The following is a 107,781-nucleotide window of genomic DNA, read 5'->3' on the forward strand; positions in this document are numbered from 1 at the left end:
CGCACATGTGTGTATGTGTGTGTGTGTGTACATGTTACACTGTGAAAGAAAAAGAACAATGTAATTGAGTTTCAACTACTAGTGATGCCATTTTAATCGTCACATGTTAGTATTTCTGTTCACAATCATGTTCATTGCATTCTATACTGGATTGATTACTTATTTAATTTATATAGCACGTGTCACACTTCAGATTTCTTTTTGTTTTCCATTTTTTTTCTCTTTCATTGTCTCTACGACTCATACGTGTGAGAAAAACAAATTAACATTGGTATTTTTCTTCCAAAGTACAGAGGATGCATATATACATATATATAAATATATATTATACATACACAAGACACACATGTGTACATGTATACATATATATAAACGACATACATACACACACACACACACACATATACATACACACACACATATATATATATATATATACATATATACATATTTGTTCACATAATACAGACGCTTCTTTTGTACATAATGATGAAGACAAGATGTATAATCGTTAAGCGATAATATACAACGCTGCGACGTACACGTAGCGTATACAACGCTGAGGGGGCGTGTGTGTTTTTATTTGGAATGAATCTGTGATGTATCTGGAATTAATAGGTTCAACTGTTATTTACCAGTGCAAAGCGTAGCCTGTAGTTTGGAACAGAGAATAGGAAAGAGTATGTGTATGTATGTGTGAGAAAGAGAGTGGGAGAAAGAAAAAGAGAGAGAGAGAGAGAGAGAGAGAGAGAGAGAGATCGCGCGAGTATATTTTAGCGCGTCGCGTTTCAACGTGAATCAACCCTTCAACGTCGTTCTCTTCTTGGTGAGGCGGGTTTAAGAGAAAAAAAAAAGTAAAAAAGAAGAAACGGTATAACTCTAAGTGTTGTACATAATACATAATAATATTAATTTCTAAGTTGAGCAAGTAATATTGGCTAGATTATCCGTATGCTATTGTATAAGGAATTTAGGTTTAGCTATAAATCGCCGTAGCTAGCATTTAGCGGTTTAGACAGCCACGAACTGATTAGGGAAAAAGAACTTTCCTCCGCCCTCCCTCTTCGCAACGCCGCGCTCCGCTCCGCCAAGCCCCGATCCGCTCCCGAACAATATTCACTTATTGATAAAACGACGGAAAACGATATGAAACATAGGCGATTAAATTGGTGGAATTGTTATCCGCAAAAAACGAGATTGTATATGAATTTATTTTATTTATTTCGAACGACAAACCCGAACGCACCGAATGTATCCGAACACGTGTTGACATGCACTATACACACACACACACACGCACACACATACACTTTTTCGCACACGGCGGTCGTGGAAGATCGCAGGAAGCTTGTCCTTTTCGTGTAAGTTTGAAGGATATATCCGTCTTGCCCGAATGGGAAAGAATTCTCCCATTAGAAAACAAATTTTCTCATTGGATCAGATGGATACTTTCCGGGACAACTCACACAAAAATTATGGACAATCTTTTCATCCCCAGTTGTACACTCGTGAACTAAAAGGTATGTGCACCGATTTTTTGTTGACTTCGGAACGCGCTCCAACTGGAGGAGAAAAACAACCACTGCTTCATACGTCAGCGCTGTCACTTATTACGAGAGCAGAAGGATGGCATATACGGGTGTCAAATAAGTAGTGATTGTGGCGTAGACACAAATGTCTTGGAGACTTTGAGTTATAATTGAAGAAATGAAGACAACAAATAGTGATTGTGAAGAAAAGTGGCAAAAGGCTTCATAAAATTTGTAAAACAGCATATTAAAGGAGAGTATTAATTGTCTAATAATATTTTAAGTGAAAAATATTTATAAATTTGAGTGTAAATTAAAAAAAAGTTATAAACCATAATTTCTTTAATATTAATGATTTTATAGCTATAAATTTGCCATTGACGTTAAATGAATATGTATGTAATGCTATCATTTATATAGGTGGAAAATTATGTTATTGCGCTCATAAAAAATAAACAGCAGACCAAGTCGAGTGATATCTTTTAACAAGATACTCATATCACTCAACTTGGTCTGCTGAACACAATAATATAATTCCTCACCTATGGAAATAATAGCATTATATATATATTCATTCGACGTCGATGATAAATTTATTAACATTAAAGAAATTATGGTTTATAACTTTTTTAACTTACACTCAAATTTAAAAATATTTTTCACTTAAAATATTATTAGACAATTAATACTCTTCTTTAATATACTGTTTTACAAATTTTATGAAGCCTTTTGCCATTTTTCTTCACAATCACTATTTGTTGTCTTCATTTCTTCAATTATAACTCAAAGTCTTCAAGACATTTGTGTCTACGCCACAATCACTACTTATTTGACACTCGTATATGCCATCCTTTTGCTCTCGTAATAAGTGACAGCGCTGACGTATGAAGCAGTGGTTGTCTTTCTCCTCAAGTTGGAGCGCGTTCCGAAGTCAACAAAAAATCGGTGCACATACCTTTTAGTTCACGAGTGTACACACATACACATGTGCCGCTCAACCACCTCGTGCGACCCGCGCGCGTGCACGCGACGCAGTCCTTGCGAATTTCGTCGTCGCTCGATTCCTTCCGAAAAAAAAGAGCGTCTCGCCCGTCATCGCCGGAGACAATCGCTCTCTTTCAACGCAACGAAGAAGCAAAAATGTGCATTTTTCGTGTCGTCGCGTAGCGCGTGACTGAGATATTGAGATTTCGCTCCAGGAAGAAAAAGAACAAAGGTCTACGAACTACTTACGCCGCCATTCAACTGTACCGATCGAGAACGCGACGGAGAGTGCCTCTCCTTTTGTCTTCGCGACGTCGTTTTCCTCAAAGTGATCCGTTCGCGAATCCCTCCGACCGGAGGATCGTTTCCCAAAGGAAAAAAAAAATGATCGCGCGCGAATCGGTCTTCCCTCTCCCCTTCCGCTCGCCTGGGCGATTACTCTCCCGCCGCAAATTTCGGTGAACACACGCGTGAATTCCGTTTGCCTCTCACTCTTTACCAGCATCTGCATAATCCTCTCTCTTTCCCTTCATCCGTAACACGCCAAAACACCACCGATCGTCGCGTCCGCGTAACGGGACGCGTGCCGATCCGGCGGAACCCGTCCGCCGCGGTTTTTTCACGGAACGCACACAGCACCGTGTGTCACCACCGGGCGCGCGCCTTCGAGGATTCCTTGTTGTTGTACAAAAGAAGAAAAAAAGAAAGAAAGACTCGCCGGGCTCCCGACGAAAGCGTCGAATGCTTCCAGAGTTAAGTGGAGGTAGATATAATAATGTGTAGATATGGTCACACACGTCCTCTCACACACACAGATACGTACACCTAACAGACGCATAATGCAGATACACACCGAGAGAGAGAGAGAGAGAGAGAGAGAGAGAGAGAGGGAGGGAGAGGGAGAGATACACGGCGCGGAGAAGCGATTGAATGAATCTAATCGACATGTCCGAGAGGCGACGAGCGAGAAACACGCGACCGCGTGGCTCGATCTTCGTGCATACTTGTTCAGAGGAGAGAATGTCCTCGGCGTCACGTTTCCTCCTCCTCGTGTAGTACCTGAGCGAAACAGACCGCCCGCGTTTAGCAATCGCCCCTGTCGAAAGAGAGAGAGAGAGAGAGAGAGAGAGAGAGAGGAAGAGAGAGGGGAGAAAGAAGAAGAGGTCGGCGAGTCGCGAACGCTTGCTCGCGAGCGCGAGAGTGGCACGGCTCCAGTTCCCGGTTATTCTCAAATCAAGTTCCTCCGTTATTCTCGACTTATCGCCCTCTCTTGAACGAGACGAAACGCTGTCTTCGAGAGTACCGATGTCTTCGCTGTCGTTAAGCGTCGATTCCCACGCGACCGAATTTGTCTCGTCACATACTCGGGTTACTTGGAACTGGAGCCGCGCACCTCAGGAACTGACACACCCTGATGGCGCAACAGGTCCTGGGATCGTCCTGAGTGCGTCCAGGACACATCCAACATGATTCCAGGACATGTTGTGCTGCCTGGGTCCTATTCGCGCGATCGAGACACTCGTGCGCGATCCTCGTCTTTAGGCTTTAGGAGCAGCTTGAACACGAGTACACACATACACACACACACACACACACACACACCATAGGAGCAAACACGTGAAAAAGAGACAGGTCCTACGTGTACATAGATTGCGAGAAGCAAACCAAGAGGATGGCGGAATCGAAGGCCTGCCTGGCCCATCCTGTCGGAGAGAATCGGCGTGTACATAGAAAGAGAAAAAAAAGAAAAGTAACGTACGATATTATATAGCGACGTACATACGCGAGAGCATAAGATTGCTGTTCTTTTTCTTTCTCTCCCCCTGTTTCTTTTCTTTTCTCGCCGGCGCATTGCATAGAGAAGTGTCTCGAGAGTGCGTTCTGAGTCCTTCGAACGGGGTGGACCACCCGCGAGAGCGATTTCCGCGTGCCGCAATTAGACGACGACTCGGTAACACTCTTCTACGCGAACGGAACGGAGCTGATGTGGAGGAGGAGGAGGAGGAGGAGGAGGGGGAGAGAAAAATCGGCGATCGGCTTCGCGCCCGCGACGAGAAATCGATCTGCAATTCGAACATGAGCAACCGTTCGCCGCGCGTCGACATTGCTGTCCAATAGAGTCTCGTCGTGCGATTTTTACACATTACGATTGAGTAAGGATGAATTATTGGATCCTTTTTTTACTCACGGCAACGGTTCGTGTCGTGCCGTATCGCGCTTCCACGGCATCGAAATCGTCCGGAAACACAGCGAGGATCATTTGCACTTGTCGCTCTCCGCGCCAGCAAGCGCGATCGTGCGCGGGCGCAGTGACGACTATTGATCGAAGAGTCTCGATCGATCGAAATCTCGATCGATTTTCTCGAGTCGTCGCGAAAGCGGTATTCGAAAGCGCCGTCCGCTCCCGTTGTCCATCCTCGAGGAAATCGCCCGCGGGTGAGCAATCTTGTGTATGATACAGTGTACAATAGACGTAGACAAATTCGAGATATACAGTCAGAGGGGGAGAAGAGAGAACAAGAAAGCGACGACGTCCCTCTTCCTCGGGGGAAGTTAACGAACGGCGACGAAGCGAACGTTGATTATCGCCCTTCTGCCGCGCGCGTACGAGTATCGTCTAGATTAGAGTTTTTAGGCGACGTCGAAGATAGAGCGTGAAAATGAGAGAGTAAAAGAGTGAGAGAGTGAGAGAGAAAACGAGGAGGTGAGAGAGAGCGAGAAAAAGAGAGAGAGAGAGAGAGAGAGAGAGAGAGAGAGAGAGCACGTCGCATGTACATGTACCTATTTACTCGTTTGTAACTCGTTGACGGAAGATCGAGACTAGTTTGATCGGTGTGTCTATCGTTCGATTCGTACGTTACGCAGAAGATAAGCCTGTACATAATGATATAAACGCCGAGGTACACACAGCTCCCTCCCTCCTGCTCCACGTTTCCTCCTACCCCACGATTGTTGTATCATAAATGATAATATACGCATACGGCGCGCGATCGCGGAACGTCAAGCTAGCGTAAGGAAAATTAAGGGACGACAAAAGGCGGAAAAGAGAAAAAGAAGACAGACAGAGAGAGAGAGAGAGAGAGAGAGAGAGAGAGAGAGAGAAAAGGAGAGGAAAAGGGAGAGACGAGGAGGCGAGATTGATAATGGAGAAAAAGAGAAGAAACAGAGAGAAAGAAAGGAAGAAGAAGAAGAAGGAGTGGAAGATGAAGATGATAGAGAAGAAGGACGCGAGACACACTATGTAACGAAGCGATTATTATCCACGAACACACGCTCTGTTAATTGCGACTAATTAAAACAAAGTAACTGAAAATTAATATAGCGAGCGAGAGCATTACCACGCCTACAGTAAACTACAGATGTAGCATACACGATAATATTATTATCAAAACAGTTCAATGTAAATTGTTATTTTTGTTGAAATAAAAATCACCTCCGTTATAAAACCGGATGGGTCTCCTTGGCTGGCTACTCTCGTTCGAAACGTCGCTCGCTCTTCCGAAAGGAGAATATTTATTATGAAACGTGAAAGTTATCAGCTTACTCTTGAAAAAAAAAAGAATCAAGAAAGATCAAGTTGAATCAAGTTGAGAAGTTTGCTCGCACAGATCTGACTTAGTTGTACCGCTTTTAAAAGTTTTCGCTTGGTGATTTTTTTGTACAGTCTTTTTGTTACACATTACATTGTACACTAATGCTCTATTTCTCACAGCTTTTATCAGGCTTGTCGTGTTGCTTCAACTTTTCGCACTTTTCGTACTTGGGACGCATATTCGAATGTTGGAGGAAGCAAAATCGAAGGAGTTGAGTGCGAAAAGTTCAAGCAACGCGACAGACTTATAGCGCTTACATGATATTTTTGTATTGTAATCGAAATACAACATGGTTCGCGCCATTTTCAGCGTAGCTAAAGCAATCGGTATGGTCATCGCTTTTGAATTACCGGGCCCCTCGAAGCCCCTTTGCCGATACGAAAATTTACCTAAGGCTGACAGTCTTTGATCAGAGAGAAACTTGAGAGCAGCCAACACGGCATTTTCTGCGACACCGACTTTCCGCACTGGGAAAGGGTGCCATCTGCATCTATTTTGAGAGGGGAACTACGATGGTACATCCACTTTCAGGTCTCGGTGGTAAAATCTGCATGTGGTGGAAGTCAGTGCTGTATTCACTTTCAGGCGGTTTATGTCCGTGCTGCAACCACAGTTGCCATCTCTATGCCAGGCTATGCCCGGAGGTCTAAAAAGAGCGAAGGGTAGAGGAGGGGAGGAGCAGGAAAAATAAAAATATGTATTAAATATTAAATCTTCGAATACATGTTGCCGTATCAAAGTCTCCTGTATAATAAACAATTTGACACGTCTGGAGACGCATGATATACTGTTGCCCGCGTCCCGTTCTCTTCGTCCTGCTTCTCAATTTAGCATCCCGTTCGTTCCGGACATTTGCTCGTGGCACTGACCGAGTGGTCGTCGGTGAGCATTCGATTCGCTCGGAGGAACACGTGTTAATTAACGCGGCGAGACTCCGATTATAAATATCCCGCGAGTCGACGACATACCTGAACTTTTTAAAAAAGCATCAAAGAAAATCACGTTGATGTCGTCATGGGTGAAATCTCACCCTGGTATATATTTTTTTATTTTCAAAATAAAAAAAGTCAAACGAATGCAATTAAATGTTATTTATCATCATTGAATATTAGATGAAAAGTAGAAGAGTTATTGTCCGCAGCGGATAATGTAACATTTAATAAGAACGAGACAAAATTCGCACGGGACGAAATTTCACTCTTTAACGCTACCATGACCTTTAATTATTTTTCGAAAACGGCGTCAACAACTTTGACACTCTGTACAATTAGTTGCTAACACATTTTCTAATCGTACACATTCCTCTTTAATTGACATAAAGCTAACAAATGTCCGATGCTTCGACAGAGTAATTTTCTTTATTTTCAGTAATTAATAAATAGTAAATAAATGTCGCGTACAGTTGAAAGACCTCCTCGCCGGAAAGTTCCCCTCGTCGTTCCGGAACCTTCGAGAAAAGAATAGACGCCCAAGGGTAAGTCTCTCTTGCTTCAACCATCGCAATGTTTACATCGCGCCGATTGTGTTGATCGGCTCGCGAGCGATGACACTTTTTGCCCTTCGTATTAATACTTGCGCGCCTCGCGTACTCGACCCCATTCCATCAGCCGCGCTCGTCACTTCCGTCTCGTGTAATTGAAAGAAAAGTATCTCGTCGATTCTCGAGATACTCAATCGGCATCGCGTCGGCATCGCGTTGATTAATCGCACGATCGAATCGCAAGTATCGGCATTAGAAGCGTGAGCGAGTGAAATCCGGAGGACTCCAGCAGCCGGGAAGCAGAACGCCGGCAGCGATACGTCACGTTTCCAGGTATGTGAAATCATTTATTATACGGGAGGTCTCCGATAACGAGAGCGGACGTTTATCTTTTCCGGGAATAAGAAGTCGGAATTTCGCGTTCGGCATTCACGATCCGTCATTAGTTACGGCTAGTAATTATGACTTTATGAATCTGTAATTACTCTCGTCAATCTCTGTCTGTCTATCTATTTATTGCGTTGTTGTATACAAGAGATATTGATCCAGACAGAGACGGATAACGGTCCATGAACGCGGATTTCTAATTCATTATGTTCTCAATCAAATATCCTGAATAATTTCCAACTGTGTAAGTCCGGTCTTGTGTAGAATATTCAACGTTTCATATCGCTTCTTAGACTGCGACCTTTTTTGTTTTCGGTCAGCGCTTCTTTCAAGTTTGTTTACTCTCGTTACGGCATCCAAATTTAAATGTCCATTTGTAAAGGAGTATTTTCGAGAGCACACAACTGTTGTCTCCGCTTCTTGTTGTCATTTTTTTTCGTCAGCTCTTTCAAAAGCTCCAAGTCCTATCTTGACTTTCAATGTCAATGAAGAAAAAAAAACCGTAGCGAATATTCTCCACTCATCCCGACCAAACATTCTTTCTCTACCGCAGCTTACCAACCAAGAACGCTAAATTTTTGTTCTAGACGTTGCGGGAAGCAAGTCCGACGGACGCGGATGCTGCACCGGAGGATCCGGTTCGGGTTAAGCAGAGTCGGTCGGAAGGTAAAGTTTATAAGTTTCCTACACATCTGTGTTCAACCCTTTACGATCTTTGCTTTTGCAACTTGTTCCTCATCAGTTTTCTTAAAAGCTTCAAGTCCCATTTAAATTTTCAATGTTGGAACAAAAATATAAAGATAAAAATTCCGTACAAAAATATTTCTGTATTTTCGATTCGTCCCGATCAAAGATATTCTCTCTCTACTGCAGGTTATCAACCGAGAAAATTATTTTTCTATTTCAGTTGTTACGGAAAGCAACAGCAATCCGGCGGACGCGGATGACGTACCGGAGGATCCGATTCGGGCCAAGCAGAGTCGGCTTGAAGGTAAGTTTACAAGTTTACTATAGTCCTCTGTTTCGATCTAGAGCTGGGATATAATTTCCGACTCGACTTGAATTACGATCGCAGAGGGTAAACTAGTCTTTTACTCGCCCGCACTCGTTGGTCTGATCTGATGAGCGTATGTGAATTTTTTGTTACAGAGTTGAAGCGGAACGTGGCCGGCTCTGACTGCAAGTCGTTTCGGTAAGTGAATATAAAATGAAAAGAGAAACAAAATTCCGCATGACGGATGTGGGACTAGATAAAATATCGTTCGAGTCAATGCAAATGGCAAATTGTTCCGATCAAGCTCCAGTCGGAGCGCATCGACATATTTTCGGCGATTCGCGCTCGCAGCATTTTTCGCTGATCGCTGAATTCAGTGATCTAACGGGAGAGCGACTTTGCGAGTTATGTTTACCTCGCGTGCACGTGAGTCTCACATGTAGTCAAACTCGGCGTTTGTCTTCGATGCGACAATGCTCTACTTTTCTTTGTACACACAGCTGATCGTGACGTGAGATTTCACAACGGTATCGACAACGTGGCCCATCAATAGCCGGCGCCCGTGTGTTCGATGCGCACGTGCTAACCGACTAACTGCTCGGGTTTTTCGTAGAAGAACGTTCCTCTCCGCAAGCTCGCAGCCAGACGAATTTCTCGTCTGGCGAACGTCTCGTTCTCACCATCGTGTGCGTTTCCGCGAACAGTGATATTGCCGATCCAAGGCGATTTATTTCTTTGTTAGCGTTCCTCCTCATTGTTACAATAAACGTTTGTCTCGTGAGTTTATTCGCGTCCGAGTGATTCTCCTCTTTTGACCCTCATTCGCAACGCAAATAGATTCTTGCATGTGTGTGTTTGTGACGTTGAATAAAATACATTGCTCGGAACAATCAGGGGATTACTTGATCGATAGCCTGCATTACATACGAGATTTAAAATACCGAATGATTCTCTTTTGATGTTCAGTCATCCGAATAAAAGATATTCATATCTACAAACGCGATACGGTCATCGGCTGCTTTATTTTCATTTTTCAAGCGGGCCGCAGAATTATTTAACGACAATTATTTGCCAATATTCAATTGTCCGTGTAAAATATATTCATACGCATAAATGCCGATACCGTTGGCTATTTTTCTTTTATTTCCGAAACAGGCTATAGAATTATTTAGCAATATTGTTCATTCATCACGATCCCTATTGTCTCGAGTAGCGTATAATGCGCGCAGAAATTGCGCCAGCGCACGCCGAGCTTGAGGTATCCTCGTTCGCGTGCCTTTGAATATCACAACCGTGGTTATTAATATACGCGTTTTTACTCGCGCTGCTAATAAAGAAGGCTTAAATTCTCATTTCGCCAAAGTATCGCGAACGTAAGCTTCGTCGTGACGGAACTATCATGCGTGAAAACTTTGCCCCGCTCTCTCTCTCTCTTTCTCTCTCTCTCTCTCTCTCTCTCTCTCTCTCTTTGCGCTCCTTCGGAGTGACCGGTTTCTGATTGTCTAATCTTTCCTCGCATGCATTCGCGAATATTCTCGTAGACATCGATACTCCCATATTTTCGCGACTTTTCAGACGCGATCGCGAAAAACGCCGTAAAAATCCCTTAGACAAGTCGATAAATGTTCACACGGTTCTTGCTCCTCGCTGATCGAGAGTCCGTTTCGCAGCACGTAAAAAGTTTCCACCGATGTCGACGTAAAATGTTCGTTAATTGACGCAAATATCGCCGCTCTAATACCGCGTATCGACCGCGTCGCGGAAGTGTGGTGAAAGTGTAGCAATCAACGTGGGACGCGCTGCAAGATGGATGCTGCGCGACATGGAGAGCGGCAGCGGACATGGACGGACATTGGTGGATCTGGTTGGATGCAACGAGACATCATCAATATCATCATCGGTGAGCGTTTGACTCAATGCTTGCAGAGAGCTCTTTTATTATTACATTGTGCATGCTGCAAATTTGCATTGACTTTTGTAACGAAAAATATATTTCGTATATTGTTGCCATATATTGTTGCCATATATTATTGCCATATATTGCCATGTATTATCTCCATATATTATGGCCACTTGAAATCGCGCGAACAATCGAGAAAACTGAATTTGCCGATAATTGCAAAGGCGCGTGGCAGACGTCACGGACGGATGACAGCAGCTCGTCTCAGGGCTGCTCGATAATGATGCTCTTGCTGCAATTTAACTTCAAACCACAGCGGCCTCCAGTCGTAGGAAACTTTCTATCGCGGACTAACCCCTCGAGTGGAATATTCTCGAGAAGCGCTCTTGACATAAACGCTGGTTATAACCCATATAGTACGTAATATTACGTGCTATGTGGGAAGCTAATTCACCTCGTTAGGGCCTCGTCGCGATATCGTTGTCGCGGAAAATAAGGAAGAAAGGAGTTAAATATCCGGACCGTTGTAAAAAGAGAGGCGATGGCGTCCCTTTGCGAGTAGAATGTTAGGCTTTTGCGAACGCGAACGTTCAATTTCACTGCGGCTGCGAACGTGCCCCGACTAGTTTCTTCGCGGAAACTGAATCTTCATAACTCGCGCTTGATCATACGTTGACTCTATCGAGGATGGGAGATTGAAGCGGGAGTTGATGATATAAGCGTGACAAAGTAGTCGCACATTTTATGATCGCTCTTTAAAATGGGGGCGCTTCTTTCGTCGGTGATATATATCAAACGGATTTTGCGTGTCACGTAATATCCTTCGGACTACACGGACTTATTGTTTTGATCATTTTGATTTCTTTGGTATTCATTAAGAATTATCCAGAACACAACTGCCATGTCGAACGATCCAATTGTCGTGTGAAATGTTTCGATTTTCACAAATTCATATAAAATTTTTCATTTTTCACTGATTCACAGAAGTCTTTCACTTTTTATTAGTTCACGCTAGGGAAAAGATTCATGATCGCTGCCCTGAGCAGCTGCAACGCTTTTCGAATCATCTATGTCGGCGTGCTTCTACTCCTCAGATTTCTCTCATTAATAACTCGATAATTATTGCGAATCTCGCAAAACGGTATGGGACTTTTATGTTTGTCTCAATCCCCAATCTACCCTCACACTTCGGATTGGCAGCTACCGGACACTTCGTATGATCTTCATGATATTAATCATACACAATGTCAATTCTTTTTTTTTTGCACATGTTAACATGTTAATTCATGTTATAAACGCGTAACAATGCGCGAGAGACCGTGCTTGTCAAGTACGCTATTATGATTGTAGCACGGACATAAACCGCCTGAAAATGGATGTAGCACGGACTGCCACCACATGCAGGTTTTACCGTCGAAACCTGAAAGTGGATGTAGGATCGTAGTTCCCCTCTCAAGATGGATGCAGATGGCGCCCTTTGCCAGTGCGGAAAGTCGGTGTCGCCGAAAACGCCGTGTTGGCCTCTCTCACGATCACGTTCCTCTCTGATTACCTCGTCGGTGGTTTAACGAGACCCGTTATATTTATCGGCCCGAAACATATATCGCGTTGCTTCGAGAGTATCGACACCGCTTCGAGAAACTCGATCGCTGCAATGTTCAGTCAGCTAATGGGCCGATCTGGGCGCGAGTCGCGTTCGAAAAGCCGTGCCGTATTTCTGCCGATTTTGGCTAGCCGAAAGACAATTTCGCGCGATATGCTTCACGAAAAGGCCGAAAATAAGTCTCGCGCATTCGTCGTAAACAAATATCGCCGAGCAGCTGTCGGGAATGAGCGAAACGCACGTCTCGAGCATGTCGTGCGAAAAGTTCGAACGGTCGCTGCGTAATGGCGGCTCGATGTTCAACGGTTGCACTGCTAGGTTTCGTCCCACCGGCGAAGTCTCGGCCACGTGTTACCATCGGGAGCACTGCCGAATGTAAGTTGTTCTCTACTTATCACGAAACATTGCGCAACTCGTTGCCATTTCGATTTCAGTTTAATCGAGACGATCGACTTGCTAAAAAGATGCAGCATAAAAATATGTCGCGCGGAGCGTGCATCTTTTATTTCGTTTCGTTAACTTTCAATTGGCTAGCGATTTGTCCACTTGTAGCCTGTACTTTCGTCGGATCTCTGTCGATTATACAATCAATTTGTGTGTAAGATACGTATAATTACGTATTATAACCGTGTTATAACTTAATGATCGCCAGGCTCAGCCGAGATTCTCGCGAACGACGAACATTCTCTTGTCGGAAGCCGCCGCAAGATGGCGGTCGGATGCTTTCCTCAGCTCGCGCCACTTCCCGGATTTTTTGCTCCTCTCCGCCGCTCGACGGGGGTCTGGACCGAAAGTAGTCGGGATCTCGGGATGCTGGGCTGCATAAACGCGACAACTGTGTTAGCGGTAATTGACAGCTGCCGAAAAACGGCGGCTGCGGCAGCGGCGGCGGCGGCTGCGACTCGCGACGACGCCGAGCGGCGTGCACGCGAGCGAGCGAGCGAGTGGCGTGATCGCGGGAGAGAAAAATCGCGGCGCGTACGTAAGCGACGTTTCGAACTCGCAAGTGATATCTCTCCGTCTCGTCCGTCTTCGCGCGCGCGCACGCGGTCATCATTGGAAACGCTCGGTGGCCGCGCTACGGCCCATCGGGTCGGATCGGATCATCGGTATTGCGGCGGCGGCGGCGCGCCGGATTTGTCGATCGCCGTGCCGTGCGACAGACGGAGGACTTCTCTTTAAAGACCCGGCCGAGTGTGTTTACAGTTCCGCGCTCGGCCACGCTCTCGGCCATCAATCGCCTATCGACGCGGCGCTGTCCAGCTTCCTGAGGGATCGACAGGAAGGACAGAGGGAGAGAGAGAGAGAGAGAGAGAGAGAGAGAGAGAGAGAGAGAGAGAGAGAGAGAGAGAGAGAGAGAGAGAGAGAGAGCGAGAGAGAAAGACAGAGTTCTGTCCCTTTCAGTCGCTCTTCCTTGTATTTTCCATTCGGACGAATAAACAAGTGTGGCTGCCTCGAGAGGAGAGAAAGCGAACAGCTCTGCGCCGCGATAAGAGACCGCCGCTGGACCATCTCCGGGTTACCGTCGCGGAGTGTCTTGGAATTTTGACGGAAAGTGGACACGTGGTAATGTTGATTGAACACGGGAACGCGTCGCGGCCCCGGTATTTGTCGCTCCGGAGCTGTGAAGCGGTATCGAGAGGAGAGGAAAGAATACGGGAGAGCCCGCCAATTATACGCTTCGGATGGCCAAAGTAAATAACGGAACATCGCGGCCGTGGTGTGTCCGTTTCAAGTGGGTTTTACGCTTTAACAGTCCCACGGACTTGGATCAGAGAGTGAGAGAGAGAGAGAGAGAAGAGAGAGAGAGAGAGAGAGCGAGAGAGAGAGAGAGCGAGAGAGAGCGAGAGAGAAAGAGAGATTTGGAGGATTCTGTGGAATGAAAATTGCGAGAGCTGCGGGAAAGAGCAACGAAAGAGAGGCGTTTTCTGTATCTTCCGACGATTCCGAGACGCTCCGCTCATCACGGAGACATTTTCTCCGCATTCTGCTTGTACATACGAATGATACCGCGGTTGTTCCCGACATGTCGGCGATGTTGAATCCGATCGCTTGTTGCGCTCCTCGCTGAAATCCCGCGGTTGAAACGAAAGAGAGGACGAACGAATGATGAGGTAGTCGCGACGGTAGTAAGTGCGGCTGAAGGGAACACACCTGTCGTCTGGAACAGCAGCGGGACAATGTGAGTGAGAAACGAGAATTCGTCTGGGAAAAGCTCTCGACCTCGCGAGAGCGTACTTTGCTTTTCCACGACCATCCAGATATGCGGCCGACAGCGCGAGGATGTTCGAACGCTCCTTCCCGTCAACGCGTTGAACGACTTTCGGTAAGTCTGACATGCGACCACCATCGACCGCGATCTTGAAGCCCGCGTTGCATCGGACCGGGTGCTGGAGATCGGGGACAAAAATTGGGTCGGTTAGACGAGAATTACAACTCGGTGAATCGACGTCTTCGATCTTCGCCCCGCGTCGCTCGATCGGTCAGCTTTCAATCTTCGATCTTCAGTACCTAGTCCGATATGGGCTTTACGGGTTACACTTGTAAACGCAGTCACTGCAGTTACATTTGTGATCCTCGATTGCTTTCGATCCGATCCGAATCGGAGGATTTAGTCGTTTATTTTTCATGAAGAGAAGTTTTGTACGAGCGTAACTTTGGCTCTTGGAGAGCTGCGACGCAAAAGTGGGACGTCTCACTTAAACGTCATCCATTTCTCAATTTCCGACTTTGTTTCCTGAAAGATGCATTTGCCCGCGGCCATCTGGGACAAAGTCAAAGTAATAATAATCGACTCTGATTAACGTAACACGACGTCGATGTCTCGAACTCGATGAGTCGTTGATATGTCGTCTCATGGTTTCTCTTATCAATTTTATCGGGATCGATTTGTCCTCGACGAAAATAAACTCGGATACAAGATTACTGTTCATCATGATTCTTCAATCTTTAGCGTCGTACATCTTCTCGATCGTGCAAGGTGAAAGAGACGCGGGAGAGAGAGAGAGAGAGAGAGAGAGAGAGAGAAAGAGAGAGACGAGATGTCGACTGGAATTCGATGAATCCTCCGTTTTTCATTTTGTCTTGTAAAGATTCATTTGAACAACGTTTATTAGCGAGCCTGATAAAAAAGAAATAATTTTGTTAATATTGATTCTTCTAAAACGTTGTTTGGTTTTTGACTTGAATGTCCCCTCTCCTCTTTCTTCTCTTCTCGCAATGTAGAATAAAAGAGAAAGAGAAAGATTGAGGGACAATTATACTCCGTTTAAAATTAATTGCGGCAATCGAGTTCTCGGTCCGTAGCGAAAGGGACGAAGGGTCCATCACGGAGCATCACGCGCCACCCGTAAAATCTCGCGATCATGAAATTCGTCGATGCCATCGGCAGGATTGTGCCAGGTGTCGCGCGACATTCACGATGGAGCAAGAGCGAGACGGAGAGAAAGAAAGAGGGACAGAGAAGAAGCGGACAAATCTGGGGGGAGAGCGAGCGGACAAACGAGAGCGAGAGAGAAATATGTAAATTTTGTCCGGTTAGAGAAACAAGGCGCGCGGATTCTCGCGAGAGACTTCGCCGATAGGCGGGATAGAGAGAGGAGATAGGAGGGAGGCCCGAGAGAGGAGTAAGAAAGAAGCGTCTATAGGGAGGTAAAGGGATGGCCGAGACGCGGATGGTGGATATCGCGAGATGAAGTGCGCGGAGGGACGGAGAAACGGAGTGTGCGAGTGAGAGAGAGAGAGAGAGAGAGAGAGAAGAAGCAGAAGACAGAGACAGCCAGGCGTACAAGGTATAGGCTTTAGTTTGGGCAGTCCTTGGAATGCGGCGATCGCGGGGCGGACGACCGCATGCACTCTGTACACTACGACAAATATATGTATACACACACACACACACACACACACCACATATATGTATGTACATGTGTTATATACACATACATACATATACATATACAGGGTGTCCGGGATCTTTTGGAAACGAAAAATTAATCAGATCAAACTGAGAAGGAAAATCAAGTACCATTTTGCAAAAATCGCAACAGTTATTAATGGTTGAAAATAACCACATCTAGAGGCTCTTTCAATTGAAGACTATTGCGATTTTTGCAAAATGGTACTTGAATTTTCTTCTCAGTTTGATCCGATTAACCTCCCCCATTTTTCGTTTCCAAAAGATCTCGGACACCCTGTATATATATATATATATTTATTTCGAATATATGTATGTGTTGTGTGTACATATATCTGTACACACACATACGCACATTGTGGCGCAGCGCATCGTGTCGCGTTATATATGTGTATTCAATGCCGTCGTATACACGACGGGTTCCAGCGCCGCGTCAAGAGTACTCCGTGCCCTGAGCTCGATCGTATTTTCGGTCCGCGCCCACGCATAGTGCGTGTACGCGGCCGGCCGGGCCAGTGGCGTATTCGGAGCGCTCGGTGCCCCGGGCGAGAGCGAATTCACTGGCACGACCGCGTCACACTTCTTCTCTCTCTTCAGCACTTCTTCTCTCCCGCTGTACTTTCCACGCCCTCGATCGCGTCGATTTTTCCCTTCCCTGCTCTGTCTTTCTTCGTTGAAACTCAAGCGCACACGGATCTCACTTTAATTACGGTGAAACGTGCGCGTTTTCGATCCTTGCGATTGCATTATCGTAATACTTCAGTAGGCGAAGTCCATTGTGGGTTTCTGTCTTTATTTGTCGTTTAAGGTAACTTTAATTAACCTTTCAGTTACTATCCGTAAAATCGCATGATTTTTTCGTCTTCTTTTCTTTTCTTTCGTCTTCTCTTCTTCTCTTTCGTTTCTTATCTTGGTTTCTTCAATCGTCAAAGGAAGCTTGCCTTCCTACAAATAGATACATTTATAATATTTCATAAAAATTCGTGCGTTGCAATCTTCCATAATGCTCGGCCGCGAGTACTCCCGGGGCGCGCCCAAACCTTCCTCAACCCGCACGTGACTGCTCGGATGCGACCGCAGCACGGGTCACAATGCCTTCGTTTCTATTTCGACCCGCGCCCACGTCAATCGTTCCATCGGGCCTTTCCCGATTCGCGACCGCAGACCGTGTTTCTTCCGAGATCCAGTTGCAACGATACTTCGTCTTAATTCCGTTGTTCCGCTAGCTCTACCGTGGAATATTGCGTTACACGCATAAATAACGGAAGGAATTTTATTTCAGTCAATTTCTATTGAAATCAAAGCCAAAGGATGACACATGACGCCGATGATGCGGTCGGCACCCTCGAAGCGTCTCGTTGGAGTGAGTTTCCAAATTTCTTGCGGGAAGTTTCCTTCGCTCGAAAGGAACGAAAATTCACTCGGAGCGGTTACGAAAATATCGTAACGCACGAAATCGTAAGAGATGCACGCTTTGTCGAAGTTCACGGTGGATTTTCATTCTACAGGGCGAATACTTCAAGTCGGATCGAATCGAAATACATTCGGATGTATGTGTGCGTGGACTGGAGACGATGAGTTGCGAATTGGAGATTGGAACTCGATCGATCACGAAGCGAGCCGAGATCAGAATCGCCCGATCGCTCGAGTCCTAATCTGCAATTCGTCGCGCTCCATTTTCAATATGTAGTCTGATACGGGCTTAAGGGGCCCGCGCTCATCAACGGCTTGGACGAGACGAGTCGGACGAGCTGTCAGGTGTCGCTTCGCGAAGGCGCGCCGTGTTGTTGCACGGCGACGTTGCTCGTACATTTTAACCGTATATCCAAGAGACTTATTTTTACCCGATCCCGACGAAAGAGTCGATAAACGTGAACGTGGAGGGCTCAACGAGTTTTACGGTAAACTTTACCGCAAAAGCGCCGTCGGTCGCTTCGATTCGCTCGCAACGCGGTGCTTTCTCATCTCTCGAATGCCGAAATTTCTGTCAATTTTTCAGTTCGCTCGAAAAACGAAGCAGAGAGAGGGAGAGAGAGAGAGAGAGAGGGTGGGAAGGAGGGAGAAGGAGTGAAAGAGAGCGTTTATGCACGTCTTTCGTCTTAACATCTTCCGAAGAATTGCGCCCTCCGGTCGTGTAAAACGCGCCGCGTTAGGGGGATCGACTTAATTGAAATGCCATTAGGAAAGATAACGTCATAGGATACAGCCATTAATCTTCCTCACGGACTCCCATTTGCGTTACCGTTCCCGTGCCGTGCGGAGTTCCGCCGGAGCATCGCGGCGACGGATCATCGTGATCGCGCACGGCGTCGTCGACGTCGTCGTCATCGTCGTCGTTGTCGTCCTTGTCGTAGCGTGCGCGCAAGCTTCTAAATAAACGACAACGCCCTAGCGAGGATCGCAGCCTCCGGTTCGGTTTTGTGCAAAATCACTTAACGATTACCGGTTGACCCTGATTTTCCCCGGCCAAATGATAGGTTTACGCCGCGCTGCCGCGGCTTCGTACATTCGTGCACACGCCCGTTCGTTACCACCAGGTATGTGTTGCACGTCGGTATAATCCGGACCCGAACGGTTAGAAAGGCAGATGTGTGCGCGAGCGAGCGAGCGAGCGAGCGAGAGAGAGAGAGAGAGAGAGAGAGAGAGAGAGAGAGAGAGAGAGATGGACCAGTCGAGGTCAGTTAAATACACTCGGGACAACGCCATTTTTGGCCGATCCGTTTACATTAAACCAGTTACCTCGAGGACCCCGTACGTTAAATCAGTCTTCAAACCGAGAGGAAGGATCGCGCGGCGAGGTGCGGTGAGACCGTAAGCTTCGAATTCCAGAAGCCGTTTACCGATAGCTAGAATCGCGAGGAGAAGGCGCTCTCCTCGCGGACTCTGCGCCGCCGGGCGTTAAGGATAGCCGCGGGGAGCTGCAGGAGGACCTTCGCTTGATTTCGAGCTGATAACAATGAAGGATCACTGGAACGAAGCTGGTCGAGTTAGTGACGAGTGATGGCTGATATGAAAAATCATCCGCCGCGCACGCAATCCGCACGCGTGTGCCGTTCGCTCCGACGAGAAGGAGGAGGAGGAGGAGCTCGTGAGGATACCGCGACGTGTCCGCGAGAACGCGTCGCTCTCGAGACGCGGTCTTTTCAAGTGCGCTTGCGTCGACCGGTTTCGGGCGTTCTAGCGATAAAAAGCGTCGCGCACTATCGCCGATGATGAGAGATTCGGCGAACATTACATCGATAAAAGTTCCCCGAAGGAGCCCGGCTGCCAAAAGGTAGTAGGCTGCCGCACGGCCCCAAAGGGGGTCTCCGCGCGGCGCGGCGGCTGGAGCGAGCGGGGGGAGGGGGGGCACCGTTCTCGAAACGCACGTTTAAGGAAGCACTTTGGGAGCCTGGCAGAGTAATTGCATACAAGAGTCCGTCAAAGCGAGCAACACGAGCGTGCACAAACACGATGTGTATGGGGCGAGTCCGGGGGACGACGCGGCGGACCCCCGTATATTGAGACAGAATTTCTCATCGGTGGCCCCCGGCCGAAATACTCCTCTCGATACGCGGTAAGGAGAGAGAGAGAGAAAGAGAGAGAGAGAGAGAGAGGGAGGGAGGGAGGGAGAGAGGGAGGGAGAGGACCGCTCGCGTTTTTCACCGCGTCCGCTCCGATAATATAATGCGCTCGCGAAGCGGTTTTTTACGCTCGTCGCCCGTTCATCTGACCTGCTATCCGTCCGGGTTATCGCAACCGGTCAAATTCAGAGGCTCTTTCCCCCCTCCCCCTCTCCCCCCCTCTCTCTCTCTCTCTCTCTCTCGGCGCTCGGCGCTCGGTAATTTCTTTTTGTAATCTCTTTCTCGCCCCGCGAGTTCCTATTGAAAGCACCCTGTGAGTCGCGTAACCGGTATTTTTTCCGCACACGCTCGAAAGCAGTCTAGCGTCTCTCTCGAGAAAAGCGAGCGACGACGCGGACAGCAACAGTGTGCTCGGCACACGGAAGAGACGGGGCGAACTCTCTCGTCGGCTGCAACGCGTCCAGACTCGTGCACGTTCGATACTTCGGGAATATTTTGCGGGAATCGTTTTGCATCCGTCTGCGTTCGCATCTCTCGGAAAATCAGGATTTCGAGTTTTTCCATTCATGCATTTTTCCAATTCGTTGTGTCGCGAAATCACATTTTTGGAAATTCTATGTGTATGTACTTATGCATGTATATTTCTGTTCTCACTCGCTAAGTTGCGCTCGTAAGTCGCGGCATCATGGCTGACTTGTTTGATGCATTTTTATAAGATTTCTCGATGCTCTCCCGTGATTAACGTTACGAAACAACGCGTTTTCCGCCTTTCCATTTTTTCCTCTCTCATATCTGCGGATTCGCCCGATTCCCGCCCCGTTTCCGCGCTTTTCCGCCGGCGCGTGCGAAATCGACGGCCTTGTCAAGCCGTGAAAATCGCAGATATCGACGAAGGATGCACCGCATCGTCCTTATCGTCGCGACTTCAACGCGTCATTTCTCCATCGCGCGCGGATCAAGCCCGGATAATTGTTTTCCTCGGTGCGATAGCATCTCGGTCGTTAATTACTCCCGCAATTACACGACCGTCTTGTTAATGACCTTCGCGCTCGAGAAAGTCTCGCATAATTACTTTCTTTCATAGATTATTCCCGGTTAACTAGCTCGGGTTCCTCGCGAAGGCAGAATCTCGCCATTATTCCCGCGCGCAGCGTGTTTGTACAACATTTCCTTTCATTCGCCGGATTCGAAATGCATATCTTACGATATGCGCCTGCCTCCTCTCTCTCTCTCTCTCTCTCTCTCTCTCTCTCTCTCTCTCTTTCTTTCTCTCTCTCTCTCACTCTTCCTCTTTTCTCTTTCCTTCCCTCATGAACCGATGAATGAGCGTCGTGTCTAGAGATGCAAGAATTTCTCAAAACATCGATAACGGTATTATCGTCATTCAGAACTATCGATAACGATAATATCGACAATTTTGAAAAATATCGATATTTATATAAAAAAATGTATACATATAGAGGTATGCGTATAAAGAATATGCATGAAAAATTTAAAAAGATCTTTCAAATATTTTGATCTTCATATAATTTATTGTCATATTCTTATTAGAAAATATAGAATAAACCGCAGTCGTTTGCCGGAGATCACCGCATACATGGAGCAGGAGATCTATTACGGTTCAACGATTGAGGTTAAAATGATAAAACGAGCGAATTTACTAGACATCGACCGATTACATAATATATATTCCGGTGAATTCCCATTCACTTTTGCAATTTTCATCTCGGCCGTAGAACCGTAATAAGCCCCCAGAGCTGTAACTGAAAAATACGAAATATCAGTAAAATTCATATATCGATATATCGATTTTACATCGGAGACAAAAAAGTATCGATAAGTATTCGATATTTGTATCTCGATATATCGATACTTCGATCGATTATCGATTTATCGTTGCATCCCTAGTCGTGTCGTTGCTCTAAATAACGTCGAGCGACGTCGGCCGTCGTCGTCCGCGCGGCCGCGTAAACTACGCTGTTAAGCGCTTCCGGGTTCTCGCTTTAACATTCCCGAAGGGATTGTGGGGGGAGGAAGGGGGAGAACCACGCGACGATAAACGTGCATAAAGTTGGCGTATCGAGCGTAATAAACGTCCGATGATTTGCAGCTTTCCCAACGGCACTAGCAGCTCCCCGGAGACATCATGAACCTGGAGCGGCCGACGATGGACGGCTGCGGGCAACAGCCGCTCTTCCTGGGTAGCACTTCCGGCTGGAGTGGTATCTCCAGCCCTCAGCAGGCGACCGTGCAGGCCGGCGCACCATCCGAGCACTACGGCAGGCCGCTGAGCCTGAGCATCTGCATATCCGATTCGGGCCACGAGATTCTACGTCCGAAGCCACGACGGTGAGTGCGTTTTGTTTCACCCTCCCCCCTCTTCTATCCGATGACATCGACGATCTCGACCGGTCGATCTTACAATGAAGATCCGACCGCGGCGGCGAGATCTCCGCCGGGCTTGTTTCCCTCGTACGTGGAATTTTCCATGCGGCAAAGCGAGAAGCGGAGGAAGAAAATGTTGCCGAGACAACTCGAGCCGAGTTGCTTTGACTTCGAGACGGTTTAATCAACTCTATCCGTAATTGATTGCGCGCAATTTCCGTCACGTGCTACGCGCGAATTAATGAGACGCGGTAACATCGCGACACCGCTTGACCTCCGCGTGTGCGCGGAGGTCCCTCCAATTCCTTGGTGAGTTAACTGACAGTTAAATCAGATCGTCTGTCTTCGACTTCGTCTAAATTGAAGGAGAAACAAAGACAAACATACTATCATTTAACTATCAGTTAACTCAGCAAGAAGTTGGAGCAACCGGCCGAAAGTGGAAAGGATCTCCAACTCGCGCGCCAAATCCCTCTTAGACGCGGGGACGGCCCGCGCGATTTTCCGCCGCTCAGACGACGTCAGAGACGTCACACGAACGTGTCTAATCAGCCGATTGTTGGGCTCGTTAGATGCGCGAGGGAACTCGCGCGCTCGCCAGGAATGCCTACCGGTAGAGAGATCGCGCTGGGAAGAAGCCGCGGGCCGCAGAAAACGTGGACGTTCAGTTCGTGGACGTCTCGGTTAACCTTTCGGGCCTTCCCTCTACACCTGCGGCGCGCGCTCGCGCGAATTCCTAGGTGTATTCGCGTGGCTCTGCCGTTGAAGCGAAAGAGCGGAGTCACTTGATACGCGGCCGCGCGCGCGTTGTTCTCGGCGTCGCGAGGCCGCACAATGTGCCGTTTGCGAGATGATTCGAGCCTAGACGAGCCGAGCTAATGCGACGTCGTATGACTGAGCCCACTTTCATCCCGGACTTTCATCTGACACACTTTAGCCGCGTATCGCATGTCGCGCGCGCGCGCGCGCGACGAGAGGGAAGAAAGGAAGAAAGAAAGAATGAGAGAAAGATGGCAGAAACTACCTCTCGAGAACGAATCGATCAGCCGGTCGGTGTCGTCGCAACGGCCGATTTTTCGCCGGATATTTCGCCGGCTTTGGATTCGATCAGTGTCGACCAGCGAGCTCATTCGGTTGCAACTTCTAGCATGCGTCGTCTCTTGCAACGAGAAAAAAAGAAAAGAAAATGAAGAGAGAGGGAGAGAGAGAGAGAGAGAGAGAGAGAGAGAGAGAGAGAGAGAGAGAGAGAGAGAGAGAGAGAGAGAGCGAGTCTCTCGTAAATCTGACGCTGCACATTGTCAATTATAACGCCCACTTTTTTGTGCGCCGAATCGGCCATTCCGATCGGGGATCGTTAAAGTTTACGAGGCACGTAATTACAACCGATCCGATTAACGATGTCCCGGCGACGCACGACGTCCGTATGACATAGCTTATCTTTCCCTGTTATTTAGTTTCATCGACATCACTTTCGATCCCAGTCACGGGCGGCCCGCGCGGGGGAAACCGCCATCCGCGCGGCATACAGATAAGTCCGGCCGGAATTTCAGAGTTCCCATATTGCCGCCCGCTTTGTGCGCGAAGTTCCCCGCCCCTCCTCCGCCGCGAGAAATTTACGTTTCTTCGCGACACCGTCGTCCGTCGTGGCGAGGCGAGCGTCCACCCTTCTTTTGCGCTCTTTTGCGCTCTTTTGCGCTCTTTTGCGCCCTTTTGTGCCTACCGATGCCGCGCATTCGAGCGCGCGACCGCCGCGCCGCCGCACCAGCCAAATATGGTGTTTTGGAGACGCGCGGGATGCGTTATTACGCGCAATTGCGAGAAGGCCGTGGCTGCTCCCGAATTTGCAATTTGCAGGAGCCCGTCTCTAAATTGAAGGGTTAGATAATTATCGGCGCGGGCCAGCCGCCTGCGTGTTCGGCGCGGCATCCGCCCTTTGCGTTCGGTCTGCCGCGTCGGGTCTATTCGGATGTCGCGTTTCGCTCGACTCCGCGAGCTTCAGCCATCGAGCGGTATATTTCCTACATAAATATACCGCTGCGAATGAATTTTATTCGCGTCTTCGTCAAGTGCTGACGTGTAGACGCACACACTGCGTCGCGAGGTGAATGTATTTCCACGGATCGGAAAGACAGTCGAGTCGAGTTCCAGCTTAAAGGGTCGATCGAAACCTACGAGGGATCGGCGCGGCGGCTTTAGCCGGCTCTCCCACGAGTGTTTCAGCGTGTTCATTTATGTAAACCGCCAGTCGGAGGCACTTTTCTAAGCGGCCTGCTCGCCTCTTCAGAGGCGGAGGAGCGCGTCTTTATTTTTCGGGGGTAAACGTTCAGCGCAAAGTATCCCACTTCGACGCGGCGAGATGTCTCACGAGAAGGGATATTTTCTTTGGCCAGTGCGATCTCAGCAGCAACCGGCTGGCATCTCGTATAGCAGGAGAGGGAGGGGGGCACCGCTCGGTCTCATTTGGACGGCGGGAAAATGTGCGTTCGGTAAATATGGGCCATCTCCAAATATTGGATATCGTGAATTGGGCTGTCGCGCCGCTCGCTCGGCCGATGATGATGACACGATGATGACGGGTGTCTCGAGATGAGCCGAGCGAGTGGGGAATTATTCGTAACGGAAGTTGCAGCAAACGCGGGTGTGTCTATCCGACATCTCGCAACATCGGCATCACGCACGCAATGAGCATAATAACGTAACTCTGATCTCGTGACAATTTGCGTGCTTTCGTGTACACGCGCAAACCGTCCGTTCCTGATCGAACGTAGAGAAGCGGGAGGGGGGCTGTTAGGAGGTCGACGACATTTAATTCCCGTCATGAATATTTGAGCAGGCCGCACGCACACACACACACACACACACACACACACACACACACACACACACACACACACACGGGATTCCACGACGCGCGAGCGCCTAATTTGTCTTTCAATTAGAGGATTCCTCAGTCGCACATTAAGAGTCACATCAATTCAACAGCGAGCTCCCCCCGAATCTTCCCGTCCCACAGACTGGAAATCCGGTGGCCGGTGGAGTCTCGTGTATCCGAGATACCTGCGCGCGATAGCTTTTCCCGCCGCGTCTTCCATTCATTTCATTCGCGGCCACACCCGTAGAGTTATTAATTCGAACCCGCAAGCCTGATTTGTCCCCCGTTGGGTCGGCCGCGCGACGGCGGACTGTCCTCGATACGCGCCCGAGATACGAGATTTTCCACGGCGAGTACTCGGCGAAGAAGTCCACGTGGAAGTTCTCCTCGTGCGACTCGCGTCGCGGCCTCTCGGAAGGCTGGACGGAGGAGGAGAGAGAAAAAATGGATGCGCATATTCCGCGCCGCGTCGAACGATGGAAAAAGAAAGTCCCGCGGTTCTCCTTCCGAGTCTGCGGCGCCTCGACACTACGACGCCGTCGTCGACGGTTGCGCGCCGCGGGACTTTTACTCTCACCTCGCATCTCATTTCATCGGACGTTCAATCATCCGAGATCCGCGCGATTCCCCGTCTGCGCCTCGTGGCGCGGCGAATCGGGATGAAATAGAAATCAGCTCGGGGCGCCCATTATGCGGCGGCGGCGAACGCGAGCGAGCGAACGCGCGGGCGCCACGATCGTGCGAAAAGAGAGCTCGCTTTTTAATTAGCCGCCATCCGAAAGTCGGAAATCGCGAGAAAACGTTATCTGGGAACGCGACGAGAAGCTCGCGCGCTCTCGGCTCGGCTCGCGATAATAATGCGCGGCGCGTGAGAGGAAACGCCGATGCGCCCGCGCGCCGCCGCGGATATTTAGGTTAATGGTCTTTCCACCTCGCCTTCCTCCTTTCTTCCGTTGTACAGCGCCGATCTAACTAGCTTTTACTACCGCCGCCGCCGCGCCGGTCGTCGGCTGAGGTCAGGGACGAGTCGCATTTATTATCTTCTTGCGTAGGATCGCGCGGCCGGACAGGTACACCTGTCTCGCGCGCGCGCGCGCATTCGCCTCGTCCACGAGTTCTACCCGCCGATAATTGAGACACCGCGACGCGGGGCGGGGGGGAGGGGTAGAGGAGGGAGGTTTGCGCGAATAAGAACTCAAATGCGACATCGCCGGGAGGAAATCGGAGAAACGTCGGACTGTCGTCGCGCGGAGACGTCGAGACCGGGAAGAGAAGAAAGACGACGCGAAGCGAGCTGGAGAAAAAGGTCGCAACGTTCTTCCTTTCGTGAAGATTCGTCGGCGATGAAGACTCGAGAGACGAAGGCGAAGTCCGACTCAACGATGAGCCAGTCTCAAGCTACATATCAGGCGCGCGCTGATTTTGATTCTCACAACGGGAGGATCATAATCGGCGACTCAACGACGTAGCTGTCGAATTTTCAGCACATCAACATTACGATACTGTCCCCTGAATTTCTTGATTACAACGTTGCCGAGGTCCGCTTAACAATGTTAACTACCAGCTTACTACATTTTACTTTCAACGAGCTTCGCTACGCACGCCTGCCCCGGGGGCGGGGAATTTGTCTGTTCACAGCGATTCACATCCAGCGAAGACGCATTTTCCCATCGAGCTCGCGAGAGCGTCGCAAGCTTCACCGAGGTAAAAGTGTGACACGGCCTTTTTCCCGAACGGCCGACTACGCCGCCGCGCCACGCTGCGGCGTTTATTCTCAGAGCGGATCTCTCGATTTTCGAGGATTTCCCTCAATCTCGCGTACGTTCGTTCCCGTCCGCGAGAAACTGTTAGCCGTGCGCGAGCGGCACGAGTCGGCTCGAGAGAGTCGGCGGATTATTAAAACCCTGCCGAACGTGTTATTACATTTCGATGCTAATCGATGCGCCCCGTCGAAAATCGCGCGTCTGTGTGAGTGCGTGCGTTTAATTAATCGCACGCGGACGCGATGTTTAACCTCCGCGCGCCACATTGGTCGGTCGCTCGCACCGCGCCTCCTCCTCGCTCGCGCGCGTCATCCTGGATCCTCTCGCGCGGGCGGGTCTCCCGCGAGTTCTCTCACGACGAGCGGATCACGACAATCGAAATCAGCGGCTGTTCAACGCGGCCGTATTGCGCGAGTCGAAAACGCACGCGGACGGAGTTGCAGAACCGAGTTGCGCTTCCGCTCGCTCGCTCGCTTGTACGCTCTACGTGCGTCACTTTCGCGTGGGGAAAAAGCGCTTATGGAAAATTATACATCTCGCGTGCACTCATGCACTCGCGCGCGTGCGCGCGCGCGCTCCGCACGCACTTCCGAGGGAGTGTAATTTGCCTTTTTGCGCCATCGGATGATGGCCGAGCGACGTCGCGATCAACGTTTTCCCTCGGACGTTCTGCCGGACGCGAGGACGAAGGAGAGGAAGAGAGGCGAGCAGACTGAAGGGGAGAGAGGGGGGAAAGGAAGAGAAAAAGGGGAAGAGACAGAGAGAGAGAGAGAGAGAGGAGCACTGTTCTTTCCGGTTCCACATTCGGTGTAGGCGCGCCCGGGCGCGGACACGCTCCGCTAAATAATTTAATGTTCCTGGTCTTGTACGCGGAGTCCTCCCCGCCGCCGCGCCGCCCTTGACACCGGAGTTTCGCCCCGTGAACACGGACAATATCCTCCTTGAACTCTTCCTCCCGCGAGTCCGTCTGAAGCGCGAGAGACATGTGCTGCGAGTTTCGCCGGGCCATTCTCCGAACGTTCATTCAGCAAATCCTGTTAGGGGTCAGCGCGAAGGCGAAGCTTCCTTCGAAATTCTGCGCTTCTTTCTGCGCGGCCGTACTCCCGCTGAGAGTCGTCCTGAGAGAAGTATTTTACTCTCTTAGGGGGGTACCGTTATTACCATTATTGTAATTATTGTTATTAGCCGACCGGCGCGGACGCGAGTGTCTGTTGCGGCGAGACGCGACGATTCCGTGCGGTCGATTCCGGGCGATTCCGGGCGGAGCTTATTTTCAATTCGCGTGTGATAAGGAATACCGGTTTACCTAGAAAGCCGGGCTGTCTACTTTCGCGTCAGTTTACGATAACGCGCGCTGAAGGCCGTTCTTATGTATGAATGTACGCCGTATGCGTAACTCGTTTCAATTAAAGTATGTAATATAAGTTACAGCGGCGGAGAAAAATGCAAAGGGAAACGCGCACAGTATGACGCGATTGGACGTTGCTCGGAAGCCACTTCAAGGCAACGTTCTGCTTGAGAGCGAGATTAAAAAGACGAAAGCTGCGACCTCTGAATGTCTTCCAACAAAATTCCGCTCGGGAAGAGCGGAGCGACTACTGGAACTGGCGATCTTTTTCGCGCGAATCTCAATCGTCGATAATCGTCGAAAATTGCCCGGGATCGGAGTCGAGGATCGAGTCGAGGATGAAATCTGCCGCGAAATATTACTGTCGAAATTTCCCGCGGTCGAAAAAAATTCCTCTCGGGAAGCAGAATATTATTCCATCGTCGCGAGACATCATGGTCGCGATCCCTGAGAAACGCGCCTCGGGAAATCCAAGCGCTCACTCGAGAATCACGCAGGACTCCGATTAGCCATTTTAGCCGCGTGCGCGCGGTATCTTGCGAAATATCGAGCGATTAGTTTCCCGCAAACGGCTCGAGTTGCCGGCTGTGAGACCGTTTATGATCGCGATTGCTGCGTTAGAGCGTTTACCATCTATTTACGATCTACGATCTCGAAGCGTCGCTCGGATTAATCGCCGGAAAACCGCCGATCTCGACCGCCTCGCCTTGAGAAACGCCTCCTCGCACATCGGCCCGGCGTTTCCAATTTCGCCGGCCGCGCGCGATCGTCCATTTCGACACGCGGATTGCTTCGCAAGAATACATAATGGCCCGCGGCGGCCAAGGCACCGAGTGGTTGCATCAACGCAGACTGCGCGAGCTTCGCCGACGCGCTATAATAATCCACGCGGAAATAATTCCGCGACGCGAAACTCCTCCGGTATCTCAGACGCGTAGCTGCCGTGTAATTCTAATGGCGACGCTTTTAACGCTGACCCACTTCGCTTCCTGTTTTCCGCGTGAGCGTGCCGTGAGCACCCCGCGAGTGCACCTGTACGAGTTAATTACCGCTCGGCAAGCCACCTGGGAATCTTCTTCGCGCCGCGCCGAGGTAACGCTGGATACCGGAAAGAATCAACGTAGCGGGGTACTCACGGTCAACCTTCTCCCTCCCTTTCTCTCTCTCTCTCTCTCTCTCTCTCTCTCTCTCTTTCTCGCTCGCTCGTTCTCTTTGCTCCGATCGTGTGGACAGATTTCACGATAGAGAAGGTTGCGGTACCGCGCGGAGAAAAAGAAGCCGCGAACGTGGGCGCCGTGAGACGTCAACGGCAACGGCCCGCACAAAGTCTCACATGCGATTCGAGGCCGGAGGATGAGAGGAGAGGGGACATACAATTATTCCTCAAGTCGATCGCGAAACACGCAATGCAGAAGAAAATAAAGGAAAAGGGAGGAGGAAACGAAAGAAAAGCGACAGCGTATCGAAAGCGACGAGTCGTAGGAAGTAGGATGGTCGCCGGAAGTCCTCCCCCGAAACACATGGTGGGGCTCTGCTCGGCAAAGACACACACGCTCGTTTGTGCTCTCCCGTTTCCCGCGGCCGACCGCGGCTGAAAAGAGCATGGCAGTTTACGAGCGACGGCCGGCACTTATGCACGTCGCGATCGCCGATCGCGAGCGTTCGTTTCGCCGCCGTCGCCGCCGCCGCCGTCGTCGTCGTCGTCGTCGTCGTCGTCGTCATCAACATAGCCACCGCCGGCGCGCCAACGTGATAAGCTCTCGTTCGCTGTCGCGATAAAACCTTCGACGCCGGATTACGCAGTCGGGATACCTCGCGCTGCAACTCGCCCCGCGAGCAGTGTTCTACGGCCAGCCTCCTGCGATCCTCGTCCTTGCGATCGCAGGATCCTCTCGCGGCTCTTATCTAATTGCACCTGCGTGATTACACACGACCTCGTCGGCGACGGCTGAACGACAAAAGCCGCGCGTGGTCGTCGCCCGCGCAGCCAAGCTGCTCGGCTCTTGCCGAGGCCGCGAGATCGGCAAGGATCCCGAATGAGGAGCGCGGATGTGCCGACGACCGGATGCGATTTCCACGTTCATTGAGGAGGAGTGCGCGCTTTTTTACGGGACCGCTCTTTCCCGCGTGATATCATAGTTACGCGCGGCGGAACAAAAGGCGGCGGACGGAAAGAGACGGAGAGCGCGAGGGGACTGGGCAAAGAGAGAGAGACACAGAGAGAGAGAGAGAGAGAGAGAGAGAGAGAGAGAGAGAGAGAGAGAGAGAGAGAGAGAGAGAGGGAGAGTGAGCGAAGGCGGAAAGGCGGGGGCGGGGAAGGCACGCACACGGTGAAGGTAGGAAAGTGATACGGATATCTCTTCTTTTCTCTTCGACTCCTCCTCGCTGGTCGGTAGACCGCGCGCGAGGGAAGCGCGCACGGCGTTTCACCTGCGCTCCGGTGCACAGGAAACCACCGCGGACACGCCGTCATCGTCAGTCGCGTGTTTACATTGAGTGCGGCAGCGCGATGGCCGCGCTGGAGACTCCTCGCGTGCGACGAGCTGCTGCGCGATCGGCCCGATCTCACGCGCTTGTCGAGCACGTTTTCAGAGAGAAACCGCGAGTCCATGTTGCGAGAGTGCGAGCCGCGTCGCGGGAGCTGCCGATCGCGAAGTGATCATCGGTCGACTCGATTACGAAGTAATCGCCCCTCGCCGTCGTCCTGACACGCGTTCTCCAGGACGATCCACAAGACGAGCCGGGGCCGCCCCACGTGTCGTCGATCGATCACCGACTGACCGAGAGTCCAAGTATCCGGCTGCCAACACAGAGCGGAAAAGAAAACGTTGCGCGATGAATCACGATGAGGGAAGTTGGCGGTGAGTCGTCGTCGCGAGATCAGAGCAGCGTTATCGCGGCAGGACGTGAGACCGACGCATTCTACGAGCCCAGGAGGAAGTGTCGCTGCGGCTTCCACTAAATCGGGAACGACGTCGGCCGACGACGACGAGCGGAGGCGACCCGCCGGGGAGACCAGCAGGAGGAGCGCGTGACAATATCCTCGTCGGCGCGTCGTGCCAGCGGAAGAGTCCCAAAGCGCGCGCTCCAGAATGAACCTCGCCGCGATTGCCTGACATGTCTTCCACGAGACGAGTCCAGTGCGCCGAGGACTGCAGGTGCGTGCTCTGCCGCGAGTTGAAGGGCCTCCGAGAGATGAGCAGCGGCGTCGAGGCGGCGCGGTCGCGCGACGAAGGCGTGAACTTCATCCTGCGGCGGGCCGTGGCCTTCGTGGCGCCGGCGCCGATGCGGGACTGGCAAGAGGCGAAACTACGCGACGATTACTACGAGAGGAGCTCGACCTTGGAGGACAAGAGCCGATGCGGCGCTCCTCCGGCCAGCGCGGCGAAGGACGATGGCCGCGGCGACGAGGCGAAGCCAGCACCCCCGAGCAACCCCGGCGGCGAGCACAGGCAGGCGGCGAAGGACGTCGCTCACAGGACGGTCATCTACTTCGGCGACTCGAACCCTAGACAGAGGGAAGACAAGCCGATTTGGCAGCCGCCGCCGCCGCCGCCGTTCTCGCCGGAGGCGAGCTGCGTGAGGCTGTCGGCGAGGAGCAACGGGAGTTCGCCCGAGGATGCGCCGCGGAAGGACGACGACGGGCTGCTCGATCGCGAGCGCGAGGACGCTGATGCGGCTGTCACGCGAGACTCCGCTCCCGCGAACGACGACCCCGGCAAGGTCGCGCACGAGATCGTGGTGAACGTCAGTCCCAGCAGGGAGGACGTGCTGAGGATAGAGGAGGAAGAGAGCCAATTGGAGGACTATTGGTCTCTACCCGGAGACACCAGCGGCTTCAAGGCGGACTGGAGCTTCGTCCAGCAGTGGAGGCTCAGGGGGTAAAGTTGCGCTCTCGCTCGCTCGACACGTTCACAAACGGATAGCCTTCGAGCAGTCGAGGTGATCCGTCGTGCGACTCGCACTCGCTCCAATTTATGCACACCCGACCCGATCGTATTATCCGCGTGTTTTTTTTCCGTTGTACAATACTCGACTCACTCTTCGGGCTTTCTTGCAGCCGAGTTCCGCTCGGGAAGTCCAGCGACGGCCGAGGCGCTTGAATTCGAGCGGCTTTTCAGCCGCGCTGGCTGGATTTTTCACCGGACCTGTCGAGCGAGTCAATTTTCACTCGACACTGCACTGCAGTGGAAACTTGATACATTTGACGGCCGCGGGAGTGAACTCGTGCCGATCGATTGGGAGCATTCGCTCTCTTAGGTGGAGGATTGAAAATACGATCTACGTTGTGCGAACGAAAGGTTCACTTTTATGATTCCGTGACTGGATTCTCATGATCGCTAGGCATGAATTTTCACTCGTTTCGTCTCGGATTTCACTCGAAGAAACTTGAAGAAAGAGAGAGAGAGAGAGAGAGAGAGAGAGAGAGAGAGAGAGAGAGAGAGAGAGAGAGAGAGAGAGAGAGAATACTCGAATTACTCTTCCGACGTCCATTATAGCCGTCCGCGATCCTGTCGATAATTTCTACTGAAAAATTCCATTTTATCTAACAAAGGAAAATACCATCAATATTTGTCCTCCCCGAGAACCCTTTCTAATCGATAATATTCTACCCGGTCATTTCAATAAGCGGCCAGTCCGCGCAGCGTTTCTCATTGCCCGCCCATGAAGAAGGCCAGATTCCTCGTCCTCGCGTACCTTACCGAGGCGGCGCGCGTCGGTCGCTCGGCTCGAGTCATGCGCGCTAACGATACGGCAAAACGGAATTGCAGATCCTTGTTTCCAATCGCGAGATAAGAGACGCCGAATCGCGCGATACGCGCCTATCTCTCGCCGCGAGACGGGCGAGCGCGCGCGCGCGTCTAAAACGCGTCACCGATCTTGCATACTCATATAAAGAGGCGCGTTCAGCACTCCATAATTCATGATTCATAAAGCGCGCCCGGACAGCACCGTAATCGCGCGCTTTCGCATTTAAATCCCTTATCTCCGTGCATTCGCTCAATTCTCCCCGCGCGCGTGACTGATGGACGCGCTTCGAGTGAAACGTTCGACGCTCTCTCTCTCTCCTCTCTCTCTCTCTCTCTCTCTCTCTCTCTCTCTCTCTCTCTCTCTCTCTCTCTCTCTCTCTCTCTCTCTCTCTCTCTCTGTCTCGCTCTCTATCGAATCGATAGCACGTAACGGAACGTGCGTGCAAATCGTCACTGTGGCCGCCTCTCGCGCGAATCGGTATTACGTTCGCGCGATTATGAGAGATACTCGCCGGTTTGCAGCCGCGCTCTCTCGCTGATTTATTCCCTCGCCGCGCACAAACGATCCTTTCTTCGTGCTCTCCGAGGAAATCCAGATGATGATGCCGCCGGCGCTAATGCTTGAATCTCAACGGCGACGCTGTTCGACGCGCATAAGAAATGCACTCGAGTCGACCGCCTTCGGACTGTTTAATCACTCATAGAGCGCGTGCTCAGGCGCGCACATGCACACACACACACACACACACACACACACACATACACTCGTATCTCTCTGCTTCTTTTCCTTTTAATTCTTTCGCTTTAACGTGCAAAAACGTTGGCCGCTATTTGTACACTCACATCGGCGTAATCGCCTTGACACGTGAAATTGCGGCATTCCAGGGCATCTAGAGTCTTAAGAAACGCACATACACACACACACTCTCTCTCTCTCTCTCTCTCTCTCGTGCACACACGCTCATGAACGTATTATAAGAGAAAATCGATGGAAACAGCTGGAATCGAGTCGAACGAATTCGATTTCAGGGTTGAACACGTTCTAATTCCCTCGACATTTCCGCGCTGCTCGAAACTCTCGTTCGTGTAAGCTGCAATTTTTGCTCAGCCACTCGATTATAAGGCTGACTCAACACGCGTCCATTGCTATACTATTTATCGTCTGATTTACTTCGCGTTCCAAGAGACGCTGTTACTCGCACTATGCAGCCTTTATCAAAGCCTTCGGCAGTTGACGAAATTTATACACGTGCAACTGCGTTTCGATTTCGTCGACACCTTTCATCGTTCGAATCAGCCGTCGGAGTTGAAAATAAAATCGGTCAGGCTTGCGTGCAACCCCGGCTCCTTCGCTAACAGACAGAAGAAGACTCTTCTCTTCGTCGTACACACATCTCTACGGCTGTATTCTCGAGCAAACTTCTTTATTACGATTTGTTTCTCTCGAACACAGTTTCACCGGCCGACGTCGATCGCCGTGCTCGATGACCGTTCCGATAGCGCGTTGCTTCGTCAGATAGCCGCGGTGTCGGTCCGCTCGAAAAAGGTCGCGACTGAAAAGTGAAACGAGGAGAGCGAGTTAAATAGCTGACTCGCGAGCAGCGCGGATTGCGCACTTTTCGCGTAACCGTATGCTACCATAACCGGGACGATTGATTTGTCCGATACGCTACCTGCGTTACTGCGTTTTCCGTCTCTCCGTATGCCCGCGCGAGCACAGCCAAGCCGGAGCCGCGCTTTTGCGTAACTTCTAATGCCGGGCACGAAAGTTGTCGAAGCTAAACCCCGGCCACCGATATATCGGCCAACAATGGTCGCGCGATTGAATATAATAGCGTCCGTGCGGTTTCGAAACGGCGTCTCTCTCTCTCTCTCTCTCTCTCTCTCTCTCTCTCTCTCTCTCTCTCTCTCTCTCTCTCTCTCTCTCTCTCTCTCTCTCTCTCTCTCTCTCTCGGCTCGGCTCGCATGTGCGCGGCCATGCATTTTCATCGGAATGCGCGGCTCAATCGGCCGGCCAGCGTTATTAATCATCGATAATTTCAGAATCGTGATAACAGCAGCGGTTCTTTTTCCCGCCGGACCCCCCCCTCTCTCTCTCTCTCTCTCTCCCCTTTCCATCTCTTTCCCCCTTCGCCGAGCTCGATGGCAAAATTATGCGCGGTACTCGCGTCTGTTTCGGTTACATTAGATGGAAAATATCGCGCTGCTCTCGCCACGAGCATCGTCGCGGATGGACGACGAATGTCTCTGCTCGCTTCGAGCGAATATCGCGGCGAGAAATTTCGAGATCGGCATGTCCGCGTATCGCGGCGCAATTAGGCGGCCCCGGGTTCCCAGTGCCAGCAATGCGAAGCTCTCCTCGGCCGTCGTGAGTTTAATGAAATATGAATAATTCCGAATGCTCTCGCGGTGCTAATTACAGGTACGCTCGTAATTGAGAGTCTACGTCTCTCTCAGTGACGCCATATCGGCGCGCACAGGTTAGTCGCGCGTCTTTAGTACTCCAAGGTGAAAAAAGCCCGGCTGGTGCGTGCTCGGCCAGGCTCACAATCGTTCACAACGGTTCACAAGGCAGCGCGCGGCTCGCTCATTAGCGCGACGAGAGGAGGAGCGAGAGGAGCGTCGCGTCCCATCTACTCGCTTCTCCGTCTTGAGATTACACGCGATTCCTATCTGCCGAGCACATTTCACGCTAGGAATCGGCCGCGCCGCGTAGACTGCGGCGTTTCGTGACTGTGAGCCTTCGCCCGGCCGGCGAGAATGTGTCCGTCCGCGAGGACTCGTGTTGCGCGTCGCCTCGTCGCCGCGGACAAGGCGCTCTCACGAGCTCACGGTCGAAAACGAGTCGCTGGAATTGTCCCTCTGGCGATGAACAAGACGCTGACCTATGTGACAGGACGGCAGGTACCGGTCGCGCCGCGCCACGTCGGTCGCTCAGGTAGGGAAACTCGGTGCTCCTAAGCGCGACTCCCACAGCGCGAGTCGCCCCTAAGTCGCAGCGGGTGTCACCCCTCCCTTGCCGCGCCGCGCGGCCCAATCGGCGGTGGATCCTCTGAGCGGCGAAAATTCGACACACACACACACACACACACACACACACACACCGGATGTCTTCTCTATTCTCGTTCGCGCGATCGCTCAGCGCGAGCGAGAGCCCGGAGCCGAAATTGAGCGACAACAAACGCGACGAGATTCGCGCGCCGGAGATATCCGAGATGATCACCGAGATGAGCGCCGTCGTGCGAAGGGCTCATCTATTATCCTTCTTCCATTATCGCGGAAAGAACGCCGTAACGTGTCACGTTCACTTGCAGACCGAGCGGCGGCAACAGTCGCGAGATATACTGCCCTCCTTACTCCAAGGACTTCACCGAGAACTCCCCGAAAAGCGGAGTCCACGATATGGTGCATATGATACCGGAAAGGGACACGGACAGTGTGGCACCGACCCCGACGCCGCAGCACCCACGTCACTCTCAGCACCATCATCTCAGTTTACACGAGCTCCGCGCGCTTCAGGTATGCGGGAAAGGGGGTTATCATTTGTGCGACGAATGCGCGGCCGCATGCACATTCCGTGGCTGTCTAGCCCGGAATTTCCATTTCTCTCGTCGACCATCAAACCATCGATACTTTCTTAACGTTTTCTCATTCACGTGTTTATTAATTATTTATTTTATTTTTTCCTTTTTTCCTTTTTATTTTATTTCTATTTTATTTTTATTTTTTATTTTTATTTTATTTTTATTTTGTTTTTATTTTATTTCTTATCTTTCATTTGTCATTTATTTTTTGTTTATTAATTATTTTCACGGTCGAATTTATCAGTTAAGAGTTTGTGCGTTGCAATGTCTCCTCAATGTTAATAATTGCTCCCTTTGTCGCTTAAACGGCTGAAAATCGTCATTTGCATGTGAGAGAAAACAACAGGATGACGGATCATTATTGCTTGAGAGAATGCAATGCAGAGTCGCAGTGTTGAAAAGGCTCGACTCGATCGCTCGTTTTCGCAGAGGAGGCCAGAATGCACCGGCAACAGCTCCTCCTCTGATGAGAATCGATCGTCCGGACACGCGAGCATGTCTGACACCGGTGGCCACACGAGTAGCAGCTCGCCACCGCATCGTCACCACAGGTCCCACAGTCCCCAGCAGCTGAACGCCGTGCCCGAGGACGACCGACTCTCGGCGTCGGTCACCCAGCGAAACGGCAAAAGCCGATCCGGCCAGAGCCGCAACCGGCATCGAGCCACTCCCGCGAAGGTGCTCACTTTTATACAATTATTACTCACCGAAAAGTCCGATAAAGCCGCTTTCACGAAAAAGGAAAAGTGTCGGTTAAATTCGACGTTGCGTTGCGCGCTGTCGAAATCAGGATTAAACGAATCTAAATTACACGCTGTAACGGAAAAATACGAAAAGACGTGAAGTTTTGGAAGAGATAGCGACCGACGAAGTCGGTCTCTTTTTCGTTTTGGGGTTTAATCTTTGTGTATATTTCCGTTTCTCGTGGTGATTTCGCCCCCACCCTATAGATTCTGCATGAGCGCGTATATGCGGTTTTCGCGAATGACTAGCGGTTTCTTAGACTGTTTCTTATACACATCGTCTCACTTGGCGAGTGAGAAGCTACCTTTCGAGAGCGGGGTATGTACGACTTTCGCCGCGCGCGCGCGCGCGCGACAGGGTTGAAACGTATCGATGCCTTTTCATCTTTGTTCCCCGAGCCGTTTCACCGACATTCTATTCCAATTGCAGCTGCAAGTACCATGGTCCGGTTCCGGTCTGGAGGATATAAAGCTGGCGATTCAGCAGCTGACGATGCGCTCCCACAAATCCTCGTCCACGTACTCCTCGCTGAGCGGCTCAGAGAGCTCGGAGCCGGCGGTGAGGAGGCTGATGCGACATTCCAGCTTGGAGACGATCAACACCAACGTCACCAGCGCCGACGAGTTCGTCTGGGTGGACTCTCACAATCGTCTGGTCGAGCTGCAGCAGCTGCCCTGGACTCATCATGATGTGCTGCGCGTGTTGCAGAACGGTCGCACGAGGGAGCACATGGAGCAGGTCTCGATGGAGACGATCCCGCGGCTCTCTTACCTGCTGCAACGCGCGCTAGTCAGGATCGGTCGCGAGACGCAGAGACTGGCGAAGCCCGTGGGCCTCTGCAGCAAGCACGAGGTGTACAGCGCCTTCAAAATAGTGCTTTGTCCGGCGCTAGCGGATTCTTGCACCAAGGTATCGCCGTTGGCGCATGCAATGCGGTTGTAGTTGTAGGGTATAACGGTGATGGTGTTGATTGAGAAATCTTCCTCCTTAAAACACACGCATTTTATTTCACGGTATATTTCTGCTCATGTTTTGCTGGGTGTTTGTGGGAAAAGATTTCGGAATCAACTTTATATCCGAAATATTCGATATTTCTAACTATTTATAGTGAATATATTTATAGCTCTATAATACGATATTTATGAGATTATCCGCGGCGAGGCGCTCTTTGGCCACTTGAATGTCGTGTTTACAGAGATCTTCACATGAAATTCTTTTAATTTCATCATGTTTTCTCTAATAGTGCAGGAGTAAATTGCCAATAGAGCTTGCCTCGCTGAGGAATCTCGTGGTGAATCTCGTAACAGTAGACTTCAGTTCCTGAAATATAAACAGCACGTTTGAAACGTGAAGAATAATAAATTAAGGCGGAATATACACACACATACACATCGACATGTTATTCAATTACGAAACTTGTGTGTAATACTTCGACTATAATAAGTCTCGCCATAAAATTCGCCTCGTGTATGAAAATTTGTCGTCTTGTGCTGATCCGCAATAACAGGCCGATGGAATGACTATTATGTAACATTCCGGCGACACCGCTAAAGCGAGCTACAACATTCATTTCCCATTTCTAGCCGAGAGAGAATCGAATTGAATTAATTCGAGATATCTAATTATGCATACTCATGAGAAATGCCTCGGCCGATGAATATTCAGCCGGCTCGCGGCGTTCCTACTTAGCGGCGCACTTGACGCTCAAAACACGGCCAATCTGATATCCGACTTGTTTAAAGGCTTGCCTGCGAGCTGCCGCGATGTTTGCTGTATCTGGCGATCAGCTGAAACAATCGAAGGCATCCCGTTCGGGGCTGCAATTGCCGGTGGGACGTTTTTTACGTTGGATGTCCGACGTGAGGCTCGGGAGAATGATACACGAGTACGCGGCGATATATCTGACGGCCGGGATCGAGAACCTTCTGGAAGAAATACTGCTACAATGCGTGCCGACCGAGCCGCACACGACCCTCACGGCGACGATGCTGGAGCACGCTATAGCCAACAGCGGCGACTTATGGGGCCTGTTGCAACCGTACGCGCATCTCAACGCCGGCCGAACCGCATCAGGTCCATATAATCTCGAAGCCCCCTTGCGTTAATGAAAAATGATACACAGCGCAAACGCGTACCTCGTCGGCCCACCGTCGGCTGTCTCCTCTCAATTTACACGTCCCGACGAACTTATTTAATTTCGATCTCGCACTTTCGCGCTCCACACGCGTTCCACGCTCTGTTCTACGCTTCTAATCTTTGATTTCGCGAATCTATCTTGTAAATTCAATTTCCCTTGACTTGCATGATTTGTCTGCCAAGTCGATTGTCGCTGGCTTTCCGTAAAAATTAATTTTCACCCGGTCAGACAGAAGTAAACTCGCGTTTACTCTACTCGGAAAGCACTCACATCGTGCTCACTCTAGCGCTGGATTCACGCGCTATTCAAGAGTCCTAAGTTCCGATTAATAGCGCGATATCGTGTTTACATCGATCATATTATATCAAGATCTCTTATCGTGTCTAGGCGCTCTGGCGATGCCTCGATGGGCGAGCGTGAGCTCCCTGAACTCGTCGTCGTCGTCGCGCAGCGGGCGAGACGCGGCCGGCTCGGCTTTGGAACCGTCGTTGCTCACAACGTGCGTGGGGTCCATGTCAGAGTTGATAGATTTGATTTCCAAAGTAGCACACGCCGGACGTTGCCCCGTCCCGCTGACTACGAGAGCGTTACACGCCCTGTTTTACTACATGAGGTGTTCACAGGTATGGAATTTGTCTCGACGCATCGCTCTTCCGGTGATGTTGATCGATCCACTCCACCACTGTCACGTTCTTCCAGTCTCTTTTCGTAGACGTATATTTTTCAGTATCTTCTTCCGCTCCTCGATTCATATAAGTTGTTACCTTCAATTAATCGACAGTTCATATTCTTTTCATCTAGTCTTCAATCTGATTAATATATTTAATCTATCGCATCACGCCAGTCTTTGCATATAACTCGACGTTGTTTTAATCCAAACACATGCGGTTGTTTCAGCTGGAGCACGGTGAACGCGGCTCTGGAATACAAGAGTTGGCGTACGAGCGGGCTTACGTGGTGCTGCCACCGTTAGTAGAATGGCTACGGGTAGCCGCAGCGCACGCGGAGCACAGACACGGTCTCGTCGTGGATCAGGATGACATTAATCAAGCCGCCCGGTTACTTTTGCCCGGTGTAGACTGTCCTGTTCGTCCAATAAGGTGAGACCGTGACGTAAAAGAAAACTGTACTATTCAGCATAAAGCGGGATCGAAGTTAGCCGGCTCGTCGAATTCTAATGTCCAACTCGCAATCTTCAATCCCCAACACCTAATCCGACACGAACTTGAGGTGAATCTGCACCTTCTCTTAAGATCCATCTTTCCCATCTGCCCGCAGCTCCGAAGAGGTTGCAGTGTGCTCCAAGCGCATCGACGACGCCGAGTACGTCCGCTTGTTGACGATAGACATGGCCTTCAAGATGTTGACTAGCGGACGAGCGGATCTCATCGCCCAGGCGATGCCGCTGCTGCCCTCGACAAAGATCAACACGGTGAACGACGTCGGCTTCACAGCCCTGATGTTGGCGTGCATCAACGGCGACGAGTCGGCCGTGACGGCTCTCTTAGACGCCGGGGCGGACCTGAACGTGGAGAGTCCGTCGCCCACGACGAGCGCCCAGTCGTCCAACACACCTTCGAAGATGCCCTTGGCGTCCAACGTACCGAACATCAGAAGCCCCCCCGTCAATCAGTCGGCCATGATGACGCCTAGCAAAGCATCACCGAGCGCGAGTCTATCGTCCGGCAGTCCAGGTGGTCCCGCTGGAGCCGTACCCGGCGGCGGCATGTGCTACGCGCCAGCCGGCTTCAACGCGGAGACGCAACACTGGACTGCGCTGACCTACGCGGCTCTGCTGGGCCACTGCAGCATCGCCAGAATACTGCTGGAGCGAGGCGCCGCCGTGGAAGGCGGCGCGAAACTCAGCGAGGACAAGTGCACGGTGACGCCGTTGCAAGCGGCCACCGCGTCGGGGAACAACGAGATGGTCGCCTTGCTCTTGGCGCACGGCGCCCAGCCGTTTCTCTCTACTCTCATCAAGGACTCGTTTTCCTACTCGGGCTCTGCACAACGCGGTTGTTACAGGTAATCAAAGTCGCGTGTTGACATGGAAAATTGCGAAGAACTACGACGTTTAGTTAACACAAGTTGATCGTCATGATAAAAACGTTGATAAATTATAATGATATTTATTTTATTAATGATATTTCATAAAATATTCTTAATTGTTAAACTCGTTTTATTCATTCGCTTGAATTTTCTAGCGCAATCTCAGTGGCAACGGCGCACGGCCAAAGAAGCTGTCTTCATCAATTGCTATCTCACCCGCTCAACTTCTCAGCCAAGCGAGGGGAAAAGGAGATACTATCTTTGGAGGAGATACTAGCGGAAGGTAACGCCGGTGCTAATTCGCAGCAACAGACCGCCGAAGGGAGAGGAGCTCGCAGAGAAGGCAAGGAACCGGTATTTAATAAGGTGCAAACCAAGGCGCTGCAGGAAGCGATGTATCACAGCGCGGAAAGCAATCATTTAGGTAAGAAGACAATCATCATAATGTAAGTGTTGTTGCACCTTTGCGACTTAACACGTCTTTGGATAGCTTTGGTACTACCGACGTTAGTTACACTTGGTTTCACAGACGTCACGATGGAGCTTCGTGGGCTGAAAGTAGGCTGGACGCTGCACTGCTGGATGCACAGTCTCGCGACAGCTCACGAGATGCGACTGGATTCGGTTATAGATCAGCTGCTGCAAGATTTCCTTCAAGTCTGCCCGGACGATTATTCCACGCAGTTTGTGCAGGAGTGCCTGCCGCTCTTGTTCAACATTTTTAGATACAACAAGGTGAACTTTATGCAATCGCAAAGTCGATTATTGGTCAGTTTTGAGGAGTAACTTTCCCAATCCTGGCCTGTGACATATAAAAACATCGTGGTTTATTCGTTCGTTAAATACAAGGTTTCGTTTGTGTGAATTTTCTTTTTACAGAAGGAAGGCACCACGCTCTTGCTGGCTGATATCTTTTGCACGTGTTTCGGTTGGGAGCCGATCAAGCCGATCAGAGACACCACGCTGTCGAGCGGATCAAGAATCGATCCGAAATTCGTGAACAATCCCGAATTGAGCGACGTGCAGTTTAGAGTGGAGGGTCGCGTATTCTACGGCCACAAGATTGTGCTGGTTACATCCTCCCCAAGATTCAGGAACATGTTAAGTTCCAAATTATGCGAGGGCAATCCTCCCATTGTGCAGATTAACGACATAAGATATCATATATTTCAGGTATGAGATCGGCGGTGCGCTTTTCATCGTCATATAACATACAGTACATATTATTGTATAACACATAGTACGTAGATCTTTATCGATAATCTATCAAAAGACAAATTGAGAATCGCCAGACGTCCTCAGAGAAGTGACTTTGACTTTCAGATAGTTATGGAATTTCTCTACCACGGCGGTTGCGCCACTTTGGAGGTTAATCAAAGTGACGTTCTGGAATTGATGGCAGCGGCCAATTTCTTTCAACTCGACGGTTTGCTCAGATACTGTGAAGCGCAATGCTCCACAATGGTGGATCTCGATAATATCGTTTCCATGTATATTCATGCGAAGGTACATTTCTTACAGACGAGTATTCTCGTAAGAGAGAGACATTGTCCTTGCGCGGAAATCGCTCGTGTGTATAATCTCCTTTTTTCACGAATCGTAGGTATACAACGCCGCGCAGCTGTTAGAGTACTGTCAAGGATTTCTCTTACAAAACATGGTGGCCCTTCTCACGTATGACGATTCAGTCAAGCGTTTATTGTTCGCGAAGAAGTTACCGAATCACGACGTTCTTGCGGGTCTACTGCTCACTCTGCAATCACGAATCAAAGCCAGGCGATCTCAGCAACAAAACAAGATAAAAGCATAGACTCGCTACACGCAGATATCTGCATTATACAATATGTTTATTCTAAGACTTTGCGCATAAGTCTATCGTTGCATCTCGCGATAATTTCAAACAACGTAACAATACCGAGTCTGTTAGGAGAACAAATTTATATTTGTACATTGTATATGTTTAAGATACGAATATTTTATATAATAAAGCATACTGCACGTATTGCTATATTTATAAGCTGCTATATTTATAAGCGGTAAGGAACAAAAGCTGTTAGGCTCACATGGGAGAATCACTGCCCTTTACAAAGTAACTTCTGTAAATAGGAGCGTATTGTTAGTATAAATCTGAAAAAATTTTCTACAAACATTAATTTCTCACATACATTCGTCGTAGGGTGTCTATCCCTTTCAAATCAACACTCTGATGACACAAGTTTGAACACACATGTATATATTCCACTATAAAGATAAGATTCTTTTTTACGCTATGTACAAGCTTTGTAACAAAAGATTCGTTATTGCATATAAAAATAATAAAATGTTTAAATTGTAATGTTTACGTTTACGAAATTGTTAACAGTACATGGATCGTTTATTATGTTGAGAGATAGATCTAGTGTTCTAAAACATTTTATATTTTAGTGACATCTAACGTGTATCGCTATTAGCAATCATATGAATCTTACCAGTTTTAAAATAAACGATTTGTAGCGCGAAAGTTGTACTATAAAAGGCGTTCTCGATACTATTTTTCTACCAGTATAGCATCGAGATTCGATAAAAATAGGTATATCCCTAATTTTGTGTATCGTAACCTCTTCCTTATACTTTCTGATGCAATTCTATATTAATTATATCATACGTACGGGGTATAAAAAAATTTTATTCGGAAAGAACAGAACATAATTTAATGTCTAATATTAATTTAGCACATATAAATCAACAATAGATATATAATAAAGCTATTATCATTGACATCAAGTGCAGATATTGATATCAATGCCGTATTGTATTATTTATTTAAGTGATGTTAATGATTAGTATTGTTGTATATACAATATTCAGGTTATAACCTTAATAATTATATCTTGGATTTTTAGCATCCGGAATGCCTAATCATGTAAGAATCGAGTAGCTGCAAGAAAATGGCTGTCTCAATCGAGTAAATTTGTCCTTCTCATCTCGTATCTCCCAATATATAATTTCAAATAAGCGTCGGCTCTTTGATTATATAATTATGAGGAAGCATCGATTAATTAAACGCGAAATAATATCCCAAATTTAAAAGAAAATATCCAGACAGTATCAAGAGACAATTTGTTATTTCATATTGATGCAACATACACAAGCACGGCAACTGTCTCGTGTAATAGTTGAAATAATTGTTACTAGTAAATTGACGAATAATATATAGAAAAATAGATATTGTTAGCATTTTGCGATATTCGGGAGAAAATTCACGTGTTATACTTAGCTTTATTTGCGACTTTATTTGTAGAAAGATATCGTTCGTAAGATACGCACGAAACATAGTAACTATATGCTCAATGCTCATAATTTGAAGCGAATTTGTATGATGAATTGATAGTCGAAACTGTTCCCATGTCTTAAAGCATGATAAAGACTTTTAAGATTATTATAGATTAACATTTATACAATCACGAATGACAAGCATCAATATGATCTAAGCCAATGTACGCAAGAACTGAATCAATGCCTGAATTGCTGACGATTTTCAATAAAATTGGGATTACATTTATTATATAAATAGGATGTACAGCAATAAAAATATCGGTTTTAATACATATAAATGAATATACAATAGACGTAAAATTACAATTTAGAAAATGCATAACAATAAGATTTTCATGCATTATATAAATTCAATATAATATTTGCCACACTAGATGCTCTTTTAACGAATTATATGACCAGTGGTTGTTGGCATATAATGTCTACAGCAGCAGCGACAAGTTGGTAACATTTCAATTGCGCAACTTTTTTTATAAAGAGTGATTTTTTCACATGGTATATTAGGCATGATTATAGATTTTGCCTAAAGACACGTCTCAGTTAAATTAATATGTAATGCCAATGGTGCACAACTGCAAACTGTTAAAACAATATTAATGAAAGTGTCTCTATCAATTTTTCTATTGATAGTCAGAAACATCACTACTGCGTATTGTAATAGCGATACGGCGATATAATAACGTGTTCAAAGCAGCGTTTGAAAAGCAAATGATTTAATAAAATTCTTTTTCATGCACATTATCAACATAAAATTTGTGAGACGATAGGGATAGGAAATCTGCAGTATGTCTAGAGGACAAAATTATTTTGAAAGAAATAATTTTCACGATAAAACATACAAGTATAATTTGGCAAGAGTATTTACTAAGCCGTTACTCACATTCTCGTATTTTACTTAGTAACAATACAATTCAGCTAGAGTGCGAAAAATATAGAATAAAAAAAGCCTATAAAAATTCATATATACTTTACATATGAAATTATTAAATACTGTTTTTATAAAATCTGGAAAGGGCTAACATCTTCCTGTGCGTGGAAGATAATAGTTCACTCGTAAGCGGATTATAAAATAAGTCTCTATACTCTCCTCGTATTATATTTCCGACATACAGAGAGAAGTGGGCGAAACAATTACTTTGAAGTAGAAGGTTGTATTATACTTTTAAATTCGTGCGCGCGCGCGCATGAGCGCGAGACAGATTGAGACAACCCTTTTCGTTTACCCTCTCGGATGAACCACGAAGGCTAGGGACGCTAACTTAATTTAGTGACTAGAATAACAATTAATACAATGACAACTATAATCGCGAGTAACATCAAGATATAGACTTTTCGACGAAATTTACTTTGGTAATTACTTCCCTTCGCCAGTTCCTGCGCTCCCAGTTCGACGTTGCCATGCACATTTTCTATATGGTTGTCGATTGTATCTACAAGAGAGTCATTAGCTTCAATAAACCGAGTGCACTTTGTAATGAGGGCAAATAGCAACGAGATCGGTAAGGTGTTGCTTTTAGATCTTTCATCCTTTAGCGTCGCAGGTTTTCATTATATAATAAATCAATATTGCTTAAGCGCTTATTTTTGCGCAGGAAACTCAAATTAAAACATCGGTCAGAAAATGATTTGAATTTCATGCAAAAGGTATAAAGGTACATACAATTATATTGAAGAAATGGGTACTTGCCAATAGTATCACCCTGCTGATGCACCAATGCTGCAAGCTCACGCATAATTTGATTTACGTCCAAAATGTCCCCCTCAATTCGTTTTATTCTGTCTTCTCTCTCTAACAGCAGCCCTTGTTGAAATTCAAACGTCCTGTGCATGCCACAATATACACCATGTAATGTTTCCAACACCAAATTGACATCAGCATTTGCTGAAACCAACTCATCATCCACACAAGTGTGTTTGCGATTTATACAACTCTTCTGTATATTAATAATACACGTAATTATTTAATCTTCCCATTGAAATTCCAAATTTATCCCATTTTTAATATATGGCCAATGAAAACTAACTCTATTGTATCTCAACTAAACAGATGAAATTTTCTGTATTTCTCACGAGTGTATAAACATCTTATTGCTTTTTGCCAAATGCAGAATGAAATATATTTCTTTCAAACCTTTGTGTGGCTCTATGCTGCTGTTCCTGTGCTTGAAGCAGGCTTTGTGTCTCATCAACTTCCTCCTCATCTATTGTATTTTCTATATTAGTTAAAGCTAAAATATGTCTCTTCATTTTCTCCACAATTGACTGCAAGAAAGAATATCTCACCATCAATGTCAGACAAAATAGATCAAATAAAAATATCAAACATGTATCATTTTTGTATCAAGTGTGTAATATTTACTATGATTCAACGTACCTTCTGCATATAAGAATATCTCTGTAATGCATCTTTAAAGTCCGTTGTGAGTTTCTCAATTTGTAATTTTTGCTGCTTGTCACCACGTCTCATTAGTACTGTCAGTCTAGCTATGTCTTTGCTCGTCTGCGTGACCACCTGGTTGGTACTCAATTGTGTTACATGCCTGGAAAACACAAATACATGTGCATCAGTCAGTCTTTCTGTTCCATTTCCGAATCAAGAATTCCTATCCCTCATTATCATATTTCTGATAGTACTTACACTTTGTCTCTTAAGCCTTGACTATCCTTGCTGGTTCCAATGTTCTTATAAGCTTTTTCCAAGGTTCTCCAACTTGTATTAATTGTATATATGTTAGTGGTAATATTTTCACTGAGACTATAAAGTTCGGTAGGACTAAATCCTATATCAGGTACATCCGCTCTGTGATCCGTAGATCCGTAGGTTTGAGAGCTATGAGCCATCCTGAGGAGAGAAAAATACAAATAACAAATGTGACACACTTTCACGCGTCTCTTCTCTGAAAAATCTATACCAATTCTAACTTTAGAGTTTGCAACACGCTATCTGACTGTAATTAAACTTCAGCTGAGACATTACACGTTTAAAAATATATATTCCAGCGACATACAGTAAATATAATTCTCATTAAAGCGATGCAAGCTTCATTAAATAACTAGAAACTAAAATGAAAATTCGTCACCGTCGTCATCGTCGTCGTCGCCGCCGCCGTCGTCGTCGTCGTCGTCGTCGTCGTTGTTGCGAGGTCATCGCGATTTTCACAAAGTGACAAATGTTCGAACGCACGCACGGACCTCGAGCAAACAGCGCGTCCGCGAGCTGCCAGCCGAACAATGACATACGAGAGATTTAACAGTAATCGTGCTGATTGTGCGTGCGAGACAAACGGGCCATTTAAGAGTTAAATTGGCAAAGGCAGAGGCAGAGGATCAGGTCGGGACGTGCGACGGCGACGACGGCGTACGACGGAGTGTCTCACCAACCTAAGTGCGTTTATCACAAATGTCCTTAATATCTAAATATAAACCGCCTGTTAGAATCACATTTAAAAACGCGAAAGATATCTTGCCGCTCCGAGCAGTCCGAGTCCAACGGAGACCGACTGACAGTTGCCCAAACGATCTAACGCACCGTCCGCGTGTGACAACAGACCCTTTGTACTCCCGTCCGTGTGCACGGACAGAAATCTAATTTACCGACGCGTCGCTTTTTTTAGCGTTTTAACGATGCACGTCCGGAAACGGGCGTGTCCGTGTCGAAATGACGAGGCGAGGCTCGACGACGAGCGCACGGCGAATTTTCGCGGCTCCGCTCGCGTCCACGCCTTATTCGCGCGTTATTCGCACGACGGGATCGATTTAATTCGATTTCTGTCTATGGAAATTGCTCGAGCACCACCGGAGTCGAGTTGGAATCCGCGAGTAACATCCCGTCTCGCTGGTTGCCGCAGTCGCGCGCGGCTTACGGCGAGCTTACGATTTCCCGAATAATCGTCAATCGCGCAGATACGAGCGCGACGATATTTTCCGCGGCGATATTCAGCCGGAAGCACAAACTGCTATTCCGGGCCGAAGTGACTTTTTTGCTAACTCACGCGGAAACGTCTAGTCTACCGTCCAGTGTGTATCATCGCACTGACGGGCTCAAGGTGGTAACTAAACGCCCGGTTCGGCTAGACGAATTTTCGGTCGTTTTCTCCGACGAAATCACCACCGAACAATATCCACGTCGTGAGAAAATTTTTTTCCGACCGGATGGCGCGACAGTCGAACTGACGAATCGCCGTTGTATGTGAAGGTAGTCGCGCGGCGGACGCTGGCTTGACGAGACGTGCCGCACGGAAGTTCCCGAGCACGACCGACAGATTGCGAAAGCCTTCAGAAACAACAACCGTCGGCCGTAAGTAAACGCTATTGTGATTGCTCCTGCCTTTGCGCGGCGAATTAACGGACGCGGAGTGGCGTGGGTGATGCGTAACGTGCGCTCGGCGATAGCGCGATCGTCCGGGCGCGTTGTGCCGCGCGAGAAACGTGGCTCGGCCGCGGCGGCCGCTGAGAAATTTCCTCGTTCGTTCGCGGAGAGAGAGAGAGAGAGAGAGCCCTCGCATGAGCAGGCTTACGTAGGTCGCGTGTGTCATGTCGTCGGTGTGAGGGGACTGTGACGGTAACGGTGACGACGACGACGATGGCGACGACAATTACCACGAACAACTACTACTACTACTAGTACGACGACGACGACGACGACGATGCATCATCGTGACCTGGCCTCCGCCCCGTGCTCCGGGAATTTCCGTTTCCGATAAATCCTCGAGGCGTTCCTTCTCTCGCGCACGTTACTCACTCGCTCTCACCAGCTCGTCGCGGAGCGAGCGAGCGAGCGAGCGAGCGAGCACGCCGAGCCATGAGGAGTCTCGAAATTTGTCGTCACCCACGCAACTCCCACGTTTGACACTTTAACGCTAACGTGAACGCGGGGAGGGCTGTCGGGCGCGACGGGATTCTTGTGCGTGAAAAAAATTGCGAGAACGTGCACGTTCGCGAGAGATAGATAGAGACAGAGAAGGAGCGAGCGAGCGAGAGAGAGAGAGAGAGAGAGAGAGAAAGAGAGGGAGAGAGACAGACAGAGAAAGGGAAAGAGAGATCGAGCGCGCGCGCGCGTGCGAAATAGAGAGAGAAAGAGAGAGTTCGTTGCACGGGAAATCGGGCGTTCCTTGCTCGTTGCTCCGGCTTTTCTACGGCGGAGCACAAGGGGCTCTTCCCCGCGGCCTCAGCGTGGCGTCGCGCGTCTCGCTTCCACGAATTCCGGAATTAGTACGTGCCGTCGACGCCACGCTTCTTCGTGGCCGAGGGACGCTCGCGTGCGCGCTTCGCTCTCTCTCTCTCTCTCTCCCCCCCCCTCCCTCTCTCTGTCTCTCGTCGAGTCCGCGTCGTCCGCGCGGCGGTCTCTCTGCCGTTAGTCGATCTCTCGCATGTGTCGCGGCGAGGCTCACGCGTGATCCGCCGTCCGAGTCGTCGTCATCATGGCCTCCTAGGAGTCCGCTCGAGGCCGAACAGCGACGCACACGTACACACACACGCACGCACACACGCGACTCTCGCCAGCCCTCCTGCGCCTGCTTCCTCTACGTACGTTCGTTCGTTCGTTCATCGTTGTCGTCATCATCGTCGTCGTCGGCGCGTCTTAACCCCAGAGTGCGGGAGATTGCCGAGGTCGTAATTTCGCGGTGCATTTCACGGCGACACGCGCGTCGCCGAGCGAGAAGTGGCTTCGATGAGTTTTTCGATGGAGGGCTGCGCTTTAAATGCGCTCGACTCTCCTCGCGTCTCTGAGAGACGCCACGTTGTAGCGTCGTATCGAGCCTCGGTTTCTCATCGTGTTGACTTGAGCAAGCCTTGCTGCGGGATATCGTAAGGTCATTTTCCGATGCGTCCCTCCCCTCCCCCCCCCGGCGTATTTTCGAGCCTGCTTCTCTGGGGTTAAGTCGCGCCTCGACGAGTAGAAATTAAGTCTGCATGCTTTTTGATTTAGAGAGTAGAATGTAGTCCCCTCCGGATTCTCACTGCTCACGCGTTTACGTATGATGCAATATTTTCTTTTATTTTCTCACGTCGGTGGTGTCGATTCGAGATTCGACCGACGGGTTTTAGACTTTCCTCCCGACGAGACGTCGAATCTCGAAGACGATCACTCGTTCGAGACCGTCGTCTTTGCATCCCGAGCTCCGGCAAGTTCCCCGGTCTGCGACGTGGGAATTCGATCCCCTCGCGCTCGCTCTCTCTCTCTCTCTCTCTCTTTCTCTCTCTTGCTCTCTCTTTCTCTCTCTTGCTCTCTCTCTCTTTCTCTCTCTCTCTCTCTCTCTCTCTCGGCGACCGTCCTCGCGGCGTCCTTCGACGTAAGGTTCGCGAAATATGGCGAATCTGGCGAGCGAGCGGAGCGCATGGAATCTCGCCATTACGCGTCCCTCGCAGGCTCGCGAGAGCGAGGCCGCCGCGTGCTTTTACCTCTTCCGGAAGTCTCTCGCATTGTTCCTCGGAGGTGCAAGCGGGCACTCCCGGACGCCAGCACGATATACACGTACGCGTGCTTCGTCGATCGATGCTGCTCGAGAGACCGGAGCACATGCACACACGATTGACTTTGCGAGGCAGGCAGGCGTGTGCAGGCCGCCGCCTCCGTCGTCGTCGTCATCGTCGTCATCGTCATCATCATCATCATTATCGTCGTCGTCGTCGTCACGCTTCTCGGACGTCTCGTCGGGAACAGCCGATGTGCGCGATTCTCTCGTGTGACGTTCGGATCGGCTCGACTGCTTGTCTTCCGCTCGCGTTTTTCCAGTGATCGCATTTTTGCCTCGCCTCTTCAAGTAGTCGCGAGTCGAGTCAGCTTTTGCGGAGAAAAGCTTCGTTATCGCCGGAGAATCGGCCCGATTCATGACGAACGATAACGAGTCGCGCTCGTCAATTGGCGAGGTGCGCGAGTGCTATTTTTAAGATCGACGCGCATCTTCGGCCGCGGATCCATCCGATCGAAACGGGATTCGATTTCGCGCTCTCGCACACGTCTCTCAATGGACTCTTTCATTCCCGCCGACAGCTCGCGCATTGAGCTCGTAATTTACCTTCGGATTCGGATTCCTCCGCGGCCGTGGCGGTCGCCTCGGGCCGTGATTGAAGCTCGGGGAATCTCCGAGCGCCAGTCTCAGGGCTGGCTTTGAAGCTTTGCTCAACATTGTGCTTCAAGCTAACGAATCTCGTCCTTCAAGACGTGTCCTGAACGTCGAGTACTCGGGACATGTTTCTTCACGGAAGCATGTGCTTGACGCAAATGCCGGCAAACTCGTCGATGCAATCGTTTCGCTATTTTGTACTCGTCGAGACTTTGGAAACGTCTCGTCTCTTTATACTCTTCATGTTTGTTAACAGCCCCGGCCGACACGGCGTCAATTTCCCGAAGCGTTCGAGTGTACTACCGGAACGCTCGCGTCAATCTCCTCCGAAACAAAGAAGGGAAGAGAGAGAGAGAGAGAGAGAGAGAACGACGTAGCGCGATAATTTTATTCAAGCGTTTCTGGAGTCTGCAGACTCCGACGTTCCTTCCAGACGGGCTCGCGTTTGTTTCTCGCGGGTAATCCACGGAATGCCGGCGCAACACCTGAACGAGTTTTGCTAGCAGACGAAGGGGGGAAAAAGCAGACAAAAAACCCGTTCTATCCCATTGAAACGCGCCTCGCGCTCACGATTGTATGTCGTCATCGTCATCGTCGTCGTCGTAGCGCACTGCATGCTGTGTGCGCCTTTTAAAACGCCATGCTGTACACACGCTACTCGCACACACATACACACACATGCGCGCGCGCTCAGAGAGGGGGAAGGAAGGAGGGAGAGAGACAGAGACAGCGCGCGGCTCGATCGGCCTCTTTGTTGCAGCAGACTTGAAAACGCTTATCGGACTATGAATAGACGCGCTGATTTTCCTTCGGCCGACGAGAGTAGCCTATAGCAGTCTATAGTCTGTAGACTGCTATAGTCCCGCGTTTGTGCTCGCATTTAAACTCGCGCATCAATGGACGGATACGCGTCGCGCGCGCGATTCCCGACTCTCATTCTTCTTCATCTTCCTCTTGGAGTCCGAGGCATTCGCGGCGTCCCGGCGCGTCGGATTGATCTCGCACGGTTATCATTCGGTTCCGCTGAAGAGAGCGAGTCGCGAGAGAGAGAGAGAGAGAGAGAGAGAGAGAGAGAAGCCGCCGCCACGGAGAAAATGCGCCGGCGACTCAAGTAGCCGGCACTGGTCGCTTATCTTTTCTATTATTGTTCAACAGCCTGGACGAGTAATTCTAGCTACTTCACGTGAATCCTCTTCATTAGCTGGCCCCGACGCCAGCTTGAGCGGCGATTTGCTCACTCATCTATCGCTCTCCGTCCCTTTTTCGACGAGCGGTCGTGTCGTCCCCTTTATCTCTCTCTCTCTCTCTCCCTTTCTCTCTCTCTCTCTCTCTCTCTCTCTCTCTCTCTCTCTCTCCCCGTTTTACCTACCTACATATTTCGGAGATGAGTGTGTGTGTGTGTGTGTGTGTCGAAGTTGTTGCGTGTTTTATTGCTCATACTTCGAGAAAGAACGGGTGACTCAGTGCGTCAAGCGTTTAAACTCGCGTTATCTCCTCTGCGCAGCGCGATAAGCATGTCTAGGTTCGTTGGTTGATTTAGCTTCCTCAGCGAGTCGAGCCTCGGCACTTGTGACTTTGACGCGACTTCAGTTTTCTGCTCGAGCGAGAGGAGCAGGAAGAGAGAGAAAGAGAGAGAGAGAGAGAGGCGACGTTAACAGCTTCAACGCGAAGTCCTGTTACAAGTCCGATTAGATCGTTGTCGGCGTTCGCTGATTGCCGTTGATTTTACGTTTACAAGCGAGAACATGATTCGACCGTTGAAATTTTGATATTGATCTTCCGACGATCCGCGGTGATCCATTATTGCGACGGCTTTGCGTGACCGGCCGAGAGAGCGGCGTGATTGGGAAATATTAATGATCCAATGATATAAACGTTCCACGTTAATTAGAAGCCGGGGGATTCGGGTTCGTCGAATCGCCCGGATTATCGGGAAGCGGCGTGTGAGTGACGTGTCACGAGGAAACGGAAAGTAATGCTCATTGTGTTTCTGGGTGAAGAGATCGGGTGGGAAAAGAGGGGCAAGGGGGCGGACGGTGGAAGTTCACTTGCTCGCTCGCTCGCTTTGCGTCATTCTGTCGCTATCTCTTTGTTCAACGGCGGCGGCGGCGTCGTCGTCGTCGGCGCGCGCCTACACCTTGTGCACGACGTGAATCTCTCTCAAGGATCCTATCGGCGTCACATCGACGCCTGATACGCACAAAGCGCTCGCGCGGGTACGCATCGGGCGATCTGGCGCGCCGCTTCTTTCGCTCTGCGTTTCTTTCTCTTCCGAGAGGTCAACCACTCGCTGATCACCCGGACGCATCCGCGAGAACCAAACTCGCGCGATCTCGTCGGCGATCGATTCGCTGCCGCTCGTTCCGCGTCATTCGCGTCCAGCGCGATAAGCGGCTACTCGAGATTCCTATCAGAGTTCTCAGGAACGCACGCTCGAGCTGCGAGAGAAAATTCGCCGAGCGAGGGCGAGTCGGTGCGGCTTTGGAGAGAATATTTTTTCTTTTTTTTTTCTTTTTTCTTTTCTTTTTTCTTTCGTATATCGATTCTTTTTCCAAATTTTTTAGTCTTCTCAAGTAGTCTAGTTGAATCTGTATCCATCCGACTGATAAGAATTTTCAAAAGTAGTACAGTGAAACGTACAGAAAATAGGAGAGGAACAGAGAGAACAAAGCATGATGACACGAGGAGAATTAAAACACGATTAACAAGGAATAAGGATTCTTCTCAGTTTTCTAAAGTTTTGTCAAATAATCTAGTTGGATCTGCATATATCTGACTGATAAGAATTTTCAAAAGTAGTAGTACATTGAAGCGTACAGGAAAGAGGCGAGAAACAAAGAGAACAAAGCATGAGGACATGAGGAGAATTAAGGCACGATTAACAAGGAACGAGGATTCTTCTCAATTTTCTAAAGTTTTCTCAAATAATCTAGTTGGATCTGCATATATCTAACTGATAAGAATTTTCAAAAGTAGTAGTAGTACATTGAAGCGTACAGGAAAGAGGCGAGAAACAAAGAGAACAAAGCATGATGACACGAGGAGAATTAAGGCACGATTAACAAGGAACGAAGATTCTTCTCAATTTTCTAAAGTTTTCTCAAATAACCTAGTTGGATCGGCATACATCCAACTGATAAGAATTTTCAAAAGTAGTGCAATAAAGCATATAGGAAAGAGGAGAGAAACAAAGAGAACAAAGCGATAACACGAAAGAGAGTAAGAGAGACACGATTAACAAGAAGGATTCCAGGATTCAACAATTTTTTATAACGACCATCTCGAACGGCGATAAAACATAAACAAGCTACAAACGGTGCGCGCGCGCGAAGCGGAAAGATACTTGATTGAGATACCACGTCGGTGCGCAGGAGAATTTCGCGCAAAGTAATCGCTGCGAAATCCTCGCCGCATCCAGATAGAAACTCCCCGACTCGGCGGACTCGATCGCGAATTAAATTTCACTTTGTTGTTAATTCAGCCGCCGCGCGCCGTCCCGCCGGCGATACCGATTCGCGCGATAAAGCGCGAATTATAACGCCGACCGGGCGCAAACAGATCGGAACGGGAGGAGGAGAGAGAGAGAGAGAGAGAGAGAGAAGCTTGCATTCCCGCGAAATTGCCGGGCGATTATTCACGGCGGGGAAAAAGCGCGTTACGACGACGACGACGACGAGGACGAGGCGTCCGTTTCTTATCTCGCCTTGTAAGCGCTGCGCCGACGTATTCCTATGCTGCGCGAGCGGTTATCATTTTTCTCAGCGAGCGCGAAATTCGCCGAATATATTCGCACGCGCTCGAGCAAGCCGCGCGCCTCTTCTGCAGATGTCGGATTACTTTTGCAAGAATTTGCGACGAGGACCAGAGCGGCGCCTGCCGATGTCGTTATCCTTTGTTTCGGGTGTCGAATTACCGCGTGTTATCAACGCTTATCGTGTTTATACAAAGGCGCTTGTACAGAACCGACTTGAGGTCTGGCCGCGTGTTAACATTTGCTACCGGCGATTGCATGTCCTTATTCTCCTGATTGTTGCGTCGCGTGCGGGCAGGACGCGTTTCCTTCGACGATCGGCGCGATTCTCTCGATATTTCGCGCGAGTCCGCGGTGCAACAGCTGACGCGGTTTACCAAACAAATACGCGACGTTGATCCGCCGGCTGCGCGCGCTGTACACCTCAAGGATACGCGAAATCTTTTTTCGGACCGCAGCAGGTAGAGAACGGCAGAGAGGGGAGGGGGAAATAGAGGGAGGCTGCCGGCTGAAGTAACGGGTATCGTCGGCTGTATAAATATGCGCTCGGAAATAGTATATTTGCCAAGAACGAAGAAGCTAGCTGCGAAAGTTAGAGGGACAGACAGACAGAAGACGGAGGAAGGAGAGAGGGGGGTGGTAGACAAAGGCCATCTCCGAATGAGCGCGCGCGCGCGCGCGCATCGACTTTCGTATTTAATTATCTCGTGAATTCCGACACGTGCGCGCTCATGCCGTAATCTCGCAGCTCGCATGCGGCGAATCACGCCGCGATTTCCGTCCGCGCTGTCGCGGGATTTTTTTTTTTCTTTTTTTTCGACCACGTGTCACGCGCTCACGTTCTCTTTTCCTCTCGTCGTTTCTCTTTCACACGGCGGCGCACTTTATCGCTGCAAGACGCTCTTTAATGCGGCTAAAGATGCGCTTGATCCGCGCGATAGATTGTTACTCCTCACGTGAACACGTTGGTTCTCGAAGGAAGGTAAGCGAGGGGGGAGAGACGGAGGAAGAACAGCGTCATAAATCCGTCACGCTTTGTATAGTCTCTACACGAGTTTCTCGGTTTTTCGAAAGTTTTCCCATCAGTCGTCCATCTTCGACGCGACTGTCGACCACGTGCTGCTCAGCAGTTGGTCCGTAGGCATTCTCTTCTTTTCACTCGTTAATTGTATGTCGATGGAAATATTCCCTGGATATCAACTGTGAAATTGGGAAAGAATCGGGAGACCTTGGAAACACGAGGGAACTGTGAGACATTCCGACGAAAATCTTCACGCGTACACCTCGAGGCCAGCAAACTGTCTGTAGTTTCCTTAAAATTATCTTCCGGCTTCATGCTTAACAATTCTTTTAGCTTTGTCAAGTTATTATTATAACTTTAATACTTAAGAAAAAAATGTGTTAAGAATGCTCGTCGACAAAACCAATGGATGATATCGAGGATTAACGTAGAGACATTGTAAGAAAATTTTAGAACAATACGTTGACCATTTTGTTTCAAAAATACCGGAATTGTGGAGCACCAACGGGAAGGCAAAATTATTTTCACAAATTTGATACTATATATATATATATATATATATATATTGTTGACACACGTTTCTTCCAGCTTTGCTCCAAACTGTAATATTATTTATTACTTAAACAGCGAAGTGGATTTGTAGAAAAATAATTTTGTTCGGCAAATGGTAACTTTATGAGAGACTTCGACATTTCACGGGCCGACTGTCTTAGGGACCGTCAGCCTTAGGTAAATTTCGTGACCTACAAAAGGGTCTGGCACGGCCCGGAGGTGATTGACGAAGGACGATATTACCAACCGGTTTCGGTCGGCCGTTTAAGCTCGGGCATTTAGCGCACGACAAATATTAATTTCACAGTCGCATCCTCGATATCGCATCGCAGATAAGATCTACACGACTTGATTCAACACCGAATTCACCACGTAGAGATTATCACACCGCGAGGTCCCTCGCCTCAAGTTCCATAAAGTCGCGACGGAAATCCAAAATTGATAGAAAAATCAGGATCTCTGGATTCCTCGACGGCGCCGCCGTCTAAAAGAGACGGCCCACTTACCGGAGAATGCCTCGGGGATAATCCTTTGCGGAGGATCCGCTCGAGCATCCAAGGATACACAGGCGCGATTCAACGCGCTTCGCCTTCGTTTCGGATTTCGTGCAGCTTGCTGGCGTATGGCGCGACATGTGAAGGCAATTTCCTCTCTGTCGCGCATCAACTGTTGACCTGCGAAATTCCGAATTTAGGGCAACCTTCCCTCGAGCACACGAGAGTGTGTGTGTGTGTGTGTGTGTGTGTGTGTGTGTGTGTGTGTGTGTGTATGTGTATGTGTCTGCCGATAACTTTGTCTCGTCGGCGGTGAGACGAGCGTCCTCCTGGAGAGACGGATCTTGTCTGCTTCTCTTTTATTGTTCTCTCTCTCCCCCCCCCTCTCTCTCTCTCTCGCTCGACATTCAAGCTCGTTGTCGTCGTCGTCGCCGGCTGCGGACGTGGATGTGCACGTTTATCCGCGAGAGAGACCGGATATTTTCATTGCGCATTTAGCGGCCGCTGTAGCCTGCCGAGTCTCAAGCCGAATGTTTAGAGAACGCTATTTCAGTGGGCGGCAGCCTTGCGCTCTCGTTTAACGCCAAACGTGGCCGTCGGTACGACATTGAACGTTTTATTGCACGTTAGCGGCGGGAGGGCTCGCCACGTCGGCTCCGAGGGGTTGTCTCCTCTCCGTGTCCTTGCGGCTCAGCGAGCAGGCGGCGGCGGCGGAGGAGGAGGAGGAGTTATCAAGCTGTAAAATTCTACCGGGAAAGTCGCTCTCGCTCTTTTCCCGATTTATTCGAATTTTTCTTTCTCCCCGCCGCTTCTTCGACACTATCACTGTTATCGTCGTGAAATTGCAGCGTCGAGTCTCTGCGATACGGTGGCGTATCTTTCCTTCTCCGGCTCGACACGTTCGCTGAACATTCGGTATTCCGAGACGCGAGAAACCGGGAATTCACTCGTATATACTCGGCCAACTTGTTTTCTCTCCCGACGGGATTTACATAGATATACGGTACACGCGGCTGATTTATGTTCGTTTTAATTTACCTGCGCTCGCAGGTAAACGCGATGTTCCTCGCGGCGTCCCGCGCTGCGAGGGTCAGCCGATGAACATCGTGTCGGCCGATTATTACCGAAGAAGCTAACAATGAGCAAAAAGAACCGGTTGCTTTGATAATCGGTCGGATAAAAAAGCAAACGGCCGCTCTCGGCTCTCGCACCACATGCGATAATTGCGATGATTCGACGTGTCCGTCTATCCGGGGACGCGAAGTTTCCGCGAACGGAACCTGCCGTGTAAGAGCAATTATTATTGTTACTTGCATATTGCAATCTCGTGAAGAGACGTCACAGCGTCCCTCCGCAGCGACGCGATTACGCCGATCGGCTGTTTTTCCCCAACAAATCGCGAATGTTCATCGCTCCTCTTCGCAGGCGGATGCTCCTCGCGCGCTTGAACGCGAAACCTGGACACGTGCCACCTCGTCCTGCCTAAATTCCATTCGCGGTCGAGCGTTCTGGGACACCCGGTAGAGCTTAACCGAACGGGCACGACCTCCGGTCCGACGCACGAAGTCGACCGACCTCAGCCGAGCGGCGCGCGACGACGACGGGGTTCGCGAGATCGCTCGAGGTGAAGCAGGAGGGCAGGAGGAAGGGTTGGCCTGGGGCGGAGCAGGAGAGCGGGGAGGAAGGGTTCATTGACCGTCTGACCATGAGCCGCGCCCCACATACACGCTCCCTTCCCCACTTTACCTCGTCCATGGGTTTCGGTCGTTTTGCTCTCACGACGGCGAGCAAGATCAAAGCCGCCTTCCCGGGGAAGGTCCTTGCCTCGTCCGCGGAAGACCTTCATCGTAGAGAGGATGGAATCTTTCGGAATCACAGGGTGTCCCGAGAGCGCCGGATGGGACTCGCTTGCTCTCTCTCTCTCTCTCTCTCGCTCTCGCTCTCTCTCTCGCTCTCTCTCTCTCTCGGCCCATGTCGGAGTCGGAGAGAAAGGATCGCTTGGATCCAACTTGACAATCATACGGAATTTCTGGCTCTTCCTGTCGAGACCGAATTCGCTTTTCGGCCTGCGGACGAAATTCCGACGAAATCGATCGGCCAACAATCGCGCCGTGAGCAGAGCGAATCTTCTCGATTCAATGGCGCGATATCCATCGAAGGCAATAACATTGTTTTCACAAGTCCCACCCACCGCGAGCTTCGATAATAAACGCCGAGTCGGTGCATTTTTTACGATACGGGCTGAACCGCGGACATGTTCGTACGGGTTGATGTTAATGACATAATTGATTGAGCGCAATTCTCCTCGTTCTCGTGCAGTTCGTCGCTTTTGCGAGCGCCTACTTGGAGACGAAGGACGGAGACTCGAGACTCCCTCTCACGCGCTCCTTTTTGCTCGCGTTAGGCGGCATTTGGCAGGGTGTTTGATCGCGGCGGCTCGTCGTCAATGGCTGATTCGTTTGATTCATGAAACGTTCGCCGTCACACCACGATCCCCCCCATCCTTGAACCATTTGACTCTCGAGTACGTTAACCGGACTAGAGGATTCGCGTGCGCGCCACTTATTGAGCGCGGACGCGAACGAGCGGCGGGCGAGTGGAACGTTCTCTAAAATTGCGATCGCATGCGCGATTACCGTCGTAAACGATATATGTGGGTCACGGTAGCGATGAAAGGAATGTCCTCGAATATTATTGAGCGGGTTCATTGCGAGCTCTCTCGGTCGTCGGTGCGTCGGTGCGATGAAGAACGATTGGCCATGATCGATGAGAGAGCCGCGTTTGGAGCACGCTGAAATGTTCGCCCCGCGCCGTTAAACCGTGCCGAAGCTATCAGACTGAGGCAGCATGTAAACGTTGCGAAGACATGCAGCGATCATGTACATGTTAGGGGGGGGGGTGTGTGTGTGTACACGCCTGTGAGAATAATCGAGTCGATTTCGAAACGAAGCACGTTTGAAAGTCTCAGAGAGCGAAGCTCTCATTTCTTAATCGATGGCGCTGTAAGGCAGCTGTCGAGCGCTTTATCCGCAACTCAAGTAGAGACTGATAAGAATAAGAGCCTTGTAAATGCTCGATTTTCTTACAAGTACCCCCCTGATACGGATATACTTTTTCCTCTATTTATTAATTTATATATCTAAGGTGCGATATATAAGATCGCAGTCGTACGAAAGATTGATCGGAATTTCCGTGTGATTTTTTTTTGCAGCTTCCTCAAGGAAGATCTGTGTGCTGTGATTTATCACTCAGGGGGCCAAAACACGCGCAACAACGGACAACCCCACAGGACCGGGGGGTGCTTCTCGTGTCTCGGGAGGAAGGTCAGGATCCACCAAGTTAACGTTCGGCTGTAACAAACGATACTCGCGGGACGCCGCTTACCGCTAAGGCGCATCCGCGATTAAAAGCTCCGACAAAAAAAACAATATCCCGCTCTCGTTAGTTACACGTGACCACTGAAATCAGAAAAATTCGATGCCTTCCAGGGACGATATTCGCTCCCTATCCACTGAGCAACGCTGGATCCCTCCTTCAACTGTTAGACGCGATGCACTCACCCAGGAAAGCCGAAATGATCTTATCTTTAGAAAGGTGCGGGGTATTCTTAACAAGCTCACACCGGAAAAGTTCGCAAAGCTGAGCAACGACCTGCTCAACGTTGAGCTTAATTCCCATGTGATTCTTAAGGGTGTTATTTTCTTGGTACGTATGACGCAAGTTCTTCTTCAAGAGTGCGCCCGGTAATGGACGCGTTTGGGATAAGTCCGAGAGAAGAGGAAGAGAAGCCGCGATATCCCCTCGTCAAACGACGCGGAGAAACGACCGCGTACGCTCGTCCGATCGAGCTGTGATCGAGCGCCGTATTATTCTCTGAGCAGTTTTTTTGCAAGACTTTAAACGTTAAATATCTCGACGACCGTGCGCGCTTTCCCTCTCTCGCTCGACAGGTCAAGACTTCTTTTGAGATCTTAGCTTAAGGTCATTTCAGTCTTCGATAAGCAAACGCGCGCACTACCGGGCGCTCATTCTCCCCCCCCCCCCCCCCCCTCTCTCTCTCTCTCTCTCTCTCTCTCTCTCTCTCTCTCTGTGTGTGTGCGCAAGTCGTATACACGAAAGAAGCGCCAGCTCTTCCCGTCTGATAAGAAGAAAAGAAAAAAGAACGTCAATTCTCATGTCCTCAGATCTTCGAAAAAGCACTTGATGAGCCCAAGTACAGTTCTATGTACGCACGGCTGTGCAAACAGCTGTCTGACGAAGCCGCAAACTTTGAACCCCGAAAACCGATCGATGAAAGTCAAAAAGGCCAGAGCACATTCAGAGTTCTTTTACTTAACAAGTGCAAAGACGAGTTCGAAAATCGTTCAAAAGCAAGCGAAGCGTTTGAGAATCAGGATGAGCTGGGTCCCGAGGAGGAGGAGCGCCGGCAGGTGGCCAAGCGCAAGATGCTTGGTAACATCAAGTTCATCGGGGAGCTCGGCAAACTGGGAATCGTGTCGGAGCCGATTTTACACCGTTGCATCCAGCAGTTGCTGGAGAAGAAAAGGCGAGGGGGATCCCGGGGGGACACGGCGGAGGATATCGAGTGTCTCTGCCAGATTATGCGTACCTGCGGCCGTATCCTTGACTCGGATAAGGGCCGCGGACTCATGGATCAATACTTCAAACGTATGAACTCCCTGGCGGAGAGTAGGGAACTTCCTCTACGCATTAAATTCATGCTGCGCGATGTGATTGAGCTACGCCGTGACGATTGGAAACCGCGCAAGGCCACCAGCAGCGAGGGCCCGATGCCCATTAATCAGATCCGCAACGACAACGATGAGTCTTCGAGGGGAAACGGTTTCCACAGACGGGACGATCGCCTCGGTGCGGAGTTTTTACGAAAGATGGGACGAGGCGCACTGGATGTCGATATGATGGGAGGTATCCCACTGACTTCCTCCTCATTCGGTATGTCATCACCATTCAGCCCGAATGGATTCGCAGGGACACCCGGCGGGGTTGGTTACGGCCGACCTAACCAACGTAATCAGCCGGGCTACTATCCGAACCAGAGTCGTCATCAGAACAATTACGAAGGGAAACGCAACCAGCCGCAACACAATCTACCGCAGAACTTCAACAATAGTAAGCACAATCGGCGCGACCGAGTCTTCTTGTCTCTCGTCAATCGGCGTTGTCGTCTCGACGTGTGTCTCGATCTCACGCGCGTTTGTCTTGTCTCTGTTGCAGATAGCAATAAAGAGCAACTGCGATTCAACAAGAACAAGATGCTGATCGGAGGACATCCAGAAGAAGTGTCCCTGAGACCCTCAGCCAATTCGATGATGTTCAAGCAGACTAACATCAATTTGAACCTACCTCTCAACAATGGTAAGCGCTTTCGCGTCATCTTTCAAGCGCGGAATCACAGTCTTATGTTAATAAATGTGATAATTTGTCACATAATCCTATAATCCGCGCTGGAATCTTCAAACACCGAATTGTTTGCACAAAAGCTTTATTTAACAAACACTTTATACTCTCTCTCTCTCTCTCCCTCCCTCTCTCTCTCTCTCTCCCTCCCTCCCTCCCTCCCTCTCTCTCTCTCTCTCTCTCTCTCTCTCTCTCTCTCTCTCTCTCTCTCGTCGTTATGCTTTGTACTTAAGATTTTTATATCTGCGTCAATAGATATTCTAACGGCAAATTTCACAGATTTGTTCCCAGGACGAGGTTCAGACTTGCCTCTCTTACGTACTGCCATTCTGAAGCCCAGCTCGCCTCTATTGCATAAAGAGACACCACCCGCTATCGTGATTAAACAAGGTCCTGTGGATAAGAGGGAGAAGGCTCGGGACAGAAAGGACAAAGGACCCACCCGCGAGGAGGTGTTGAAGAAGGTGAACGCCCTGATGGACGATCTCACGTCCCACACGAACGTGCAGGACGCTCTGACAGCCTTCAAAGATCTTAAGATCCCCGAGCGATTCCTGCGCCACGCAATCTACACGCTGTACTCGAACACGCTAGATCGCGGGGACTCTGAGCGCGAGCTCGCCGCCAAGCTCGTGGCCGACCTGAAGAAGGAGAATCTGCTCACTCTGCAGCAAGTGAGCGAGGGATGGAAGGAACTCGTGTCCAGTATATCGGAGAAGGAGAGTACCGTGCCTTGCGTAGCATCCCACGTTGCCTTCCTGACAGCCAAGGCCATAGTGGACAATCTGATCCAGCTGACGGATCTCGCCTCGGAAACGGAAAACGGTCGCCATCACCCGCTGTTCCTGCTGACGCTCCAGCAACTGCACAAGACCCAGGGCAAGGCGAGGCTCACGCAGATCTTCAACGAAAGCAAGGTGGATCTTATCAGTCAACTGCCAGAAGCAGAGAAGACGAAGGAACGACTCGGCGAGATCTTGGAGGACAGAGAATTGACCTTCCTTTATCCCCTTCTGAGAATCCAAGGGGACATGTGGCGTCAATTGGAAGCCGATCCAGCGCCTAACGCTCTTTACAAGTGGATCAAGGAGAAGCTGGATCCCCAACACCACTCTGATCCCGCGTTTATTAACGCTATGATGAATGTACTTTTCAAGTACATCACTCAGGTTAGTCTCAACCGAGCGACCGTCGTTGCCTATTATTTCGGTTATTAGCATTAATAAAAAGGAAGAGAGAAAACGGCTTACTTAATTGTATTAAATTCGAATGATTATCCGCGATAGACGATTGCGAGCAAGTCATTTTAAAATAGAGATTAGAGGTGGGAAAAAGGAGGAGGGGGGGGATGCTTTATAACGTTTTAATTTCCGTTTGTGACGGCAGGAGACAACACTGGCACCTGGCGTTGATCCGATCGTGAATCCGGATAAACAACTGCAAGAGAAGGAAAGTGCGTTACTGCAGAAATATGCACGCTTCATTCGCACATTCCTGACTACCATCGACTCGCAAGTAACGGCTCTCCATGCGCTTCAAGTGTTCTGCTTCTCGCACAATTTTCCGAAAGGGCTGCTACTGCGATGGTTCATAGCACTCTACAACCTTGAAGTTATCGAAGAGGAAGCCTACCACAAATGGAGAGAAGCCGTCACCGATGCTTATCCGGGCAAGGGCAAGGCATTATTCCAGGTATGTAAATACGATCGTCGGGATGGATCTTTCTTTTCTCATCATCTTCACTGAGCAAGCGGTCGTCGATTCACGCGTTTCGAGATTCTTGTATTCATTGGAAATATCCAGTAGTGAAATTGGCAATTTTGTGAAGGTTGCTCTCCTTTGCCGTTATTACTCCGTTCTCTTTATAGCTACACAAAGTAGCAAGTGTCTGCATTGCAGATCAAGTAAATGCATATTTACGCTTGATGGGAGTGAGAAGTAAAGAGTTGCAAGGAACTTGAGAGAAAGCGCAGATACAAAGAACAGACTTATGTTGACCTATATTGCACACACTAACACGATCAAAACTCCTAGTGGCTTGATTAATTTCGTTAATCGGTTTATTGTAGATAAAGTCTATGTTATAAGTACGTTATAAAGACTTCATTAAGGCTCTTGGTTTCTCGTCGCGGCCATCTTGATCAATGGACGTTGAAAGTAAGGAAGCACATGCATAAAATGAATAAGTGAACTGACGCGTTTATAAAACCAGACAAATAAATTTCAAGTTTCTCTTCACATCGCGAAAGCCTCGAGTGTCAGATATGTGCACAAAATTGCTGCAAACTACGTTGAAAAAATGTGTCCATAAAATGACACCTGCTCGATCAATCGAGAGAGATGGAGCGAATTTGTAAAATATTTCGAAAACATTTCTCTTCTTTTGAAAATCAACAAACAGTCGTAAAATCAACAAGATATGTATCCTACTTTCCAACGTGATGTGATTTCGTCGCGTTATTTTTATGGCTATCGATTATTGAAAAATAAAGAGAAAATTTCCGGAACGCTCAACACACATTTGCTCAATCGATTACGAGTGTCATTTTCTGAATATATATCTTCCTTTCAACGTGTTGTTTCCAAGAAAGTTGCGCATGTATTTTCTCGCCATCGCGGTCTGGTGCCATCAATCAAGATGAACGCAACAAGGAAACGAGAGCTTTAAGGATATATTATCATTAAAGGATAAGCAACGATAATAACATGTTGGACGTTGAGTGAATTATTACAAAAATAAGAAATATATACGAGAAAAATAAAAATCGCTTCTATAGTGCGTTACTTGGTTTTACCGAAGCTTAAGAATGTATCAAAATTCTTCCATTTTTAATCGAATATTACATTAAATGTTTCGTGATCAATATTCGAGCGAATAATCTCGAGTGAAATGACTCGCAAATTAATACAATTAATGCATTTGTGTCATATATAGGTAAATTCGTGGTTAACATGGCTTGCCGAAGCATCGGAGGAAGAGGAAGAGGACGATGAAGACGAGAAGAATTAATGGCAAGAGTCTCCAGAGCATAATTCAGACTACCTATGATTTCGAATAGGGTTTTATTATCAATATCGCTGAGCCAGAGAAAAGGTTTCAGTTTTACTAATTGAGTTATCTCCATCCAGAGTTACAAACATCTTGTTAGTCTGTCTCAAACCCTCTCGCGTGGTCGAAAGAAAGGACTTTACAATCATTGTTTGGAAACGGAATAGTTTATAGGCAATAGAGTGGTATATGCGACAGACATTGCAGGCAAGACGTTTTAGAACTTTTTTAGATAATTAAATATCAATATAATTTATAAAGAAAAAAAAATTATTGGGTCACACAGCAGATTGAAGATATCAAGAATATAATACTACGCCGCTGTATGATCACCGGCGCAGAAACGAAAAAAAAAAGAAAGAAAGAAACAAGAGAAAATTAATTTGGTGATTTGTGTTGTCCGAGTTTTCGTCTAGTATTGTGCATGTGTCACGTTTTGTAAACCTTTTTTGTCCGCAGAAACAAGTGCAGTCGTTTGTATCTCTGTGTACCAACTTTTACATTTATTGTGAGGAATTATTATTATGATTATTACCATATTATTAGTATCAATTAATATTATTCAATTATACATAATTGATTACATAATAATCGAAATGTATCTACATCTTCCTAATGAAACGAAAAACTCAAAAAAAAAAAAGGAATACGAAATTAACCAGAAAACTGGGTCAGACTCAGTAGCGTGAAGAGAAATTTCATCAAGTGAGAGGTGCACATTTCTTTTTCGATGCGGAAACGAAATGTTTAGATCATGATTAATTAGAGTCAATTGAGTTTAGACCAATCAGCTGACATAAAAGAGGAAAAAAAAATCAGGAAAAAAAGCAACACCGTTTGCCTGTGTACCTACCTGCTGCGCCATGATTCTAATAAGTATACTAATTGATTATTACAGTTATAACAACCAGCAGCCAACATCACATCCATTTAACGTAATTAATTAGCCAACACTAGTGACACGACTAAATCGTATTTAAAAAAAAAGGGAGGAAAAAATAAAATACGCCTTGGTGTAATTTATTACAGATGGCCCTCTGGTTGTTGTGTTGTTGCGCTTGATGACCAATCACCACCACCACCACCATCACCTCACCTCACGTTTCCCGCCTCACACGAGCGCTCTACCGTATTTTCTTTTCCTCTTTTTCTTTTTTTTCCATTTTTGATATTTCGTTCGATACCGAGTCACGCGGATCGGTACGCGCGTCGATCAAAGTTATGATGATGGATAGCAGATACCAGCGAAAAAAGGGGGGGGAGAGAGAGAGAGAGAGAGAGAGAGAGAGAGAGAGAGAGAGAGAGAGAGAGAGAGAGAGAGAGCAAGCGAGCTAGCGAGAGAGAGAGAGAGAGAGAGAGAGAGAGAGAGAGAGAGAGAGAGAGAGAGAGAGAGAGAGAGAGAGAGAGAGAGATGTATTTCATCGCTCGGTGTGATTAAGGCAATTGAAAGTCTTCAGACCGGCTGCGAGATGCCGACAATTGTGAAGCGCTGAAGATGCAAGTGGCCGTGAGACACACGATGAATTACTGCGCGAGTTTCTAAATAAGGCAGCAGAAGTTATTGTTTTGTAGAGAAAATTGCTTTTTTTTCACCTGAGTTGAGATTTGTTTCCTTCAAAAAGATTCGAACCTCGTCCGCCTGTGTTCTCAGCGCTCCAATTGAGCTCGAGGGATTTTGTGCAATAATGTTGTTTTTTCGACGCGATCATCATTTCTTCGTTCGGAGACGCCCGTTCTTTTTTTTTTTTTGTTAAGCTCCACGACGGACGATCCGTGACGGAACTCTCGACAAGATTCCGCACGACGTCACAAGAATATCTTACGCGTGTGACCGTGGAGGGAAAAGATTGCTCGAATCAACGCGGCGATGGCCGAGCCGAGCGCTTTGTGATCGAAGGAGACGGAATTTCTGCTTCTAAGAATTGAGTCTGGAATCGAATTCATGTGAGCCAGAGATTCTGCTTTCCTCGGACATTCGGCTGCTTCATGGCCGCGCGTTACTTCGATCGAACTTTTCCACCATGTGTGACTCGGAGGAGACGCTCGAGTATTCGCGTATGTACATACGTAGAGAATCGCCATTCCTCGCCGATCGGGTCCTCGAGATACCAGGTCTGTTCTTCTCCGAAGAACCTCTCAGCTAGTGCAGTAAGTTGGAGTGAAAGAGTGACAGATATATTTTCTCTCACTCTAACTTACGGCACTAGTTCCGAAGTTGTTCGAGGAAGAACAGACCCGGCATCACGCGAGGGTGGATCTCCTTGGAACTCTGTCCAGAGTTGCGTCGCAAACTCTCCGGATCGTCCAAAGTTGCGGGCCCGCAACGCACCGCTGACTCGCTTCCTCCTGTCTCAGTTCTTTCTTCGTAGTGACGTAGTCGCAGACGTGTAATCCTTATCTGGATCTGTAACTGCCGAGAGAATGTGTAGGTGTATGTATAGGTCGCGAGATGCTGAGATATACCGTGAGAGAGTTTTCGATACAACCATTGTCGTCGTGTCGGTGTGCGATGTTTGTCGTTTAGAATATTGTACATACATATATACATACCACGTATGTCCCATGTTGTATTTCACGGTTTCTACGCTAGTTTTATACCGCCGGACTGAAGTTAAGTATTTCCTCTCTCTCCGTGCTTCTTCGATTCTTTTCTTCTCCGTCTCTGCTTTCTTCTTGGTTCCCTCCGGCGTCTACTCCTCCTCGCTTCTCCCCCTGAGAGTGGGTGATAACGCGTGCTCATTGCGTATCGTTATCGCTCATACTCGACACGAATGTCACGTCTTCATCGAGATGTCGCGATTTTATCGGGTTACACGCAATTATTCGCGGACCGGTTTGCCAGCACACGCATCGAATACCGACGAACGTTTTCTTCTCGTTGCGTATGCAACGAAACGGCATAATGAGCAAACGAGAGTACTTCATAATGTGTTTGATAAAAGGGAAAAGAGGAAAGAGGAGATAAGACAGACTCGCTCGAGAATTCGGCTAACAGAACGACATGTACGGCGGCGTGTGTATTCTCGTAAAATAACAATACGTCCTTCGTTTTTGTTATTGTAGACCTCGAAGAGAGGGAGAGAGAATGCGTATCCGCGACCTCAAGTCACGTGCGTGTGAGCAAAAGTTTTGCGTTCTGAGAGAGAGAGAGAGAGAGAGAAAGAGAGAGAGAGGGAAGAATCGCGAAAAATCCCTTTGCGCGCGAGAGAGTGGGATACTTGTGACGACTTGATCGATCATCAATCGATGTAACACGTTTGAAATATGTTTAGCGAACACGCTCGCGCTGTATTATTATTATTATTCACACACAGGACGACGTTCCGGTCGAATCGAACACACATGCAAAACGCGCATGAAAACTTGCCCTTGTTTGTTCTACGACAATGTTTACAGCAACTTACGCGAATACACGCTCCGCCCTGCCGCGCCCGTTTCTTTTTCCCGTTTCACGACGCGAAGTTACTGGTGTATACGCGAATCTTGTTAATTTATTTCTTCCCCCGAACGTGTGTCATGTAGGTACAGCTCCGATTGAATTTATACATATACGCATCCACACACCCACACACACGTACACACGCACGCATACGTACATACGTATACAAACGTGCGTACGCATAATCCGACACGCATCGATCCATTGTGTAACATTTTCAGTATTATTTCTCGTACGATGAGCTACGTTGTGTAGAGAAACTTTAGTTTTTTTCTCTTAGATACTAAATCGATAAAAGGAAAAAAGGAAAAAAACCACATCTTTTCTCTGTCAATAAAAATTGTTCTTAGGACCATTCATTCTTTTTTTACACATATACGTATATATCTGTGTAACAACCGTCATTCTTTCACCATCTCGTCCCCCGTGAAACGCGATGGTCCTCGTCGGTTCGCCCTCCTCGACCGTTTTTGCAAGGACTCGGGTGACCTCGTCTTGCAATTTGGTCGAATCCGCTTTTGCGCTACGATGGCGATCGGGGACGCGGCAGAAACGTGCCTTGGTTTATTATTTATATAAGGTTTATTATTTAAAACGCCGTCTATCTCCGTCTTCTTCTCTCTCCGGGTTTTTCGGAGCGAGTAACCACCGGGAAAGCGGAGTTTGACCAAGGGACAAATTCACTCGAGTCGATCGGAATGTTCACTCGTGCAGCAGATGGCTGAGACTGAAAGTTGCAACTGTAGGTGGATCTCTCCTTCGATGAATCTCGCAACTCTGCCCGTATATCCAATGGGAGAAGTCGTTTCTTCGTGATTCTCAGAGATCTATCCTCTTTTACAAAAGGATCGTTAAAGGTAAGTGTCGCTAGTTTTAACATACAATTGGCAATGATGAAGCTATTTCTACCAGAACGACGTCGAAACGACAGGTTTCTGAAGAAGTACGTCACAAAAATGTTGGTCCCTTCTGGCACTACTCAGCGTTCGTTAAAAGGACGGAATCCATCGTTGTGTAAATTCGAGTTATCTCTAATCTCCAAGTTATCAGTCATCTTTGATCGCGTTCGGTGGTTACAACATCAATACGCGGAATCGAAGTCCGCTCTGTATAAAATGTCGAATTGAAACGTATTAAAAAGTATTGACATTTTGAATACGTCTGAATTCTGCTATCTGATCCGAAGAAAGGGATTGAAAAGTATTAGTTCCCATTAAATTTCACTACGCTAAATGCGAGACGGTAGTGGTGAATGCTTCGCATTAAAAAGGATTCAATTCACTTCAAATATGCCTTGCATTCAATCGCAATCGATAATTTTCAAACGCGAACTTTCGCATTGAAAAGTATTCACTTCTTCTCCTAATTGTTTTCGGATTCAGAGGCATACGAGATTTTCACGTTCTACTCCCCGTAGCGTTGAAAAGTATTGACCCGCGATCCAATCCGAGATTTCCGCGAAGCAGAATTCACGACGAAATCTCGTGAGTGCGAAACGATACTTTTAAATACGACATTTTATACGGGGTATCCCGAGGCTGAGCGAAGCGCTCGCGATTCCAAGTGGCGGTGTTTTCGCTCCGAGCGAGTCTTCTTCAGGGGTGTTTCAGCCCGGGAGACTCGTCAACAAAGTCACGTCACCGGGGCGGATACCGGCGGCGGAGTAATTACATTAGTACTTACGAGCGATACTTACCCCGTGTAAGCCAGTCGAGTGTGCGCGAATCGATGCGTCGACATGGATGTTGTATACACGGGAGAGAGTCAGCTCTCCTCTCCTCTCCTCTCCTTCCGTCCGGCTACGTGAGCCGCCACGTAATTGCGCGAATGCGAACCGCGGAGACGGTCCTCGTGAATGAAGTACGCAGGAGTACACACCACGTTTTCGAATGGACAGTTTCACAATTTTATTTTCACTTTCGGAGAGTCAAGTTTTTTAAACATCGTGAAACACACAGTTAACACATTTCGCGTTCCTCCTTTGCATCTCCTCTCTTTCCGACTTTTGCTCTCTTTCCCTTCGTTTCCCTCCCCTCCTTCGACTAGTCGATCGATCCGAATGAATGAACACGCGAAGCATTTACGCTACATCAAAATATATATATTCGCAGAGTCGCAGCAGAATGTGTGTGTGTGCACCGGCGGCGAATAGTACGTGTGCTTGGTGAGTGGATAATCGCATATGTGTGTGTGTGTGTGTGTGAGTATGAGCCGCTTTCTTCCTCATTTATTTCTGACTGTGTGAATGGCAGTGATAGAAATGGATATATCAAATTCATGCGTTACGGCTATTATTTTATACTTATACACTACACGACGTATATCTATATATATTATATATATATATATATATATGTATATATATATATGTATATACAGAGTGTCCCGGAACGAACGGGTCGACTGGCAAGGACGGACTTCTCGGGGAGTGAACCAGATCGTCTCGAACAGCCGACTTTGTTCTCTCGCGCGACAAGCATCATTCTGCAGGGAGCGGGAAAGACCGAGATAAAACGAGGCCATTTTTACAATTTCGAGAGCGCAACCGCTCCGACGTTCGACTTCTCCCCGACATTTCCGCAAGCAGCCGCGAGGAATCTGTCAATGACAATCGATCCGTTTATTTCGGGACAAGCACCCTGCGTATCTAGGTGGTAACTCCGATGGTTGTTGAAAGTGAGCACCGATAACCGTTTTTGTCCAAATGAAATTTTTATTAAACACGGTTTTCTTTTCTGTAACATCGAGGACGAATTATAACATAAATAATCATCGATCAGTATCACTTTTTTTCTTCGCGCTCAACAATGAGTCTATTTAGTAACACTGGAAGATAATAGAGTTTGGTAGAGTTTGGGGGCGGGGGTGGGGGGGGCGGCGGCGGTGACGGCGATCTCTCTCTGCTCTCTCTCTCTCCCTCTGCCGAAGGTGCATCATATCTATCTTACTCTCTCTCTCTCTCTCGCTCGCTCTCATGCATCTCTTCTCTCACACACGCGCGACTCGCTTCGTTTCTTTCGCTCGCTCTCGCTCTCTCTCTCTCTCTCAAACACGCGACGCACACATCTCTTTCGCAATACAACAGTTGAATATTATTTCACCGTTCACACTCAGCTATACGAGGTTTTGGTATACAATACCTAACCTAATCTAGCCTAAGGTTGCAATTGTTTATATAGCGTGAAGCATCGTGGTGGTATATTATGTATATACATCGCACGCGCGCATTGCACAACTACAGTTGAATTCCCGGATTATCTCCTCCTCTTCCTCCTCCTCCTCGAAGGTCTTTCTCTTTCCGTTCTCGCTCTCCTTCTCCCTCGGTTTCGCGATCGTAGGCTGATAACGGGACAATGCGGGAGAGACTGGGATGTGGGGAGGAAAAGAAGGATAGTCGATAGATGGAACAATTATGTTTTTTTTTTCACGTTGGTATGCGCCTGCGTTTCCCCCCGAGCGTGAGGTGACCGGAACGAAGATCGCTCCCGTTGCGACTAAGCGAGAAGAAAGGAAAAGAAGAAATGATAAACGAAGCACCGTCACCACCGTCACCACCACCGCTCCCCGGATCGCGCTTGCGTTCTCCTCCCTTTTTCTCTTCTCTCTCTCTCTCTCTCTCTTTTTCTCATTCTCTTTTCAGCGAGGCTAGCGTTGGCTCTACACGAGTTTCCGGTAAATCGCGACTTCTCTTCCACGCAGTTTGGAATTGCTGCTCCAGGAGCCCCGTCCTGGACGCACGGCGAACGCCTAATGTGCCGTTCCAATTCCAGGTTCCGCTTCCCTCACGCGAGTGTCACATGCGACGTCTCAGCCTGAGGAGATCAGAATCAGCATCAGAATCGGAGGAAGGCACATCAAGTACTCGCTAGTACGTTCAGATCACGACCCCCGCTCTCGTTGCCGACGATGTCGAGTTACTATTGTTGTTTCCCGGTGAAATCCTGTGAAATAGGCGCATTTTCGAGGCGAGTTCTCCGTGTCTTCCTTCGGTCGGTAGATTGAACAGAATCGCTTCTGGGTCTTATTCTTTCTTCTCCCTCTCATCCCTCTTCCGCGGCCGGAAATGCGCCTACACGTTGAGCTCTGTATGTGTGTGTTTCTTAGGTAGAAAATACTGCACAGTCGAAGGTGGCAAGCGGGCGCTCCGAAACTGCTCCTCTGCTCTCTCGTCGTCTTTCCTTCCTTGCCTGTTTGTACGTACTCGCGAACTCGTGCGTGATTAATATGGGGAGAGGTGGTGAGCCGATCGTCCGGCCGGTATACGCGCGCATGAAGAGCCGATTGTCAGCTCCCAATGACAATCCACCCGACGATGCTCGACGCGTATTCGAAACTCGTCTGCCCCATATGTAACGTGATACGTTTGTGATGCGTGGTGCGGTCGATCGGCCGGTGTGTATCGTCGAGCCTGTCGCGAAGAGCGGCACGTCTTCTCTCTCTTTTACTCTCTTCCCTCTTCTCTCTCATCTCGCCGTTGCAAACGCCCGCTCGCCTGAACGTATACTGAACGAACTTAATATTGGAATGTACAAATTATCCTCCGTTTACATGTCGTTATCATCGTATATTTATATGTATATATCTTCCGTCTCTCCTCCGGTAGTCGTTGATCTCGCTGACTTGACTGATCGTTCTCAGTGTGTGTGTGTGTGTGTGCGTGTGTATATGTGTGTGTGTCGCTTAAACTGGTGATACAGTATATTTCACGATGTTGCGTTTCTCGGCACAAGCGAGCTTTTCACACATGTACAAACACATATACCACACACATACACACACTCATTACTTCATACGACGACATTCACGGTCATGTGTGGATACAATATGGAGTCGGCATAAAAGATCTCGTTCGGCTAATCGGGGATGTGTTCTCCACCGCTGGCCTTTCGCGGCTTCGACGACCACCCGGTTAAGCGAATCTCTTCTCTACCTTTTCGTTCTCTCTCTCTCTCTCTCTCTCTCTCTCTCTCTCTCTCTCTCTCTCTCTCTCTCTCTCTCTCGGTTATACCTCTTTCTCTCTTTATCTTTCTCTTTCCTCGTCTGATAATGCGCCGCGTATCGTTGTCCATGAATAACCGTGAAAATGTGAAGTCCAGCCGCGTTCAGCGGCTCTCAATTGACTTAATACTATCGTGTGTATTCACTGATTAACTATTCGCATTCATACCTCTCTCTCTCTCTCTCTCTTTCTTTATATCCACTTTCCCTTTTACTAAGATCTCATCCACCATACCGTTTTTCGTCGATCGATTTTCGACGTTGTATTAATATTTGTATTCACGCGAGATCTTACCCGGGATGCAAATCTCATTCACTCACTCTCTCTCTCTCTCTCTCTTTCTTTTTGTGAATATTACGCTGTTTTACCACACGCAAATGGTGTGTCGCCTACATTTGTGTACTTTTATTCCGATGATATAATTTTTTTACTTTTTCTCTTTTGTTCGCTCACTCACACTCTCTCTCTCTCTCTCTCTCTCTCTCTCTCTCTCTCTCTCTTTCGTTTACTGCCTATGCTTGCCGCTTCGATTGCATTTTAATATGTATATGTATATAATTGTGCTAAATATTTTTGTTATCAATAACATGTTTTTTATCTCTTTATACACTCAGTAGAGCCGATTAACTTCAACTGTTAATTCAATGTCTCGTTACTACACTACAAATGATTACTATACAGTGAAAGAGAAATGTTCGGCATGGGATTAAATGGGAGATCTCTATTTTTCTCTCTCTCTCTCTCTCTCTCTCTCTCTTTCTCTCTCCTTTCTCTCTACATACGTATCCATTCCCCTGTCGCCCGTTTTTGCCGTTCTTTTTCTTCTCATTTTTGGCTATACAATCATCGCTCCCTCATAACGCTGCGAGCGTCAGGACGCGCGCGTCGTGTCTCAAACTCGAGCGGTAAATTTAGTCAAGCGGGCGGGCATTTCTCGCCGATCGCGCAGCACCTTCCAATAAACGTGATTATGCGATTCGTAAGATGAGTAATGCGCGGTGTGGTTAAATGCTCGGGCTAAGATAGATCGACTTCGAGTTTACGATATTCCAAGAAGGATGCGCGGGGATGAGCCGATGAGTGTGTGTATGTATGTGTTTGTTTGTGTATACACGTGTGTCTTCTCTTATCTCTTTTTTTTTCCATTTTTTTCGGTAGGTAGATAGGTAGATAAGGTAAAATGTATGTATGGTATGCATCATGGAGTAACGTGATTTTAAGTAAAATGTCAAAACAAGTTGGTTGTAGCATTATAATAGAGTCGGGAGCGCTGTTGGTTACAGGCGACATGTCTTGCATGGAGCCATGGGCAGGTAGAGACGCCGCTACTGACCGTTTACTTGGTGTACAAGTAGATGGCGACGATCAGACCGTAGAGACCTAACACTTCGGCGAAGATCAGTATCAGGATCATGCCGACGAAGAGACGAGGTTGCTGCGCGGTGCCTCTCACACCGGCGTCGCCGACGATGCCGATGGCGAAGCCGGCTGCTAGACCAGAGAAGCCCACGGCGAGACCAGCACCCAGATGGGCGAAACCCCTGATGGACGGGACAGAAGTGATCCATTAATGATCCGTCGAACCGTTCTTCTTAATCATCTAATTAACGACAACGGAAGCAACGACCGAGTCTCCCGGATGTGAGTCGCGCATCCTCTCAACTACTCTCAAGTACTTGAAGTCGCTGATGAAGCGATCGAATAGACAAGTGTGCGTGTACGACGGAAAGTCGGAACTTGAGATCGCGTTGCCGAAATGTCGCTTCATGTTGCGTTGCGTTCACGTGGAGATTCAAGTGCAACAGACGCCGGGCTGTTCTGTTCTTTCAAGCTGAATCGAGCTGCACCTTTTGCCTTTGCAGAGTGAAACATAAACATTGGAGGAAAGAAGAAACGAACTTCCCGGTCAGCGGTCAGCGTGGTACGGCTGGAAAGAACAGACGCGCGCCATGTTATCGCTTACACGAGAGGATACGTACGTAAACAGCTTATATGTGCCTTTTTCGAGAGAGCCCGCGATGAGGACGGCCACCACGAGGCCGTAAATGGCGATGATACCCGCCATGACAACAGGAATGATGGATTTCATGATCAGCTCTGGCCTCATCACGGACATCGCCGCGATTCCTGTGCCGGCTTTCGCTGTGCCATACGCCGCTCCCAGGGCTGCAAACGCAATTGATATTCCGTCATGCGAAATGAAATCAACGAGAGAAATCGGATAGTTCGCTGCGCGGGGCGTTATCCGTGTAACGCATGTCCGTCAACGGCGAACGTCCGTCCGGTCGCGACCGGCCGAACCAAGTTTTTTCTCTCTTTCTCTCTCTCTCTCTCTCTAGTCGTCACGACGAGACGCTCGCACGAACCTTCCTCCGCTCTCGATTCACACGAGGCCATTTCTTCGTGTTTACGCGCAGAGCGATTCTTTCCTCAGCGGGGGACGAAAAGGAGAGAGAAAAGAGAGAAAAAAGCCACCCCGCAGTTGGCCGCAGTTTCCGGCCGGGAAGCAATGAGTAGGCGCGTACTTTCCGGACACACTGTACATGCCTCTTGGCTGTGTTTTAGCCGCGAGCGTGCACGAGGGATTATCGATCGAGGCCCATCGAGGTGATAGACGGTCCTGCCGGAGAAGCGGACGAAAATAATATTCATCCCGAGTCGTTCCTCCTCCTCCTTATTGTCATCCTCGATCCCCAATCGATGATCGTTCCGCGCGAGATCCGGCGAACGACAGGTGTCCGCTGCTCTACCCAGCCCAGCCAGGCTGGAGATCGCAGTCACATGATTCTCACGTTGGCAGTCACATGACAATCGTTCAAGTCCCATCCCGTGAGTAGGGGGGCGTGGCAGCGGCACACGGTCGCCGTGCCTTTTTTCCTCGATGCCGTTTTCGAAAACGCGCCCCTCCGCACCCTCTCGCCGTCATCGTTGGTCTCGGCCTCGTCGTCAGCGACTGCGAATTAATCCGAGCTCAACGGAGACATCGCGATTATCGCAAGGCGGCTTATCGTGGCGCTAAGTACACGTTTCGCAGAGAACGAAGCGAACGAGCGCGAGCGAGCGGTTCCGCCAGCTGATTCAGCGGCTGACGTCCGGCTAGCGCGTAGCCCAGAACGAGCCGAGTCATGTCGCGGAAGACTCTCGGCGGAAATGCCGAACGAGCACAAGTCGAACGAGAGGTTATCACGTCGTCTCCGGCGCTCTGCTCGCGCGCCTAATCTTTGCTTGTCTTATTCTCCCCATCTCTGTCTCTCTCTCTCTCTCTCTCTCTCTCTCTCTCTCTCTCTCTCTCTCTCTCTCTCTCTCTCTCTCTCTCTTCACTCATGCTCGTCGTGGTCCCATTATTTCATCGGCGTTTTCGTCGACTGCGCACGACAGAGACAGGAGAAACCGTCTCGAGCGGACGGAGTCAATGTGTACATTTTCGTCGAAAACGGCCGCGACAAAAAGCGAGAGAGAAAGAAGAGAGAGAGAGAGAGACGGATAATAAGCGCACGCATCGATCGATCGCGCGACAACCTCGGACCAAGCAGGAAGTCCAGCTCGATCGATGCTTCAGATCCTTGCAATCCAACAAAGTCGGAGACGACAGGGGAAAGGAAGAAGGCGAGATACCGCGATCTCTGCGCGCGTTTCCAGCGAAGAAACTCGGCGGAGGAAAAGTGGCATTCGCGTACTGATCTCGTCGATGAAAAGCGACGTCCGCGGCGGCCGCGGAAGCGCCGTTTTATTGAATTTAGCGAATTCGGGGAAAATCATTAATTAAGGATCAATACGCGGCACGCGCCGGGACGTCCTCGCCGAGAAGACGGGAAAGAGCGAGAGAGAGAGACGGAAACTGTCGATTTCGCGGACGTTCCGCGCGATTGGCGAGTCGCAGCATTTGCACTCGGAGTTCTCGGCGGAAATCGGCGCAAGGAGCGCAGACGAGGAAACGGGTCGCCGTGCGGGCGGCACGACTCGTGACACTCACGAGGCGCATGCACGCATAAGCACGCACATTCCGCTCGCGCGCTCGTCTGTGTTCACTCACGGTCGTCCCTTTTCCGCGTCGCTTTTCCGAGACTCATAAAATTCTGCCGCCGTCTCCGCGCGCTCGCTCGCTCGCTCGCTCGCTCTCTCTCTCTCTCTCTCTCTCTCTCTCTCGAGGTCAGCATTACGAAATAGCTGCGCCCGGTCCGACCGCGAATATAAGTTTCCCCAGAGCGAGCGAGGACCGCGCTTCGTCTTCTGCGTTGCGAAATCGCGCGCGAGAGCGCGTTCCCTTCGAGTCGAGGTGCGGAAAAAGTGTCCATCGGGATAATCGTGCGACGCAATGCTCTCCGCCGGACGAGAGAACAATCGAAGCGACGAGGGCAGAACAGGCCGACTCCAGTCGCGACGCATGATAAGATAACTCATCCAAATTCCACGCAGCCTCTCGACGTCGATTCGCTTCTGCTCGTTTGCTCGCTCGTTTCTGCGTTTCGCGCGGCGCGTGACGTTCTCGGGCCGCTCTGCGACGAAACGCGAGCCTCGTCTCGAACGCCCCGAGGGAAACGCACCCCCGCAGCCTGCGGGGATCGATAATCCGCCGCGCGCCGCGACGCGCCGTGCCGTTCGCACACGATTTTCTGTTCGTCTTACACCGCTCTCTCGCTTGAGAAAATGGCGTGATACGGTACATCGGCGCCGTGTCGTCGTCGTCGTCATCAACAACGACTGCAACGTTGCGACGACAAAGTCGCACGGCGATGACGACGGAGGCACGATGACAGCGCGCGTCTCAGCCTCGTCAGCGCGATCGAGCGAGATCACGAGGCGGCCGAGCGCAGCCCCGGCGGACAATCGAGCACTCACCGGAGAATATGATGGCAGAGGCGGCGCCCATAACGCCGAAGAACGGCGCGTATATCGGGGCATCTTCCGTTGGCGCGCTCATTGTGGCTGGATTGGTCGCGGCTCGGCGGTCCGGTCGGTCGCGGTTGTATTTACAGGTTGCCGATCGTCGCGCGGAACGTCGAACGTACGAGCAATCTTCACGCTCACTCACTTCGCTAAACTAGTGGCCACTGTCAAATATGGCCTACCGGGGCACAGTGGGCACGGGCACGGGTCATGTGATGAGTGACGAGCGCCCCGGCGTGAGTGGAAGGAAGGTCGCGGCCGAGTCGCGACGAGTACGCGTGAGTCGCGCGGCGATTGGCCGCCGCTGGCGCGGCCGAGCGCGCCTCCGCCAATCGCGCCGGCCGTTTCATCCCTACCGGCTGACGTTGGCCGCGCCGATTGGCCGCGGCAGCCGCGCGCCACCGCGCAGCTTGGCCTGCGCACGTCGCCGTCGCGAGCACGCGACCGCGCGAGCGAACGAGCGCGTGACGCGCGAGTCAACTGAGCGGACTTTCCGCTTCCTCCGCGGCTTCCTGCCGCCGAATCTGCGCCGGAGAGCCGTTCGCTTGGCTTTTTGTCGTCGTCCTGGGTCCCTCGCGGCTTTCCCGCACCGCTTCGAGGTCGGTTGCTTGGGCGATTTCACGTACCGCGCGTGACGAGCACATGACCGCGTGTTTGAACTGTCGCCGTCGTCACCGGAAGGCGCCACTGGCGGAAGACTGTGCGGCGCGCAGATTTGGAGGAGTAGGGTGAAAACAGTGTATTGCTCGAGACGCGTATGCTGTGTGATAATAGAGTGTGATGACGGGACATGGCAGGTGATACCGGGGGCGGAGGAGGAGGAGGGGGAAGTTACCTTGAAAGGATTTAGTCGTTCTTGTTTCGTAAGAAAGATCACTCGATCGACTTTCTTACGTCGGCCATTATATCTTTTCGGTATGGATCACGCCGCTGTGGATGCGCATGTAATGGAGTAATGAGCATGAATGAGTTTTATGATGCCCGTACCCGGGAAGATGTTTCAATGAATGATTCGATGCGCGCTTTTACAGATTTCTACGATTTTGCTGGGCGTCCCGTCCCGTTGGATATTTCTTCGTCAACGAGCGTATCCAGCGCATTATTTGCAACTGTCGTTTTTCGCGTCGACGTTACCCTTCGTCGACGACGAGAAATCTTGGATCTTGAAATAAATGTATTTGCTCTCCTTTTGCAGTACTTATTCGATAATCACTCTGTATTCTTTTGAGATTGAGCAAATGTGTATGTATAGAGATGGGCGAGAGAAAGGAGAGAGGAAAGAGGCGCGTGGAAAGTGCGCTGTACAAAGTACAAGTTTGAAGCGAGATTCGTTCGCTTCGATCGAGCTTGACACGTTTAAAATCGAGCAGTTCGGGACGTTTCTTCGAGATTTCCGATCGGGAAGTTGATGATCGAAGAATGCATTTTGTTGCGAATACCTGTGACCGAATGCAACGTGGAATGAATCATCGTTTTTGAGAATGCAGTTGCAGATACGAAGATTTTTATCGTAAATCTCTCGGTACTTTGCGATTACGAATTTCTGCGAATCGATTGTGCAGCATCGCACATGAGAGGTATATCAATTGTATTTTGTGCTTCACGTGACACACTTTTTATCGAGTGTCGTGTAATCTTTGGTGGACGAGCCGACGCCTTGGCACGAGCACGTGACAAGAGGAGAGAAAGCCGTGTCGTCGCCTTCCAGCACTGCGACGTGATTTGTTAAACTGAACGGTGTACGAGAAGGTAGAAGTAACAATGTTATACAAGTACAGTCGAATCGAAACTGAGCTCGTGAGCCGGGAAGACTCAATTTCAACGCGAACTTGTCGGACGAGCCTTCAATCGCAAGTAGTACGACTCAACGGCGGATCAGACGGACTGTTATTTCTCAACAGCGCGACTGCACGGTGTGCCGGCTGGACTTCCGTCTGTAAATATAATGTCGAAAGAGATAAACACGTGAAAATTAAAAAGATAAAAATATCAAGAGATAAAATATTTGTCAAAAGATAAATATTCTTCCGACCCAACGAACTTTACCTAAACCGTGAGTGAGAATGACTATTGTTCTCAGACCACATGTTCCAATCTGTGAAGAAGGTAAAGAGCCAGAAGTAGAACGGAAATCCGCAATTCAACTGCGTTGAAGTGACGAAAAAACGATCGAATCATGATCGAAAAGTGAGCTTTCGTATAGTCGTTTCCCCGACACTTCAGCGTAATCGCGATCTTCTGTTCTGCCTCTGGATGTAATCTATCTTTTCCTAACATATTGTATTTCGATTCGAGATTGGCACATAGCGTGAAACAAGGATAACAATTCCACTTATGTAAGCATAAAACAAAGACAGCTGCAGCCGTCAGGCTTGATCGCGCGGCATATTCCAGCTAGAGTAGCGCTCGCTGCTCCGACCTGTTTTGAACAATTTTACCGATAATAAGCGAAAAAGCTTCAAGGCAGTCCGAAAATCCGAAATTTTACGTACGTCTCGAACTCGAGCGAACTCGTCGAACGAGAAAGCGCCGCGCGATCGTCCGCGAGGAGCGAGCATCTTCCAATCGGAGCCGGGCTGTCTCTGCATCGTGCCGCCATCTGCTGGCGCCGGCTCGCACGTTCTATCTGTAATAATGCGCCGTCGAAGAGTATCCTCGGTATCCCGTATGCCCTGCTGTATTCATTGAACGGCGCATTGGAGCGGCATCATTTTCCGAGGTCGCCGTAGATAGTCCCCCTTTTTATGTGAGTTCCGTTCGTCGCATCGAGCAAATCCCGACTCGATAAACGTCGCTCCTCGCGCGGAGAGCTCGTCGTCTCGTGAAGCAGCTTCGCCCGGGTGCGAACTACAGAATACGCAGCGATGGGCGTGGATGTCGAGGTTCTCAGGCAAGGAGATGGTAATTACACGTTCCATTTTTTATGGCCCGTCGAATTTCGTTATTCCTCTGTCGTGCTCTCGAGGTCTCCTCGGCGCCTCCCGATGCTCCGTAGATTATTACTCCCCGTGATACGCGAATTTTCATGGCGCCACGGGCCCGCGCCTCGGAAAGCCGCGGACGAGAGTGGTTTTCATGCGCCGCAGCATAATTTGCTCGGACAGAATTGATTTCGAACGGTGGAATTCTCCCCTCGATTCTTCGCTTGTCCCCGTCTCCAACCGATGTGACGTCGCGTCTTGTTTGAGTCTGACCTGTAGGCTATTTTTTATGTACGTTCTAGAACATTTTTGTATGATACTTGATATAAATATACCGGTACAAATGTGTGTGTATGCGTGCGTGGTGTGTGTGTGTACTGTGATGCAGTTAAATGCTGAAATATTTAAATGCATGCATGATCAACCTTATCAACTGCGTTTAATCTTCCTAAGTTACCAGATTCATGTAGATTAGTGGGAAAAAGAATAAAATACTAAAAATATTCAAGACTGCAAAGAGAGTAAAATGACTTTATATGTGTATGCTCCCAAATGTTACAGCACACCATTTCAAATGAACCTTTACTTGTGTATAGGTCAAACTTTTCCAAAGACTGGACAGATGGTGGTTGTTCACTATACAGGTAAATAGTTTGATACAATTAATTACAATATACTTAAAATTACACCCATATTTAGCAACATATTTTCAAAGTATTTGTATTACAATAGTAATCTGATTTTCTATACATCTCACAAACTATTAAAAATTTTCAAATTATATTCTCTTCATTAAGTTAATTTTTTTACAAACTGTCAAGCTTGCCAATTGTTATACTCCAAGATGTATATAATTTTTTATATACTTGTAACAGGTACGCTTGTTGATGGGAAGCAGTTTGATTCCAGTAGAGACCGTGGTGTACCATTTAAGTTCAGAATTGGGAGAGGGCTGGTGATCAAAGGCTGGGATGAAGGTATTGCACAAATGTGCGTTGGGGAGCGGGCCAGGTTAATTTGTTCTCCAGATTTTGCTTATGGTAGCACAGGCCATCCTGGAATATATCCTTTAGTACGAAAGAGATGACACATAAGAATATGAAATGGATTGGATCAGGGTTGGAAAGTAACTTGTAATGCTGGTATTTTGTAATGTTATTTCTTTTTTCTAGTAACAGTAATGAAGAAAAGGTCTTTCAAACTTAACGAAAAGGATAACAGAAATTCCAATGACTCATTTCTTAAGTAACAATAACAATAACAATTTATTTTTCAAAATAAACAATAACAGTGATAACAAACTAGGTTAGGTTTTTTTTGATAAATAACTTGTGATGAATTACTTTTCAAAAGTAACTTTTCCAACCCTGGAATTAGATATAATTGAGTACAAAAGAATCAACTATGTTAACCTTGACAAAGACACACTATTCCACCAAATGCTGTTCTTATCTTCGATGTGGAGTTGCTGAAAGTGGAGCCCTGAAATACCTCTTAGAGTGTACTAAACTGACCAAACGCATTTCAATATGAAAAACTTAAAAAAAGAAAAAAAGAAACGCATCAAATTGCATTACGTTAAGTAGTTGTCGCACGAATGGCACATTTCTTATACTCATGCCTTAATTCAATCGCTCGGACATTAAAGTCGCGACATGCGGTTTTTGCAAAGTAATATATAAATATATATAAATATATATATATATATATAAAACGACAACATTGTTTCGTCACGTCACGCCGTGAGGGCAAACAGTGTACAATTTATACAATGTATAAATTGCAGATCAACAATACCCGAACAATACTGCGTGTAGGTGTTAGACTGTAAGATCGTATATTATAATACGTAGTCTGATTGCATATGCACTCCAAGAGATGCTACTTAACTTGTGTACTTGATTAAAAACCGATTTAATCGTGTTCCTATGATGAGCGGTTGAATGAAGGAACCTTTTAGATACTCGCAATGTAATTTGTGTTCATTCCATTCACTGTGTATTTGGTAAAGCGAACTTTCGGATATTTTATACAAACACTGTCAACACTGTGAAGAACGTTGGCAATGCAGACAATGCAGATCTTTACAGGATAAAACACAATAAGATAATAAAATTGTTTTGCTCTGACAAAGTATACATACTTCTTCCCATATATGCATTATGCGACAGAAGCAATATTCAACGTGACGAGAACGTAAGAAAGCATTATAGTTTTTCTCAAAGCATAACATTTTTTTTTTTTTAAGTATAACGTTACTTACAAAATATTTCAGATAGTTTCTTTATATCTAAAAATATGTATAGTGTAATATCAGTCACAGATCTTTTACTGAATTCTTCCATGAAATATGCTGTTTCTTAATACACTATGACTCATATTCTGAACTTTCTTTTATTGCTAAAAGTGACTTATAAGCTTCCTGATTGGTTGTAAGCCACATTTTAGAATCACTTTTAGTGGTGAAAGAGAATTCAGAATATGAACCTATGTGAAAGGATACAGGCTATATATATTCTTTAACTTTAGACTCATAGTGTAATTTTAGATTATATAATTTAACTTTGTGTGTGTGTGTGTGTGTGTGTGTGTACATATATGTATATATGTATATATATATGTTTTTAACCTAAATTCTCTCACAGTAATATGATTAAGTAACAATGACAAATTTAATCAGCTTGTTGCTTAAAAATGCTGAAGCCATTACTCGTTATAACTTTGGTTGGAACTTGATTTATGCATATTACACTGTTCGTCTATTCGTCAAAAGCGGACAAGCATAGTTAACTTTTAACGACGATAAAAAATATATCCACAATTATACGAAACATAAAAACGTTTCTTCTCTATATAAGATTTAAATAATTTTCCCTATATATATACACACATAAATAAATTTCTAAATATAGAAACTATCTTCTCTTTCTCTCTTTCTGCTTATTGCTGTAATATATATATATATATATATATATAAGATCTAACAATGCGATGCTACGAGAAATACTAAGAGAAATATTGGCTGTTTAATATACAAACAGTTCCGGGAAATGAATTTCATATGCTGGGGTTTGACTTGGTTTGGTATCCGTCTGTTGTCCGGTCGTAGGAACTGCGTTGCGTGGATCAACAGATAAGGTGTTGAATATCTCCGACAACTTACTCTGCAGTACGTCGTGCTGTAAATCAAATGAAAATGTTCAGATTCGAAGTACTCGCGATTAAATTGTCAAATATCATAAGTGACATCGATGATCGTAAGAGATTGTTGGTACCTTTGGCTGAGTTTTCGATACCAAGTCTTGGAACGGTGCATTTCTGAAGAACTCAGAAAGTTGTATCCGCTTCTCCTCTTCCACTGTGTGATTGTTGTTATTCTCAGTTAAAATTCTCTTCATACTCTCAAACGTTAATTCTTCTCCGGGCAATTTCTGCCGAGAAACAATATTTATAACGTTTAGCGATTATAGTCCAGGAAACTGAAGACGAATCTGTCCGTTATTTAATTTAACAAAGAAGCTGAATTCACTTACTTTCTGTACACCTGGTGATGAACCTCCACTGTCCAGTTCCGTGCCTCCGGAATTGATGTCAGCCAATGAATTTCGTCCCGCATTGTCGACCCAGGAATGCCTATGTTGTAAGGAATTGTTGCTGTAGCCGGAGCCTTGTTGTAACTTTCCACTGTCGAGGCCAGCTCCCTTCAGGCATTCGCTGACGACAGTTTGATCGACCAAAAGAGCCGGTGCTAACCTGGACGTTAGAGCAGCATCGTACTGAGATTGTAAGTCTGGTAGCAAGTGCGGGCTGTCGTTCCGACGCGCCTCCACCACCTTAGAACAGAGACAATCAAATTAATTGGTTTTTACTTACAATGTTGTATGTTTACTACCTACCTTCTTCGCGTAATCCATCAGAGCGGTGATATTACAAGCGTACGAAATCAAAACCAACAAACTGATAACAATGGCGTGTAAATTAAATTTAAGCCCGAGATTAATTTGACCGCTTGTCAATGCCAGGTCTTGAAGGCTCAATACCAGCCTCAATAATTCCAAGACCGTTTCCTCGGAAGCCAATTCGATGGCGAGTAACGCCAATGTGGTGTAAATGGATTCCACATTGTCCACAGTGTTACTAGACAGCTCTAATGACTCGTACAACGCCAGATAAATCTCAGGACCGTGCTTCCGAATGAAGATCACGTCGGGTCGAGATGCTTTTTCGATGACGAGATCGAGTTCCGTGACGTTTACGCTGCAAAGAAGGACGTGAGTTATTGTACGTTCCCTTAAAGACTGTAATTGTTAATCAACATTCATCGTTAAATATTAAGGTTCGTATTAGTACAGATTTAAGGGACGGGACTTACGTCGGCTTGGCAAGCTTCGTAATATTCCGATGTCTATCGATCAGAGTGTGGAATATCTTCTGCACAAGAAGTCTCATCTCAGCGTCCGCCGCCAGCGACATTCTCAGCAACGGGTCCAAGAAACTCGGCGGGAATGTCGTGTTCAAGTGAATGGTTTGGTATTTGGTGCCGACCTGTGCAGCAAGAGAGAATCAATTGTTTGCATAACTCTAGTTTATACGTTGAAAATTTCGTGCGACTTGTACCTTCAGCAAAGACTTCAAGAGTATGCTCTGAAGTAGTACGTCTCCCTTGCCGACCGACACGATGCGATCGGGCTGGCTGTAAGGAACTTTACTCATGATGAACATCATGATTTCGATTTTCTGATAATCAGGAAGGTGATTCGCGAACTCTCCGAGAGCGTTGATGAGGGCTTCCTGGTACAGTTGCTCATCACTGCTTGACGATTGGTTTCTCGTTACACTAACCCGCAGATGAGACAACAGGGAGTTTATAATCTCCAACACAGACGGACCTGAGGGAGATATATGCTGCTACAAGAATCCAAGGACAATCGATCCAATTTCCATGTTACGCCGAGCAATTAGCACTTGTGTATCGACAGTATTCGCGTTGAATTTATTTAATTTTGTTGTTTTCGTGCACTCACCTACACTTTCACCCGCGGCGATTGATATAATTTTAGATAAGGTGTCAGCTATGCTGGTGCGAATCTTTGGGGACGACTTGGAATGATCGTCGAGATGCGTCATTAAGGCTTCTACCACAGTGTAAGAGTATTGCGACTGAAAAAATAGATTGAGGATATATTAACAATTGTCTTGTATTAATGTTCAAACATACAATCCAAACTATGACCTTGTTTACATCATTTAATGTGAAAATATCAATTACCAATTTTATATTAAATTAACCTAAACTGATAATCGTGATGCAACTATTTTGTACTAAATCGTATGATACCTCTTTAACGTATACTGTATTTAAACAATTAAGATGACGTAATATAAAATTATTCTGTTTGGGACGCGTATCAAACAATTGCTGTAAACGAGCATTGATTACACATACCTGGATAGAGAACATAATTATTCTGAAGGTATGAATAGCAAAATAGTTGGGGACCCACAACTGGTGATTATCCAAGTGTCTGTAATCGAATATTCATTAATATTTAGCCAGCATGATTATATTCACGCATGTATTTATTAATCTCTGAAGAAGAGATTTCGTCTTATACCTCAACACAGGTCTTATGACACATCTAATATGACCGAACGATGCACGTCCAATTAACTCTCGCATGCAGGTTTCTGCAAACTGCGGCGGATCTGATCGTTCCTCGGTCGGGCTGTCCGGTGTCGCTTGTTCTTTGTCGGCATATCTGCGGATACAAACGTTATATCAATATACATGCGCTTTACATGGTATTACAATGTACATATATATACCGATAAGTTAATGAATGAATCACCTCGAATTTTGCATGTTATATAGCAACGATGGTACAATCTTATCCATATGCACAGGCTCCCAGATATTCTCAACCAGATCATCAGAGAGAGTTTTTCTTACAACGCCCTGTGTATATATTAATACACAGATGCAATTTTTAAAGTACAAACTGTTACTCAAGATTTACAAGTGTGATTATATAAATATCCTGCATGCGTCATACCTGTAGTCCTTGGATTCCAGCAAGCCTAATCTGCTTACGTATGGCGGGATCGTCATTATTAGAATGGCACATAGCAGAATATTTTGATACAAAGAAATCATAACGTGTATGATAAGAAGGTGTATCCTCCTCAATATTGGCAAACCTGACAAACTAATGACATAAGATAAGTAGCAATAAAATCAATGTTATTCCATCGTTAACCAACCAATTAAATTTACAAGACTTACAGACTGTGTTGCTAGAATTTGCAGCTGAGGATCAGTAGATTCCAACAATTTCTGCACCATTTTTAGAAAGCTCTCAATAAATAGATTTAAAGTTTGTGCATGGCACGCTACCAAGAGCTGGTCCATTGCTTCCATAGCAATCACAACAAAGCCATTTCGTCTCCTGTTAGGATATTCTTTGTCAGAAAGAATTGATTCTTTAGTTATGGAACTCTGTTCCAGAGTTTCATAACTTTAATCCTTCAATCGTATATGTATAACATACTATCTGCAAGTCTACTGAATTACTACCAGTCATGATAGTAAAGTAGCCATTGAAATTAATTTCTTTAATCCTTGTACACATAGAAGTATATAATTATTTTTATATAACCAGGTGTGGCCATAATATAACTGCTTTTATTGCACACAATTGGTAAAAGCTAAATAAAAGTTAAATAAAAAAATTTTTATAGTGCTTTCTTGTGCAATATACCTGTAAATATCTCTAGAAGCTCGTTGGAATAAATATTCTCCAATCCTGTCCAACTTTTCAGGACTGCTCAACGAGTAAAACGTTAATTTCTCCATGTTATTTTTGATCAGGCCATCCTGACAAGCAGACCATTGTATCACCATATGTTAATGTGTAAAATACCGATTTTACATTCGTTCAATTTCTTATTTACCGCACAAATATCATAGGTTTTACCATAAATAGATTAATCATTTTGATCTGTGCCAGTCAAGGCCAGTGTCACAATATTGATTTATGCATTCATTGACAGATGAAGCTTCCGGACATACGTAACAAGGAACAAAATACATTTCATTAAGAGAAAAGAAAAAAACAAGGATATCTTACCTGCGGATTGACTGGAAAAATATTGTCAACGAGCCTCTTGTATCTCGGACGTAATGCAGAACAACACCAGCAACAACCTTATGAAAACGAAAAAAAAGATACAATACACTAATGTCAGGATCTGACGGCAATTTAAGCAGCACAATTATTCTCAAAGGTGCGCGTGTCATGTAGTAAATTTCACTAAAATATTAAATTGTAATATTTACCGAACATCTTTCTATCAGTTCTTGTCGCAGAATGACAGCAATGACAGCAAGTGATTAGGGTTCTCCCCCTCTCTTTCTCCTTCTCTCAATGTTAGCTCCAGGGCGCCTGTTAAGGCGAATCCTCAACGCTGTTGAACGACAGTGATTAGAGATAGGCGCGATGCTACTTTGATTATTTTGGCATCGATTATTTTTATCTTAAATTGATTATCATATCTTATTTTTCAACTTCATTATTCACTAAAGATAGTTTCTGGTTGATATTATTGGAATCGCTACTAACAGAGTTTACGACTCCAATAAAAACTGTAAATTCCTTATTAGTTCTCCAAATAACGAATAAAGAGCATCGGCAAAAAATGCCCGTTTTCGGTACCTCGATTTTTGAAACTTTTTTTATGCCAAATGGTTACTTATGATGACCCAAAAATCCCTGCAAAATTTCAAGATGAGCATATGCCCCGTTTAAGAAATATAGGGGGTCAAAGTTGACCATGTCCAATTAAAAAATATAGCAGCTTCACATTTATACTCCAATAATAATGTCCAAAAAATTCAGCCGAAATGGTTCTTTTAAGACTTTTGGCTGCTGATTACGAATCTGAAGTCAGATTTTAAAAATTCAAAATGGCGGGTCCAATATGGCGGACGAATTTTTCTTAAATTCATCAGATTCACTTGAAACTCGTTACTCGGGGGTTTTTGGGGTCGCTGGTTACGAATCTAACGGTTAACTAACTTTTAACCAACACTAAATCTTCTTTGTCACTACATTTAACCTACTTTGACCCTACATAGAATCTATTTTGCCCTACAATGGACCTATTTTTCCTCACATTGGACCTACATTCTACCTAGGAGCGGTGAGCGTCGAGCGGGCTGAGTTTCGTTTTAAAGAGTTCGGCCTAGAGTTACGAAACCCTGAAAACAAAAGACGATCAGCAGATCATCATTTCATTAACATTCCATTCCATCCTACATCTTATTTATATCGTATATGCTTGCGAATGTAATAAAATAAAAGTTTCAGTTTCGAAAATCTGGAAATATTGTTGTTTGAAAAATATTGTTAATGATAAATGGTAAGATTTTTTTTGTACTCTTTGTTTTTTCATGCTAATGACTTAAATCTATGCTTTTTTGTTGATTGGATTTGGCATTACGTCTTGCCTTCGTTGGTTGAATTATTACATCTTGCCTTTATTGGATATGTAGGATCCGTCATTTTGAATTTTTAAAATCTGATATCTCTTTCGTATTTGGTGAACTCCAAAAACCCCCGAGTAACGAGTTTCAAGTGAATCTGATGAATTTAAGAAAAATTCGTCCGCCATATTGGATCCGCCATTTTGAATTTTTAAAATCTGACTTCAGATTCGTAATCAGCAGCCAAAAATCTTAAAAGAACCATTTCGGCTGAATTTTTTGGACATTATTATTGGAGTATAAATGTGAAGCTACTATATTTTTTAATTGGACATAGTCAACTTTGACCCCCTATATTTCTTAAACGGGGCATATGCTCATCTTGAAATTTTGCAGGGATTTTTGGGTCATCATAAGTAACCATTTGGCATAAAAAAAGTTTCAAAAATTGAGGTACCGAAAACAGGCATTTTTTGCATGGGGCTTGCCGAGGCTCTTTCTTTTCTAATCCTTCTTTATATTTTAAGCTCGTCTAATATGGTTTTAGTCTCGATTAAATATAAGTCGAGGTTGATGAAATATTATAGAAGCCGGTAAATTGTGGTTCAAGTCTCGGCTAAATTTTATGAAGATTGATAAATTATAGTTCGAGTCTTGACTAAAAGGCAGATTTTAGCTGAGACTCAAACACACACAATTTCAAATATCGCGAAAAATTTATAGGCTTCTATAAAATTTGGCGAAAAATAAATCAAGCGTTTTTTATAAACTTTTAAAGTTACATTAGATAGTACTCGTATTAAATAGGATAGTGTCACATTCGAACTTTTTTCCTCCATTGAAAATGCCCCAAAAAATTGCTTTTATGAATAAATTGCTTTTCTTCCATTTCAAGTAGAAAAATAAAATACATTTTCTCCTCGCGTATTAAATGTTCCTCGTCACCTCTTGCAAGCAATTGCAAATGCGTTTTATGTTATGAAATACTCAGCACAATTATGTAATTATCATGTTTATCACCATAGTTGTTCGGGAGAGATAACATATAATCATCGCATATTAATATTCTTTATTAACAAAACTATAATTTATTAATGTAAATAATATATTCTATACAATTTTTATGATGATAGTATTAAAGTGGTGAGACTATTTTATACATAAACTTTGTTAAAATTGTGATTTAAATATAAATGCGCACGAACATTAATCTTTAAGCAAGTTTTCGTCTAAAATTAAACATAAGTTAGAAAATATTCTTAGATCGAGAATTTCCGAGTGATCTTTGATAAAAGTATCACGACAATTGTAGTATGATATTTTAAATAAGTGACATTTTTACTTTTATTACAGCATTTTATGCTTTGAGTTGTAATTTAGCTCTTTCAAGCATTGTCAAGGTGCTGTCGCCAATTCTTGATACCTTTTCTTTAATTTTCCTCTTTAAGTTTAGCCCTACATCGTATAAGTAATGCTATATCGTCTACAGACAAAAAGTTGCTCACACAATCATGCTACATCACCAGGCGATATTCAAAACAAAGAATTGTGTGAGCGCTTGCGTATCCACAAGTATTACGTTTCCTGATTTCGATCTGTACACTAGGAAAAATGTATTGTTGCGTGAACCAAAATTTTGTTGTAACAACAAAATAATTTGGTTAAAATATGCCCAACAAAACTGTTTAGTTCCTATAAACAAATATCTTGCTTGATTACGGTTTGTTCGTATAACGTAATACTTTTGTTATAACAACCAAAAAACTTTAACTATATGAATTTTGTTAAAAATACTATAATTTCTTCTTAATATATAAAATCTAAATTTTAGTTCACAGAAAGACAAACAGTATCCATTATTTTAGTTTATATATAGTTTTTGTTATATTTCAGTTATATTTTGCTTTATACAGTTAAAATAATATTTCGTTATTATGTAATTTTTATGGGTAAAATAACTAAAATGCTTAATTTTTATATATAAAATTTAAGAACAATATCATTTGGTCTAGAGAACAAAGCAAAAAATATATTTAGTTGGGACAACTAAATATTTTGTTATATAAAACAAGATATTTAGTTGCTATTAAAAAATGCTTCAACTAAACAGTTTTATTAAAGATACTAAATTTTTCTTCTTAGTGTACTTATGATTTGTTTCCGTAATAATGAAGTGATAATCTAGACGATGTAATAGAGCTCTAAGCTGGTGAAATTGTATTTATCCTTGTTTACTAGTAGTTTACCGCAAATACAAGCAATAATATCAATAATATAAGCAAAAATGTCACTATTTCTCCGTCAAACGACTCGATTAATCCGTTTGCATAACTTTACCATGTACAGCGAACGGTTCGCGGACATATAATCAGAGACACATAATTAATAATAATTACAAAATGTAACAGAGTATAGTAAGAACAGTAACTATAAAACTACTTCTACGTTGGTAAAAAGGACTCATCTTTTATATCGTTTTTAAAGATGTCCCCCATCGTAGCGACGATATAATCGATAATGAGCTCTCCGTTAATTTTTTATAATGAGCTGGTGATGCTTCGGTTCGAATCGTTTATCAGATTTCTCGCGTCTAAATCAGTTATGTTTGTATCGATTAAATTTCGATATATAATTATACGCTCATGAGGGAAGTATACAGAGCAACCGTCGTAATCTCTGTATGGTCTTAAAGACGCGAATCTGTTCTTTGCATAAAACATGGGCTTCACGGGACCAGGGACCAGTTTTTTCCTTATCAAATCTATGATTCGTAGCGCTTTACTTTCCGATTTAGCCGTTATTATCACCGGACACTGTTGATCGCACAGTGCGGTAATTAATTTTTTAGGTCTCCCCCCCTTTTCGAACTCTACGTCGAATACTACAACCACATGCGGTTTCTTATACACAGCACTACGCGTATATTCGTGGTAAAACATGAACAAACAGTTGTAATTCAATTCCCTGCCACATTTTGTGCATTCCTCGCAAACATCGATGAAGTTAAATTCGTTTCTCGATATCGTCGTCCCTACAATTATTACCGTTATCTTGTTGCTCATACCAGGAACGTGTAGAAGTAATTCCCAAAGTGACAAGTTCCACAGATCCATAATGTCGACATCGACAACAATATGTATGACGAACTCCTTGCTCAGACTCGAATTGTTGATGAGGTTTGTCAGTTTTAATCCGTAAAACAATGTGAACAGCTCCGACAAGACATCGCTGTAAATGATGTGCGTGAAGGACCAAGAAGCATTCTCCTTCCCGTTTCTGAGCAATGTTGCAACTAACGATCCCATCTCAAACAAAGGAATGATTTCCATCAACGGCAACAGCTCCGGAATGTCTCGGTATTGATCCCCGTTGGCGCATATCTTATCGGTGTCGAGGCAAATCCTGAGGAAGAAACAATCGTGGGAATAATTATGCAATTTGTGTTTACTGCAGACGTTGACGGAAAAGCATCTCTCGCAAACGGTCGTCACGTCTTTCTGCGTATGACAGACGAGACACGACTTCGGGTAGAGGAACATTTGTTCCTCGTACGGCAGCAGATCACGATGCAGCTGCTGCGTGATGTTCTGTATGTTCGCCATTTTGAAAGCGACCCACTGCGAATCCATCAGGCCTGTCGAGCACTGCATGTTCTTCATAGTTAAATTCGTTTTTATTATAATGTCGCAGATCTGGCTGTGTTCGTTCAAGTGCATCGCCTGGTGCAGCTTGCTGCAATAGGTGATCATGCGGCACGAAGGACACGTCAGCAAGTCTTCCTGAGACGTGCTCTTGCAAACGTGGCAGACGTTCGGATTGAAAAATTTGTTATACTTTATGATCGGTAGCATTTGATCAGTGTTTAAATTTAGCAGCTCCGCCATTGTTCCTAAAACAATTTGTGTGATTCGCGTTCCGAGATGTTGCGCTTACCGCACTAACGAGATATTGACGCAAGACGTGATACCTCAACAGAAGGGAGAAAATTCAGTCTACACCGAGGAAGATGTCGATCCGACGACTGTTGGAATAATACTAACAAGATGTTTACACGTATTTCTGCCTGTCTGTAGAATTGTTGACTGTTGTTTCCAGCTTGCGAGAGAGGTACAACGGAGCTAACGAATTTCCGTTAGCGATTTTCAAACATCGCGGACAAATACGAAACCTTCCAGTAGACCGTACAGCAGCAGACGTACAGTGTCGTTTTAAAATTTCAATTGTTCAAATTAATTTCTGCGTAACTTTCTTTCACAGGTCATCGCGCAAGGTTAATGCGATTTAATTCAGATTGTTCAGAATTTGCGAAAAAGGAATTTGTCGAGTTGAATGCAATGTTATGTGCAGACATAAACGATATAAATTGAAATCTGCTTGGCTATGTACTATAAATCACGCAATCATTATACTCAATCATATCACGCAGGCGACAGTTTTCGGGAGAAATAATGTATAATAATAAAAATAAATAACAAGTAATAAATAATAAAATAACCACCGTGTCACATATATGCTTCATTAAAAAGAAAAATCGTCATTTATTGATGCAAACAGCCTATCCTATATGTACAATTTATAACGGTGTCATTAAAATGCTGAGATCGCACATGAATATCGTGACAATTTGAACTTAGACGTAAGCTCTCGTCTAAAGTTAAATGATTATTACGAAAGAACACACATACGCGCGCTTAGGGGGGCGAGAATATATTTTGCTGGTCTTTGTGCGACCGGGGCACTTATTACGGCAATTGCAGTGCGATACTTTGTAACAGATACATATGTAACACTTTTTGTGTTATTATTATAACGTCTTGGATTTACGATTTAATCGTTTGCAGTAATTGATAATCTCGAAGATTCACGGTCGTATTAACAGGGAGGGGGGAGGGAGCGGGGAAATGCCGACCTCTAATTACTTCACTCAGCAGGCGGAAAGTCACTGGTTTGAATTGGATCGTTCGCAGAGACTAAGCTTGAATATATAATTAAATGATAATTAGGAAAATACACGAAGCGAGAATCGTGGTTTCTGTGCGGTTGATAAGATGCGAATCTGTTTCTCTCATAAATGATCGGTGTTAACGATGAGCCCAGCACTTGCTGTATCTTCCTCACGTTCTGTTCCGCTTCAAATAGCTCCCCAGTCGTTATAAGTAACGGGCTTTTTTCATCCATTAATGTTAGTATAGTTCGTCCGGATATTTCTTGCATAAATTTCGCGTCAAACGCCACAACCACGTTCGATTTCCTGTAGAATGCACTATTCGTATATTCGACGTACGACATATGCCAACATTCATATTGGAGTTCCCTCAGATACTTGTTGCAATCCTCACAGACCTCGACGGCACCGGTTTGAGACGCCGGTATATTTCGTCCTATCATAATTACGATCAAGATTTTATACTCCCCGAGGATATGTAAGAGAAATTCCCAAGTTTGTAAGCTTCGCAAGATCTCGATGTCATTGACTATAATGTGCACGGCGAAAAGCTTGATGTGCGAATTGTAGAACAAATTTGCTCTTCTCATCCCGTAGAACAGCGTGAGCGGCTTCGACAAGATGTCGGTGTAGCAAATGTGCGCGAGGCTCCAAGAAGGTGTGTTTCCGTCGCAATAAAATAACTGTTGGATCAATGAGACCATGTTATCGAAGGTGGCACTTTCCATAATATGCGAAAAGCGTGGTAACATCCTTTGGTACTCGAATATCTCAGGATGTGAGACATGCATCATATTAATTTGCATGCAAATCTTCAGGTTCTCGCAATCGTGGGGAAAATCTTTTAACGCGTGATCAGAGCAGCTGTTAGCGGACAAGCAGCTTGGGCAGGTATCGGTCAGATTAATATTCGTACGACAGGCGAGACACGATTTTTCGTAGAAAATCATCTGTTTCTCGTACGGCTGCAGTCGACGATGCATCTCCTGTTGGATGAATTTTATGTGCTCATATTTCAGATCCAGCCGTTCTTTCGTAGTCGTCACGTCACGCCTGCAGAACGTGTCCATTTGATTTTTTAATTTTACCAAGGCACCGCAGATCTCGTTGTGCTCGTTTGCGTGCAGCTGTTTGTGCTCCTCCTTGCAGTAGAAGATCATGCCGCACAGTTGACACGATATCAATTTCCATGGGAGTACATTCTTACAAACGTGACAAACGTTGGGATTGAATGATTTGTTAAAGTTTGCAGTTGGCGGCAGCGGCGGTAATATTACTTGTCGCGGTAACATTACTTTCCTAAAACAACGTGTCTGAATGGTTCACACATTCGGAAATCTCCTACTTACAGTGTTAATTTAGAAGTACTGCGTGAAACTCGATACCTTGGCGGAGGTGAGAAAATTCCGTCGACGCGCTACACTTGTCGATTCGGAGTCCGTTCGATGTGTACTAATGATATGTTTACAAATACATTCGCGTGACTTGAGAATTGTTGACGATTCAACCTGTCGTTAAAGTTGTAATGGCGCATGAACGCCCGTTAGCAATGTGGAATATCGCGATTAGTTTCGAAGCGTATGACGATGGAAAAGATATTTCATGTCGTATTTTCATCCGCATTTATTATAAGTTTACTACAACTTCATTATTTCCCACAGGTTTTTCTTCGTCACAAGTATCTCAATTTTATTAAAGCTTTTACTTGTGTCCAGTTTTTGTTACACGTAGGTGTCAGTACTTTACGTACAATCGTTCTTGACATAATTGTTGTGCATTTGTTAAACGATGCTCGCGGTGTATCTGTCTAGTCGACTGCTGAACCTTCTGAAACAGAGAGATGTTCCATATAAAACAATATAGCGAAAAACATACACAATATAACACGATAAAATAATTTAAAATATAAGTAATATTGAAATAAATTAAAACGGAAACAAATTCATGACAGATATCGGGGACTGCTATTTATATTAATAATAATAATTATTATTATTATAAATATTTGAAATGATTTCTTGCTTTCAACTCAGCACTTTGCATCTCTTTGATTTAATTATTCAAGCATATATTGCAACCATTTTTATCGAGTTAAATATATTGAGCTAAATATATTGCTGATCTTTTTATTAATCTCCCGATATCCGGTGTTTCACTTCGATTAATTATCTCACCTTCCTTCATGACTTTGATGAACAGATAAACATGTTGAATTATAATTTATTATTCTCCTTCATTTAACTCTTCGTATCGCGATGTAATTAAGACCATACTTTTTTCTTTACTTCCGCTACATTTGTCATATCGGAATGCAAATACAGACGTCAAACGTTCTTATTTACCGTAAGAAAGATCGACCAGCTGTTCGTCGAGGTCATTGTCAAGGTACAAAAGGGTGATGGAAATGATCGTCTTCATTTCCGATTTCATCTCTAATTTGATCCGCATCGGTCACCATCCAACATGCTGCCTCTAGTTGCTGTCTTGGTGCTCGGCGTTCTCGCGCAGCGTAAGTAGAGCTGAATCGCATAATTCCACGAGACACCTGCAAAATTACTTCTTTGACGGACATGTCTCGTCTCAACTTGATTTTGAGTCGAGGTCTCGAAAGTCCGGCACTGCTGTTAGACACTGTATACCTCGAGAAAATTGTATTTCGGGAGATCGTCTTGGTATTCGGCTTTCGGTATTACGACTTTTCTGGAGACTGCTCCACCTCATGAATTTCGAGAAAATGCGTGTCCATCGCTTCACAGAGATATTATTCTTGCATATCGTTTTGCAGAGACATTCGCAGATGAACCCGAAGCGATTGTCGGTGGCATGATGGCCGACCCGGGTCAGTTCCCTCATCAAGTTAGCTTGAGAACATCTTATGGCAGCCACTTCTGCGGCGGTAGCATCGTCAGTAAATGGACCATAGTGACCGCTGCTCACTGTACACAAGGATTAACCGCAAAAGGTATAACAGTCGTCGTCGGGAGCTTGAGGAGCAACAGCGGAGGCGTTTCGCACAAAGTTAGAGAGATAATAGAACATCCTGAGTACGTGCATGCTCAGAAGGCCTCCTGGAAGAATGACATGTGTCTACTCATCGTAAGTTGATATGCCATTTTTTTTCGAATATGCGCGGGCGAAGTTACAAAAACGATGCAACACGACTGTCTCCAGCTGTAGATTTGGCTTAGAAATGTTGTTTCAAGCACGCGATTCTAAATCCAAACGGACTCCATTCGTTCTCTCCGATATATTCCTAAAGACGTTCTCCGCTTTCCGTTTTACGTTTATGTATGTATTGAATAAAATACACAAACACTTCTATTGTTGGGCACTCACGCTTTACAAGTAGAAATACTTAAAATATTATACGAATATGTAAATATGTACAAATGTATATGAAAATGTCTACGGTTGAATTTTTGCAGAAGCGTGACGTATGATAACTTCTTCCCCATTTTGTTCCTTCAATTAAATGCTCGCTTTGTCGATTTCAGCTCGAGACACCATTGGAATTCAACGCCTACGTACAGCCCATCAAACTAGCCACCGTCAGTCCTAAAGTCGGCAAACCAGCCATCACATCCGGATGGGGTTATACGAGAGCAAATGGAAGAGTTTCGCCTGATCTGCTTTGGATAAACACCTATATAGTGAGCCGCGACAAATGCGCGAAAGATCATTATGGCCAACCGCTCGGCGACTCTCACTTGTGCGCATACAAGGAAATCGGACGGGGCGCTTGCCAGGTGAGTATCTTCCCAGTAGATATCATTTAACAATAGCATTAATGTTATAATTTCCCACTCAATGATGTAACCGTTACATATCGGGTGGAAAATGATGACATTTAAAATGTAGTCGAATGAATCAATTACAGTCCACTTTATAATTTTGGTTTGAAGTCACCCTCAGTGTCCATGCAGGGTGCAAATGCTGAAAGACGGAGATTAAATGTGAACATCCTGTTCTCTTTCTGTATTCTACAGGGTGACAGCGGCGGCCCGCTTACGGTTGACGACGAATTGGTCGGTGTCACTTCGTGGGTTCTCCCTTGCGCTCTTGGTCGATCAGATGTCTACTGTAATGTCGCCGCAATGAAGTCGTTTTGGCAACCGAGGATCGTATATTAAATAACTGAAGTATCAACGGCTCCGCGCACTGACGAAAAGGCAACACGCGATCAAGACATCAATCGCGACAGTAGCCTGATCCATCCTCGTCGGTCGCGCGCTCTTAGAATAAGCTAAAAAGGAAAAGATGGAAAATAGAAAAAAAATATTCTCGATGTTAATTCACTAATAAAAACTGCAGTTAGACTCATCGCAATTGTCGATTTTTATTTATGTCCTAACGACGATGCCATCTCCTCAACATTGCTGCCCTTCTGAATATTTCGAGGTCGTCCCACTCGAAAAATCGAACGACAGCGAAGCCGCTCAGATTTGAATGACCTTTCACTCACTCGAATTTTCATTGTCGCTTTGAGCGAAATTTTATTTTTGCTGGAGTGATTAAATTCCAAGAAATTTGTAAGGACATACAAAATTCGCTGATAAGGCAGAATGCAAACAACGATACATGGCTGTCAACTTACACAGTCTGTCCCAGATCCAATGAGACTGGTCTAAAAAAAATACAAAGCGTTTATTATTTTGATTTTTTATTCTTGTTTATTCAAAATAGTCTCCTCCTGAGTCAATACAGCGCTGGAAACGTTCAACAAATTTTTCAAAACATTTTTTATACTCATCGGCTGGAATGGCCTTTAGTATGGCGGTCGAAGTCTTTTGGATGATGGGGATTCCCGAAGGAATCCGGCAAGCATGTCAGCCATTGTAACTGGTGATGAAACGTGGTGTTTTCAATACGAGCCGAAAACAAAGCGTCAGAGTGCGGCATGGAAGTCACCAGAAGAGCCAAAAGAGAAAAAATTACGCTTTCAGAAGAGCAAAATCAAGACAATGCTGACCGTTTTCTTCGATTCAAAGGGAATTGTTCACAGTGAATTCGTCCCAGAAGGTCAGACGGTGAACGCAGAATATTATCTGGAAGTCCTATAACGATTGTGGGCCAGAATTCGACGAGTTCGACCGGAATATCGAGAGCCAGGCAGTTGGTTTTTGTTGCACGATAATGCACCGTCGCACAAAGCCATCATGATACGTGAATTCTTGACCAAAAAAGGCATCATTGTTATCGATCATCCACCGTATTCACTTGATTTGGCTCCTTGCGACTTCTGGCTATTTCCCAAACTGAAATTGGCGATGAAAGGAAATCGTTTCGATACCATCCCGGTCATCCAAAAGACTTCGACCGCCATACTAAAGGCCATTCTAGCCGATGAGTATAAAAAATGTTTCGAAAAATTTGTTGAACGTTTCCAGCGCTGTATTGACTCAGAAGGAGACTATTTTGAATAAACAAGAATAAAAAATCAAAATAATAAATGCTTTGTATTTTTTTTAGACCAGTCTCATTGGATCTAGGACAGACTGTGTAAGACTTGTGTAGTTTATTGCAAGTTTATTATTTCCCACAAGTTTTTCTTTGCCATAAGTATCTCAATTTTATTAAAGCTTTTACTTGTGTCCAGTTTTTATTACATGTAGGTGTCAGTACTTTACGTACAATCGGTCTTGACATAATTGTTGTGCATTTGTTAAACAATGTTTGCGGCGTATCTGTCTACTGCTGAGCCTTCTGAAACTGAGACATGAAATTTCTAAATAATTTGCTTTCCTTTCATGTAAAACAATATAGCAAAAAACATACACAATATAACACGTTAAGATAATTTAAAATATAAATAATATTAAAAAAAATTAAAACAAATTCATGGCAGATATCGACCGCTATTTATATTAATATTAAAAAAAAAACGAACAGAAAATAGAACAAAATATATTTTTGATGTTAATTCACTAATAAAAGCTATAGTTAGATCAGAGCTCGGCAAAAAATACACGCGACGGCCGATTTTCGACTATCTCCGCCCACCGCTGTTCCCTTTACCTCGCCACTCCGCATGCTGCCTACAAGCCGCTCGAGCCTCAGGAGCGTGTTTCCAACAGTTTTCCACGTCATCCATGAGGTACTATTGGTGACGCGTTTTATTTTAAGTGGTATCCCCAGTAGGCCTAATCTATAATTCTATAATCTATAATCTATAATCTATAATTTTTGAAAATGAAGTTTATAAAAAATGAGAAGCGTTCTTCTTTAAGCGACGATTCCTTACCACGTCTTATGCGGCTCGCTACATGCAATATGAAAATTGACGTTTCCGCTCTTACTAATAAAAGACGCCGAAAATCGAATTAAATATTCTTCATTTAACATATTTTATTTCGCTTCTGTTCAATTAGTTACGGGTTGTTACAGTCATCAGTGGATTAGGCCTACTGGGGATACCACTTAAAAAAAAAACGCGTCAACAATAGTACCTCATGGGTGACGTGGAAAACTGTTGGAAACACGCTCCTGAGGCTCGAGCGGTTCGTAGGCAGCATGCGGAGTGGCGAGGTAAAGGGAACAGTGGTGGGCGGAGATAGTCGAAAATCGGCCGTCGCGTGCGTTTTTTGCCGAGCTCTGAGTTAGATTCATCATAATTGCTGATTTTTATTTATATATATCTTACTGACAATGCCATTTCTCCAATATTGCTGCCTTTCTAAATATTTTTGAGTCAGTCTCACTAAAAAAATTGAACGAAATCGCTCCGATTCGAGTGATCTTTCACTCACTCGAATTTTCATTGTCGCTTCGGGCGAACTTTTATTTTTGCTGGAGTAATTAAATTCCAAGGAATTTGTAGGGACATAATACAATAATAATAATAATAATTATTATTATAAATATTTGGCAGAAATGATTTCTTGCTTTCAACTCCGCACTTTGCATCTCTTTGAATTAATTATTCAAGCATATACGGCGAGTAATTGTTCAAATTATTTAATTAAAAGTACTTTAAGTAAGTTCGGTACTTATTTAAGTAAGTTCGGTAATTAAAAGTACTTTAAGTAAGTTCGGTAAGCTGCACCTGTTATCGAAACATGTTATGATCTAATACATATCCATACACTTTAAACCAAGTTATGCTCAAACATCTTAAACGTGGTATATTTTTGGCCGGTATACGAAATAAAATAACACATCACTTAATAAGTCCGTAGGATGACATATAGATGACACTACTATTGACAAATCTATATGATTTTTAGGAAGTACTAACCTTCAAATGATACGTGTCAAAATTTCATGACAATCGGACGTTTAATTCACAAGTTACAGTGGTTTTAGTGACGCTACTGTTTTAATTTTGAAAAATCTGAGTTTCGTGTGTTAATAAAGCATTGCTTTTTAATGGGAAAAAATACCGTTCAAGCAAAGCAGTGGCTTGACAAGTGTTATTCGGACTCTGCTCCATCGAGACAAATGGTAGAGAAGCGGTTTGCTGATTTTAAAGGCGGCTGTACAAATACTGATGACGCTGAACGCTCTGGTCGCCCAAATTCGGCAGTTATTCCAAAAAACATAAAAAAAGTCCACAAAATAGTTTTGGCCGATCGTAAATTGAAGTTACGTGAGATAGCTGATACCATAAAGATATCAGAAGGCAGTGTATTTACCATTTTGCACGAACATTTGTCCATGAGGAAGCTCTGTTCGAAGTGGGTACCGCGTTTGCTCACAGTCAATCAAAAACAGCAACGCGTCGACGATTCAGCGGGCTGTTTGGAGCTGTTTCAGCGCAATAAAAAGGATTTTTTGATGCGGTATGTGACAATGGATGAAACATGGATCCATCACTACACTCCAAAGTCAAATCGGCAGTCAGCTGAGTGGATAGCAACCGGCGAAACCCGCCCAAAGCGACCAAAAACGCAAATGTCAGCTGCTAAGGTTTTGGCCTCCGTATTTTGGGATGCGTAAGGCATTTTATTCATTGATTACCTTAAGAAAGGAAGAACCATCAATACCGAATATTATATGATGTTATTGGTGCGTTTGAAGGAAGAAATTGCGAAGAAACGACCCCAAATGAAGAAAAAAAAGTGCTCTTTCACCAGGATAATGCACCGTGTCACAATTCACTCGCAACAATGGCAAAATTGCACGAATTGCACTTTCAATTGCTTCCCCATCCACCATATTCTCCGGAACTGGCTCCCAGCGACTACTACCTGTTTGCAGGCCTAAAAAGAATGCTCCAGGGAAAGAGATTTGGCTCCAATGAAGAAGTGATTGCCGAAACTGAAGCCTATTTTGAGGCCAAAGGCAAATCGTTCTACAAAAAAGGCATCGAAATGTTAGAGAAGCGTTGGAATCAATGTATCACTCTTGAAGGAGACTATGTAGATGAATAAAGTCAAATTTTGTCTAAAAGTTGTTGTTTTATTAGTCATCCTACGAACTTATTGAATGATGTGTTCACCGAAAAAATTTTATTCTATATATATTCTATATATGCAAAACATTTTCTTGGTCGCGGTTTCATCTTCCAACAAGACAATGATCCGAAACATCGAACAGTTAAAGTGCAGGACTGACAAGTCAATCCCCGATATAAAATAAATATTATAGAATCGTTGTGGGAAGAGCTGGAGAGACGTTTGGCAGGAAAGCGAGCTACGAATGCGGCCTAGAAATTCTCCCAATTTAAAGAAGAATGGGAAAAGAAATCCCTCAAGCTACAATCGATGCACTCATTGATTCTATACCTAGACGTTGTCAAGCTGTAATTGATGCAAAAGATTTTGCTACGAAATACTAGAGTTATTTCATTTAAATTATGAATCTGGTGCTCCTCTGCTGATATTGAAGATAATTATGGCTATTCAAAGTTTACTATTCATTTTTACGTACTTTGGACATTTGAAATGAAGTTATTTTTCCACGAGTAATTGTTCATATTATTTAATTAAAAGTATTTTGTTCGGTAAGCTGCATCTGTCATCGAAACATCTTATGATCTAATACATATCCATACATTTGTCGAGTTAAATATATTGAACTAAATATGTTGGTGATCTTTTTATACTTATCTCCCGACATCCATTATTTCACTTCGATTAATTATCTGACCTTCCTTCATGACTTTGATGAAGAGATAAACATGTTGAATCATTATTTATTATTCTCCTTCATTTAACTCTTCATATCGCGCTGTAATTAAGACCATACTTTTTTCTTTACTTCCGCTACATTTGTCATATCGGAATGCACAATACAGACGTCAAACGTTCTTATTTACCGTAAGAAATATCGACCAGCTGTTCGTCGAGGTCATTTTCAGGATATAAAAGGGTTGTGATGATGATCGTCTTCACTTCCGATTTCATCTCCGGTTTGATCCGCATCGGTCATCATCCAACATGCTGCCTCTAGTTGCTGTCTTGGTGCTCGGCGTTCTCGCGCAGCGTAAGTAGAGCTGATCGCATAATTCCACGAGACACCTGCAAAATTACTTCTTTAACGGACATGTCTCGTCTCAACTTGATTTTGAGTCGAGGTTTCGAAAGTCCGTCACTGCTGTTAAACACTGTATACCTCGGGAAAATTGTATTTCGGAAGATCGTCTGGATATTCGGTTTTCGGTGTTACGACTTTTCTGGAGATTGTTCCACCTCGTGAATTTCGAGAGAATGTGTATCTATCGCTTCACAGAGCGTTATTCTTGCATATCGCTTTGCAGAGACATTCGCGGACGAACCCGAAGCGATTGTCGGCGGCAACCATGCCAAGCTGGGTCAGTTCCCTCATCAGGTTAGCTTGAGAAACTACGGCAGCCACTTCTGCGGTGGCAGCATCATCAGTGAGAGAACCGTGATGACCGCTGCTCACTGTGTACAAGGTGTAAGCGCACACAGTTTAACAGTCCACGCCGGAACCACAACTAGCAACGGAATCGCAGGCACTTCACGCAAAGTTCAAAGGATCATACAACATCCTAAGTACGTGCATAGTTCGGCGGTCTCCTGGAACAATGATATGTGTCTACTCATCGTAAGTTGATATGCCATTTTTTTTCGAATATGCGCGGGCGAAGTTACAAAAACGATGCAACACGACTATCTCTAGCTGTAGATTTGGCTCAGAAATGTAATGTTTCAAGCACGCGATTCTAAACCCGAGCGGATTCTATTCGCTCTCTCCAATATATTATATTCCTAAAGATGTTGTCTGTTTTCCGTTTTTCGTTTACGCATTGAATGAAACACACGAAACACTTTTGTTGTTGGATACTCACGCTTTACAAGTAGAAATATTTAAAATATTATACGAATATGTAAATATATACAAATGTATATATATAAAAATGTCTACGCTTGAATTTTTGCAGAAGCGTGACGTATGATAACTTCTTTCCCATTTTGTTCCTTCAATTAAATGCTCGCTCTGTCGATTTCAGCTCGAAACGCCATTCCAATTCAACGCCAACATACAGCCCATCAGACCAGCTACCAGCACTCCTCAGTCCGGCACTTCAGCCGTCACATCCGGATGGGGTTATACGGTAGCAAATGGAAAAGTTTCGCCTAATCTTCTTTGGATACCAACTGTCATATTAGACCGCTACCAATGCCAGCAACGTTTTAGAGGCCAACCGCTCGGTGTTTCTCACATATGCATAGATAATCCAGCCGGAAAGGGCGCTTGCCAGGTAAGTATCTTTCCAGTAAATATCCATTAATAATAGCATTAATGTTATAATTTCCCACTCAATGATGTAACCGTTACATACAATGTATCGGATGAAAAGTGATAACATTTAAAATGTGGTCGATTGGACCAGAACTAAAGTCCACTTTATAATTTTGGTTTGAAGTCGCCCTCAGTGTCTATGCAGGGTGCAAATGCTGAAAGACGGAAATTAAATGTGAACATCCCGTTCTCTTTTTGTATTCTACAGGGTGACAGCGGTGGCCCGCTTGTAGCTAACGGCCAATTGGTCGGTGTCACTTCTTTTGTTGCCCCTTGTGGTCGTGGTGTGCCAGATGTCTTCTGTGATGTCGCTGCAATGAAGTCGTTTTGGCAAGCGAATATGGTATAAATAGCGGAAGTATCAACGATTCATCACAGTGACGAAAACGCAACACGTAATCGAGACATCAATCGCGATAGTTGCCTGATCCAGTCTGGTCGGTCACGCGTTCTTAGAATAAGCTAAAAAAATAAGAAAAAAACAAAGAGAAAATAGAGAAAAAATATTCTTGATGTTAATCCACTAATAAAAGCTTACTAGTTAAATTCATCGCAATTGTCGATTTTTATTTATGTATATCCTACAGACGACGATGTCATCTCCCCAACATTTGTCGTCCTTTTCAATTTTTTCGAGTCAAGCTCCACTCGAAAAATTGAACGACATCGAAGTTGCTCAGATTCGAGTGACCTTTCAGAGCCCGATCAATCCGAAATTTACTCGCTATTTGTAATGGAATCGACGCTTTACGTGTGATTATTATACGCTTGTTATTCTAAAAAAGACAAAGGCAGAATTTTTATTGTCGCTTCGAGCTATTGAACTTTCACTTTTGTTGGAGTGATTAAATTCCAAGAAATTTGTAGTGACATACACAATTCGCCGATAAGGCAGAATGCAAACGATGGCTGCCAGCTTAAAACTTGTGTAAATATTGATAACGACCATATTGTATTTAATTAAGACTTCCTCTCGATACTTGATGCTGACCTTGCCGTGTCAATACTGTGCAGTCAATAGGTGGAGAGAAATTGATTGTCTTGTAGAAAATTTCTACAGTTACGACAATTTTTATCTGACATTTATTTCGGGTGAACATTTTATTTGAGTCCCATAAAGAGAAAGATTTATATTTACTCAAAATTTTCTTACTT

At 46.4% G+C, this 107,781-nt stretch overlaps 9 protein-coding genes across 18 annotated transcripts; 4 read left to right on the top strand and 5 right to left on the bottom strand.

The window, feature by feature from the left end:
- Window positions 1-13,810: 13,810 nt before the first annotated feature.
- On the top strand, window positions 13,811-45,824 carry LOC105188747 (ankyrin repeat and BTB/POZ domain-containing protein BTBD11). Of its 3 annotated transcripts, none has more exons than XM_011150373.3 (14): window positions 13,811-14,796; window positions 22,057-22,295; window positions 36,380-36,584; window positions 37,079-37,327; window positions 37,823-38,302; window positions 39,136-39,466; window positions 39,918-40,153; window positions 40,428-40,630; window positions 40,809-41,555; window positions 41,735-42,003; window positions 42,109-42,314; window positions 42,459-42,752; window positions 42,903-43,085; window positions 43,183-45,824. In XM_011150373.3, the coding sequence occupies exons 2-14, from the start codon at window positions 22,093-22,095 to the stop codon at window positions 43,387-43,389; spliced, it is 3,813 nt and encodes a 1,270-aa protein (XP_011148675.1). In that variant the 5' UTR covers window positions 13,811-14,796; window positions 22,057-22,092; the 3' UTR covers window positions 43,390-45,824. The 3 variants fall into 3 exon arrangements, with proteins under 3 accessions (XP_011148675.1, XP_025156265.1, XP_019699513.1); XM_025300480.1 differs by lacking the exon at window positions 13,811-14,796 and adding an exon at window positions 19,747-19,939; XM_019843954.2 differs by lacking the exons at window positions 13,811-14,796; window positions 22,057-22,295 and adding an exon at window positions 30,612-32,195.
- Window positions 43,606-51,346, bottom strand: Syx13 (syntaxin 13). 6 transcript variants are annotated; one of them, XM_025300484.1, is made up of 6 exons: window positions 51,297-51,346; window positions 47,533-47,736; window positions 47,269-47,434; window positions 47,026-47,156; window positions 46,582-46,715; window positions 43,606-46,324 (listed from the first exon to the last, which is right to left on the bottom strand). In XM_025300484.1, exons 2-6 carry the CDS (start codon window positions 47,733-47,735, stop codon window positions 46,149-46,151), a joined length of 810 nt encoding a protein of 269 aa, XP_025156269.1. In that variant the 5' UTR covers window position 47,736; window positions 51,297-51,346; the 3' UTR covers window positions 43,606-46,148. The 6 variants fall into 6 exon arrangements, with proteins under 6 accessions (XP_025156269.1, XP_011148668.1, XP_025156268.1 ...); XM_011150366.3 differs by lacking the exon at window positions 51,297-51,346 and adding an exon at window positions 48,887-49,063; XM_025300483.1 differs by lacking the exon at window positions 51,297-51,346 and adding an exon at window positions 48,362-48,855.
- Window positions 49,007-67,277, top strand: NAT1 (N-acetyltransferase 1). 3 transcript variants are annotated; one of them, XM_025300482.1, is made up of 8 exons: window positions 49,007-49,191; window positions 60,991-61,102; window positions 61,268-61,484; window positions 61,964-62,909; window positions 63,015-63,155; window positions 63,477-64,366; window positions 64,584-64,889; window positions 66,133-67,274. In XM_025300482.1, exons 4-8 carry the CDS (start codon window positions 62,003-62,005, stop codon window positions 66,205-66,207), a joined length of 2,319 nt encoding a protein of 772 aa, XP_025156267.1. In that variant the 5' UTR covers window positions 49,007-49,191; window positions 60,991-61,102; window positions 61,268-61,484; window positions 61,964-62,002; the 3' UTR covers window positions 66,208-67,274. The 3 variants fall into 3 exon arrangements, with proteins under 3 accessions (XP_025156267.1, XP_011148674.1, XP_011148673.1); XM_011150372.2 differs by lacking the exon at window positions 49,007-49,191 and adding an exon at window positions 50,210-50,420 and having other exon boundaries at window positions 66,133-67,277; XM_011150371.2 differs by lacking the exons at window positions 49,007-49,191; window positions 60,991-61,102 and having other exon boundaries at window positions 61,109-61,484; window positions 66,133-67,277.
- Window positions 67,278-74,817: 7,540 nt separating this feature from the next.
- Window positions 74,818-79,801, bottom strand: Vha16 (vacuolar H+ ATP synthase 16 kDa proteolipid subunit). The gene is made up of 3 exons (XM_011150363.3): window positions 79,524-79,801; window positions 76,664-76,850; window positions 74,818-76,225 (listed from the first exon to the last, which is right to left on the bottom strand). The coding sequence occupies exons 1-3, from the start codon at window positions 79,603-79,605 to the stop codon at window positions 76,021-76,023; spliced, it is 474 nt and encodes a 157-aa protein (XP_011148665.1). The 5' UTR covers window positions 79,606-79,801; the 3' UTR covers window positions 74,818-76,020.
- A 2,412-nt stretch (window positions 79,802-82,213) lies between these two features.
- Fkbp12 (peptidyl-prolyl cis-trans isomerase Fkbp12) lies at window positions 82,214-84,279 on the top strand. Its single transcript, XM_011150361.2, has 4 exons — window positions 82,214-82,472; window positions 83,089-83,136; window positions 83,368-83,554; window positions 83,921-84,279. Exons 1-4 carry the CDS (start codon window positions 82,436-82,438, stop codon window positions 83,976-83,978), a joined length of 330 nt encoding a protein of 109 aa, XP_011148663.1. The 5' UTR covers window positions 82,214-82,435; the 3' UTR covers window positions 83,979-84,279.
- Window positions 84,280-85,450: 1,171 nt separating this feature from the next.
- On the bottom strand, window positions 85,451-89,907 carry stmA (Protein EFR3 homolog stmA). Its single transcript, XM_011150360.3, has 15 exons — window positions 89,829-89,907; window positions 89,620-89,696; window positions 89,251-89,366; window positions 88,776-88,938; window positions 88,546-88,698; window positions 88,342-88,448; window positions 88,108-88,251; window positions 87,939-88,017; window positions 87,517-87,652; window positions 87,110-87,381; window positions 86,865-87,037; window positions 86,389-86,749; window positions 86,026-86,325; window positions 85,768-85,923; window positions 85,451-85,671 (listed from the first exon to the last, which is right to left on the bottom strand). The coding sequence occupies exons 1-15, from the start codon at window positions 89,833-89,835 to the stop codon at window positions 85,519-85,521; spliced, it is 2,397 nt and encodes a 798-aa protein (XP_011148662.1). The 5' UTR covers window positions 89,836-89,907; the 3' UTR covers window positions 85,451-85,518.
- A 3,199-nt stretch (window positions 89,908-93,106) lies between these two features.
- On the bottom strand, window positions 93,107-95,024 carry LOC105188740 (uncharacterized). Its single transcript, XM_011150359.1, has 2 exons — window positions 94,942-95,024; window positions 93,107-94,863 (listed from the first exon to the last, which is right to left on the bottom strand). Exon 2 carries the CDS (start codon window positions 94,856-94,858, stop codon window positions 93,512-93,514), a length of 1,347 nt encoding a protein of 448 aa, XP_011148661.1. The 5' UTR covers window positions 94,859-94,863; window positions 94,942-95,024; the 3' UTR covers window positions 93,107-93,511.
- A 468-nt stretch (window positions 95,025-95,492) lies between these two features.
- On the bottom strand, window positions 95,493-97,389 carry LOC105188739 (uncharacterized). Its single transcript, XM_011150358.3, has 2 exons — window positions 97,305-97,389; window positions 95,493-97,218 (listed from the first exon to the last, which is right to left on the bottom strand). The coding sequence occupies exon 2, from the start codon at window positions 97,209-97,211 to the stop codon at window positions 95,895-95,897; it is 1,317 nt and encodes a 438-aa protein (XP_011148660.1). The 5' UTR covers window positions 97,212-97,218; window positions 97,305-97,389; the 3' UTR covers window positions 95,493-95,894.
- Window positions 97,390-98,250: 861 nt separating this feature from the next.
- On the top strand, window positions 98,251-107,182 carry LOC105188777 (ovochymase-2). Its single transcript, XM_011150408.2, has 8 exons — window positions 98,251-98,428; window positions 98,705-99,015; window positions 99,414-99,665; window positions 99,906-100,046; window positions 105,228-105,342; window positions 105,617-105,927; window positions 106,334-106,585; window positions 106,835-107,182. Exons 1-8 carry the CDS (start codon window positions 98,383-98,385, stop codon window positions 106,973-106,975), a joined length of 1,569 nt encoding a protein of 522 aa, XP_011148710.1. The 5' UTR covers window positions 98,251-98,382; the 3' UTR covers window positions 106,976-107,182.
- The last annotated feature ends 599 nt before the right edge of the window (window positions 107,183-107,781 follow it).

Source organism: Harpegnathos saltator, unplaced genomic scaffold (genome assembly GCF_003227715.2).
Source record: "Harpegnathos saltator strain DR-91 unplaced genomic scaffold, Hsal_v8.6 scaffold37, whole genome shotgun sequence".
NCBI lineage: Eukaryota > Metazoa > Arthropoda > Insecta > Hymenoptera > Formicidae > Harpegnathos > Harpegnathos saltator.

Excerpts from the sequence above, each read along its gene's own strand:
- LOC105188747 (XM_019843954.2), top strand. The coding sequence starts at position 31,432 with ATGTCTTCCACGAGACGAGTCCAGTGCGCCGAGGACTGCAGGTGCGTG. Across the intron at positions 40,154-40,427 it reads ACTACATGAGGTGTTCACAG|CTGGAGCACGGTGAACGCGG; the intron begins GTATGGAATTTG and ends CGGTTGTTTCAG. Across the intron at positions 42,753-42,902 it reads TAAGATATCATATATTTCAG|ATAGTTATGGAATTTCTCTA; the intron begins GTATGAGATCGG and ends TTTGACTTTCAG.
- Syx13 (XM_011150364.3), bottom strand. Across the intron at positions 47,435-47,532 it reads CAAGGCTTAAGAGACAAAGT|GCATGTAACACAATTGAGTA; the intron begins GTAAGTACTATC and ends TGTGTTTTCCAG. Across the intron at positions 46,716-47,025 it reads CAGCATAGAGCCACACAAAG|GACGTTTGAATTTCAACAAG; the intron begins GTTTGAAAGAAA and ends TGGCATGCACAG.
- NAT1 (XM_011150371.2), top strand. The coding sequence starts at position 61,257 with ATGCCTTCCAGGGACGATATTCGCTCCCTATCCACTGAGCAACGCTGG. Across the intron at positions 62,910-63,014 it reads ACCGCAGAACTTCAACAATA|ATAGCAATAAAGAGCAACTG; the intron begins GTAAGCACAATC and ends TCTCTGTTGCAG. Across the intron at positions 63,156-63,476 it reads GAACCTACCTCTCAACAATG|ATTTGTTCCCAGGACGAGGT; the intron begins GTAAGCGCTTTC and ends CAAATTTCACAG.
- Vha16 (XM_011150363.3), bottom strand. The coding sequence starts at position 79,605 with ATGAGCGCGCCAACGGAAGATGCCCCGATATACGCGCCGTTCTTCGGC. Across the intron at positions 76,851-79,523 it reads CTCTGCCATCATATTCTCCG|CCCTGGGAGCGGCGTATGGC; the intron begins GTGAGTGCTCGA and ends TTGCGTTTGCAG. Across the intron at positions 76,226-76,663 it reads GGCACATATAAGCTGTTTAC|GGGTTTCGCCCATCTGGGTG; the intron begins GTACGTATCCTC and ends CCCGTCCATCAG.
- Fkbp12 (XM_011150361.2), top strand. The coding sequence starts at position 82,436 with ATGGGCGTGGATGTCGAGGTTCTCAGGCAAGGAGATG. Across the intron at positions 82,473-83,088 it reads GGTTCTCAGGCAAGGAGATG|GTCAAACTTTTCCAAAGACT; the intron begins GTAATTACACGT and ends ACTTGTGTATAG. Across the intron at positions 83,137-83,367 it reads GGTGGTTGTTCACTATACAG|GTACGCTTGTTGATGGGAAG; the intron begins GTAAATAGTTTG and ends TACTTGTAACAG.
- stmA (XM_011150360.3), bottom strand. Across the intron at positions 88,939-89,250 it reads GCTTCTAGAGATATTTACAG|GAGACGAAATGGCTTTGTTG; the intron begins GTATATTGCACA and ends ATATCCTAACAG. Across the intron at positions 88,018-88,107 it reads GTCATAAGACCTGTGTTGAG|ACACTTGGATAATCACCAGT; the intron begins GTATAAGACGAA and ends ATTCGATTACAG.
- LOC105188740 (XM_011150359.1), bottom strand. The coding sequence starts at position 94,858 with ATGGCGGAGCTGCTAAATTTAAACACTGATCAAATGCTACCGATCATA.
- LOC105188739 (XM_011150358.3), bottom strand. The coding sequence starts at position 97,211 with ATGTTACCGCGACAAGTAATATTACCGCCGCTGCCGCCAACTGCAAAC.
- LOC105188777 (XM_011150408.2), top strand. The coding sequence starts at position 98,383 with ATGCTGCCTCTAGTTGCTGTCTTGGTGCTCGGCGTTCTCGCGCAGC. Across the intron at positions 99,666-99,905 it reads TCGGACGGGGCGCTTGCCAG|GGTGACAGCGGCGGCCCGCT; the intron begins GTGAGTATCTTC and ends TGTATTCTACAG. Across the intron at positions 106,586-106,834 it reads CCGGAAAGGGCGCTTGCCAG|GGTGACAGCGGTGGCCCGCT; the intron begins GTAAGTATCTTT and ends TGTATTCTACAG.